Source organism: Ictidomys tridecemlineatus, chromosome 3, assembly GCF_052094955.1.
Source record: "Ictidomys tridecemlineatus isolate mIctTri1 chromosome 3, mIctTri1.hap1, whole genome shotgun sequence".
In the NCBI taxonomy this organism is placed as follows: domain Eukaryota; kingdom Metazoa; phylum Chordata; class Mammalia; order Rodentia; family Sciuridae; genus Ictidomys; species Ictidomys tridecemlineatus.
The window spans coordinates 206730786-206874964 of record NC_135479.1 but is presented as its reverse complement, the minus strand read 5'-3'; the positions used below and the strand labels follow the sequence as shown (position 1 = coordinate 206874964).

Sequence of the window (144179 nt, the reverse complement as noted above, 5' to 3'; positions counted from 1 at the left end):
ATGTTGTTTGGGATGCTGAAATGTTGGAAATTTACCAAAATGTCTCATGACATTGGATTACCTAAATAGGTGATGGTACAACCATCCCATAATGCGCAGTCATTGAAATTAATACTGAAGAATGTCTCATCACACAGATGATGTTAAAAGTCAAAGAGTTACAAATCATTAAGTCCAGCGTAAATTTTGGTAATTGCAGCAAATTGTCAATGCAATGTAGGGTTTAAATTTTATTTAAAAGTACAAAAAATGGCACACATAGTTATTTCTTAGAGGGCTCTTCAGCCAGTATGTGCCAGGATGGCCACAGAGGACATTTCAAACATTTTACACTTATGTTAACTTCCCTGGGCCACTTGCCATTCTTCCTACTGTACTGTCACCATTCCATCCCCAGGACTTCCCAGATCTTCCCACCACTCAGAAACCAAAGGGTCAACACCCAGGCCAGTAGAAGCCACCACCCAACAGATTGCTGTATGCTCTTATTGGTCGGCATCCGCACTAAACCCATTGTCCAACACTTTGGATGTCATTCCTGTGGCTGGTGTGTGCAGAGAGGTATGCCCCCAAGGACAAGCACAAAGAGCCTAGTCCCTCTCCATGCTGGAAGTATTTTACTATTTGGTGTTCAACTGTTCCCCACACAAAGTAGTTTTATTGATTGATCATTATTTCATTGCCCACAGGGTAATATCTTGATTGGTTAACTATATCCATGTTTTCCACTTTTTTGTTCACACAGAAAATACCTTACAGCCATGCCTCAGCACCCACAGGGGACTGGTTCCAGGACCCCCACAGCTAACAAAATCACTGGATGCTAAGTCCCTTGTGCAAAATGGTGCGACATTTGCACATAACCTATGCACGTCCTCCTGCGTACTTTTCAATCATCCAGATTACTTGTAATACCCACATCATATTAAGATGTATTGTGCATTGCAGTACAATTAAATTATGTATTATTACAATACAATGTGAATGCTCTGCTAATAGTTCTTAAACTATTGTTTAGGGGGTAATGACAAGGGGGGAAAGCCTGGACATGTTCAGTAAGACATACGCTTTTTTAAACATTTTCAATCCCTTGTTAGTTGAATCCACAGATGAGGAACTCATGAAGATGGAGGGATGCCTTTATTTATCAAAATGCAACTAAGGAATAGTCCAGTGTGTAGGTATTTTTTTAATCCAGTGTCCTTCATTGCCCACTTTCCCAGCCTCTGGACCACTCCTGGCTTCTATCTTGAATCCCAAGAGCTAATTCCACAGTATGGAAGGCCCATGTGCTAAAGGCTTGGTGCCCAGCCTCTGGTGCTATTGAGAGGGACCTTAGGAGGTGGCCTAGTGGGAGTTAGTTAGGTCCCTGGGGGTATGCCCTTGAAGAGGATGCTTCCTCATGTCCATTAGTTGAACAGTTCCTGTCACCATATACTGTGCCACCACGGGCCCAGAGCAACAGGATCAAAAGACCACAGACGGTTGGGAAGGACGGTAGGATGAGACAGACATTATCACCCTGTGTCCATGGATGATTACACTATTGGTGTGACTCTGCACCACGTACAGCCAGAGGGATGAGAAGTTGTGCTCCATTTGTGTACAATGTGTCAAATGCATTCTACTGTCATGCATAACTCATTAGAACATTAAAAAAAAAAATACCACAGACCGAAAGCTCTGAAGCCATGAACCAAAATAAAACTTTTCCCTCAAGAAATCGATCATCGAAGTATTTTGTTATAGGGACAGAAAGTTGACCAACACACTTCTTGAGCACAAGCCTTAAATCCAGAACGTCTGGTCTTGACGTCACCAGCAAACTTCACTTCTTGGTATCAGTGCAGCTTCAGAAGGAAGGCTGTCTCTGGGGAAGCCAAGCGGTGAGGGGACACACCTGCAGGCTACCAAAAGTCCCGCTCACTGGAGGCAGGTGGTTCCCCAACTGTTGGTGAAGGTAAAGAACAATGTTCTCCATCAAAACCTATTATGCAAAAGCCTTTGGTCCAACAACAGGTCTTCTCACACACTCACAAAAAGAAAAAAAGAAAATCTGCACAAGTGTGCTTCCTAAAGTATTGTAGGAAATAGTAAAAAAAAAAAAAAAAAAAAAAAAAAGAGAGAGAGAGAGAGAGAAATAAACCCAGAGTCTATTAATAGAGGAACATTGACATATGGGAAATCTATTATAGCTGCTAAAAACACGAGGTAAAACTCCATGATATGAAAAGATATTCAACATGAATTGATAAATGAAAAATAAAAATCTGCAGAACAGGCAGAGAGTCATCCCTTGGTATCTATCCACGGGGGACTGGTTTCAGGACCCTAGGTGGAGACGAAAATCTATGGGTGCTCAAGTTCATGCAGCATTTGCATCTAACCTACATTCGTCCTCCTCTACACTTAAATCATCTCTAGGTTAATCTAATACCCAACGCAATGCAAACACCCCCTGAAAAGTTGTTAACTGTATTGTTTGGAGAATAGTAACAAGAAAAAAAGTCTGTACATGTTCAGGACAGACACATCCATGGTTGGCTGAATCTTGAGGGTGTGGAGACGACAGATAAGGAGGGACAGCTGTACTATGATCCCATATGCTTTAAAAAGATTTTTCAAAAATCTATATCTATGCATAGAACATTTCTGGAAGCTGTAGCCCTGGGGATTCATGGGATCAGGAAGGGGAGAGAGATGACTGGTTAGGACTCTTTTTCTTTCCCCTTTTCAGTTTCGGTAGTGTTTTAGCTTTTTGCCATGAGCAACGATGGTTTTTAAAGACCTACTTCCTGACATTTAAGCCAGGCCTAGGCAAAACATCAGCTACAGCCCACTGAGCCAGGCAAAGGCTTGAGCTTTGGTGGGTAATTGACGTGTCAGGGGACCTGCCCATGAGTGATTTCCATCTCAGCCATCAAGGTCACCTCAGGGCAGGGCCTCTCAAACTTTTCCACAGAAGTACCCCCAATGACAAAACAGAACAAACATGTAACCCCAGGGGATGGAGGAAATTGGCTCAAATCTCTGCCTCAAGCAAGATTTTTTTTAGTATCCAGACTATCTTCAAAATTCAAGCAAGTTTTGATTTTAATCCATAAGAGTTATATATGATTTATTGTTTAAAAAACCCTTCAGATATTTATTAGCTAGGCACAGTGGTGCAGATCTGTAATCCTAGGTACGTGAGAAGCTGAGGCAGGAGGATCGCAAGTTCAATGCCAGCCTCAGCAACTCAGTGAGATCTTGCTTCAAAATAAAAAAGTAAAGAGGGCTGGAGATGTACCCAGTGGTAGAGCACCTTTGATTCCATCCTCAGTACCACCATAAAAAGAGAAAAGAAGGAGCAGGGGTTGTGGCTCAGTGGCAGAGTGCTTGCCTCACATGTGTGAGGCACTGGGTTCGATCCTCAGCACCACATAAAAATAAATAAATAGAAAATAAAGGTATAGTGCCCATCGGCAACTAAAAAATTTTTTTTAAAAAAGAAAAGATAAGCCTAATAATAATCTTATTTATAGATGCAGAATCAATATATTTGTAAGCCCCTCACTCCTATTTGAAAGAAACTAAAATCCAGGATAGAATTTAACAAGGAAAACATTTATTCATAGTCAGGCTCTAAGGCAAGAAAAGTAAAAGTGATGGCAACAGTTCAAGGTGAGGGACTGATGGAAATCTAGCCTTCAGTGGAGGCTGGGAACTGCGATTTAATGTCCATGAGGAAACAAGCAGGAGCCAGACTCCAGCCCGTGCAGAGCAAGAGCTGAGCCAAAACAGAGGGCTGGGGTCCCGGTGGCCGCCTACTTGCTATAAGGAGGAAAAATATCAGGAAGACTCCACCTACTTGTTTGCTTGCATTTAGACTTTGGGGAAGAAAAAGAGAAAAATACTGACAATCAGAACCCAGGCCAGCACTGTTGGGCAGTGTGGAGTCACAATACAGCACAGAAGGTAGTTCAGCACAGAAGGTAGTTCCAGAGTTCCGGAAGTCCACAAGGGCCATGGTAGAGGAAAATACAGATCCATTCAACAGGGTGATTCCCAAACCCAGGGACCTTACCATGAAAATAGCAGCCACAGTAAAGATAAGCAGAGATAACCAGCTGTGTTCTGTTAGTAACAGTTATGTTGTATCAAGCAAGGGTAATGGGACATTAGCTATAATCTTGTTTAAATGCTAAAAAAAAAAAAAACAACTTCTTAACAAGACTAAACATATAAAGGAAGAACCAAAGAAAAATTTTAATAGCGGTATTGTCAAAAAAAAAAAAAAAACATGGACAAGTTTGAAAAAGGAAACATTTACATTTTCCACAGGAAAACGCAGTTGATGCACAGAATGTCCTAGGTACAAGGTCAGGATTCGAGAACTGGAGGACTCAAGGAAATTACCCAACCTGCCACAAAATAATAGAGAGATAGAACATATGAGGGGAAGCTAAGAGACACAAATATTTGAAAGGAAGGAACCAAAATAGACCCAAGAGGAGTTTCAATACATATTTTAAAAGAGAAGAATGGAGCAACTGTCAAAGAAGTAATGGCTGAGACCGCTCCAGGACTGAAGCAAACACAAGCCCTCAGTGAGAGAAGTACACCAAAGCCTGAGGAGGACCATTAAAATAAATACCTAGATGCACCCTAGTGGAACCACAGCATAACAGAGACCAAGAAAATCACCCAGGCTTTACAGGCCAGAGGGGAGAACTTAACAGGCCTAAAGGAGAATTAAGTTGCATAATCAAGAAGAAAAAGAGAGAGTATCTTTTTTTTTCAAGTGACCACAGAACAAATCTCAAGTTTTCCAAAAATAAAAATAGAACAAAAGACAGGCTTTAACAACAACATAGAAAATAATGTGGAAAACCAGGAAATAAAAGCCCTTACTATCTGGAAAAATTTTAAACACTATATTAAATAGCTGTTGAGAGAAAAAAAATATACAAACATTAATACAAATAACAGAGGGTGACAAGAAAGAAGATCCGGCCTTTAGATATGAATTCAAAATAATAAATATATTCAGCCAAAATAAAGAAATAATAAAAGCTAAGACAATGCATCCCCAGGGAAGAAGCACTACATGAAATACTTTGGACATTTTTCCAAGCTAAAAAAAAAAAAAAAAAAAAAAAGGTTTTCCATGTAAAAACACAGAACTTTAGGAAGGGGCAAAGAGGACTGGAGAAAGTTAATATATGGAAAAAGAGAAATTTTTCTGTATGAAGCAGAAATGGTAATGTCTCATGAGCTTTATGACATATGTATAAAGATAAAATTACAAAAAAAAATATCCCAAAGTGTGAAAGAGAATAAATGTATTAACTAAGAAGTAAAAGTAACAATTTAAGGTAAAAGGTGATAGGGATACATGAAATCTTTAGGGCAATTGAACAAAAAAAGTATAATTAAAAATCTAATTAATAATATTAAAAATATTAATAATTCTAAGGAGAAATTTGTGGAATTATGTCCATTCACATTTAAACCAAACTCAGCAAAATTTGGCTATCTGTTCTTGATTTTTCACTCAATAAAACAGAATAGGTCCCTCTGAATGTGTGTGTGTGTGTGTGTGTGTGTACCTCAAAACCAAAAGCAGGTTTAATGGAGAAATGAGAAAATATTTTACTCTGAAGTCAAGAATGAGACAAATATTTGCTTACTATTATTCTAGAGGCATTAGCCAACACAATTGGAAAAAGAAGACAATTAAAAGTATAAAAACTGGATGGGAGATTAAACTATCACTATTTGCAGGTAATTTGGTTTTACGCTTTGGAAACCCAAGAGAAATAAATAAAAATTATGATAATCATTAAGAGAATTCAATGAGATAGTAGGATGTTTAATATATAAATCTTTGATAACATTTGGAACTTATTCTACTAAGCCCTGTTTTATACACACACATACATACATATAAATAAAAATGAGGAAATGAGATAGATCTTACTAACCATGACACAAATTCTAGAAGCTGCAAAATACATGGTAGATAATTTCAACTACATGAAAATTTTAAAACTCCTCATAGCCAAAAACAAACCAGATTAAAACCTTCTCTCTCTCCCTCCCTGCACCTCCCCCCCAACACACAACAAAGTTAGTCGGTAAATGACAAATATATGTAATTCACATCACAAACGTAGGGTGAATTTTGCTAGTCTCTGAAAAGCTTGTGCAAATTGATAAAGGCAAAAGGTTAAAAAAAAACAGTAAAATGGACACAAATATGGACAGCTTACAGGAAACTACATATAGTTCTTAAACATCTGAAAACATGCTCAATGTCAATCATAATAAGAAATACACCAACAAAAAACATATCGATTTTGTAAAATGCATCAGAAATGGCAAAAATCCAAAAGTTTAAAAAGCCTCTCAGCCGACCATCTCTGGAGCATGGGCAGTCTCTCTTATGACTTGCTATAGGTTCTGGGGGCACTGGTGGGCATGCCCCCTGCAGAGGGTACTCTGGCAACATCTTCCCATTAGAGATGCACTTGCCCTTAGACTCAGCGGTTCCACCTCTAGCACTCACCCTATGTGTGAACAGAATCATGTGCTCAAGGAAGAACTGCAAAGTTATCCGTGGCAACATTGTTTAAAAGCAAAATATTGCAAGCAACTTCAATATCCCTCCATAGAGAATTGTTTGGGCACATATTGGATAGTAAACATTATTTTAAAAAAAAAAAAAAAAGAATGAAGAAATGCTTCATGAATCATGTTGAAAGATGTCTACAATACCCTGTTAACTGTCAACAGCAAGACCGGGAACTCTGTATTGTGTATTATCAACCTAGTAGAAAGAGTTGGGTGGGGGAGAATGTATTTTCATTGACTGGCTGGTTTGGTGCTAAAAAAAAGTCTCTGAAACATTCCCAACAAATCGACAACAGTGGCTACCTCCCTGTTGAGGGGTGAGGATAAGAACCGAGCGGGTGAGATGGAACACTTTTTAACCACGTAACGTTTTATATTTGTTATTTTTTTGAACCCCTACAATGCATTATTTATTTGAAAAGCTAAATAAATAAAACCTTCCCCTCTTGTGAAGGGGATATAGGCAATGTCCCTCTCTCTCTCCCCCGCTCTTGTCCCCAGAGCAGCTTGGCTCCTGCTGCACTGAGGAATGAGCACGTGAGGTTGTCTTGGTTGCACAGAGCCTGCTGTCCACACGGCTGAGTCCCTGAGGGTCACAGGACTTGCTCAGACCTGTCCAGTGAGGTCAAGGGTAATCCTAGAGCCGGAAACCCAGCTCTGCAGCAGAAACCCCACTCCTGAGGTAAGGAGGCAGGTGCCCAGGGGTGGAGGCCTTTCTGTGGGCGTCCACCATGTCTGCATTCCCGAGGGGCTGAGAGAGAGTCCAGGGCCAGCTGGCCAGGATGACCAGGCTTTGAGGAACTTTGTGAACTCCCCTCTGCCTTCTCTACCCCTGATCACCCTCCAGACCTGGTGAGTTCAGGCAGGATTACCCAACCAAGGAGGGGCAGAGAGCTGGCAAGGAAAGTGGCCGGAAATGGCTGCCCCGAGGGCCTGGCTCATGACTGGCCTATGACAGAAGCAAGGCTGAAGCTGGACACAAGAGTCCATTTTTTAACCCCCTGGGGGACACTCCACACTGCTCATTTATTTCTTCATGGGGACTTCTATCCCCCTCCCCAGGGGCTGGAGGGCAGGGCATAGCACCCACGCTGTGTGTTGGCAGTAATGACCGGCATGTGCATGGCTGCCAGGGCCGATGGGCCACCCTGGGCCTGGGCAGGGAAGGACTTGTCAGAATGCTCTCTGCCTCCTCTGTGATCACTGAGCACCTACTGTGACCCAAGTCCCTCCTGGGGTGCCCCTGGGCATCCCAAAGCTCCACGGTTCCTCCTGTCAGGCCCCTCCACACATCGCTGCCCATGATCACAACCCTCGCCCACCCGCCTCTAAGTGCTTTTCGCAGCTAAATTGTATTCACAAGAACGCGGCCTCCTGGGAGCCACAGATCTCTGTCGTGCCTTCTCGTGTTCTCAGAGCCTCCAGCACAGCCTGGAACACACAGCAAGTCTTGCGATAAATGCTTGCTGGTGGCCTGCCAGTACCCAAGCTAAAAGTGGAGCTGCATTAACAGAGGTCAAGGCTTAGCTGCGGCTGTGCCCTCCAACTGTCACACTCAACCTAAAAGCTAGTGTGCAAGGTCGGCGTCAAGGCCCTAGGAGCTGGACTCCACCCTGACCCACCTCTACCCTCCTGGCTGCTGACCCCCTTACTCACTCCACTCCAGGGACAGTTCCCACCTTCCTACCCTCCAAGAGGAAGGGCCTCGGTCCCACCTCAGATCCGTAGTACTGATGGGCAAACCCCCCACACCCCTGAAACCTTCTTGCCCTAGCACTCCAGGGGCTCACCTTCTTGCCTCTTTGCTGGGCCTCTGCTCAAAGACCACCTTCTCCACAAATCCATCCTCCCTGCCCTATTACAAATCACTCCCCAACCTCCCATGCTCCCACACCTTTTCCCTGCTTTATTCTTCTCCATCCTTATCACTACTTTTAAAATTCTATAGTTTTCCTGTTTGTTTTATAATTGTATCCTCCAACAACAGGTTTTCCAACGACAGAGATTTTTGTGTTGTGCTCAATGCTGTACAGTAAGCATAGAACAGTGCCTGGCACATCATAGGTGGTTAATAATTATTTACTGAGTGCACCAATAAATGTACAGACTAATCAATTTAGCTGTAGCTCTTGCTCCAAGTTAATTCAACTAAAATGGCATAGATTAGACATCATTTATGCATGTGAATGAAAATCACTTCCATATATTTCTCTGTGGTCTCATAGAGAGAATTTCATTTTATTTTAATCTCATAGATCACCTTAGTGGGTAAATGGGGCAGGAACTGTAAATATCCTCATTTCACAGAGGTGAAAAGTAAAGACTCAAGAGAGGTGAGATTTTCCCAGAACCTTCAGCTAGTTCCTAGCAGAACTGGGGCACTGGGATTTTTTGTCACTGATTCTGACTTCATTTATGTAGGGATAGTAAGGTGTGATACCTTTCCTCACTCATAAGGGATGCACTGACATTCCTATCACAAAAGACAATTTAACAAACAAAAGCATAACCGATGTAGTTAACCAAAATTTTACCTAACATGAAAGACTCCAGAAATGAAGATCCAAACACTCAAGAAAAAAAGCCTTATGTTTACTCTTGTTGACCTAGCGTAAAATTAACCTAACTGAGAGAGCAAAGAAAATTAGGACTGCAATGAGGGAGAAACAGATTCAAGCAGTCTTGAAAAGGTGCTTCAGGGCTGGGGATGTGCCTCATGCATGTAGGCACTGGGTTCCATCCTCAGCACCACATAAAAATAAATAAACACAATAAAGATATTGCATAATTTAAAAATATATTTTAAAAAAAGAAAAGTTTCTTCAAAGTTATACAAAATGGCAGCCATGTTTATGGCTTTAAATAAAAGAGGATGGATAATTACATCATTTGTTAGTCAGGAGTTTTGACTGGTTGGGTTGGATTGGCTGGCAAGGGTTAAGCTCTCTGATAAGAAGGGATTGGGTGTTAGGTAGTTTGGAGAAAGGGGTTCATTATATAGAAGGTCCGCAGGGATTAACTGTTTCAAAGGTCAACTGGAATCTGGGGTGGGTGTGTCTGCAGCCCCACTCAAAGGTTCAACCTGGATCCCATCTAAGATTTGACTAACAGTGACCGCAGGACTCCATTTTATGTGCTGTAAACTAATGCTACTGCACTTTGATATTTTTGCTTGACAATTTCAATGAAAAGTGGACAGTGCAGTAGACACATTATTGGACAAAAGGTATGACCTCAGGGAATGGACTGGGCGGGTGAGCAGCAAGGCCTGTCTGCTCCAATTCTTCTTGGCCACTCTAGGTAGTGGTCCTTCCTAGTAGGAATGTGACTGAGCCATTCTGGAATGAAGTCCTGTGATCTATCAGAAAAGGTGGATGGAAGAACTTCTTCATGGCCAGCTCTGACACAGAAAGGCAGAGGGAAGACTATAGTAATATCTCTAGGTTTTGATGGCTGCTTTGGGGAAAAACAGGTTGGAGTTTCTACCACCTGCCTGTGGAGCAGAGGGGAGCAGAAGACAGACAGCCAGGAGAACAGACAGCCTGCCCCAAAACAGCCTCAGAGTTCAAGTACTCAGCATGCCATGTGCCCTACTTCCCTGGATGTCTTCCTGAACCCCAAACCTTAGTGTAGGGCTTTGGGTTGTTTGTGGGCTCTTCTTCCTCTTCGATTCTAGGGACTCTTCCTGAAACTTCCTACTTTGCTACAAGAAGAAACACCTGTAATTTTCCCTTTCCTGACTCCTAGATGGCCATCCATCTTCCCCAAGCCCTAAACTGGCCCGGCCACTGCAATTCCCTTTTGGCAGAAGTCTGTGCTCTAATGTTTGGACTGTGTCCCCAGGTTCCTCCACATGGCAAGGAGCAGAAACAGGTCTGGATGCCCGGAAGTCCTGGGGATTTGTCGCCACAATTGAGGTGTAACGGATTAAGGGAGTGAAGGGAAGGATTGGGGGCACCTCCGCTTCCCTGCCTAGTTCTCCACTCAGAATCCGCCTCCCCACCCTCTCAGGAGCAAAGGGTCCCTCCTCTGTAGCCTTGTAATTTTCTGTTCCTCTCTGAATCATAACACACCGATCTGTTCCATTGGGCTGGTGGCTGGGGGCCCTCCTTACCCTGTTTCCGCACCTTTGGTAACTCAACCCTTTTCTTTTTAGGTCCCACCAGCCTACTTCTAAAAGGGGATCGTAGTTCAAGGGCGGGTAGATTTAGGAAGGTGCCCCGCTTGTGCATTCTCCCCACACACGGAGTTGCAAAGCCCCGAAGAGGAACAATTCCAGGCGGGATTTGTAGCTTGGGTGGGCGCGGTGGGGGCTGGGGATGGTGGTCTGCAACGCGCACACACCACCAGGCGGGGATCGTCCACCCGCCACACGCGGTCCCCGCGGCGATTACAGGCGTCGCCTGCTTCCCTCTGATTGGCTGAAATAGCTAGCCCTCGCAAGAGATGGGGAGAAGAGGGGGCGACCGCGACTCGCGGCACGGCGTCCCGTGGACAGGCGCCGAGACCCGGGGTGGGGGGGTGCGGGGGTTGATTGCGCTGCGCCGCGAGCGGGCTCTGCGGGGCGGCGGGCTGCGCGGCGCTGAGCGCTCCCTTCCTCCAGGGGCCGCCGAGGGGCCGCGCCGAGCGCATGGAATTTTCCACCGCCCAGCCCGCCTGCAGAGTCGCGGCTCATTGGCGGAGCGGGGGCGCCTGTCCCCGCGTGGGTGCGGAGATGAGATTAGCCAGGGAGCCCTCCTCAGTGGGCTTTGCAAGGTTCTGATTAATCAGGTCAGCGGGGCCAGGGAGGGGAGGGGAGGGACGGTGGGAACCGAGCTTGTTTTCTAACCCAGCCCTGCAAAGCCTCTCAGGCCGCCTGGCTACAAAGAATACGCACCAGGAGGCAGGGAGAGGTAGGGGCAGACCTTAGAAATCACCTCTTCGCGGTAGAATTCCCCTAGAAACCGCTGAAAAATAAGCTTTCCATTGCTAAAGCCCTCCCCTCCCCCATCTCCGCTTAATCTCCCCCACTCCCCAAATAGGCTGGGGCTGGCCGCAGATCCACACTCTCCCCGGCCTTGACATCTTGATGTTTAACCCCTTAAGTACCCACACTGCCGGCAACACATTCCCTTTCTGCTGTGACAGTCACAGACTCTCAGCCAAACCAGACTTTCAGAATCAAATGGCACCCCGACCCCTGGTCCATCAAGAAATGCAGCCTGTGAAAGACAGTTGGAACGAGCGAGCCAGAGTGATCTTTTTGTCCGTGGCTGAATCTGTGTGAAATTTCCACAAGGACATTAAAAATGTGTGGCAAGTCAGGAACAGTGTTCACCAGCAGGCTCGAATGGTGTTGGCTTGATGGGGTGTATGCATGCTCCAGTCCTGTTGGCTTGATGGGGTGTATGCATGTGCCAGTCCTGTTGATTTGCGATCGAAAACAGCCCCTGGTTTTATTTCTCCTGGGGTTTCTGGCCTTAGGAAGCTCTTTTCTGAAGTTATTGTTAAATTCTCCCCAAGGGCTGGCTCTGGCCCTCAAGACTTGCTTGGAGAGAGAATGAGTGCTGTTCCCCAGGTCAGGGTTTCAGAATGGCTGCAGGATGCGGCTGGCTCCCAGGACTGCTGTCCCTTGCCAATTTGGGCACCTCATAATTCAAGTCTTTTGCTTTTAAAATGAGGCTAAAAGTTTCCTCATGAAGTTAAGTGGAGATTAATTCTATGGCCTAGAAATTCTACTCCGAGGTATGTACCCACAAGAACTGAAAACAGATACCTAGTATGGGTAGATCCTAGTATTACTAAGGTTCAAGACAACACTATCCACAGTAGCCCAAGGCAGGAAGTAACCTGATTGTCCATCCAGAGATGAGTGGATAACAAAATGGGGGATGTCTATACAATGGGATATGGCTCACCCCGCCCCCCCCCCAAAAAAAAGAAAAAAATGAAGGGAATTCTGAGCTGGGGAACTCAGTGGTAGAGAAACACTAGCCCAGCATATGCCAGGCCCTGGATTCAACCTCCAACACCACCCAAAAATAGGGAAATTCTGATATGGATGAACCTCAGAGACAGACTGAGTGGAAAAGCCAGACACAAAAGGCCCTACGTTGTATGGATCCCTTTGTGGGATACATCCAGATAGGCAAAGCCCCAGAGACAGAGCCATAGCTGGTGATTTCAAGGAACTGGGGGAGGGAGGAGGAGGAATTAGTGCTGGATATGCACAGGGCTTCCTTCTGGGGTGATTTGGCACTAGAGAGAGGCTATGGTTACACACCTTTATGAATGAACTGTCATTGGATCGTACACTTTAAAATGGTTAATCTTATGCAATGTGAAATTTGCCTCAATAAAACAAAATTAATGAAACTAATAATAAAAATCTCCAGAGATTCAATGTGATTATCCAAATAGAGATGTTTGATCAAGTGAAAAAGCCTATCTTTTGAGTCCCTTTATGTTATTTCCTAGAATGAATGATTACCTCTCTTCAAATTTTTCAGTTAAAACTCAGGCAACTGGAGGCCCATGCAGCTCTGGCTGTAGCATCAACCAGCGATGGAACATTATACAGTCCTGAGAGTCCTGTGATCTGTGAGGAGGGGAGACTCTGCACTGTTGATCTGACACCCTGCACCAGAGTGCCCCACGGTAATCTGTCCTTCAGGCAGAAGGGTGGTACCATGGAGACCACTGGAAACTCTGGATGGCAGGTTTAGTGTGGAATAACTTCAATACAGGCTCTCCAAAGGAAAGAACCACTCAGCGCATACCAGGGTGGACTGCCCCAGCCGGAGCCAGGCTGCAGAGGCCAGAGTTTATTTCGGCTTCTACATGGGGGATCTTGGGCCAAGGCTTTTGCCAAGAGTCAGGGGGTTGTTTATTTGTTTGTTTGGTTTTGCTTTTTGTGTTTTGTTTTTGTACTGGGGATTGAACCCAGGAGCACTTGACCACTGAGCCACATCTCCAGCCCTTTTTTATATTTTTAGATAGGCTCTTGCTGAGTTGCTTAGGACCTTGATAAGTTGCTGAGGCTGGCTTTGAATTCGCCATCCTCCTGCCTCAGCCTCCCAAGTCGCTAGATTACAGGCATGCACCCTTGTGTCCTGAAAGAGTCAGTTTCCTTCTCTAACAAATGTGATGTATTGAAGTACCTACTGCATAGGATTGCTATCAGGATTGAGCTAACTCGTGCATGTGCCAGAAACAGAGTATGTGCTCAACAAACACTAGTTGGTGTTACTAAGGAAGACGTAAACAATGGAAAGAAATGGAGTGGTTTGTGCTTTGTTGGGGAGGGGGATGTGAGAGGATGAAAGCAGCGTTCACTGAGGGCATTTAAAGCAAAGCAGGATGGCTCTGAAGTTGTTTAAAGTACTGTGGAGAACTACAGGGTGGGATGGGCTAGGGGACTCTGGGTGAGAGGAGAACGACAAGAAAAAAGGAAAGAAGATCAAAAAGAATATTCTGAAAAATGCAAAGAGGAGCTGCCAGATATTGGAAGTGGCTCAGAAGCGGGAATGACATGAAAATTCAGGATTCCCCATTAGACTGTGGGAAAGCCTTCTTTTGTTGTATCAGTGAAAAGGGGCTCTGAAATTTGGTGCCTTGCAACAGGGCACTTGGAAAATCCAGCTAAGTAGAATTGACAGCGCTGAACAGGCTTCCTCAGAGGGCCTACTAATGAACTAAGCTCAATAGAGACCTCTGGGCAGGTGTCCCCATGGGCTTGCTTAGTTCCCACCTGAGTTGAAAGTCCCATCAAGGGACTGAACCTTTCTGCAAAAATCAGCCTGATGCTGGCAGCCTGCAGCAGCAGAAGGGAGGGAGGGAAGAATCCTCAATGGGAACTAGGACCTTCTGTGGTCTCCAGGTGAAAACCATGCTCACCCTTTGTGATGTTGACCTGCATCATCCTTATCCCACCACTTCTCTGTAACAAGAGCCCCTCCCCTCCTCAGTACCCTCTGCTGGTTTGTGATGTGCTCATGTGAGAACCAAGGGGCATCCCAAATGGAGGGATGTGATGCAGTTCCCTGTGTGGGCAGCCTGTGTCCCCAGAGTCAGTTGTCTAGGAGAGGAAGGGACGTGTGGGCTTTCCTGGCCAACTCAGGCTGTCCTCAGTCTTGCACATGCACATGCAGCCATTCCTCAGTGTCCTTAGGGGATGGACTCGGGGACCCGCTCCTGCACCAAAATCCCCAGATGTTCAGGTTTCTTGTATTAAAATGGCATGATAATTACGCATAACCTATGAATATAGTTATGCATAACCTATGAACAGCCCCCGCACATGCTTTAAATCATCACTTGATTACTCATAATACCTATTACAGTAGAAATGCTGTGTAATAGTTGTTTACCATATTGTTTGGGGAATAATGACAAGAAAAAAATCTGTACATGTTCAGTAGAGACACATTTTTCTTTTCCTGATCTACAGTTGATTAAATCCAAAAGATGGGAAACTCAAATATGGAAGGCCAACTGCATATGGAGCTGGTATCTGATGAAAGATTGAATGTAAAAAAAAAAAAAGAAGTATCTTCTACTTGAAACCACAGTTCTACATGATTATTTTATGTGTGTGGTACATTCCTGTCCCTCCACACTCCCTCTCCACTCCTCCAAGGCCAACACAGGTAAATCCTTCACCTTGGGTGGCAGGAAACTCAGAGTAAACTGTGCTAAATCAATTGTATTGTATGCTTAGAGTTAGAACTGATTTCAGGTGAATCCTTGTACTTTAATACAAGTAATACATGTTTATGGTAGGTTTTCTGTTGGGTTTTGGGTTTTGGGGGAGGGAGGTTGTTTGGTTTTGGTACTGAGGGTTGAACCCAGGGTCTTAAGCATGCTAAGCACACACTTTACCACTGAGCTACATTCTCAGCCCTGAAATTGTTCAGAATATAATTAGGAAGAAATTAGAAAAAATTTAAGCCACCCAATCTAGGTATTCAGGAATTGATACTATTAAAATTTTAAATTTCAATTTACATGGCTTTCACACACACACACACACACACACACACACACACGAGAAATGGGGGAAGGCAGTTAAGACCAGTGGGCCCACCTGCAGGTTGAGAGAGCCTGGGAGGTGGATGCTGAATGTCTGGATGTAGAAAATGAGAAGAAATCATGACTCCTTTCCCAGCCAGTGCTCCCCAGCCTGGTCCAGAACAGCCGGCCCCACAGAAGATGGTGCATCCTCCTGGTTCTTGGTGGGAAGAGGCAGTCCCCTGCTGTAGGATTGTGGTGTGAGCAAAGCAGGCCTTTGCAGCATGGAAAGCACCTCGTGGGTCCAAGGTGGGCTCGGTGGACGGATGGCATCCATTCTTAGGGCACCAGCTGCAGCAGCAGTGGCTGGGACTGTCCTCAGGGACCACTGCAGGTGGTGGAAACCATAAACCAATGGGTCCATGTTCCCAACAGGAAACCTACAGCTGCTCAGAGACAGCTGGGAAGACTGGGGAGGAAGGTGCTGCTGTCACATAAATGGGGACAGGACTACCAGCCAGGACAATTTGGTAATTACTATGAATGTGACTCCATATTTTGCAAAGTCTGGGAAGTTAATATTTATACGTGTTTTAAAATATTAAAATGGATCATACCCCAGTTTGGTTAAGTAAGTTATTTGCTTTAACATGATCACATAAACTTTTTTTCTGTAGCTAGATGATCGTAATGGTTTTCAAACTATGTTCTATAGTGTCACCCAGTTCTTGAGGCCCGAAAGGTGGTTTCTGTGCTTTCCCAGGGGAAAGAGTTAATTTTGCAAGGTAGAAAGAGAAAGAATCTGTGTTCTCACCATCTAGTATACCCAGAATAGCTCTACTTTCAACAGTACCGTCTACTGGGATTCCATGAAAGACTGAATAGAAAAGGGATGTGTCCTCTATGAAAAGTAGTTGAAACCACAGTTCTACATGATTATTAAATGTTGTATAGTGTTTCATTATGTGGATAAAGGATAATTTATTAATCAAGCCCCTACTTTTGGACATTCGGTTTATATATAAGTTAGGAGTTATGTTCAGCTGCAAATATCAAACTCATGAAAGACAATATCTTAGATACAGGAGGGTTTTATTTTTCTCATGTAAAGAAATATCTGGAAGGAAGTAGTGCTGGCACTGGTTGTGGTCATCCTAACACCCCAGGGAGTTCCAGGCAGAGGCTTAAGTCAGAAGGGAGCTGAACAGATTCACCCCACAAAGCATTTTCCTGGAGTATCCCCTTGACTTCTGCTTACATCTCATCGGCCACCCACCCCTACCTGCAAAGAATCCATGTTAGCAGAACACGTTGCCTCTTTTCTACAAAAATGGGGTTCGATTAGTAGAAAAGAAGAGAATATTAGAAAAAAACAACTAAGCTATTGTCATGAGAATCCTTTCCGCCATATCCTTGAAGTTCCCTCACAACCGAAATTTTTCCATACGATGAAATCATTGAAAAGCAAATTGTTCCTTTACAGAGCCGTGAATTGTTCTAAGACTTCTCAAATAAGTTGCCCTTTAGAAATGTACTAATTTACATTCTCGCAAGCAGTGTCTAATGAAAAAGAACCTATTTAACAGAAATATTGATATAATGTCTCTTTATTTTTAAGCTTTGCTAATTTAACAAGCAAATTTTTCATTTTTTCTTAACTGTTTAAAAAAATATTTGTAAGATATGCAAGTTCATATCAGCATGGTGTGTATGCCCTAGAGCAGGGCTTTTAAAATTGCAATGTGTACACAAATAACCTGGGATCTCATTTAAATGCAGATTCTGATGAGACAGGTGAGGGATGCAGCTGAGAATCTGCATTTCATAAGCCCCTGGATGTCACCAAGTACTGCTGTGTCACATTATGAGTGGCATGGTCCTAGGGATCCCATCAGTGCAATTGTAGCTTTTGTAAATCCCTGGATAAGTTTATGCCGAAGCCTAGAAGATGAGAGGAGGAGGGGGCAAGCAGGAGGAAGAATCCAGAACAAGGCTATATACTGTGAGGACCTCATCGTGTCTGTGGAACACCCCAGTGAGTTGGGGCCCAAGCACTCTGCTGCAGTTTGAATGTGTTCTCCAAAGTTCACATGTTGGAAAGTTGCTCCCCAATGCATCTGTGTTGAGAGTTGAGACCTTCAAGAGATGATGAGGTCATTTAGGGCTCTGTCCTCATGAATAGATGGTCATTATCTAGGGAGTAGGTTGTTATAACAGCCCCTCTTGCTCTCTCTTGTGTGTGCTTTCTTGCTCTTCTGCCTTCTGCCATGGGATTGTTACCGGGTTAAGTCAGGGCTGCTTGCCTCTTGAGGGCTAATATCGGAGACTAGAATTGATGCAAAGGGATCAGATTTGTTCAGGGACTGGCCCTAAAGAAGATGGAGGGCCTCTCATCCCCAAAGGTCCATCTTGGGGAGGTGTCATAGGGAAGGAAAAGTACAGTGAGATATAGGTAGGAAGACTGTAGGTTGAGTGGGGTCTTCATCATCCAGGGCTTTCTGTCTGTCTGTCTCTCTCTCTCTCTCTGTCTTTCTCTGTCTCCCCCCCATCTCTCTCTCCTTTCTCCCTCTTTTTCTTCCCTCTAGCCAGATCCTTGTAATCCACTTCAACCTTCTGGGGCTAGTTCTTGTACTTTTTTAAAAACAGACATATTCTCCTGCAAGTTAAACCACACAGCAGTTTACGCGCTTGGTGTTGGTTGATACAGAACTAAAGACTAAAATGTATTACAAAGATTACCAGATGTTTTGGGTTCCATAGATCAGAAGAAAGATTATTTAGCAGTTAACATCTTTACCATTTAGGTGGGGCTTCTCTTTGGAATTTAGGGTGCTAGACAAAAGGGAGGGGATGGAAAGCTTGCAGAAGGGCCAAGGGAGTGGCGGTGGCAATAACTCTGCCAAGGACAACTCCCAGAGGAGCAGCTGCTGCTATAGGGCGACACAAGAAGACTTTACCAGATACAGGGCCTCAGTCTTGGAGTTCCCAGTCTCCAGAACAGTGAGAAATAAATCTCCAGCTGGAGCTGGAACTCAGTGGTAGAGCGCTTGCCCAGCATGTGTGAGGCACTGGGTTCGATTCTCAGCACCCCATATAAATAAAATAAAGGCTTATCAACAACTAAAAAATATTTTTAAAAAAGAAAAAGAAAGAAAAAAAAATCTCTATTCCTGATTAATTCCGCAGTCTTGAGTATTCTGTTGTAGTAACACAAAATGACCGAGACACCTTACCCAGGCTTCCCACTCCCTTCCTGAGATTCCTGGCCCTATGACTCAGGTAGAGCAGTGAAGGATAGGAGGGGCACTGGAGAGATTGCCTCTGTTTATGCTCCTGACCTTGAAATGTGAAGATATAAGGAAAAATCATGAAAAGGACATTGAAAGAGCTTTTCAAAAAGGAGTAGAGAGGCGATTAGGGAAACCCTTAGGACTTGGACAACTCAAGCCACTGCCCAGAAATGTGAGCTTCGGTTACCTTCAACCTTGACCTAGAACAGATTGTGGCCCCAGAGTCGACATGCACTCAAGAGGCTGCTGCACTTTGATTTTGTGCACATTTTTACCAAGTACATGCATTCTTTTCTTAATCTTCTATCAATCACACTGTACCTGTCACCACAGCCCTTGTTCTCAACTCCAAATGACATTTCACCACAAAAGAATTTTTACTGCTAAGTAATAAAACAACACTATTTGCTCCCATAAGTTCTCACCTCCCCCACCTTCGAAACACTGATTTGAAACTGTTTACGTCTGTGTTTTCTGAATTGCAATTTCTAAAACCCCAATAAAGTCCTTTTTATTGTTACAATAAAAGGTTGTTCGGATGGATCAACAGAAGTCTACTTGGTTGTATTGTAAAAGAGCCTCACCAGTTTCCTGTGCTTCTGGTTTGCAGAGGACATCTTTTTCATCCATTACTTTCAACTTTTTAAGGCATCTCTTGCAAGCTTCCTTGTCATAATTGGACTGACCAGGGGTGTATTAGTCAGGGTTCTCTAGAGCAGCAGAATCAATAGGAAGTATAATTATAAAAAGGGGATTTTTCAGGTTGGCTTATGTAACCAGAAGCTGGATAGTCCACAATGGCCGTCTGCAGGCTGAAGAACTGGAAGAACCATTAGCTGGGTCGCCCAGGAGGCTGAAGCCCAGAGCAAGAGAGATCAACAGTGCTACCCTACTCTGAGAATCACTGGCAGAGTCCACTTTGGAAGAGTGAAGAAGTGAGAGTCCAATATCCACAGACAATGGCAGCAGCAATCAAGAACCCATTCAAGAAGAATCGAACTAGCATCTGCTGCTGCTTCCTTCTTCTTCCAAAGTTTATTCCATCCAAGCCATCATCCTATTGGATGGTGCTGCCCACACTTCGGGAGGGTCTCCATTTCAGTTGGTTGTCCCACATGCCAATCATTCCTAGACACATCCTCATTGACATACCCATAATCTTCTTAATCCTTGATCTCTTAATTCAATCAAGTTGACAATTCAAATTAACCATTACAAGGGGCTCTAAATATTAGAATTTTTTATTTGATAGAAGAGAGATGTGGCATTAATAGAGCTTAGAAAGTCCTCAAGAGTCATAAAATGAAAAGTTTTTAATATCACCCACATAAATGAAGTAGCTTTTTAATCAATGAGAAATCAGATTACGAGTGATGAAAAATTAGGGAACAGATTAGAAGCTGAGGTCCTGAAGTCATCAGTTATAGCTACTGTAAACCCAGCATGCCCAGCCAGGTGACCACTGTGGGGGCTTTCTCGCCTGGAAGAGGGTTTGAGTGTGGGTGTGTGTCCACCTGCCAAGAGGGAGTCTTTGCAATACCTGTTCCCCTGACAACAGAGACAACAAGAATGAAGTCCCCTCCTAGGGTCATGATCTCTCTGCTGTGACCCTTCGCTTACACCTATAAATGTCAAGGAACCAGCTATGGTCATCAGGGGACAGAAACCCAGAAATCCCTGCAAACAGAGCTAAGAATTTTACTAGTTCTTTTCTCTAGTTCAGTAGTTTTCAACTCTGGCTGCACCTTAGACGTGACCTGGGAAGATTTTTAGAATGCCAACGTCCAAGCCCTCTCATCCTCAGGTGATTCTAATTTATTGATCTGAGGGTAGAATTGAGAATCTGTAATTTTTAAGGTGATTTCAATTTGAATCAATATTTTTAAAGGCTGCTTAAGTACCTCGAATGCACAATCTGACCTCTTTGCAGGGTGGAAAAATCCCAGAGGGGAACCCAGTAGAAAGATACCTGTGTTGTTCTGTCCGATGACCAATGACACTGGGGCTGGCTGGCTGCTAAGGACGACTCTGAGGGGCTGGAATGTGACCAGGCAATGTCAAGATCCATCAAAGGCACCTGGCCACTTGGGAATGGCATCGGAGACTGCTGATCCTGAGGCTTTGAGAGGGAGAGGATGGCGGTTACAAAGCTCGGAACACGAGCCCTGTTTGCCCCTCAGCCAATAATTAGGCCTGAATGGCCACATCACTTGATATCTACCTCTAAGTTCAGTGAGAGTGAATAGATCTCTTGGCTTGATTTCTTTCCCCCAAAGCAAATGCTTCACTAATCTCCATTTTCCTCCTCCGTTGAGAGCCTGTGGTCCAGCTTGTTTGAGCCACTTTATGAAAACAAGCCCCTCTGTGGGTATCATGGAATAAAGCCATTTCCCTGAGAAACGGCATTTCGTGTTCAACCCTGCCGGCAGAGCTTACTCAACTGGCAAAGACAAAAAGCCGTGCTTTTCAAAGTAGGGAAAACTACCCATTATCCATTAGAGAGGTGCTGGTGGAGGACACAGCGTCAGCCTTCAGGCAGAGCAAGTGCATTGGAGGCTCACTTTTTAAATGGAAAACATTCTTTTCTTCCTTGCTGCTCACAGCAATTAGTTCATGGTCTGATGCCACAGAACAAGACCTTTGAAAATGATACCGTCCTGGGAGTAGGAGATGGGGAAAGACGGATGATCCCACGCCAAGGACGAGGAGTATATTAAACACCTTGGTTTGATCGTTACCCAGCAGGTATGGAAACTTCACACTGTTCCCATAAATATGTAGAGTTATTATGTGTCAGTTAAAAACAAAACTTTTTTAAAAGAATGGGAACAGTTTCCATTCCCCTTGGCCCAACTGAATCTCATTCATGTGTCCAATCCCACAATTCTCTTCCTGAATTCTCTCTCCAGCTGAGAACTTTCGGGATTTCGTTCCTTAAAAGCAGGGCTCTCTGTCTGGAAGCCTCAGTCCCACTTGCTAGGGCATCTTGGCAGCCTCAGTGCCAGCCCTTCCTCTTCTGCTGCCAGTTTATTGGCTCCTGCAGAACCAGACAGAGGCAGGGGTGTGAGAGGGGCTGTGCTTCAAGAGGAAACACTGACCCTAAGGCAAACGAACCTTTTCTGCACCCATTTTCTGCAGACATCTCAATATTAAAAAATGCTTGGGGTGAGTTGATTGAGGAGGCCCATGTCTGTAATCCCAGGAACTCAGGAGATGGAGGCAAGAAGATCTCAAGTTCAAAGCCAACCTGGGCAACGTGGTGAGACCCTGTCTCAGAATAAAATAAAAAGAGTGGTCTAGTGCTTGCCTCTCATGGGTTCAGTCCCCACTACCGGGGGGAAATGCTTAGGGTGGGAGTTGGAGAATTGGAGGAGGATGAACAGGTTATGCAAGGATCTTGTGCTGCTGCTTATGAATAGCACAGAAGTCCACAGCTGTCTGCTTCTGAACTTCTGACTGTCGAAGACACATTAAAAATTGCTTCGCCAATCTTGCATTGGCTTTTAATGAACTAAACTATTTAAACACTCAGAATTTGTCTTCAATGTTTAACAGGTCAGCTATGGCCCCAGCCTGCCAGAACGGACATTGGGAAGACAAAAAGGAGTTGGGGAGAACAGGGTACCTCTTCTGAACCTTGAGGTGGCTCTGGCTTTGTGAAAGGGTCTTGGAAGTAAAGGACTCACCTAGGATAAGTGACAACAGTCTTAACACACTGCAGGGCCTTGGATTTTATAGCATCCAATAAAAATAATGAGATTTTACATATACACGTAAACAATGTCTTAGAAGGAATTGGCTCATGCAAATGGAGGCCAATAAGTCTCAAGATCTGCAGGTTGAAGCGGCCAGCCGAAGACCCAGGAGAGCCAACGTGCAGTTTTAGTGTGAGTCTGGAGGCCTGAGAACCAGGAAGCAGATGCTGTAGATTCTAGTCTTGAGGCTGTTGGGCTTGAGATTCCCCAAGAACTGATGCTTCAGATTAAGTCTAAAGGCAGGAAAAGAGTCAGTGCCCCTATTTCAATTAGTCAAGCAGGAGAATTTCTTCTTTCTTGGAGGAAGTCAGACCTTTGTTTCTCTTCAGGCCTTCAACAAATTGGATGAGACCTGCTCACATTATGGAGGGTAATCTGCTCTAAACTGTACTCATTCTACCAATTTAAGTGTTATTTTTTAAAAAAAAAAAACAAATCCTCACAGTAACACCAAGAATAATGTTTGACCAAGCACCTGGGCACCCCATGGCCCAGTCAAGTTGATTCATAGAACTAACCTCACAATAAGATAAGAGGCAGCCCTACTGCGGGAAAAAGCACATCATTTCTGGAGCCTGACAGCCCAAGGTCAAACTCCAGCTCTTCTACTTACTCATTGTGTGATCTGTAGGATACTCAGTCTCCTTGGGATTGCCTCCATTGCCTCTTCAGTAAAATGAAGGTAACAAAAGATTCAGCACAGGACACAGAGCAGGCACCAAAGTATTAGTTGTTTTAGGTGCAAAAAGTGCTTTTTTAAAGAATCAAACTTTCTTTTTTTTTTTTTTTTTTTTTTGATGGTACTAGAGATTGAATCCAGGGCCATTCTACTTCTGATCTATATTTCCAGCCTTTAAATTTTTTTTTTTTTTAAGACAGAGTATCACTAAGTTTCCAAGTACGAACTTGTGATCTTCCTGCCTCAGCCTCCTGAGTAGATGGGATTATAGCTGTGCACCAACACAACTGGCTATCCTTTACTTTTAGTGTACATTATTATTTTAGACAGGAAGGGATGGTTGAAAACATAGAAGAAAAAGGGAGGCATAAATCTCAAAAAGAAAAAAGAAAAATAATGGGCCAGAGAGTGATGCTCATTAACACACCCTTACTCTCAAGTTAGGTAGCCAGGGTCTGTGGGTCCTGGAGAGATCTCAGTTCCACCACACTGTGTGGCCAGCACCTCTAACTGAAACTCCTCCTTCATTTCCCAGAAGACTGTGGACCCACGTGGACCCTGGAGCTCAATGGTGGGATGGCTGTGCCTTTTCTAGTATATGGGCATATTTCACATTATATGCATGAATGTTGGATGGTAGTGATATTTTGGGGAATGATACCATCATCTAGCAAAAAAAGCTAAATATTTCCCACCTAGAAGTTAAATCTGAAAACCTCTCCCATAGTTGACTTGGGTTTTCAAGGCACAGTAATAGCTTTGGTCTAGATAAGACTGGAGCAACCTGACACCTCATTCAGCATGGCTCCCTCTTCCAGTTACAGCCTACGGGTGGTGTTTACAGTGTCCTTCTGGCAACTACAATGGACCCAAATAACAACATAATGGGTAGAGAAAGCCGAGATGGTACAATAATAAGAAATGCAGAGGCTGGTCTGGCCAGATGACACTGCTGGGGGGCCAGCATAATGGCTCTCACAGAGTGTGAGATATTTGGGGTTTGGCAAACCCTAAGCAGCTGGCTGCCAAGTCCTGCTGCCCCTTCTCCCCCTGGTGTATTTCAAAGGAAATTAAATCCACATGTTTCTGATTTGCTGACACTTCAAGCTCATCCAAAGGTGGTTTTGCAAGACTGGTTTAGACACAAGGAGCCTAGAGAAACTCTAATTATTATTGTTATTTTTCATTTTGAAACACAGACCTGCATGCTTACATAAGACATGCCATGCCTACGCAACCAGAGCCCAGTTTTGCCTTACCAACACTCTCTGTCCTGCGCCCATCAGGGACAGACATTGAAATTAACCAGAGAAACTGACTTTAACAACCAACCTTGAAATCCATCTTGAAAATGTCACTACTTATTGTTTCTTTTTTGTTGAGCTGTACCTAAGGAATGCCAAAGCGAGCATTCAAAAATACAAGCCCCGCATCGATTGGACCTATAGGTGTTCAATTAATTTCCCCAGAGTCTGGACCAAAGGGTGAATGCCAGAATTCAAGATGGTGTCCCATTAGGGTCTAGAAGTAGAGTCCAAAGCCCAAGAATGTGAACCCACGTTCAACAATGTCTGGTCTGGATCTTCAAAGGTAAGAGGCCAACACAACAAGTGTCCCATAGAATATCCTGGAATGTCTACCATGTCTGAAGGAAACTGAGAAAAGTGACAACCCAAATTCTGCTTCAGGGAAATAGGAATCCATTATACACTTGGACATAATGAGCACTTTTGGACGTGACTTGTGACCCCTTCAGGCCCAGCCACATGAAAACTGTTGGCCAGAAAGATTGGGGATCGAAGAGCCCCTCTCTTCTGAATCAAGATTCACATTTTTTATTTCTCCCATCCCTCTCCCCTGCTCAGGGCATTTCCATTGACTCCTCTCTGAGGTGCGGTCCTCCACTGCCCTGAGCTCTCCCCACAGAAGTGACCTGGTTCTGGGAGGCTGCTCCCTCATCCCCCAGCTCTGGGCCATCAGGGCTTACCTGAAGCTCACCCTTGCCTGGGGTCTGCTGCGTGGTAGGTAGGCTCTAGACTTCTGATGACTAAGGCCACTGTGGCCTCTAGCGTTGCTCTCTCTGTAGGGGCCTGGCTGCTTGGTGTGTGCCCAGGCTCCTTGCCCCCTTGACCTTGACCTCCTACTTCCTTCCCCTCTGCCTCCTTTTTATTGCAGTATTGGGGATGGAACCCAGGGACTCACGAATGCCAGGCAAGTGCTCTACCACTAAGCGCACCCGGTCCTCCTGCTGCCTCTTAAAATCCAGGTAGCCCTTGCTCATCAGGTCACAGCTGAGGTGTCCCTTCTTGGGAGGTTGCTTCTTCTCAGCCCAGCCTGAAATGGCCACTCCGTGGTGAGCTTCCCTCCCTCCCGGACAAGTTCATGATTACCTCCTTGAACAAAACGTCACCTGTACAGCCTGTCTTCCCACCAGACTGCCCACTCATTGGGGCCAAGCACCAGGGATGTCTCTATCCCTGTTCTCCCAGAACAGAGGCGAAGAAAAATCCTAGTATCCATGGGTTGATCAGCTTCTTGCCCTAGCCCTGAAGCCAGCCTTTGACACTAAGATGGTTCAGTTCGGTTGACTGTAAAAATTAAGATCAATTAATTGTATTAATTGCATTAATTAAATAGTATTAATCAGACACTTTGAAGCCAGGACCCACGTGGATAAGTTTGCCACGGCTGCTATAACAAAGAACCCCAGACAGGGGGTTTAAGCAACACACATTTATTGTCTCACAGTTCTGGAGATCAGAAGTCTGAGATCAAGTCTGGATCAAGGTTGGATCCTCCTGAGGCTGTGAGGGGGAATCTCTGAACCACGTTCCCCCCTGGCTTCTGGTGATCTTAGTGTTCCTTGGCTTGTAGACACATCACACACATCTCTGCCTTCACCTTTGCATATTTTCCTATGACCCTCTGTGCCGCGATTTCCCCTTTTCATAAGGACACTAGTCAAATTGGATTCGGGCTTACCCTAATGACCTCCTCTCAACTGAATCATCAGCAAAGATCTTATTTCCAGACAAGATCACATTCACAGGTACTGGGGGTTAGGACTTCAACATCTTTGGGGAGGACTCAAATCAATCTATAAATCAGTCTTCTGGTAAAGAAAAAAAAAAGAGCTTAAAATTGACATGAAATCCAGGCATGGTGGTGCGCATCTGTAACCCCAGCATCCTGGGAGACTGAGGCAAGAAGACTGAAAGTTTGAAGCCAGACTTAGGGAGACCCTGTCTCAAGAAATAGAAAGGGCTGGGGCTGTAGCTCGGGTGGTAGAGCGCCCCTGGCTTGGGTTCAATCCCTAGTATGGCAAAAAAAAAAAAAAAAAAAGAAAATTGACATGAAACACAATAACCATTTAATGTATTACCCAAACTGGGACTTTTTTTTGAGAGTGAAAGGGAACACTGTTAAAATTTTTGCACGCAAAATGTTTGACCACAGGCATAAGCCAGGGCTGTTCCAGCAAGCAATGAGGACATACAGCCACCCTCTCTCCATCAGGGCACTCCGTCCTCGGCCTTTCCCGTGAAGGATGCGGTTTTACCTTTGCTGCAGATCCGCCTTTGTTTGTGTTCCTCAGCCAGCCCGCCCAGTCTGTTTTATACACAGTCACAGCGCGACTGGGGGATTAGCTGTATTCCGGCTGTACTTAATTCACTGTTTCCGCTTACCAAGCACAAGTCCCATCTTAGCAATTAATTTGGCCAGATCAAATCAGGTCCTCTTTACACCTGTTCCTCGGCTTAATTAGGTTCTGATCTCCTGGGGATAGTTGGAAGCTCCCAGGGCCATGACCTAAGACTTGGATGAGGAGAGCTCTATCAGACACCCGGCCGTGGCCCCGGCACACAGGTGACATACCTGAAACAGCCCCAGCTCTTCTGTCTAGAAATTTGTCTGGACAACTGTGGTCCCCCAAACCTGGACTGGGATAATGGTGCCCTTTTCTGTTATACACGTCCTTTCATCTCCTCCCAAGGGGAGGAGATGTTCTCAGCGGGGTTTCTTTCTGAAGTAATTGTTGGTCGGGAGTCAGTGGCTAATCCTGCCCATCTAATTAGCAGAGTCTGTTATGATTTATCAGGATAATGAGGTGGGGAACAAAGACTTTGCTTCCTCGCCCCCCCCCTTTCCAGATACATTGGCTTCTTCTCTTCCTTTTGGAAGATGACCCAACGTTAATGAGAGAGAGTCACTTATTGTTGGGGTGCAAATAGAGAGATAAATGACATCAGTAATTAAGTTGCAGGCCCTCTTGGGTATAAATGAAGCCATTTGTCAGGCAATATTATTCAATTAATTAATTCCATTAGGGCTACCACACTCCTCCAAATCCAGCCTTTCGGCTGGCAGCTCTAATAATTTGTATGATATAAAAATAGAACGGTGAGTCAAGGCATTGTGAAGCCAAAAGGAACGCATTTCCACCACCCCAGGAAGCCTAACTGGGAGGCTGATTTGTGAATGTGTGAAGTGCCCAAGGCAGCCCTGAACCTCTTCCCATGGAGGTGTGAACAAATGTCCGGTCTATTCCCCAGTTCAAATCTTTAGGAAGAAAAAGGGGGTTGGTCCAGTCCATCTTGCCACACGATCTCAGTGGTCACTGGCAAGGCCTGTCAGCTGCCCATCTGTGGTCAAGGACTCCTAGGACTTGGAATGGAACGGAGGGGTACCGTGAGCGGAGTGGCGGCCACCTACCACGTGGCCAGTGCTCCTCTGCTTTCTTTTCTCCCTGTTGCCAATGTCAGAGGAGAATCCTGACCTGGTCCCTGCCTGGCTCCCTCTCCCTCAAGTTCCCTCGGTCTCCCTTGGTGCTGATGTGAATAGATACACCCACATTCTCTCTAATTCTCTTTCTCCATTTCTACTCCTGCCGACTTGTCTCAGAATTCTTTACGTCCTGCCCTCCAGTGGGAAATTTACCTTCCAGAAGAGGAGGAAACAGCCCAGGACCACATTTGAGAAAAGGCTGCCTGAAAGGATCCGGATCATGACCTTCTGAAAAGAAAGGCCACCGACTCCTTCAGACCCTCAGCAGCCCCCACGGGCCCCCTCGCTCACCCCAGTCAACCTCTGCGTTGACAGCTGCCATCAGCAAATACTATCTCTGTGCTGTATTGATTTTATTCTGCTTTGATCAGTCGCTAATACTCCAGGAGCACTGTGACCTGCTTTTTTCACTGAGACACAACAGTACTTCAGCTAAATTCAAGATTAAATATACCCCTGCACGCTCGCTCGTTCCTCAGAAAACAACTCACATCCCCAACAGCTGACTTCCCCAAGTCCAGAACATGATGTGTTTGTAAGCAGGGTAGCTGCCTGCCTCTTTTCTCGCCTCCCAGCTAATCAAGTCATCTTTGATTTCCCAGCCCATTCTGTGGAAGAGAATGTGAATCCACAGTGAAGGTTCCAAAGCCTGCAGGCCCAGTTGAGAAGGAAAGGGACCAGGTCAGTGGTTCTCACACTCCTACCAGCTTCAGAATGGCCTAGAACTGTCAAAACAGACTGACAAAGATCTGGGATAGGACCCCCCAAATTGGCATCTGTAGCCTCCCTCCAGGTAGAAGTGGCTTTAGAAAAAGATGGTCTTACTCAGGTAAGAACCACTGACCTATTATCCAGTACAAAGAATTCCCAGAGGTAACTAGGTACTCGGAATCCTGAGCATCCAGCCACATCCCAGCTGGTGATGCAGAGCCCCCCCTCCCTGAGATGGATCACAAGAGAAGCAGAACAGCACTCCCCACACACACTTCTCCTCTATATTTCCCTGCAGGCAGAGACCAGGGCCTAGGCTGGAATTCACAGTTTCTTACCAGTACCTCACTTCAGCTTATTGTTAGACCTAAAAAAAAAAAAAAAAAAAATGTGCAGGCAACCTACAAGATTGAATGATTGTGAAGATGTTTGTTTGGTTTGGTTTTCTGGTTTTTGCTGATGTTTCACACATCCAAAGGTATTCCCCATGCTTGACAAAGCTTGGGAATCACTTACTGTTTTTATGGGAGTCTCGGATACTCATAATGCTGGACACAAGCTGGATAAGAACCTGGCCATTCTAAATGCTGGGATGCCTACGGCCATCTGGTCCAGAGCTTTCCAAATTTCTCTTTGCATCCCAGTCACAGAAAATGACAACCCACATTCAAATTCAAACCTTGATTCTAGCCTATCAGGCTCACGTCTTAGCTGCACTCTCTCAGAAGGGAACAAACAAGGCTTTTGTAAGGGAAGGTGGATTGGGGAGAGCAATCCCAGAAGACTGGAGGAAATAAAGCCAGGGAAAAGAGAAGGCGGTGAAGGGCTCCATCTCCTCTGTGACCTTGAGCAAGTTGTGAGGAAGATGCTCAGAAGTCCCAGTGTGAGGAGAGAAAAGGGAAGCATCCACCCTACACTCTCATTTCTGGGACCAGGGTTGCCTCGTGGGTGTTGGACTCACATTTCCAGATAGCACATACTCCAATACCAGGAAACCATCTCAGAGAAGCCCAGAGGAGAATGGGAGCTTGTGGAGGTGACACACCTGCTCGGAGCTGGCTGCCCCGAGGTGGAAGGTGGGCCAGAGGTGAGAGATGCACACCAACACTGTCCCACATGGTATCTTATGAAAAAGAAGAAACTGGGAGTCAATAACATTTTTTATTTTATTGAGTAATTATAAATTTCATGTTAGCTATAATCTTTGAGTCAAAATATCTTAAAACCTAGCCTGATGTGAGCATTAACATCAAGTTTCAGAAGTGTGTCTAACATCAAAAACCTTACAATGTGCCTATGTGCCCCATTTCTGAAGCCTGTACCTTTGCCCACAAGATCTAGGAAACAGTGACTCAGCAATGAATTTCATGACAACCATTTCAAAGTCACCAGATACAGGGAGGAATTCAATAAAAGAGTTGTTTGGGCCAGGCATGGTGGTTGTGTGGCCGTCATCACAAAGACTGGGGAGGCTGAGGCAGGAGGAACCCAAGTTGGAGGCCAGACTCTCAAAAAAAAATAAAAAGAACTGGGCCCATAAAATCAAAAGTTACTTTCATTACATGACATCTGAAATCCTTACCTTCTGTGTTTAAAACACCAACTAGCTGCTATTGGTATTACTTATTTGTATTACTGCTATTTGTATTACAACCATTTGTTTTCTATAAGGGAAAATCAAAATAAGTCACTGTGCTTTCCTTCTCTGGGCTCCTAATGTCCAAAGGTAACATTGGAGGGACAGACTGCGAGGAGAGCAAAGGCCATCTTCAGATAAAGCAAAGATGGTCATGAGGCCATGTACTCAGTTCTCCACGTGAATCCCAACATCTGCATTGCTTATGTGCCTACATTTAATAAGTGCTCCAGTTGGGATATGGACCAAAGAACGGATGGTAAGAATAAAGGCCCTGTGAAAAGGTGCGAGAAGACCGGCTGGAACCTTTGGGGCTCTGCAGGTAAATTGACCAAGGCTAAGGCCGAGCATGCTCCGTGGAGCGGCCCTCCCCATCACGCGCGCGCACCTGGTATCCACTAGGGGAAACGTAGAGACAAAAGAAAAGGTACTTTCCTACCTTCCAAAAACTCGTTCTCACTGATTTTTAAAAAAATATGTAAAAGTGCAAAAACTGGTAGAATGAGCCATAGAATAAATTCATCACCCAGCTGAACCGACCAGAGTAACCTTAAATACTTTATTATTATTATTATTATTATTATTTTAATTAAAACAGGCATCATTTTTGCTCCTAAAGGCAGGAGACCCCCGGGAGGATTTTCATGACCCCCTGAGGGCTTGGGACCTGCCGGCTCTTGGGTTCACTGACCTGGTTCAATCCTCCCTTTGTACGAGGGAATGCTATCTGCTCGCATTCTCTCTGGCTGTTTCTCATGCTCGCAGCGAATTAAGTGGACTCTGTCTATGATTTCAGCCACGGTGACATATAATCCCAGTGTTAAAGGATGGAATTTTCCAAGGCAAGAAGCAGCAGAAAGCCCTGAGCAAAGGCTTCCCGACACAGGACCTCGGGCTGCGCCACCCAGCAGCCCCGCGTTTGCATGAGAAGAGAAAAAAAGGGTCGGACAATGGAGTGATTGTTCTCGCTCCACAAGCAAATCTATTTCTAACCCCGTGGTGGTGGCTGGGCTGGCAACCAGCAGACTCTCCCCGAGGTCTTCCTATAGCAGCCCAGAGGAAAGGGGGGAGCGCTGGGCGTTTTCCAAGAGACCCAGATTGGGGGGGCGGGGACCCCACCACTGTAGCCACCAGCAAGTTATCTCACAAAACAAAGAGCGAGGTGAGCAGGCCAGCCACTGGATTTGTCCCATTGGTTCATAAAGGACCCAGAGCCAGCGTCGTGGATCAGCTTTTTGCCTTTTATCCAAGGATTGCCTACTACTCTAGAAAAACAAGGGAGCCCTGCCAAGAATCTGCAGTCCCCTACATCTCAAAATAATGACTAGCCTATTCAGTGCTCCCCTCCAAGGAATTGTTGGTTCCTACACAAGAAAACCCTTTGGGGTAGGAGTAGGGAGTCCAAGAAAGGCATGTGATTATTTTTGCCACTTACTGGCCCTTGGCCCCACTTTGGAAAGAAAGGGAAATCTATTTTTGACATCAGCTGTTCAGCTTGCAAATAAAATCAGCCTGTACAGCCTTATCTAATTGAAATGTTGATTCCAAATTCTACTTTTCTAGCGCTCCCAGCACACACGCACACTCTCAAGCTCCCTGTTCTATTTCTTTGCCATCTATGAGCTAGAGTATTGGGAGAGGTTAAGGAATTAATGCCCTCCCTGATTTCCAGATGACAACTTCCAACTTTTTTGAAAAAATAATCAACAGGAGTGATCGGGTGAAAATTTTGATTGCTTGATTCAGATAAAAGCGCTTCTGATACTGGCTGTGGCATTCAAGAGAATCGGTCCTTAAAGAGGGAAGGGTGTGCTCATGAGATGCGAGAGAAAATGAAATGAAAAGTGTTGTTTAAGGACAAAAGAAAGGAGTCACACAGTAGCCTTAAAATATGATAGTAGGTATTTGAGTCGTGTATGCATCCACCCTGAGACTGAACAGCAGAGATCAAGCATGAGGTCCGCGGCGGCCTTGGGAAAACTAACACAAGTCCAAGTTCTGCTGGACTTGTGATGGGGTTACGTCCTCATAAATGAAATTTATCATAAGCAGAAAATGCATTTCATACACCTAACCTGGCTCAGAGGCAAGTCCACATGAATCTTGGGCCAACAGTGGAGCAAAATCATGGGACACAAAGCCCATTTATACTCAAGCCTTGAATATCTCACATCATTTATTTACTACTGCACTGAATGTGGGAAATGGAATGCTTGGATGGGTGTCACCATTGTTGTGCTCAGTGGAAGGCACCCTGGGACCGAGGAATGTTTGAAACCTTGAACTAAAAGTAATTGCTGGATGAAGAGGATGCTTCAGTGGCAGGTCATCCATTTGACTGGGAGCCGTGGGCACACTGCCATCGCCCAGTGTTGTGAGAGAGTATCTAGTGCGCATCACTAGCCTGGGAAAAAGATCGCAATTCAAAATTTGAAGCATGATTTATACTGAATGTATATCACTTTTATACCATCATGAAGTCCAGAAATCCTAAGGCAAGCCACGTCGTAAGTCAAGGACCCTTTGCCTTGTAATGTCACTGGCAACCTGATCACCACATTTGCATACAGACTAGAAAATAACTTCTCATGGTAGCAACTTGCATGAAGGGAAAACCAAGAACATGCAGTTCATTGTTTTAAAGAGGAAAAATATATGTTTCTAATAGCTGCAAGACTTCAGCTTGTCTTTTAGTTTAAAAAAAAAAAAACCAGAAAGGTACAGTTTTACCAAAATAAATCCTAACATGAAAGTTGCTCTTGCCTTTAATTTATTTCAAAGGCAAAGAAAATTACTCTTCTTTAGAGTCTCTGATTGGTATTGTCCATCCAAAGTAAAATAAAATTACAAAACAAACCAGCTTTCCAAGCCTCCTGAGCATGCTTTACCAACCACCCACTTTGCCCAGAGAAGGTTTTGGTGGATTCCATTTATGCCACCACCTTAACTTACCTAACTATCTACCTATGTCTATGTCTAGACCATCTGTATCTCTGTCTATGTCTGTATATAGATTTGTGTGGAGGATTGAATCCAGGGGCATGCTGTCACAGAGCTACATCTCCATCCCTTTTAAATGTTTGAGACCGTGTCTCCTTAAGTTGCTTCAGGCTGGCCTTGAACTCGCAATCCTCGGGCCTCCATTTCTTGAGCAGCTATAATTACAGGCATGTGCTGTACTCTTTTCAGGCTGTTGCGTACAGAACTTCTCACCCCTTGGAGCTACCTTGACCTATCATTGTAGCCCACAAAGGACTCTTAGTAGGAGTTTAATCAGTGTTGTCGAATGACTGAATACCTTAAGGATTCATTATAAGATTTTCATCATATCTATCGAATTACTTCAATTTATGAAAATAAGAGAGATGAAAGAAAATAAAAGTCACTGGTATCAAATTTCATCAGACATAGAAATAGTCATAAAATATTAATTTGTATTTGTGGGTTTTTTTTTTTTAATTTTTACTGTCATAAAATATCAAACTAAAAAGAAACCAAGTTGAGACTCCCACATGGTGGCCAACGGTGCCAGGAAGCCTGGGACTATCTGTTTTAGGACTGAAAGTGCACCATCCTGGGAAACCCCTTGGTCCTGGGCAAACCTTGGGACAGTTGATCCCTCCTCAAGCTCTCACTGACTCTGACACCAAAATCCAAATGTTGACTTAGTTGGAAATCAGCCAGATTTAAGAAGGCCTGTCACCAATGTGTGTGTACATCATGTACCTGCCCCACCATGAGGCTCCAGCTCAGCCTCCTGTTTAGTTCCTTCATTGTACTTAGAATAGCACGATCGTTCTTCTAATTATTCATTTACTGTGTCTCCTCCCGACCGTGTGAGCTCCCTGTGGGCAGAAGAGTCATCCAGCTTGTTTACCACCATAGCCTCCGAACATTCCCCAGCAAGCAGGATGTTCAAGAAACATGTTCAAAGTGCAAAACACCCTCCCTAATTATGGAATCCAACAGAACCACTGCATTTCCACTGGTCCTAAGATGCATAGTTTTTCACAGCCTAACATCTCTGAAGTTGAGATTCATCTTAATCAACAGTGCCTTTCAAAAGCCATCAGCCGCCAGGCATGGCGGTGCAAGTTTGTAATCCCAGCTACTGGGGAGGCTGAGGCAGGAGGGTGGCCAAGACGAGGCCACCTTGGCAATTGAGTGAGACCCTGTCTCAAAATTTAAAAAATATGAAAGGACTGGGGCTGGGCTCAGTGGTAGAGCACCCCTGGGTTAAATCCCCGGTATAGAAAAAAATTAAAAATCCATCACCAACGGGCAGTCCTGACATTATTGCCCTGGCATTCCTAAGTATAGCCCCTGGGTTATAACAATTTATAGCAATTGACGTCATTATTGCTTCAGTTGAGATATATACATTTGTGAGTTTAATGTGAGCATTGAACTGCTATTTAGAAATGTCCTCCAAAAGATTTTGCTATGATTCAGCATTGAAATGACAAGCTATTTTGTACTTGGACACAGACGCCAAGAAACAGGATGTAAATGTGGTATTAATGAAGAATGTTGTCACAGAAGGATGGTCATGAGTCCATGTTTTCTTGCAAAGAACGACCAAGTGCGTTGTTAGGAACCTGGAAAAGGAAGGTGCCCATGAGCTGAGCAAGCTGTGTCACTTTCTGTTATTGAGACATCTGTGCATTGCCAAACTCCCCAGAAGAGAGAAAGATTAATTTAAAAGGAATCTGATATGATTGATTCAGATGCCATTCAAGATTGTCATTAAAGTCATCCATCAGAGTCTATTGGGAGTGTTTTTTGTTTTTTTATTTTTTTATTTTTTGTCTTATCAATGTATAAAATAATGGTTGGTCTTACCATCAAGGACTTCTTAGACGGGGCTTGACCTAAGGCATTAGCCTCTCCCAATCTTTTATTTAGCTCTATGAAACAGACCCCCCAGAGACCATCAGAAAAGATCACTGGCACATGGCAGGGTCAGGAGAGTGTAGCAACTCATTCCGTCTGTACAACTCTTCCAGGACCTTCTGGTGATTAGTTTCTGTGGGGCCCATTTGAGGGAATCTTGTTATTATCTCAGCATTGCCCTGACTAACTCCTGTCCTACAGAGCCTGATAAATCTCAAACTCTAAACAATGACAGTTATCTACCACTTTTGGTGACAATAGGCATTTACTTATGGACTTGCATATTTCATTGTATTCCCTACTCAGGACAGAAACTGGAGAAGTACTCAGAAACAGTGCAGGTACAGCAACCCAAGGCAAAACTTGGTCAGTGTCCCAAGCAGAAAAATACAGTTAAGAGAGTTATCAGAGGAAGTCCAGCTAATAATTACCAACGGTGACTGCCTGTTAAACAAATGCACCTGTCTTTCTTTGAATCTCCCAAATGCACTGTTTAATGCTTAAACCATTTGATAGTTTGTCCATTCACCAAATAATTGAGCATGTATTATGTGCCAAGCCACTCTACCTAGAGGATGAACAAAATGGACACATTTTTCTACACAGCATATGTGCTACATCAGGGTTTTAACCCAGGATCCGTAGATTCTCCTCCCAAGTGGTCAATAATTAAAACTTGGGGGTCCTGAATTTGGGGAAAAGATTACAGCACTAGTCTTTGCTAGCTTCTCACTCTTGGAAATAACTGATCTGTTCTCTCACTGAGTTTCATCAAGAATTTCACGTAAGTTGAATCATACGGTACTGCCGAACTTTCGAGACCCGGCTTCTTTCACTCAGCATATCTTTAGGATTTATCAAAGTCAATAGTTCTGTCCTTTTCATTGCTGACGGTGGTGTATTGCATGGTAGGAATGTGTCACAGTTTGTCTACCCATTTGCCCACTGAAGGACATTTGGGTTGTTTCCTGTTACTAGTGATCACGAGCAGAGCCACTATAAACACTCACGCAGACTTCTGTGACCATGAATGATCCGTTCACTTGGGATTGCTGGGTCATGTGTTAAGTGTGTGCTTAGTTTTAGAAGAAACTGCCAAGTGGTTTTTTTTCAGAGTGACTGTGCACTTTTCCATTCCTGATGGTGATGTATCAGAGTTCACATAATTGCTTTGCATTATTGGGAGTTCTCAGGATTGTCAGCACTTTTTATTTTTACCATTCTAACAGGCGTGTGGCTATATTTCATCAGGATTTTAATTTGGATTTCCCTGATGGTCGATTATGTTAAATGTCTTTTTGTATGCTTCTGTATTGCTGGGTATTTGCTAATATTTTGCTAATGTTTTTGCAACATGTTCATGAGAGATATTATTCAGTACTTTTATCGCACCATCTTGGTCTGGCTCTGGTATCAGGGTAAGTTGACCATGTAAAATAATTTACGAAGTGTTCCCTCCTTTTTATTTTCTGGAAGAAAACACAATAAATTATGCAGAATTCATTGCATTTCTTCTTAAAATATTTGGTAGTATATGCTCATATGTTAGAATATTTGTGCCTGGAGATTGCTTTTAATTGAGGATTTAAACTACAAATTCAACTTTAAAATAGCAATAGTTATCGACATGCTTTTTGGGTGACTTTGGTAACTTGTTACAGAATTTTTCCATTTTATCTAAATTGTTAAATTTATAATCAGAGTCTGTAGTAATGGCCTCTTTTCCATTGCTCATGTTGGTAATTGTGGTTTTTTCCTCTCTGCCAGTCATTTTATAAGTTCATCAATTTTATTGAGCTCATTGACTTTCTATATTGTTTTAAAATTGTTTTCAGTTTCATTGATTTATGCTTTTATTTTTTGATTTCTTTTAGTTGTAGATAGGCACAATACCTTCATTTATTTATTTATTTATTTATTTAATGTAGTGCTGAGGATTGAACCCAGGGCCTCATACGTGGGAGGCAAGTACTCTGCCACTGAGCCCCAGCCCAAACCCTTGTGCTTTAATTTTTTATTATTCTCTTTCCTTCTTGTTTTGGTTTTATTTTGCTCTTCTTTTTCTAGTTTCTTAAGGCAGCCACTTAGATTGTTAGTTTGGAACTTTTCTCTTTTCCAATTTGAATGCTTTAATGGTATAAATTTTCCTCTAAGCACTGCTATAGCTGCATCCCACAAGTTTTGATTTATTGTGTTTCATATTCATTCAGTTCACATTTCTATGAGAATTCCTTTTTGACCTTTGAAGTATTTACAAGTTTAACTGTGCTGATTAATTTCCAAAAGTATAGAGATTTTCTTATTCTGTATTGATTTCTAGTCCAATTGCATTATGACCAGAGAAGATACTTGGTATGATTTTTAGTCTTTAAATTTGTTAAAAATTGTTTTATGACCTAGGATATGGTCTATCTGGGTGAAAATGGCACGTGAACTTGAGAGAAAGTGTATTCTGTTGCTGTTCAGTGGCTTGTTCTGTAAATGTTAGTCAGAACCAGCTGTTTACAGTGTTGCTTGGTTTTCTGCAGTGTGCCCTTGCTGATTGCCTGCTAAATTCTGTTGATCACTGACAGGAATGTTGGTGCCTCCATCTCTCTGAGGGTGGTTTGCCTGTTTCTCATTCCAGTTCTGTTAACTTTTGCATCCTATATTTTCCAGCTCAGTTGTTTGGTTGGTGCATCCACATTCAGGACTGTTTGTCTTCTTAGTGAAAAGTGTATGTACTATCTCTTTTCTCTCTGATACTTTTCTATGTTCTGGAGTCTACTTTGTTGTATTCATTTATATGTTCTTTTTAGCCTGCTTGCAATTATTATTATTCTTTTTTTTTATTGTTGGCCTTTCAAAACATTACATCTTTCTTAATATATCATGTTTCACAATTTGATTCAGAATGGTTATGAACTTCCATTATTACCCCGTATACAATTATTATTATTCTTGAAATGAGTTTCTTGTAGACATCATATAATTGAGTCATTTTAAAATTTTGCCCTAGCAATCTATCTTTTAATTAGTCCATTTACATTTAGTGTAATAATTGTTGGGTTTTTTATATCTAACATTTTATTACTTGTTTTATGTTTCTCTAACTTTATTTTTTAATATTTATTTTTTAGTTATAGATGGACACAATATCTTTATTTTATTTTTATATGGTGCTGAGGATCAAACCCAGTGCCTCTCACATGCTAGGCAAGTCCTCAACCTCATAAGCCACAACCCCGGTCCTCTCTATTTTTAGTTTCTGTGTTTTGCATTTTCCTAACTTCTTTTAGGTTATTTTGAATATTTTCTATTTTATCATTTGCTATTTTTTTTTTTTTTTGGTATTCGGGATTGAACACAGGGGTGCTCTCCACTGAATTACACTTCCAACCTTATTTACTTATTTATTTGATATTGGATCTCCCTAGCTGAGGCTGGCCTTGAAATTGCAATCCTCCTGCCTCAGCCTCCCAATTACCTGGGATTATAGGTGTGCACCACCATGCCCAGTTATCTCTTATGTTTTTGCTAAATATCTCTTTATGTACTTATTCTAGGGGTTAAAATACACATACTCAATTTTTCACAGTCTATATGGAATTAATTTTTTGCCACTTCAAGTGATATGTTATCAACCTGTGGGTTCCCGTTTATCCTCCCTCACGTTGTGGTTGTCTTATTCATTCCATTAAAATATATTAAGAACCCTTTGAACAGTGTGGTAAGAACCCTTGAAACAATGTTGTAATTTTTGTTTTCAGGCATCAAATACATCTTGAAGAACTCAGGAGAGGAAGAGTCTATTAATTGGCCCAGGCTCTTACACTTCTGTCGCTCTTTTTCTCAGCTTCTTCGTACTCCCACTTTGCCTCATCTGCCTGAAGAACCTCTGTAGCAGCAGGGCCAGTGACCTCGAGCCCTCTCAGCCTCCTCCACTCAAGAAAGCCTTCGTGGGGCTGGGGTTGTGGCTCAGCGGTAGAGTGCTTGCCTAGCACGTGTGAGGCCCTGGGTTCGATCCTCAGCACCACATAAAAATAAATAATCAAAGTAAAGTTATTGTGTACAACTAAAAAATAAATATTAAAAAAAAAAGAAAGCCTTCATTTGTCTTCTTCCTGGAGGACATTTTTATTGGAAATAGAATTGTGAGTTGACAGTTTTTTTCTTTCCGCACTTGAAAAATGTTCCATTTCCTTCTGGAGAAATCAGGAGGAAATGTGAAGCCTATTCCCCCTTAAGTAATGTGTTGTTTTTCTCTGGCAACTATAAACAATTTTTTTTTTCTTTAGTGTTCAGCAGTTTGAGAATGATGTATCTGGGCATGGTTTTGTTTGGGGTTTCAGAGACTTCTTGTTTTTTTTAGGTACTAGGGATTTAACCCAGGTTTTTTTGTTTTTGTTTTTGTTTGTTTGTTTGTTTTGTTTTTACCACTGAACCACATCCCCAGCCCTTTTTATGTCTTATTTTGAGACAGGGTCTCACTGAGCTGTGGAGGCCTTGCTAAGTGGCTGAGGCTGTCTTTGAACTGGATCCTCTAGCCTCAGCCTCCCAGGTCACTGGGATTCCTCCCAGGTCACTGGATTACAGGTGTGTGCCACTGTGTCTGGCTTTTCCTAGACTTCTTGATACCTGTAGGTTTATATATTTTCCCCAAATCTGGGAAACTTTCATCCATTGTTTCTTCAAACTTCTTATATACACCACATTCTTTCTTCTGTCTTTCCAGGAATCTGAAGACGAGACTGTTGGACTTTGTGTAATCCCTCACAGGTTCCCGAAGCTCTGGCCTGTGTCAGTCTCTTCTCCCTGAGTTATGAAGAGTCTATAATGTCTGTTGATCTATCCTGAAGTTCACAGACTCTTTCCTTTGTCATCGCCTTTCTGCTGTGGAGCCCATCGGGTGAGATTTGTGTTTCAGTTACATGAGTTTTTAATTCTGCAGTGACCTTCTGGGGCTTCTTTGTATCTTCAGTTTCTTTCCTAACATTTTTTTTTATCTTTTCATTTATTCCAAGAATGTTCGCTGGGTGCTATGGTGTCCTTCTGCAATCCCAGCAACTCAGGAGGCCAGGGCAGTTCAAAGTCAACCGTGGCAACTTGAGAGACCTGTTTTGAAAAAAAAAAAAAAAAGGCCTGGGAATATAGCTCAGCAGTAGAGTGCCTCTGGGTCCCATCCCCAGTACCAAAAGACATAAACTGTAGCACTTTTATAACAGCTGCTTTAAGTTCTGTGTCATGTCAACTTTGGCATCTGCTGATTCTCTCTTCCTATACGTGTGGAGATCTTCCACATTCTACATGTATATGCTGAGCATGTTTTTATTATAACCTGGACATTTTGATGATTATGTCAGAAGACTATGGATTTAAACTCTGTAAAAAATGTCTTGTTACCTGGTGGAATTGGGGTCACAAGTTCCAATCTTCCGTAGGTAGTGGTTACAGTCTCAGTTCTGTTTTCCAGGACTTCAGATCTGTCCTCATGGATACGTGTGGTGGCCAGTGGCCAGCCTGGGACCTGGGCAGTGTTTTGTTTTGTAATTCAGTTCTCAAAGTTGGTGGTATGTTATTTAGGGTCAGGTCTATTTTTGTACTTCTCAGCAGGGAGCCAGAAGTTCATGAGCCACTTCATAGGGCTCCTCTTCTGAGCTCTTCCCTCTCCTGGTACTTTCTAGTTCCCAGGAGCCTCTTCTACTTGCACTTCCCACAATCCTATCTGTGTTCTGGGACAGGCTGGGGGGGGGCAGCGAGGCGGGAAAACTGGCACTGGGGGTTTTCCCACCCTTTGGGACTGCATCTTCTCTGCCCACAGGGAAGAGTCCCCTTCCTCAGAGTTTAAGACTCCTGAAAGATCTCCTGCCCTGACCGGCTCAGGATTGCGTGGGAGCCGGACACAGGAGAAGAAGGGAGCCAAGAAAAACACAGTGGGATTTCTCCCTCTCTTCTGAGTATCAGGAGATCTCCTTCTGGGTTGCCCCAGGGTCTCTTTCTGTCTGGGATGGTGTCCATTTCTGGGTGCCAGGCTGTGCTGAATTGAGGGCAGATAATTCTAGAAAAGGAAAAATGATAACTCATCACCAGGTCAGCAGGACCTGAGATTCTGTCTTCCTGGCCAATACTCTAATATTTGTTTTGGGTTTTTTTTTTTTTTTGAGTCTTCGAGTAGCTATTCCATACATTCTAGATGGGATTCACAGCAGCAATGTGCTTCCTCCAACTTGCCCTGAACTAGAACCCCATGTGTTTTATGCATTCAAAAACAGGATTCTGACATGAGATCCAGAGGCCTCATCAACTGCCAAAGAGATCCATGGTACAGAAAATACCCTTAGCCGGAAGGAGGGACAGACATATTGGCAGGTGCAACCAGTATGTGATGTGCTGAGGAGGCCCAGCGAGACTCTCCAGAAGCCCCTGGAGAGTACCCAGGCTGGTTTGGGTTCGGAAGAGCATCCCAGTGAACAGGGGAGGAGGAGCATCCCTGGCAGATGGAAGGGAGTCCTCTTGCACCAGCAAAGATCCAGAGCATGGAAAGTGTGGGTCACAGCAAGTGGTTCTGAACAGGCAGGATGTGAGCTTCAGTGGGCACTTGCGACCATGCAGAGAAGAGAATCACGTTGTTTTGTTAGGTAGCACTGGGGGCCTGCTAAGTTCAATGCGAGTCTCAACCCACTGGAAGCTGTCATCTTGACAGTCTTCATCATGCAGCCCCATTCCAGAGCTCAGTCTCAGGTCTGTACGTGGACTCCGCTGCATAGACATTCAGCATTTCAGTAAGGAGCCCGATCATTCTGTATGCTTGGCAACACTCTCTGTTGTGGATACATATGCCATCGGACAGCTATTTAAAATTGCTATTTCAGAGATCAAAAAATTCAATGAGGAGACTGAAAGCAAAATTATGGAAACGCAGAATGCAAAACAATAAAACAGCCAAAGGAAAAAAAAATATTGAATTCCATCTTTTCATTATTATAAACTAAAAGAACAACTACAGATAATCATCATAATGGGAATAATGCATTTCTCTGTGCTTTTGGAAAAATTCAAATTTGTCAGAGCTTGAGGCAGGGTGCAGAAATAAATAGGATGAAATAAAGAAAATCTGTTTGGAAATAAAAAGGAACTGAATTCCCAAGGAAGGTAAATCTAGCTTGCAATATTATGATTCGAATCTCCACAGATGAACACAGGCCTGACCCTGGGGCTGTGGGCCAAAGCTGACCTCAGCCATGGAACCCCTCCTTACCACGGAAAGAAGAAGAACTGGGGGTGAGGGAAGATCATATATTCATCCCGCTATTGAGTTGTTTCCAAAAAGATATGACTGGGTAAGGAACAAAACAAATAACAAAGATCTCACTTAATTTATCTTTAGAAAAAATAATATGAACAATACTGACGTGAACATTTGTGCACAAGTTTTATTAGGCACATGCATTTTTCGATTGTCCTGGGAATACTTACTTAGGAGTGGAATTCCTGGATTATAGGCTAACTTTATATTTAGTGTTTTTAGGAATTGCCAGTCTGTTTTCCAAAGGAGCTGTATCATTTTGCATTCCCCCATGGTGGAGGAGAGTTCTGAATTCTCCTTGTTGGCAGGATACTTTTTAAAGCAGCTGAAGAACAAGCAACTAGAGGAAAACGGGATGCTCGGCACCCCCACCTCTCTCCTGGAGAGCATTACAAATTGGCAAAGATCTGCTTCTCTTTCATCTGTACAAATTGAAGCAGAAGCAAGAGGGTTTGATCAAAGCTCTTCCCCTAAATTGGGGGATTTCAAGCAAGGCTGAGCCCTCCCCTGTGATTCCATTTTCTCTCCTAGAAATGAAGAAAGATGCATAAGCCTCTTATTTAGATAGAGTTATGCATGACAGCATTTTGGTCAATGACGAACCACAGACATGACGGTGGTCCCATAATTTTAAGTCATCTAGTCATATTGTAGCCAACTTAGTTTGTGTAAAGTACACTCACATAATGTATTTGCATGATGCCAAACACACCCAATGATTCATTTCACAGAAGACATCCCTGTCGTTTATGATTGAACATTATAAAAACAGCAAGAAATATGAATTCAAACCTAGGACTTTAGAATATGTGACCAACATTGATGTGAAATTCAGCCAAGTCTTTCGCAAAGCCAACTTGAGCAATCAAGGATCCCAAGGGGAGAGGTTTTCCTTGTCCTCTTTCTAGGCCTAAGAGAGCAAAGACCAGGGCAATAGAGAAGGAACCTGAGTGGCCAGTGCTGTAACCAAAGATTCTGCCCAGATACCTGGAGTTAGTGGTGTTTTCAGCCAGTTTGAATGGAAAGGCAGAAGAGCAAAATGAACAACTTCTTTCCAGAAGCCTGAGGATTGTGCTCTGCAGCATCATACTTCATCCTTAGAAAGAACCACCAGTGAGGGAAGAAATGGACTCAGGGTATGATTCTGGGCTTCTCCATATTTTGAATAATCCTCCTCCTCCTCCTCCTCCTCCTCCTCCTCCTCCTCCTCCTCCTCCTCCTCCTCCTTTCTTTTTCTCCTGAGACACGGTCTCACTAGGTTGCCCAAGCTGGCCTTGAACTCCTGAGCTCAAGTGTCCTCCTGCCTCAGCCTCCCAAGCAGGTGGTACCACAGATACTTGTACTTTGAACCTCACGTCCACTTAAGCTGAGTGACATGGTTCACACAGACCTGTAATTCTATTGGTCAAGGGCAAAAAATACAATGGTGCAGAATGACTCATAGAAATGTTTTTGTCTTTTTTTTTTTTTTCCTACAATCAGCTCCAGGGAGGTGGGGTGGGGTGGAATATTCCTTTATGGGTTTCTTCCCCTATGCAATTCAAAATGCAAGGCAGCAGAATAATGAAACCAAATGTGCCATAATGGGAAAAATAATTCCACTATAAATAAGCCTCGTTACTCCGAGAAAGAAAAAAAAAAAGGGAGCTGAGAGTGTATGCCCCTTCCCTTTCAAAACTAAACCATAATCAAAGGCAAACAGGCTAAAAAACACAACCCAGATAAAACTGGAATTTGCAGCTGTGGCTGAGAGTCACGTGGAGGGAAGCGGCACCCACACAAGAGCACCTGGGAGCTGGGCACTTTTTCCGTTCAGTAGGTGTCTGGGAAAATCTTGCCCCGTGGGTGGAGGCCCCAGCACTCCACGGTGGGGAGCAGCAGTCAAGGCCTGTGGTGCAGCGTGGCCTTGAGCTAAGACAGGGACCAGGTGAGGAGCCCCAGGGTGGCAGGAGGGGTGGGGTTCAGCCACCTGCAGATGGCCTTCCCAGGCGAGAACACAGCCCTGCGGGGCCAAAGGTGCTCTGTGTTGCTTTCTGCGGCTTGAGAAGGTGGGCCTGCCCCTCTAGAACCTTTCCACCCGTGAGGCAGAGGTGCCTGTCTCCTGACCAGGTTCTAGAATGAAGTGTTCACCCAAGACAAATCAGAGTCTGAGGGTCACCTGCTCCTCTGTGCCTGAGGCAGGACGGGTCATGCCCTCACTCTGACCCTCTGCTGGGTCACCCAAACTATGGCTGCAGCGGTTGGGCCTCTCTCAAAGCTGACTTCTTCCATTTGTGTCAGTCATCCTGAGAAATCCCCGATTGTGGTCCAAAATGCTAGCCCCTCTGGCCACGGGACCCTGTGCCCCTACAGCTCTGGGGCCCTCCCTTCCCTCCTTCCTTGGCTCTGCATGAGTCATTGTCCTTTAGGCCAAGGCAGCCCTCAGCCCTCAAGGGCAGCCACTCCTGTGGCTGTCCCCAGGGAGCTCAGCCTCAGGGAGGTGGTTTCTGGCTCCCACCACTCTCTGCCTCACCTCCCCTGCTGGACCTTGTCTTCCCTGGATTCCCCCACCTCTGAGATCTCCTCCTCCAGCTGACATTTGCATCTGCCAGGGGCCTTGGTTCAGAAATCACAACAGCAGTCAGAAATCCCCTCCTTCCATCTGGTGGCGCTGGCTCCACCCACACCCTCTTCTTCCGACCTTGCTCTCAGCTAGCTGTTAAGGTTGGAAAAAACATCCAGTGGCCTCTCGCGCACCAAGGGGCTCCCTGCACAGATTCCATGCCACCTGATGCATCCTGCTGCTTCAGGGAGTGACAGTCGACCCAGCGCGTCACATATAAATGAGATCCGTGTCTTTAAAGCTATGGCCCTAATGTCTCCTTACCTTCCTGTCACTTAATAAGTTTTTAAACTTACCAAGTTTAAAAAGTTAAACACACGACTTTTACACAAACATAAAATTAATATTCAACTTGTTAAGCCAATAGGATAGTAAAGAAGCTTAAAGAGCATCTGTGGAATTTTACAGCCTTCAAGAACAAAATAAAGTGTTGGAATGACTGCCAGGTTAGTTAGCTAGGAAGCTGGTGAATGTGCCTACGTGGGAATGAGCCTGTAACCCCTGTGGTTGTCTTCGCTAAGGGACAGAAATTGACAAGGTAACATGTATATTTACTGTGTCTGGGCTTATCAACTAGTAAATAGTAAAGTCACACAGAGGTACATTCTCTTCAAGAATGGAACTATCTCTGGGTGAGCCTGCCAAACAATGCCCCCAGTATGACCTTGGGGGGTGGGGAATGTCCCTTGGCCTTCCTTAAGAAAACTCTATCAAAGTTTCCAACCTCATCCCTTCTGAACTAAAAAAAAAAAAAAAAAAAAAAAAAAAAAAGAACTACAAGTGCATCACTCACACCCCTACTGGGCTCTTGATGACCAAGAAATGATCGTCACCTGGCAGGATTTCACACAGCACGACTCGGCAGTAGGAGTGGTATCCTGGCGGCCCTCCGATCACACAGATGGCCACCAACTCTCTGGAGGCCAGTCCCAGCCAAGAATACAGACACTTTGAGTTCCAGGACATGTAGTTCAGGAACGGGCTGGGGGATTTATACCTTCATCCAGACATCAAAGATCCAGAACTTCAAGGAACCTCCTGGCCCGGCTGCTCAGATCTTCCTGGATCTTCTGGGACAGATGCTGCTTCCTTTATGTGGTTCTCCTGAGGCTCAGGGAGCCCACTGGCTGCTCGTGCCAGGGTCTCAGCAGCCGTCCCGGCAAGGATCTCTCCTTTGAGCTGTTGATCAACTTAGGGACTTTTCTTCTTGCCCTGTGCTCTGTGAAAAAGACGGGTGTCTTGGCTGAAAACTCTAAAAGTTAACTTTTAAGCTGTAATTTCTGTGAAGTCGAATAATCCAACTGTTATCATCTTAATTTTATTAGTAGTTGTGCTGTGCTCAGAACCTCTGGGGTCTCTCCTACCACCAGAAAGAGCATAATAAGGCCCCAGGGACAATGACCTCACCCACAGGCGTGCTATCTTCCAAATCACATTAGCTTTCCCTAAATACAAGCCTGGCCATGCTCACAGGTCTGCAGTGCAGGAAGGTCTGCTGTGCGACCCGTTAGATTGCTTCTCGGAGTATTTTTCTTACTCCGTCTTTCTTCGTTGTTATTGATTTTATTTTTTCCTAATGTGTTTCCAGCACATGTCACTGTTTTTAAAAATTAGAAATTGTACTTAGCGAAAGAAAACAAAAAGTACCCAGCATCACATTCCTCAGAGATCAATGCCACTCAGACGTTGCTAACACTCAGCATTTTGGTCTTTGTTTCTGATTTTTTTGGTAAAGAGAGGAGACTGTGTTGTAGTGCCCCGTAAGCCCCCTTTTTCCACACAATAACGTGGGTCACGGATGGACACCCAGAGACACTCCCCTTGTCCAGGGCGGCCTCACTCTTTGCAGCATTTGGTGGTATACATGTCGCTAAAACCCAGTTCAACACAAAAGCAGTCCTGTGTCAGACCAGTCTTTGCAGCAGTTCAGATACACTTGGGAGGCAAAATAAAAGGGATCTACCAACTCTGATGTAGTCATCCAGAAGAGAAACGGGCCCCGTCAGAGGGGGAACAACACAACCGCAAGCCCTCCAGTGTGGTGCTGTGTCATGGTGTCACCAGACACCGAAACAAGGGGCTCTCGTGGTCTAAGAGAGGAGATGTGGCGGGCCCCTGGTGGTGGCAGTGGAGGTGACCAGAAGTGACCAGAAGTGGTGAGATTCTGGATGTGTTTTGAAGGTGAGGCAACAGGATCCTCTGGGGGATGTGGAGGAAAGCAAGAAGTCCAGACAATTCCAAGACTTTGTTGGAGCGCACGGAAGGCAGGAAAACCCTTGGAAGAGCAGGCCTGGGAGGGAGGCAGGAGCTCAAGTTGTGGAGAGTGAAGGCCAGACGCCAGTCAGGGTTTTCACAGAAGATGTGTGCAGGCTGTTGGAGATCCTGGGGGGACCCCAGAGAGAAATCCAGGCTGAAGACAGAAATTAGGGAGCCCCAGTATAAACCTAAATGGCAATCAGAACCCCAGGCAGGGTGGAGTCACCAGGCAGCTAAGAGTATTCAGGCTGCGGCCGGAACACCCCGACACTACAAGGAAGAAGGGAGGGAACCACCAGAGGAGCCCCGAGTCAGAGCAAGCAGGGTCTGGACGCCCTAGGCACCAAGCAAGGAGGCACTTCCAGGGAGAACACCAGCCGCTGTGTTAGTGCTGCTGGTGGGGAGTTAAAGGAGGCCCAGGACGAGGCCTGAGTCTGAGGGAGCAGGGCACCAGCCACCATGGTGGGGGCAGAGCCTGCTGAGGGGGCTCCAGGGAGCGTGGGTGCCCTCCAGTGTGGAAGACTGGGTTTCTCTTCTTCCCCTGTTGTTTTCATTAAAGAGACTAAAAGAGAAGGGAACATAGAGAAGTCTTTTGAGGTGTCCCCACCAGCGCTACTCCCACTCCAGGAGGAATCAACAGCTTGTTTCTGCTGATGAAAATGGAGTTCAGTGTGGCAGCACAGCAGGGGGACATCTCCTGGAGCAACGTCCACAGCAGGAACAAGGGGACTGCACTTGGGACACCGGGAGATGTGAGCCCTCTGGAGCATCGTGTGCTCATCCAGAGGGAAAATGGAGGGTGCAGTGACGGACAGAGATGCACTCTGAGAGCGTGTGTGGAGCTTTCTTCCTGAGTGTGTGTGTGTGTGTGTGTGTGTGTGTTTCACAAGGTGAGATAATGGTAACATAGAAGAAGGTAAAAATTCCTAAATAGAAGCTGAGGGTGAGGTGGGGGCCAGAGGTGCAGGAAGACTGGGGAGAGGGGAAGGCAGAGGTTTACCTGGGAAGGTCAAGAATCGGTGGGCGAGGGAAGCATCTCCGCACCAGGGAGCACAAATGGCCGACGTCAGGACAGAAGTGTTTTTCTCCAGCCATGTTCTGCCGCACAAATGCAGCAGGGAGAGGGACGAAAATCAGCAGGAGAGGACCAAGGGGGCTGAGGGGTTGTGGTCGCTGACTTGGAGTTTGAGCTGCGTAGGGAGGATGGGTGGCATGAGGAGAGATGCAGGGAAAAGGTGGTAGGATGGGGAGGTCTCTGTGCGGTTGGGGACTGGGTTGTTGGTGCAGGAGACAAAACGGAGTGAGCTGGAGAGACAAGAGGGGGTGTCTGAAACAGAGTTTGGATAATGTATCTACTGGTACAAGCAGGGAGCAGGTGACTGAGGTAGGATGGATGGCAGTATGGAGGAGGGGACACCAGGTAACTAAGAGGCCGGGGCCTTGGAAGGATCTCCAAGTGGTAACTGACGTCACCCAGAGTCACAAGCTTGGAATGGAAAGAGTAACAGTGGATCAGGATCTGAAAATCTCCCAGGTACAAGAGGACATAACCCAAGTCCCCAGGTGACCAGTCACACTCCTGGGGTCAGCCTGCTGGCATGAGGTCAAAACCTAGGGCTAGAGTGGGGAGAGGGCTTGTGGTCTGCATGGGGCACAGGATCAGGAGGCAGGTGCCCTACCTCCAGGCCTAGTAGGAAAGGGGTCATGGGAGAGAAAAGGGTCACCACAGAGAGAGCCACAGGAAAAGCAAGGGCTTTGAGGTTCCAGTTTCAGCCAGAACAACAAGAGGAAGACAAATTTTGAAGAGTTTGAGGAGGACAGAAATTTGGATGATGACTTAAACTCTGGGGACCCAGAGAATAGGTTTCAGGGTGGGAGAGGGAGGAGGGTCAAGGCTGGAACATACTGAACTGATAGGATCTGGGTTGCTGAGGGTGAGGGATAACCTTAACACCCGGGATTCTCTTGATGATCCCCATCAATAAGAATAGGAGGCCAGCCAGGCGCTGTGGCACATGCTACGGCTACTCGGGAGGCTGAGGCAGGAGGACCCATCACAAGTTCAAAGCCAGCCTGAGTAACTTAGTAAGAACTCGTCTCAAAAAGAAATGGGAGAAAGGAGTAATTTGGGGTGAAACAGTGGTCTAGTGCCCTGGGTTCAATCCCCAGAAACACACACAAACACACACACACACACACACACACACACACACACACACACGGAATAAAGGGCTCTGGGCACTGTTACATTACTCCCCAAGTCTTCAAGGCAAATAGGCCAGCTGGGGGCTGGGGATGTGGCTCAAGTGGTAGCGCGCTGGCCTGACATGAACGAGGCACTGGGTTCGATCCTCAGCACCACATAAAAATAAATAAAGATATTGTGTCCACAAAAAAAAAAAAAAGAAAAGAAAAAGAAAATAGGGCAGGTGAAATGTCAGGGTGTCCAAGAATGAACGGGGTGTTTCTAGAAGCATGTAGAATTCAGGGCCCTCTTTGTCCATGTCAGGGGCAGGGCGAGGCGGGTGGTGGTCTTGAATGCTCTTCTGAACAGCACCCATGCAGCCAACGCTGCCTTTCTGTTCTCTAAAGTCAGAAAAATGACAGACAATCCAGGAAAGAAATCTGCAAAGTATATAAACCAGCAGTTAACAGGGGAAAAACCCAGAAGGACTGTTAGCATGAAAGTAAATTTATTTTTGATAATAGAGAAAAGTTTGAAAAAGAGATGCTTGTTGGCACTCATTATCCTGGCAAAGTGTTTTAAAAACGTAATACCATGACCTGGGAGGGGGTTGAAAAACAGGAACTCTCCAATGTTGCCAACGTTGGAGAGAAGTTTGTCAGTAACTGCTAAAGATGAAAATACCCCGCGGGGCACAGTAGCGAACCCCCATAACCCCAGCTACTTCAGAAGCAGGAGGATCGCAAGTTCTAGATCACCCTGGGCAACTTAGAGAGACCCCGCCTCAAAAAATAAAAAGGGGCGAGGACGTAGCTTAATGAAAGAGCACTCCTGGATTCAATTCCCAGTTCTGCAAAAAACAAGTAAGCTAACAAAGATGAAATTACCCAATGGGTCAGCAACTCACTTTCTGCTGGGGGGAACTTGCACACAAGTCCCTGAAGACTGCTCCAGACAGTGCCACGTTGGGCACGCCCGCGAATAGGCAGGTGAACGAACTGTGATACGGAATCAGCGACTGGGCCTGCAAGTGTCTACGTGCTAGATATCAAAATGATAGTGCCAGGTGAAAATAAAGCCCGTTGCAGAAGGTGACCTCTCCTGAATCCATTTAGTTAATTAAGATCCACAGAGTAGGGGTTGGGGTTGTGGCTCAGTGGCAGAGCACTTGCTCGCATATGTGAGGCACTGGGTTCGAGTCTCAGCACCACATATAAATAAATAAATAAAGGTAAATCAACAACTAAAAAATATTAAAAAGAAAAGATCCACAGAGCAATGTTGTGAATTGTGTACATTACACACACACACACACACTTAATATATAAAACTGGGTTTATGGCTCAGTGGCAGAGCGCTTGCCTCATGCATATGAGGCACTAGGTTCAATCCTCAGCACCACATAAAAATAAACAAAATGAAGATATTGTGTCCAAGTATAACTAAAACAATATTTTAAAAAAATGTTATTGACCTTAGCATGATGGTTACCTCAAGAAGGAACAGGATGGGGCGGGGGGGTACAAAGGATTCCAGCTCACGCTAACATTTTCTTTCTTTACTCTACCTGAAGCATAAACAGCAAAGATATATTATCCATTCAGCTGGATCAGCAGTTGCCTCAAATGTGTTATATTATCTTCTGTACTTTGAGGCATGTTTGGATGTTTTAAAAATTAGAAGGCTTCTGGTTTCCTACTCTAGGTGCAGATTTTTGCAAAGAGAGCAGAGTATGTGTGACCTGTTCTGTAAGTGGGGACATCACTGCTGTAGCATCATATCCCACCAAGCTACAGACTGAACCCCAGATCTGGTGAGACATATATAGAAGAAATAAAGCTTTTAAAACAGGTTGTAGCTTCTAACTTTATAAAATCAGCACCTTTGAGTTCCTTGTGAGGGGGCTATGTGAACAACCTGCGACAGTCTTTGCAAAGATAATTAAAATGGCCGTTTTGGGAGAGTACTTGAGAACTGCGGAGCTATCCCGCACTTGGAGGGGATTGCTGTACTAGTCATCTGCTCATCCCTTTCTGTGGCCTTCTTCACCAAACCCTCCTGAGGAGGCTGGGAGGCAGATGGGGCACCGGCTCCTGGCCACCTCTCCAATGCCTTCTGCAGAGGGGGTGTCGGAGAGTTCTTTCCCAGGGAAGGTGTCCAACTCATGTTGGTGTCATAGCTCCCTAGCGAATGGGAGAGCTGGTGGCTGGGAACAAAAGCGTGTGGCTGCAAAGAGGAGGCAGGATGGTGGAAGAAGAGATAAGCAGAATAAAAACACTAGTGGGGATAAAAAAATCTCCTTTATTACAGATAAAATTGGGAAGTTAAAGAAAAATGTCGAAAAGGCTCTCATCAGCAAAACATGGCACAAATCTCAGCGTCAAATACAGTCAATCTTATTATTTGAAGCAAATACCTTCTGTAAAGTCATTGTGAACACTGAATTGAAGACTACTGAATCACTACGCCCAGGGGAAATACGGGGTAGGTTGGCCTCCAGTCCCAGCACTTGTCGACCTTTTAATATATAACCCTGTTTTGTGTTTTTCTTTTTATATGTTGCTGAGTCGATGTTATGGTTTAGATGTCAAGTGTCCCCCAAAAGCTCATGTGTGAGAAGATGCAAGGGTTTAGAGGTGAAATGACTGGGTTATGGGAGCCTCGACTAATCTGTGCATTATTCCCCTGATGGGGTAACTGGGTGGTAACTGTAGGCAGGGGGTGTGTGGCTGGAGGAGCGGGGTCGCTGGGGACGTGCCTATGGGGTGTATATTTTGTTCATGGTGAGCAGAGCTTTGTCTCTGCTTCTCGGTAGCCATGTCCTGAGCTCTTTTCCTTTGCCACATTCTTCTTCCGTGATACTCTGCCTCGCCTTGGGCCCCAGAGAATGCCATTGGCTGTCTATGAACCAAGACCTCTGGAGCCACAAGCTCCAATAAACTTTTCCTCCTCTAATTGTTCTTTTCAGATCTTTTGGTTACAGCATGAAAACTGACTAAAACACTAGGTAACACAGAACTGGAGGCCAACAACATTATAACTCGTGCCTGAACAAAGCCTATCCATCACGTATTTTCACCACAAGGCAGGTCTCCATCTTCTGGAGCTTAGAAAACTGGCAGCATTGGGGCACTCCACTTGGGGGTGGATTTTTTCTTTTTCTTTTGGTACCGACGATTGAACCCAAGGATGCTTAGCCACTAAGCCACATCCCCAGATTTTGATTATTTTATTTTGAGACTGGGTCTTACTAGGTTGCTTACAGCCTTACTAAGTTGCTGAGGCTGGCTTCAAACCTGTGATCCTCCTGCCTCAGCCTCCAGAGCCGCTGGGATTTTGGGTGTGTGCCACCTCACCTGGCTTGGGGGCGTGCATTTTGAACAGGGAAATGGAAGTGCAAAGCACACATACAAAAAATGTGGCACTAAGCAAACAGGAAAAGACACTTTTTTACAGCACGAGAGCTCCAACAAGAAAGCAGAGCACTGCTTTGTCTGGCTTTCGTTGTCAGGCAACTCCAACACTGTGTGTTCTGTGCGTATCTAGGAGCACAAAAGTGCCACAGGTACCTACTTAGGGTTACACGTTAATTTTAGTCAGTAGCCAAATTCTCAAAATCAGAATCTGCAAATAATGAGGACTGACTGCACCGAGTAACAGAGCTTGACCCCTCTGTTAAGAAGAAATACCTAGTCTTCCACAAAGAGGTGCTTCCACTTTGGGATTCATCTGGACAAAAGGGGCTACTGCCATGTCCCAACATTTAGCTCCATAGGAGATTTATGGGAATAATGGAGTCTCCTACTTTGGTGGAACAAAGGAATCAAGAGTCCATTATGCATAATCTTTACTTCCCGAATTATCTGTTGAGCATTCATCCTTGACTCTTCTCCCAGTGGTGGGGTCTCAGGCAGATCCAGTCCTCTCAGAAATGTGATGATGCCCATGTTCCTGGGACAGGGTTTGGATACAAGGGTTCTGTCCTCTTTTCAGCTTAAGACCTGGAGCCCTTGGGAGGTGAGGTTTGCTTCAGGGACCCTGCCTCTGCTGGTCTCAGTAGAGTCAGGGGAGCCAGGAGCTGCAGTTGGATGACATTGCTGCTGTTACTGTAGACTCAAGAGGTTGATTTTGGGGTCGGGGTGTGGCTCTCCAAAACTGAACTTCACCACCACCTGTGGGTTTCTGGGTTGTGACACTCTCTCCTCCTGTTGATTGTCAGGGTGCTTCTTGCCTGAATCTGGCTCCAAGTCCACGTCCCTCAGAGCTTCATTTTCAGAGAGCGAGAAGCAAGCCGGCAACGTGAACACAGCAGACGACTCTGCTGGCCTCCAGGGCTCTCTTTGCCATGTTCTTGCAATTGAGTACGATGCCTGTTCCAGGAAGATGCCTTCCCTCCCCCACTCACTATCAAGTTCCTGAGCCACAAACAACTCCTCAGGAAACCAGGCAGAAATGGGCTTGGGAGGACTCTTGAAGACCATTTGGTTCTCTGGCCACATTTTCCTTCCAAGGACACTGTCGATGAAGAAACTGTCCATGGTCAAGTGGCTGGTGGGTCGAAAAGCCATGACCTTGGAGTGGAACCCTGATCCAAAGTTCTATGCTCATTCCACTACTGAATTTATTTCAAGGTGACCAAGAAATTGCCCTGGAAACTCTCCACCAAAGTCACCATTCTTGCCTGTTCCCAGGTGCAGGCAGACAGAGCAGGGATCGGCAGGTGACACCGAAAGGCCATTTCAGGTGCAGTGGTCTCTGCCCAACCTCCTGATGCAAATGCCAACAGCCCAGACCACACAAAGAATGATTTGTCCTTCTCAAATGCTCCCACACACGTTTCCCAGTACACCCTGTGCAGCTGAGGCTGATTGAGCAAGCACGTACATTCTCCTCTGCACTGTCTGCGGACATCTAAAAACCTCACCTCGACCCTCTCTGTACTTCTTGGTGAGTCTGCAGAATTGTTTCCTTCCTCACAAATACACAGGCAAGCATGGGGTTGCTCAGTTAGGATGCACATCCTCTGCCAAGTCACGGGCAACAGATTCACCCTCGGCTCCTCACAGTGATCCTTCAAGACATCCTCAGCAGCCACAAGGCACCCCTGGCAGGTGGGGTCCTGGACCCTGACTTCCAATCTCCTCCCCACAGAAAGTCCATTGCTGACACTCCAAGCTCCTTCCCACCATCACATTACACTCACCTGTTCCAGGGAGCTCCCAGAATGCACTGTGGCGCTGCCACCTCCTGGTTCCCCCTCCCCACTACTTGTTCCCATGCCAGCTCAAACATCAGCTCTGCTGGAAAACTTCCCAGCCCCACTCCTATTCCAAGTACTAATGAACCAGTTCTCCCCGCCCCCAACCCGTTTCCATGGTGCTTGCTTTGAATCTCCATTGTTTTTATCATGGCCCGAGTTTTAGATAGCTGGAATATTCCCATCTCCCCCATCTGTGAGGGCCTTAGGTCAGGGGCACTGCCCATGGTGTCTTTGTGTCCTGCCCAGAGCTGCACCTGCCACGTGTGCTCTATAAATACACAATGTGCAGAGAAAAAAAGCTCTGTGAGAAATATGGATCAGGCAGAAACATGCAAAATGGAGTCCTGGTCTCCAGGAAACACAAACATTCTCTCCTGTTCATCTGGGGGTGGGGGGGGGGGGCTTCCTTTTGAAGACCTGAAATGAGAAACACTCCCAAGAAGTCCTCGTTCCATTGGCTATCCTCCCCAGAGTGATGATGGAGCCAAAGCCCAGAGTCTGGGTGGTGGGAGATAGAAGGGTCCAGCACCATAGTCCGGGCTGATAAAAACCAGTGTCCACCTCCAGCAGGCCAAAAGTAGCCTTTGGAAACAGACAGGCTCCCAGTCCTTCTCCCTTTGTGGCATTAGATGAATTACTTACAATTTTCTAAGCCTTGGTTGCCTTATCTGTAAAACAAGCAGGTCTGCCTCACACAGGTGAGGAGGGTAAAGGGACCAAGGCCACTCTGAGTCTGGCTTGGTACCCTCAGTGAGCCAGGGTTGGCACCTGCTCTTCAAATCTCAGCAGGACCCTGAAGCACTCTGTGCAGCTCTGACTTTAAACTCCTCCCATCTTTTAACCAAATACCCTACTCATCTCTACCAGCATAAATCTGGTCTTTAGGTAAACACCTGGAAGCCTTGCTAAGGCTTCATCGTCCCTCTTTGTGAATGTTCCCATGTCCCGGGCTCACTGAACGATGTCTGACATAGGTGTCATGGGGCAGCTTCCCTCTGAAGTGCACCTCAAGACCATGGGCCCTCAGTCTGCATCTCATCATCCACCTGTCTGGGCCACTTCATGCCTTGGCTGCTGTGGACTGCTGACTCTTGGAGACATTACTGTCATAAGGACCGCTGGCCTCCTCTCAGGAACTCTGTCCTGGAAGACCTGAGTCAACACACTTTCCTCCAGGCAGGAGACAGGGATGGCTGGCAAAAATGAACTCTTTCACCCAATACTGGAAAGGGAAGTGACTTTGGCACTCGAGTGGGAAAGCTGACAGGACTGCGGGTAAACATCATTTGTGCTGTCAATCCTGACCACATCTCAAATTCCTCCTCCAAGTCAAAGTCAGAGTGTATGCGCTGAAGTGCAGCTGGGTCAAGCCAAGAACGTGGGTCAGATCAAACAAAGCACTTCTGCAAAACTGATCCTGTCCAGAGTAGTGTACCAATGGCTAAGGCTGCAAAGCTAAGGAAGATGGCCTCATGGAGGAGGTGAGCCTGAGGGAGCAGCCACCTTAAGTCCACCTTCTGTAGCTCATTTCGCCTCGGCAACCTCCTATCCCTCCATGTTTAGTCCTCAGGGTTCTCCATCCTCCCAGATCTGGGCCCTCACTGACATGCCATGCCCCCTTCTTCCCTCCCATTTGCTTTCTCAGGGCCTCGGGTGTCCCTGCACATCTCACCCCACAGGCCCTACTTTCCCATGGTCTTTGCACCTGCCCTTGGTGGCACTTTCCATTTGCCACCACACAGGTTTGCACCTTCCCAGCTCCCAGTGAGGACAGCAATGGTCCTTGCTCACTGCTGTATGTTTGGCACCCTGCTCATTTCCATTCACTGAAGGAAGGAGTGGACCAACACAACAGCCCTTGAGCCACCAGCCCAGGCAGGAAGACCTGATTCTTGGCTCTGATAGCAAATACACAGCCTGGAAGTCACCTGCACAGGTGCCCTGATCAAACACCGGGCACACAACACCAGAGCCTCAGTAAGCCACAGAGGGTCCAGCTGCAAACCAGTGCTCAGAGCAGAGTGATGTGGCTTCACTTTGGCATTTCAAAGGGCAGGGGGGGGGGCGGTGGCACCCTACACAGTTGTCCTACTTAGCCAGCCTCCTTCCTCAGGCTGTGTCACAGGATTCTGAGTGCCTGTGGGGCCAAGAATGCTCAATGGTGTCACCTGCTTCTCAGGCTCTAGCAAGTACAGAGAAAAAGTGCCAGAGCCAAAAAAACAGATGCTAGGACCTGAGCGCCAACAATCACCCCAGACACCTAGTGCCTTGTTTGACCTGAGAGGTAAAGACACCTCAGTGATACAGAATGGGCAAGCCCAGATGGCATCTGGGTCCCCAATTCAAGGTGCCCAGAAGTCACTTGGTAGCTATGGGATCAAAGTTAAATCTTGAGTCAAAAAGTAAGGTTAACATTCCCAAGGAGCTAAAGGGACACTCGAGGCTGGCCAACTATGTGCAGCACCACACATCATGAGTGACATGCACTTCAACCTCACGGGAAGTAGGAAGCTCACCTTTAGCAGTATCTGGGCAAAAGGATACTGAGGTGTGGGTTCTTGTGAGCTTTGGCCAAGCGCCTGAGGTTTTAGGAAATCCCCAATGAAACAGGAAGTGGCTTCTTCCCCAGGTAATTTCCACTTTATCCCTTTTTTCCCCCCATTCTATAGTTCCAAGTCACCCTCCTTACTCAATTGTTGCTCTTCAAAGACAGTTTTTATAAGCTTTTGTGCCTGGAAGTTGAAGCTGGTCACTGTCTTGGTTCTTAATAAGAGAAGTGACAAAACAGATGGCCCAGTGCAGAGTCAGCTTTACAGAGGAACAGAGCCCTGGACTAGGTTCCTCCTGGCTCTACAGGCATCTCTTGCCCCTTTCTGTCAAGACAGTCTGATCCCATAAATCAACACAGTCCAGGATTTTAGTGGCTGGCATTTCTACCTCCCATCCATTTTATCCACTGAAGTTCTCCCATCTGCAATGGTGACAGACCACTGTGCAGGACACTCTGAAAAGGTGGAAGGGCTGCTCACGTCTTTCCTATTCATAGCCCTAGGGAGACTGAGGATGAGATTTGCATGACCACTCCAGGAAAAAGCCCCATTTTCACCCATCACAGAAGTCATTCCACTGACAGGAAGTTCCTTCCTCCAGGAGGCCTGCCTAGAGCTGAGGGACATGGAAGAGGCACGTGCCAATAGCCAAGAAAGGACAGGAAACAGTGCCAGAAATCTATGGCCCCAGAGTACACAGCACCCACTAAAAATAACCAGTGACGTGGGAGAAAAGGTTACTGACTTTGTGAAACACACCTGTCCCCACCCCAGGATCTTCAGTGCCCCATATGCTGGAGAACCCGCAGCCAGGCTGGAGCCATGAGGCCTTGCGAGGTGCACGTGCTGAGGCAGGTAAAGAGGCAACACACCTGGCAGAGTTTGTAAAATGTTTATTCCTCTGATAAAAGTTGTTCATATAATATACGGGTCTTCAATTTTTATTTTTGCATGGCTCTTCACTCTGAATTACTGGCTCACAATCCAAGACAGTTCTGTGTTTTGCTCTTCAAAATTGTATTATTGTTTTAAGGAGAAAGTTCTCACTGACTAGGAAATTACATAATGCAAATGAAATAAAAAATGGCCTACTGTGGGTACCCCAGGTTACAGAGCAGCTCTCAGCAGGCAAGCAGTTCTCTCGCCTCTTGCAGCAAAGGGAATCACAAGGCCATCGGCACCTGCACCCCCCACCCCCCACCACCAGATAAAGGCCAAGCTTCTCACTATTCACCCATGCTGCTCAGGCCCCAGACAATTCAATAGAAGGCTAAAATCCAGTCAATCGCCTCACTTCCTCTTCTTTGTAGAATATAATTTTTCCTCAAGCGGGACTGGAACAATGCCTTCACACTCTTTTACTTCCTGGGTCAGAGGGTGTTTAACAACATTTGGTCTGATCACATCGACATCTCGAGACAAATGCTCCATTACACTGTCAACAACTGTTGTTGGTGCATAAAAATCCACCAAGAAATACCTGCAATAAAATAGAAATTGGTGAATTCCTGCATCCTGAAGTGTTCTACAATTTTGATCAATATTCTCATTTTACTCTTCCCAGATATACACCAACTACTCATAAACACAAGACCCCTTCATTAAAACAGAAATTCAGCTTACGAGCATGTAGTATACACCCAACCTGCCTGGCTCTCCCCATTATACTCCTGTGGAAATGTGAATGTAAACTAACTTTATGGCAGCAAAAAGGCATTATGACATACTGTGGGAAATACAAGAAAATATGGTAAAATTATGGGGCAAGAACAGAATTTTCTAGCCCATTAATAAGACTGGATTTTTTTAGACCATCAGTTGCTATTCTTTGTAAAAATATCCACAAGATAGTCTTCTAATTTTCCCAAGGATTTGGGGTGATTTAATGCTCCTAAGAGATACAGTAAGGACCACCAGTTAAGTACACAAACAAGGAAAAAGAAGACTACATTGTATGTACAAGAAATGACAAGAAACAAAAAGAAAATGCCTTGAACTTTGGGGGTAAGAAAAAAAAAGCACACGCATCTCAGGGTGGGCCGATGCTCATGGGCCCTGCAGAAAGCTGTAGTTTAAGGACCCACGGCCCCCTTGCTCCCTCGGGCCTGCTGGAGGAAGTCACAAAGGACAAAGCACCCTCTCCTCTGCGCAACCCTCTTCATGATTCTAAACACTGGGGCCTCCCTTGTACTCTTTGAGGTGGACCACAGTGCACTTAAAGAGCCATGTCGGCACAGAAGTTGGGAATTTGGTGACGTTCTAGCTGGCAGTTTTTCAACATCACCTACTTTGTTCTAGCCACACCTTTTCTCCAGGCCTTGGCCCTCACTGCTCCCGCAGATAGAAATGTTCTTTGTCCAAGTTCCAGGCGCCTCATCCCTCACTTCCACGTGGCTCTGTCCAAATGTCGCCTGCTCAGAGGCCATCTCTGACTTCCCTAAAGTGGCATACCCGCCCCAGCCACCAAGCCTCATGATGCTGTCTCCCTTGCTCAGTGCTTTCCCAGAGACTCAGTCACCCTGGCACAGTATGTATTTGTTTACTGGGTGCCCCACTCCACTAAAACTAACTGATATATAGAGAAGGTCTTTGTTGTCCCCAGCACCCTGAATAGCCTGACATCAGCAGGTCCAGGGAAACTCTTCCACAGTGGCGGTGCTGGCATGAACTGTGCAATTCTCACAGAAAGCACTAAAAACCACATTGAAAATAAACACGTTCTGCAAGGAAGAAAGTCACAAGAAAAAGGATGGCATTCTATGTAATTTAATACAAAGAAAGTTCAAAATTTGCAAGCAAATTTCTGAGGACTGAACTCAGGGGTACTCTATCATTGAGACACATACCCAGCCCTTTTTATTTTGAGATAGGGCCCCACTAAATTGCTGAGGCTGGCCTCAAACTTAATCCTCCTCCCTCAGCCTCCTAAATTGCTGAGATTACAAGCACATACCCACTGCACTCAGCTTAAATTTTGAGTGACTATTTCTTCTTAGCTAGCACTACTGGGAAAATCATTCAGGTAAACAAACAAGAGATGGGAAAACATGTGCCAAGCAAAAAAACTAATCAAAATAGTTATACTGGTTAAAGTGGTTATAGCAGTATCAGATGCAGTGGCCTCTGAAGCCAAGAAAATATCAGGGATAAAAGGAGAGAATTCATTCATGGTGGATTCATCAAGAAGATAGCAACCCCAAATGCACCAAATACCAGAGCTTCAGCATGCAGAAGGCAAGAATTCACAGTACTGAGTGGAGAAACAAATTCACAATCAACTGGAGACTCTTCACATTCTTCTCCCAGAAATTGAGAGAACCAGTGTGCAGGATATCAGCAAAGATAACAAAAAGTGAGCACCAACCAACTGGAAGTTAATGACATTTACAGAACCTGTCACTCGGCCAAAATAGGACACAGATCGTGTACCAAGGTCAAAGATATTCTCAGATATAAAATAAGTGTCAGTGAAGCTGGGGAGCCAAGGAGCAATCATGACAGTTAGCACCATGGAACCATGGTCAGCCACTAGAGCAAGGGGACCATGGAGGTCATACTGTGACAGGGAGATATATCCATAAAACCAATTCTCCAGGTCAATAACATCCATCCCATTACAACAGGGAATAGTTCACCCTGTTATCAATTGCTTATGAGCGATGAACTTAACACATCTATTGTCTTTTATGTTGGCAACCCAATTGAACTCTCTCGTTGTTGTCAACTTACTGTTAACACTCTGAACTCTGAAAGATGGAGAGAGAGTAGTTAGTTTGATGGACTTAGAAGTTTTGAAATCAGCTGAAACAGGTGGATTGAAGGTTGGCCATACAGTGCCCTGTAATGAAGGACGTGGGCAGCAGCAAGTAGTTCTTTCCCCACCTCAAACCAGCAAGCCCGAGGAATAGAATGGGAGCTCAGGGGTGGGTTCCACATCATCTATGGGTTATGGTGCCTCAAAGACATCTGGAAAACCTGGAGGAACCAGCCTATCACATCCTTTGGGGGGGGGGCATAGTCCAAAGTGATACCCATTGCCAGCCCACCTCTTACCAGTCCAAGTGGACTATTTATGCTCATGTTAGCAACAAAAGTCAAATCTGTACCTGGAGCAATTCGAGGAGAAGTAAACTTTTCTCTATAGAACTAGTTGTTAAAAGTGGTAAAATCAAAGCTGCTACTTTCAGTTGGCAAGTAGACAAGTTCTTTCTCCTTACTGAAGTTAAGAAGATGTATTATTTCTCAAAATGCACCCCGAAGATCGCTAACAAATAATTTTCTGCTGTTAAAAATGACTATGAGATGACTTTCAATGAGACTTGTGTCATGCCCTGTGAAGATGATCATCATCTACCTACAGTTCAGTTTGAGTTCACTGACATCGGTGACTTAGAGAACAAGTCTAAAGACACACTTGTAGACATAATCGGGATCTGCAAGAGCTATACAGATGCTTCTAAAATCACAATAAAATTTAACAACAGAGAAGTTTCTAAAAGAAATATCTATTTAATGGACATGTCAGGGAAAGTGGTGACTGCTACTCTATGGAGAGAAGATGCTGACAAGTTTGATGGTTCTAGACATCCTGTGATGGCCATTAAAGGAGCCAGAGTTTTCCATTTTGGAGGACAGAACATTTCCGTACTATCTGAATTCAAGCACTGTCATTTTGAACCCTGACATTTCAGAGGCCTATAAGCTTTGTGGATGGTTGGACTCAGAAGAACAAGCCTTAGATGTTTCCTCTCTAATCTAAAGAGTGGAGAAAAAAGAGAAGGCAACACCAACCGGAAAACCTTATATGAGGTTAAATCGGAGAACTTGGGCCATGGTGACAACGCCGACTATTTAGCTCTGTGGCAATGGTGGTGTCTTTGCAAAGAGAACTGTATGTACCAGGCTTGCCCAACTCAGGGCTGCAATAAGCGATTGACCAACAGAATGGATTATACCACTGTGAAAAGTGCGACAGTGAATTTGCCAATTTTAAATACAGCATGATCTTGTCGGCAAATATTGTGGATTTCCAAGAAAATCAGTGGGTGACTTGTTTCTAGGAGTCTGCCAAAGCTATCCTCGGGCGAAATACTGTTTATCTTGGGGAATTAAAAGAGAAGAATGAGCAGGCATTTGAAGAAGTTTCCCGGAATGCCAACTTTCGATCCTTTACATTCAGAATCGGGGTCAAACTGGTGACCTACAATGATGAGTCTCAAATTAAGGCCACCATGATGGATGTAAAACCTGTGGACCACAGAGACTACAGCAAAAGACTGATGATGAACCCCAGGAGAAATGCAGTGGTGTAGGAGAGCAGTGTGAGTGGGTACAAGTTTGAAAGCAGCAAAAATGGAGTCAGTCTCTTCCCACCTCCACATGACAGTCAGAGTGTAGAGCACCTCTGTGGTGGAGTGGAAGTTTCCCCTGTATGCACCTATTGGGACTCAGGCAGAGCACAAAGTGCTCAGAGGGCTATGGTGCAAACTGTCAGACCCAGGCATCAGTGGCAGGTATCACAGCCAGTCCCTCTGACTTTTATTAAAATTTCATTATCTTCAAGCAGTAATTATGTCACAATTGACTCTAACTCTACAAACAGTGAGATAAATTATGTCACTCAAAAATAAAAAATAAGTGTCAATAAATCTAAAGAAACTCAAATAGTAAGAAAGATCTTCTAAATATTGAATGCTAAATGCACATTTAAATGAAGAATGGATTAAAAGAAATCAAAAGGAAAATTACAAAGAACTTTAAAATAAATGAAACTATAACATATTGAAAATTTGGGGATGCCAGAAAAATAGTACATAGTGAAAAACTGAGCCCTACAAACACTGATATAAGTAAAAAGCAAGTCCTCAAATCAATGATGTCAGTTTCTACCTCCAGAAACTTGAAAAAAGAGCAAATTAAATTCAATAATAGGGAAGAAGATAAGATGGATGGATTGGAGCAGAAATCTCTAAAAAGGAAAAACAATAATAATGAAACTAGTTCAGTGAGATCAATAAAATCGATATGTCTCTAGTCAGATCAATAAAAAAGAGGTAAGATAAATTATCACTATTAAGAAAGAGAAAAGTGAAATGAAACAGCCTTTTAAAGTACTAAAAGGATAGTTGGGGATATTATGAACTGTTTTGAGGCCTGCATTATCTTATACCAAAACCAAAGACAACACAGAAAAAGAAGAGATTCATTTCTCATATGCACAGATAAAAAAAATTCTAGATAAAATTTCAGCAAAATGATTACTATAATATATAAAAAGGACAACCTATCATGACCAATCAGGGCACATATCAAAAATATAATATTGGCTTAACATGTGAAAAAAATACATCAACCAATGTAATTAATAATATTAAACTAACAAAACATTTTAAAACCCCACAATCATTTCAATACAGGTGAATAAAAGCATTAACCAAAATCTCCTACTCATTCCTGATAAAATTCTCAGGAAACCAGAGAGAATTAGAAAACTTCCTCAATCCTACAAAGGACATCTTTAAAAATCCTACAAATAATATTTACCAACTGATAAAATTCAGCTTTCCCCCAACATTGGAAACAAACAAGAATGTCCTCTATAGTATCACTTTTATTCAACAATGCACTGAAAATGCTTGCTAGTGTAAAAAGGCCAGAAAATCAAATAAAAAGGGGATAGACTGTAGCTCAGTGGTACAGCACTTGCCTAGCATGCACAAAGCCCTGCATTCAATCCCAAATACTGTGGGGGCGGGGAGGGGAGAAGAAATAAAAAGCTTCCAGATTGTTAAAGAAGGAAATATAACTGTCTTTATTTGCATATGACATGACTATTGAGAAGACCTAAAGACATTATTAAAAAGATTGGAACCACTGAGTTTAGCAAAGCTGCACAATACAAAATTAATAGACCAAAAAATGACCTTAGTTTACTATATTAACAACAAATAATCAGACATTGGAAATAAATGTGAATACCAGTAGAGAAATATATAATTTTCAAGCAGACTTTTCAAAATCCTTATACAAAAACTGAACTTTGTTCCATACTTGTATCATATAAGAAAATGAGCCTCAAAATGGGACACAGATTTAAATGAGCTTCAAAATGGAACACAGATTTAAATTGGGACCCCGGGTGAAGCCAAGTGTCCTCAGATACAACAACAATGCAAATTAAGACTTTGTTTAATATTAAAATGACTATGATCAAAAAATTTAAAAATTGTGGATAAAATACTGTTACCCAGAATACAATCTTGAAAACACATTTCATGAGATACATAACGACAAAAAACAGCACATGAAAAGATACTTAAAACCATCAATCATTGATAAAATACAAATTAAAGCCACAAAGTGATTTCTGCCAAAATAGCTAAATTTAAAAAGACTGACCATAACAAGTGTTGGTAAGGACTGAGAGAAACTGGAACTCTCATGTACTAGTAGTGGGACTGTCAATGCTCTAACCAATTTGAGAAAACATTTGACATTTTCTTGAATAGTTAAAAAATATATACCTGCTATTATGATCAAGCCTTTTATTTCTAGATTTACCCAAGAGAATTTAAGAGCACAGGTCCATACAATATCTGTGCCTTGCTGTCTGGAGCAACCCAGACTGGAAGCAACATGCATATCAGTCAAATGATAAGCATATGGTGGTAAGCAACTCAGCAACAACAAGGAGTTAGACTCTTGATACACACTATTGACACGTCTTAAAACAATTATTTCAAATGAAGAAACTGGAGTAAAAAAGAGTACATACTGCCTGATTGCATCTAAGATTCCAGAAAATAAAAACAAATCTGAAATAAAAGAGAGCAATTGGGTTGCTTGGGGTGGAGGACAAGAGGGAAGGGATCACAAGGGCAAGAGAAGACAGGATGACGAAAGTTTATTATCTTGATTGCGGTGATTTCATGGGAGTGTGTGTATATCAAAACTTATTAAATTGTATATTTTAAATATGTGCAGTTTTATTGTATATCTATTAAATTACCTCTATAACGTCATTGATTTAAAAATAGTACTTAGGAATCTGAATGTGCAGGACTTGGTAAATGACCTGATAATGGGGTAGGAAAGACAAGGGAGCAGTTACAACCAATGAAGCCTCCTAGATTCCTTGAAAATTGAAGCAGAAATGGTGAATTCTTCCATCATTTTGTGAGCTTCTTGAGATAAGTGACTTTCACACATATTTGCTTACTCTGGAAACTACGCACCAACCTGGTCAAGGCTTAATTCTACTTGCTTATTTCTATCCCCATACGGCAGACAATAGGGTTGCAATCACCCAACTAATGAACTACTCATTTGTTCCACATTTAATTATTGATTGCTTGCCTTGAACAAGGCTCTGGAGTAGAGCCTGAAAAATAAGTGTGAACAATCTCAAATTACCTGCTCTATGCCAGCACCAGTCTTTTCCTCACTTTCCTTGCCCACCACTAATTCTATTTTGGCCACCTGGTGGCAAGAGGAGAGCTTCCTCAGCACTTCTTTCTTCCCATTTATTCATTTGTTCTTTTCTCACTATTCATCAAAATGTCCTTCCAAGCTACCATGCAGGAGTTGTGACCTTACTCTGTCTGCTAGCATTCCCACGACAGCAGGTAGTTTTCCTTTGAACATATATGTACTCTCTGCGCACCTCCCTGCTTCTTTCTTTGCCTTTAGTTTCTTACTTCATTCCACTTGGACACCTGTGCAGGCAGCTTAAGGGCAGTGTGTCGGATAACATGGGAGGAAGGTGTTCAGCAAGGGCCTGGGCTGCTCTGAGCCACCAACTGACAGTCATCACCACTGCCAGCCCTGCTTAGCAAGTCCACAGCCATCTCCTGCTCCCCCAAGTAAAGGCTGCCCTTCAACTTCCTCAAATACTGTCTGGGGTTATCTCAGTTTTACTTATAATATCATTAATAGCAAGAACGGTTTTCTTCCATTTTCTATTCAATTGCATTGCAGGTCTAAGGCACTTTTGTGGGCTATCTTAGAAGTTAGCCCACATGTTCTAAGAGAAAGTATGTTTACAGCTGCCACTAAGAGAAAGTGTATTTACATCCTCTGTCGATCAATCCTCAGTCTTCCTAAACGATGTTCTTCAGAGACCAGCACTCACCAGATCCTAAGAAACACAACCAGAGCTTCTGGATATCATTTTGTGATATGGGCAAAAAGAATAGAAGCCAGATAGATCACAAACCTCATATTTCAGAACTTAAAAAGAAAGAAGCACCTTACATAATAACAGCACTCTCTAATTTTCAAAGTGCTTTCATATCTTTTAAACAGCTTCTGAGAGGATGAAGGGCAGCAGAAACCCCACTCCATGGGAGAAATTGGGAAAGTGGAAGAAGAGGAAGTGGAGCTGAGTGCGGTGTGGTTCCAGCAGTGCTCTCCCAGCCACGAAGACTCCTGGAACTTTCTAGTGTGTGGTTTCCCTACACTCTGCCCGCACCGAGTATTAGAATCTAACATCACTAAAAGAGACTCCAGAAAGGTTCCCTCATTAGCCTGAGCTCACTCAGCTACTAAGTGGTCATAGCCAGGACTCAAACAGAGCAGGTTGTTCAACTCTAGGACACAAGAAACCACTGACTGCTTGGTAATGAAATGAGTTACAAAGTCATAGACTAACTGCTAGAAAGGACAATAAGGACAATGCAGCCCAACCCTTCACAGGAGAATACCAAAGCCAGAAAGGGAAGTGATCTGCCCCAGGTCACAAAGATTTAAGAGGCAAGATCCAGACTCCAGACCCCAGACCACACAGCTCCTCCCTCTATCTGTAAAACCAAGTCCTAGAAAAAGGTCTGGAAATTCTAGGACTGGGCTGTGGAATGGCTTCTGGAAGCTCCCTATTGCCACCCAAAGTCCACTCTTCTTTATTCTCTCAATTCCTTCATGACACTCCTTCAACAACCAAACCCTAAGTGCTGGCCAAAATGCAAATGGTTTGCACCTACAACCACAGCTTGTGACTGTTATTTCACGCTTATCTCCCTGCGGATCTGTGCCTGCGGCTGTTGAGGGCAAAGACTGCTTCCACTCAGTGGCTCCTTCCTTATTACACCATGAAAAGGAAACGTGGCCAAACAGAAAAAGGGGAAAGTGGCTCAGAGATGGGCAGACCTTACTGTGTTCACTCCTTGCTGAAAGGTGAGCTCCTTACCTCCCCACCATAAGGTTACCAAGCAGAAGTTCAGGACACACACAACCTGGCTCCCTGAGTGGCCCAAGAACACAGGTAAATGGTTCATCATGTCCCTCCCATATATGAAGGATCAATTATTTGTTACTTCCAGTAAAGATTCCTCCTCCAACCTGATTACTGTCAGAGCAAACCTGATTATTGAATACCCTACAGGCAAACCTCAGGAGACTGAAACGATGAGGGGGGATGTTCTCCTGGAACACACAGTCTAGCTGCAAAGAGAAGATGCAAGGGCTGCTGTGCCAGCAGAAATCCAGGATTCCATGACTTCAACAAGATTCCCATTCCTGCTGGAGACTGTAGCAATGCCATGACAATCACCGATACCCAACTGTGGGCTGTGGGCTTAGCTAACAACAGATGACTCAAAGAATGAGGATGAGGCTTTTTGCAGACATGAGAATAAACACCCAGGAGAGCCTTGTAACCCACTTGGAGTTGTGGATCCAGACAGTTCCTGAGGCCTGAAGGGGGCTACCATTTACATGACAGCTCAAGTCCCAAAGGTTAGGTGGAAAAAAATGACCTTGGAACTACCTTGATGTCCACTCCCTACATCCTGATGGGGTATCGCACGCATCTGAAATTCAGGAGCTGAGTTCAAGGGCAGGATGCAGAAAAGCACTCAGAGTCTCCCAAGGAATCTGGGAGCCCTTGGCTCCACCTTCACCCTGCCTGAGAGAGGAAAGGAACCAGAAGATTACAGAATCACTATGAAATTACCAATGCTTGCTTCCTGCCCTCACCAATGTAGGCAGAATCAGAACACAAGACTTGAAATCCTACACGTGGACTCTCTTATTTCCATCTATATCCTCACTATAAACTTCTCACTACAGTAGAATAATTCAGAGTTATGATACTGCAACTACCAAAAGCAGACATTGCACTGAGGAAAAAATAATAAAATACTGCAAAGAGCTAGCTTTCCGTTTTCTATTTTCCATTTTATTCTAGTCAGTGATTGAACCAATAAGTAGACAATCATTTTGGAAAAACAATCTAAAATCTAATTCCCAGCACCTTCAGCCATGTGCTGTATGGTGTAAGGGAAATGGTTCTGCATGCATACAAGGTAGCCTAAGCACTACCCCTGTCTAAAACATAACGCCTCACAATATTTGCTTTAAAGTATGTCTCCCCATGTGTGGTTCTATTATAGAATCTGTTCATCTACAAGGCTGGTATCAGCTTTCCTAAGCACATCTCTTCCCTACAGAAAAGCCTGAACTTGTAAGCACACCAACTTTGCAGAAGTGGAAGAGAAGAGGGGCCAAAACAGGTTCAGTACACTAAGGCATTTTATTTTTTTTTTTTTTAAACTGGGAAAAATATTTTCTTTTTTCAAGTTTTTTTTTTTCTTAGTACTAGAATTACATATAATACTGGGATTTGTTGTTACATATTTGTACATGAACACAACAAAATTTGGTCAATTTCATTCCCCGCAAGTCATTTTTTATCAGATACCAACATTCAAAAGAACAGTCAAGTATTCTCCAGGCTGAACTTACCACATGGTCTTCAAAGTGACACTTTAACCTTCCTTTCGATTTCTTAAGACATTTTCACACTAGAAAGAAAACTCTTTCAGAGATCTGAAAAGACCCAGAGAAACAGCTTCCAGGACAGACTGTGCTCAATGCTTGAAAAAAATGAATACCATCCACAGCAGTGTCCTCATGAGGGAAACAGCTGCTTTCCATGTCCCCAGGGTCATCCTAGACCCTGGGTACCACTTGGTCATCTTCTGACACCAGACTGTGCAGACTGCCTATGGCTGCCAGCTCCCAGTCCCACTCCTCCAGGTTTTAAGGGAGAAAATTTGTTTTCTTGTAGTATACTTAAATGCAAGAAAGGTGTTTTTTTTTTAAACTGCATTTTTGTCTTAACCCTGTATTTACAAGTTTTCTACAAAAAGAGCTTGCTTGAACTAGAGTTATATTCTTTGTATGTCTCTCTCAGACAACCTCCCCTTCCCCCTGTCAGACAAGTGGAAATTTCCACTGAAGCACTCAGTGGCGCCCAGTGGGTGGAGGAGGTAGAGGAGGGGGAGGGAGGGCTTTGCAGCCTTGAAGCATCTTGGAGCCTTTTTGTAGATAGGAAACAGATCTGTTTGGATGCCAGTTCCTAAACTATATTGGTTAAACCTTTCTGGATTCAGGCTTCACAGAGACAGTAAATTATTCACCTTAAAACCAAGGCACTGTCTGCATGCAAAAGCCTCATTTCTTTTTATATCAATTGGGTCTCATTTTAAGAACCTTACAAAGCAGAATCCTTACAAATCTAGGGGTACTGCCACTTAGAAACCTCCCAGGACTCAACAGCCTTGCTTTGAAACAGGCTGCAGCATACCTATACTCAAGAATGGGGTCAGGATGCTGGCCTTGACTTGATGCTGGCAGGAAAGCACAAGAACATGGAAATGTTAGCTAACGGGAAAACTACAGAGGAGAATCAATCTCCTCTAGAGATGGTGCCAACACTCTTAGAGTAAACTGCCGATACACTTGGGGAGCAAGTCAGTAAAATTCCACTGATTCACCACAGTGTCAGTTATTTTTATCATTCTGCTTACCCGTAAATAGAAGGGTATCTTGTATGTAGGCCAGCAGAACTTTGCTGTAAGCACCTATCCAAATTTTAAAGTGGTTGAGAATGGAAAAAGAAGGGGAAAAAGAGGCAGAAACCCCTTTACTACTGAAGAACTCTTTATTTATAGTCCAGCAGGCAGCACAGTCTCACAGCAATAAATAAAGTCAGACCAAGTAAATGGAGTCTAACGCCACTGAGGCAGCCTTTTACAGCACACAGAAGCCCAACACTGAAATATGGAACAGCTTCCTCCGTCTACAGTTCTCTCTGCTGCACTGGAAATCTCTCCCTGTCCATCCCCATCTAGTGGAAAGAGGATCTCAAATGGTGTGCATGTCAACTTGTACCCAGTAAGCTACCTGCCCCTTTACAAGGGTCTAAAAGAGCATCAACTCCCACTGCTCCCCACTGTGTGGGGGACATCCTTCCCTTTCAGACAGCGAGGAATATAGCAAACATATTCACAGCACCTTGCCTTCCCCATGGAGTAGACAAGCACATCAGGGTGGGCACATGAAAGCACAGGGGGGAGTTAATGAAGAGGCCTGTAAGAGACTACAGCAAATCCAGAACTAGGAGCGGTTCCTTGCTGTCCTAAGACCCCCCCGCCCCTCTAGGTTGGGCACCAGTGGTTTCCAGACACTGCCTGGTGACAACAGGTTGTAAATGAGGCCAGAAATCTCCATCTGGAAAGCTGGTTCAGGAGAATTAAAAGTCCCCAACCACCCCAAACAGCAGGTGCAGCTGGTCAACTTCGCTGTTTTTTAAGTTTACATCACCTGGTAGGGGTGAGGGGAACTTGGCTTGAGACAGTATCGCCCTTGGGGAAATAGAAAACTAGTGTGAACCCCTTTTATTAAGGTGTCTGAGATATTGACCCCATCCCTGATAAGGGTGAACAGAGACCCAGGCTCCATTCTGCTGCCAGATAGAACAAAGACTAGTATCTTTAAAAACAAATTTAAAATGGTCCTCAGCTGAACACGAATGGCCCATCAACTTCTGACCCTCAGAGAAAATGAATTGAGTATATTTCTGTGGACCAGACTTGTAACTTAACCAAGTTGTTTTAGTGGGAAAACAGTTCTTAGTTACAAACAACGAACTTACAAATTTCTGGAACATACTTATCTCTAAAGTAGGGACTGACCAAATTAATATTTGGGATGGAAATGATTATATTTTTATTTTTGGCATAACCTGGAAATAGGCTGATAAAATAATAAGTAATGGCACCATTCCCAAAGTGTCCCCCGCTGGAAGACATCCCTGATAACTGTAAGGCAGTGGCTCTCTCCTTGCCAGGCACTGTCTATCCTTCAGCCCATCTGGCCTATATGCAGCAGGAGGCCAATCTGGGGGAGGAGGTAGGGATAGAGAATGGCAGTGGTAATCACCCAACATGCTGGGAAACTAACTGTGACAGGGACAGCTGGTTGTCAGCCTGGGCCTGGCCCTACTGCTATGAGGCACCTTTACTCACAGTCCCTTTGTTGGTACCCAGATTACTAAGCAGTCAAGTCCCTAATTAGATGGAAAATTCCTTGACACCAGGAACCATCCTGAGACCTATGGATACCACTAGGACAGACCACTTCTTCTTGTGAATGTAAAAATAAAAGCACACGATACCAGCAATTATAGCACAATGGAATGTGATTCTCAAAAGGGCATCTAGGCTTACTTCACAAGCCAGCTAGAAGAATGGCTCTCACAACTAGCATCAAGATTAAAACTGGTGCCTTGCCTAAACTGCAAATATATGTCGTGGCCTCCTCAGCTGCTGAAAATTAGCCAAAACTTTGACTACTAAATGCATAAGTGACAAGTCCACTCTGTTTCTTCTTAACTATTTTTTAAAAGTGAGACTTCTCCAGCTTCTAGCAACCAAGAGCACATAATCCACTTAATAAATATCTGCAATATCATTTTGACCATGTGCAATAATATGAATAGTTTGCCAACTGAAGGAAAAGTTGACTAAGGTTAGTGACTCCAGGGGACTGGCCAAAACCAAGAGAATATCCAACTAATCTCAAGCTCCCATCTGGACACATCACTGGCTTCTCTTTATCCAGTTAATTCCAATACACTTGCTCTCAAATGCTCAGTGACCAAAAGTCACTGTGGAGAATATTCACAGTTTTTACAAAATTAAAAGGCAATATGGTCAATGGGATTTAACCGAAGGGCTTACCACCATTTATATGCCAATGCACGTAAGTTTTTAGAAGGGAGTAGATCGTGCAAGGCTTTCCATATCTAATTGATCACATACACCCCATTTTTCTTTTGAAGCTTCTCTCTAAACATTGGGAAAAAGAGTACCTTTAAAACAAATAAATACTAGGCACTGACTTGTCTCAGAAAAATAAGCTAAATCTCTCTGACCACAGCTGGGAATCTCTTTTCTATGAATGTATACCACACATACATGTATAAACTCTAAGTGTGCTGTCTCTCCTTTGCTAAGGACAGTGAAGTTAAAACAAACAAACAAACAACAACAAACAGAAATAACATCTTTAAAGGCGAATGAATTAAGTGAATGTAACCAAGTCCTTGGTGAAGCACATGCAGATATGGTCAGGAATTCAAAGTGCAGGGCTAGGGCTGTCAGCAGTTTCAGGGAATTTATTCTACCCATAAAGAAAAGAGTGACCCCTGCCCCCGCCCACACACACACACACTCAGCACTGCACTGCACGCAGAGGCCTGATACTAAAGGAGTTCATATGATGGCACTCAAAGCGTGATCCTAAACAAGCAACGTCAGCATTCCCCCATGCACTTGTTAGAAGTGCATATTCTAGAGTGCTGGTCACACCAGCCCTCAAAAAAGTTAAAAGTCCTGTGCTTGGAAAAACTGTAGAAGGAGGTCCTCCTACTGGATACCCCTGCAGTACCACATGAATGAGGAAACTGACTTTTCTCCCTGTACAGTGCCTTCCATCTGAGAACCTGGTTAATAATTCTGGCCAGATCTTATATGCTCTGTTCTCTTTTGTTTGTTTGGAAATGGGAGTCTAAGTTGCCCAGGCAGGCCTTCAATTCCTGGCTCAATTCATCTTTCTCCTTCAGCTGGGACTACAGGTGCCTATCACTACATGACTTATATGCTCCTTTATAAACAAAATCCACCATCTTGTTGTTAAAGCCATACCCATTTGTGTTTAAGTCTAGAAAGAAGGAAGGAAAAAAGGAAAGGAGGGAGGGAGGAAGGGAACTTAGTTACACATACCCCTCACAATCTCCATTCCTCACTCCCTGATTGTGGAAGAAGCCTAGCCATTGTGTATTTCCTGTTGCTTAGCAATGCTCAGGTACTCTCTTCCCAGGTACTCTCAAGAAGGTGAACACTAGTATAAAATAATGTGAGGCAAGCAAAAGAGGAGGTCTGTAGCACATGCCACATCCCAGTAGAAGTTGAAATGCCGTAAGAAAGCCTCTGTGGAGGTGTGACTCCACTGAGGCCCCAACATGCATTCCACCTGCACATAACCACAAAACAAGACTGAAGCAGCATTTTGTCCACAAAGCACATCTGCAGAGATTATACTGCTTGGTCCCCGGGACAATATGAATGGGAGAATGACCACCTGAATTCCATGCCCAAGGAAGCTGGAAAAGAAAAGCTACATGAATTGCTCACCACAGAGAGCTGCTGAGTACTGGAGGGAGAGTGGCATCTTTTGCCCCTGGGCTTGCCCCACTGTGCTAAAGACTAATTCCATCTTCTCTAATACTGACCTACAAAACCCAACAAAATATGAGAAGATTCTTCCCCCAAACCAGAAACCTTGCGTGTAAAAAAGACACCACTAAAGCTTAAATAGCTTCAAACCCCCTCTATACATTATTTACAAAGATAGTTATTAGCACAGTATCAAACCCTTGTTTGAGGAAGATGCTGTATCCTGTGAGAGAAAATAATGCCACGACAGAAACTCATCATTAATCGGAGTGGGTAAAACCATACTTCTCATGTGGATTAGCTCTGCTGGTGTATACTGGTCAGAAGAAGCACATCTGCTTCTCTGCAACCTACTTACTCAAAAAGAATGTGCTGAGTATGTGGACACACACTGTTCACTGAGGTGTTTTAAAGACTAAAGTTAAAAGAAAATGTTAGGGACAAAGATGTTCAGTTTGACAAGAAAAGCCTCCCATAATTGAGAGCTTATAAGCCTCTGTGTGTAGGATGGCCTATTTTGCTCTGATTATAGTCTGCCAAGGGCCAGCATAACTGCATCCTATTTACAACATGACACTGCTGTGATACAACCTGAATGACACCCAATAAAAGAGGGATTTGACTGCGAAATTATGATAATTTCTAAGATAGATAAGTATTCTCTAATGAGTCCATCAAAGACATTTTCCACGCATTTCGCGAAGAAACTTACCCGCCTTTCCTGTGCTGCTGACTGTGGGCGAAGATCTTATAAGGAAGTACTCGCTCACCCAGGTTTTCCAAGTTCCTCACTATGGCTCCTTTGTCCATCAGGGCTTCTATTGTCCGTTTCAAAGCAGCAGCAGTCTCTGGCTGGTTTTTGATTGTTTGTTTTCATTTTTAAAAAGAAATAAAAAAAAATCATCACAATCAATATGAGAACTAGAATGATTAAGTGCAGTCAGTTCCAATCATAACACCTCTACTGGCAGGGATCTCTGGGTTAAAGCAAGAGAAATTTGGTTTTGGTTAACTTAAGAGTGTGAGAGGAGATGTTTATTATAAAGATATGACAGCTCACAGACACAGAGGAAAAATATGGAGAATCAGGCTTCAGAGAGTTCCAAGGTCAGATCAGCTCCAAGAATCTGGGAGGCAGGAACTTATGAGTGGCTTCTTCAGAACACCTGAGCCAGGTACAATCAGTACAAATCACTGGTCAGTCCTTGTATCTTATGACTCGAACTCCAGGAGAAGAGCATCCTGTTGTCTGAACAGTTGACCATTCCATCAAAACCATAGCCTGTAGTTCCCGAAATATTAGAAGATGGGCTGGAGCTGGAGCTCAGTGGTAGAACACCTGCCTCAATGTGTGAAGCACTGGGTTGAATTCTCAGCACGGCATAAAAATAAAGAAACTGTGTCCATCTACAACTAAAAAAATATTTTTTTAAAAAAAGAAATGTTAGAAGGCTATAACCAAAAGGGGGAAGGATAAGTCCCAATCTCCGCCCTCATGGAGCTTACAATCTAATAAAACACATGGAAGAAGATCAGAAAGAAGAACAAAAGAGTAGCAGAGAGAGCAGGGGGCTCATGGAAGGAAGAAACACCTTTAGTTGGGAGAAGGGCCTCATTAAGGAAAGCTTACATGGCAGGAGCCCTGAAAACGAAGACTGGAGATGGAACACACAAACCAACCAGGCACCAAGTACAGGTTTAAGGGCAAGAAAGCATGAGGCCACTGAGATAAAGCCACAAGTTCCAGAGGATGAGATCAGGTCAAGGAGGGCTGAGAAGATGACAATAGGCTGGATTTGATGACATAAGTAATAAAAGCCTTTATAAAAAATAAAATTCAGCCAATATAAAATCCAATCACGCAGAGATATAAGACTTGAACCATCTGAAGTATTTCCAGGCATCTCTATATGTATATACGTTAACAACAAAATGTGGGAAGATAATTCACAATACACCTGAAAAATCCAACTTGTACAATGTGGAGAAGGAGGGTAAGCTGTGGCAAAAGAGGGCACCAAAACCTGGTGGTTAGTGTCATTAGCAGCTGACAGAAATCTGGAGAAACCAGCTGGGGACAGTAAACAATGAACTGGGTTTAGGACACACAAAGTGTGAGATGTCTGTGGCTCCCAGGGTTGACCCAAAGATAGAAATTCTAAATTCCAATACAGGTGGGTTAGAAATGCATGTTTTATAGTCATCTGTGCATCCAGCTACTGGAAGCCCTGAGGAGGTGGCTCCTGCAGTGAGGGAAGAAGAGGGTATGAACAACAGAACCTTGAAGAGCATAAACATCTAGAAGCTGACAAGAGGACTCAAAGTCAAAACTATGAGGAATATCAGGAGCCTGCCTTGTCACAAAAAATTAAGAAAAGAGACAGCCTCCACAATGTGGGGTTGAGAATGGAGTAAAGTAAGAGCCATAACCTGGTGAGTACAGGGGCACTTAGCAACATGTGGTCAGAAGGCAGACTGCAGTTCCCAAGGCAAAGGTGGGACAGCAATGACAGGGAGAAAGTGCCAGAGCTCAAGGGGCAAGCAAGTCTGAGCAAAGTGTTTCAGGAGAAAAAACACATTAAGAGTAAAACAGGAGTTAATGGCAAATGCACCAGTCAAGAGATTAAATGTAGCATTTTTAAATAACAACAACAATGACAGCCATGATTTACTACCTGACTGCAACAGGCCTGACATTGGTCTAGTAGTGTTTTATTATTACATATTTAACCTTCACCAAGAAATAAAATAAAGTAAAAAAGGAGCTGAGAAGCTTTACAGACTTGGAACTGAGCCTCTAAGAGATGCTATGACAAGGCAGTTAGTAACTGAAGAGCCTGTGGTAAGGAAAAGGAAAACAGCTAGGGGAGGTGGAAGGAGTAGCAAACAGGGGCACTTCTAGAACTCAGAGAACAACACAAGCAAGGAGATCTTGAAGTACAGGAGGGAACTGAAGAAAAGGCTTTCTCCCCATGGCTGCAATGATCAGAAAACTGCAAATAGTAGATTTTCCATAGTCATTCTGGTGACCATGGAAAATCTACTATTTTGGAAACATTTTCTTTCTGACAAATACTGCTAAGACATTATCATAAAGTTTAGAAAATTTTCACTTTTGTTTCATGTTGTAGTCCACTATTGATTTAAATAATCCCAACTGAAATATTATGTTTATATATTTAACCAACCTTATGATAAAACAGAATTTTCCTGAAAATAATAACATTAGGGATCAAAATCTCTTCCCATTAACTATGTAAAAACTCTATGGCAATTGCTCCTTATGATAGTATCAAATATATGCAGTTCTAATCACATGAAAACTGAATTTTCACATTTCAGTAGTTCACAAAGACATTTTCATATTTCTGCAGAAGCCTCATTATTAACAGGATAATATTTCATTTCATTAAAAATGCTATTTCTTGACCTGGCATTACATCAATTAACTTATAATACAGTGGATGTACAGTCTATCTAAAGATTAAAAAATTATAGATTAAATAATTAAATTATAGATTCCTACAGTCTTTTGATTAGTAACCTAAATCATAAATTTTAATTTAAGTTTTGCTTGATTAAAGAAGACTATCTCAATATCTCATGTCTTGTTTAAAATCTAACCAAATTGTTTACAACACGAAATAGGGAGTACCCTCTTCTGAAGTAAAAGCTTGTAAAATAAATTTTTTTTAACATCTGTGCCAAAATGGGGAAATGCTGCTAACAAGAATGTAATTTAGGAAAATATCAAAACACACCTGTTTGACTTTGGTATGTAAAGGTCATGTTGGAAGAATACTTGAATGGTTATATTAATTTGACTGCAACTTCAAATTACCCCAAATGTTAAAAAGACTGAAGGAAGAGCAAAAACATTTCTTGTTTATTAGGGTAGTCCAACATGTCCCTCCTATAATAAAGCAGGCTCAGCAAACCAGGGCCCATGGGCCAGATGCAGATCACTACCTATTTTTGCAAATAGTTTTACTGGAACATGGCCAACTCATGAATCTGCATAATGTCTAAGGGCTGCTTTTGTGCTTAAAAGGAGATCTGTGGTTAAAACAGAGACCATATGGCCCAATTCCTAATATAATAATCCCTGCTTTACATTGTGATGGATTGAAGAAATTGGTAGGGCCTCAATCCACTCACCCTAAAATGCACCAGATAACCACAAGTGACTGAGAGGTACAAAAAGTGAATTCCCCATAGGATGGGCCATCAGAGAAACATACAGGGTTACCACCTAATGAATGACCACCATCAGCCTCAACTTACCACAGGGCTCAGAACAGATTCTGTACTCACTACCCCATCCATATGCTCTTAATCTAATCAACCCAGGTTGCCAAATTCAGCCTCCCTAATTTGATGAAGCCTAGAGATCCAATAAAATGAAATACTTAGGCTGGGTGTGTGTGTGTGGGGGGGTCTGTTTAGCACAATTTGTAAAAGTATATGGTTCATTGAAAGCAAATGATTTTGTGGCCATGATTCTCAGTTACAAGGTCTCTGAGCCATTCAATTCCATCTATTCTAAGTCATGCATGCTTTTTAATGAGCTTTCCCCACCCATCTGAAAGCAGTACCCTCTGAGACTTTCCCAACCTACCAATATGCCAATTAAACAATTTTGGGGGGCTGAGTGGAAAATAAATAATAAATATGAACTAGAACTAGGAAAACCAGAATCTAGTCCCTGATCACTGATTAATGAGCTATAACACTTTGGATAAAGTCATGCCTCAGTTTTCTCCTCTGCCAAATAAGTGGTTCTCAATTTTCCTGTTTCTACAAGCCTTACCTAAACAATATTTATAATGTTGTAATTCTCAATACCTCCTGAGGACATACACAATTTGATAAGTCTCTTTTTTATGTCCCTCCTTTCTGAATCTTCATCACCCAAAGAACCCCTTCTGGGCATTCCTGATGTCATTCTCATTTACTTCTAACATCACTTATGGTAATCAATATTCTTTTGCTAACTTTGCTCATCAGGTACACAACTTTATTCCAAAGTCTTAAGAGTCCACAATAAGGAATAAGTATAGACAGATGGTTAAATTATTTAAGGTATCAATTGTACCTTCCTAAGAGCATCTCTTGCTTCCTTATTCCTATCTTCTCTCAAGGATCCCGAGTTTCCTCCTATCTATAACACAGTGCTCACTGCCAGGGTAGTGACCATAAGAACGAAGCCAAATTACAATACTAGTGCTTTCCTCTTTGTCTTATGTAGTACCAAAATGCTGTTAATACTGATATTATATTTCAAAAAGATCCAGAATTCATCTAGAAGTGAAACTAAATGCAGTCATGCATTCGGTCACTATGCAAACATATGCTATCATTGAGTCATACAATCTTATGAGATCACTAGCTTATATGCAATCCATCGCTGAATGAAAAGCCATCATGCAGTTCATAGCTATATAAAACATTTCACATGTTTCGACATCAAGTTCAAATACACATTCAAATATAAATGATAAAAGTTACATTGTTCTAAGCATGATTTCAGTTATGTGCAGAATCTAAAAGAGCAGAATGCAGACATGAAGAGTAGGATGGTTGTTCCATTTATTGAGGGAAGTAGGGAATGGGGGGAGAAGAACCTTGTTAGTCAAAGTGTAAGACGTTTAAGTTAGGTGAGAGAAGTTATACTGATCTACTGCATGGCCACAGTGACCAGAGTTAATATTTCATTTCAAAATTGATAAGACTATATATATTTTCTAAAGACTATATTTTAACATGACCAGTGCAACTCCACATTATGTACACAACCACAAGAATGGGATCCTAATTGGAATGAGCTGTATTTCATGTACGTATGTCAAAATACATTCTACTGTCATGTATATCGAAAAAGAAAAAAAAAATTACACTGTTCTAATTATTTGCTGGTAAGATAAAGTATCACCTGACAATTTAAAGTAACAGTATTTTTTAAAATAATTACTCCTAGAAAAAATTAAAATCAATTTTTACATTATCAATTACTAAAATGACCATAACCATTAGTATACAAAAGACAAAGAAAACCCAACAGTTAACTTCAAATATTTGCAGGTCTATTATGTAAAAGAGATTTGCTTTTTGATTTGACCTCAAGGGTAGACTAGAATCAAAGGGTAAAGTTTACAGAAAAACAGCCTTTGTGTTTTGCAGAACACATTTCTGAAAAATACAGCTGTACGAAAATGAAATTGGTTGCCATGTAAAGTATTGGCTCTCCATCACCTGAGATACAAATAAGATATTGGATGCCCACCTTCATCAATATTTGCAGTGGGTGGGAGGTTGAACCCAATCACTTCTAAATCCCCTACCAAGGCTAAATTCCTCTCTATTCTGGTACCATTCATCATTCTAAAGGGCATTCCTTCGTGAAACTGCCTTTTTTGAAAACTGCAATTGTGTGGTGGTGAAGAATACATGGACTACTAGTGGAAACTGGTACCACTGTCCAAATTTATGTCAATGTGCTTGCTCTTTTACCCACTTGGTTGTGCTGACACCCCATCTCCAGAAGTTGAAAACCCAAGCCTAACTTTTGAATACCCCCAAACTTAATACTAATAGCCTGCCGTTAACCAGAAGCCTTAATACTAATAGCCTGCTGGTAACACAGGAGTCAATTAACATACTTTTATGTTGTATGAATTACACACAGCAAAAAACATGACAAATGGCAGGATACTTTTTACAGTACAGAGGAACTGCTCATGTGGTAACTACATCCACACAGTGTTTTAAACAGATACCTGCAATACCTGAGCTCACTATAACATCAACAAGAGATAGCTAGGAAATTATTAAAGAATTACAATGTGTTCTACACTTACTTTTATGCAATTATGATTCAATACTATACCTTTATTTGTCCACATACAATCTAAATATGTACATGTATAAATTTTAATAAATTTTAACTCTTTATAATTAATTTGTGTATACTTTATGGTACTCAATGATAAAGTAGACTATCATCTTCTAAGTATTTATGATGTGTCTTTTCCTTTTTCCTATATTTCCAGGACATGTGGTTCGTTTGAGTTTTTTCAAATGAACCCAAATTTAAAAAGAAAGGAAGTACAACAGACTTGAGTATGTCAATATGTAAATCAATAGAAGTGTAACTGATGTGATTCTGCAATCTGTATATGGAATAAAAATGGGAGTTCATAACACGCACACACACAAAAAGAAAGCCTATACATGAACCTATGAAGTTCAAACTCATGTTGTTCAGAGGTCAACTCTATTGCTTTCACAATGATCCCCTCCAAGAGTACTGGGGAAGCCCAAAGGTCCTCAGATAGTGTTGAAAATCACAGTTCTAGAAATTCTTGACAGGCAGTTTCTATAATAAAGATGAGAGCAAAGAGGTGAGAAGGATAACAGACCGGCATCTTACTTGCCCTAAAACAAAATCCTCTCAATAAAGTTATTTTAACCAATAATTCATGAAAAGATCAAAGACTGATGCTTAATCTAATTATATATACTTATGTCCCAGAAAAGAAACTTGCCAACAACAAATTTATCTATTCATTTTGAGCCAGCGCACCCAACTAGCACAATACCACTCTCCCCATTCACTGGGAAATTAAAAACACCTGGAACTCACAAAACTTAAGGGCACATACCTACAACTTGCCCTCTTCCAGAGTGCCTCCTACAGAGTTATAGGGCCAGAGCAGGTACAGCCAGGACAGAAAATATAAAAACCTATGAAAATGTAAAGGCAAAAGCTTTTCCATTCTCTGTTGAACCTTAAAGACCTATCTCCTTTAAAACATTTCCTTTAAATTTAATTTTTTTTTTCAATAGAGAGACTGTCCCTGGAAATTCTGCTAAGAATTCTCATAACAATTTGAAAAAGAAAATCCATAGCACTAACCTTTCTATATAGTTCAACAGGTCTCCAGGGGAATGGCAGTAATTCTGCAACTAGCAGACCCTGGAAGAACAACCTTAAGTGTGTGAAATTTCAGCCCTGCCTAGGTAGTGTGCAAAGCTTCACTGACACTGTTACCCCCAAAACTTTTGATCACATATTTTGGTTCCAGAACCCCTTGTCCCCCAATTTGGTAAACCAACAGTTGCTGTGTTCTAGGTAATAAAGGATTAAAAAATTATCAAACACAGAAGCTATTTAAAATCAGAATGTCATTCTGTAAGGACAAGCCACGAATGCTAAGAAACATAAAGACACCTAAATACATGTTTAAACACGACCACTTACCTAAATGGGTTATTATGCACCAAATAACTGGAAGTGAACTTCTATAGGCATTTCAAAGGTCAAAGATAGAAAACACTTTTGAAAACATAATTATTCTACTACCTTTCCATGAATCATGGTTAACAGGCCATATACAATAAATACAGAGTAACTACTGAACAAAGACTTATCAGGCTCTAAAAAGTAGGGCAGTGGGAAGAAGAGGAAACAAGAATCAATACACACAAAGTGTACTAGGAAAATACTGTAATGTAGTGAAAACATGTCTCATTTTATAAGCCACTGTTATGTGGCTCTGCAAAAAAAAAAAAAAAATACACCAAATTCTGTAGATTTATAGTCCAGACTTAACAAGGGGTCACTTACTTGTTAAGGCTATAGAACCCTAAAAATTGCTAAATATATGATATTACATATTAAGTAATCAATATGGGGGAAATACACTTAAGAGATTTTATTGAAGAGCTACTTTAAGATAACTTGTATAGCACAAGTGAGTCTTACAGGACATACACACTCCTCTCCTCTAGCACAAAAGGGAGCAAACTGAATCATCTCTCATGGGCACACCAAATTCTGTGGGTATCAGAAAGGTAAATTGAACCTTATGAAACTACCATTATGGGCCAAGCAGGAACAGTCAAATATTGAACCTTTGTGGCTGAACTATTTATCTGGAAACATTCTTCTCAAAGCGTCTTTCCACAAGTTGCTTACTATAAAATCCTTCTCCAAAATATGTGAAGCAGCATATGATACAGACATGAAGACAGTCTATGAAGAATACTAATATTAGTATTAATACTAATAAAAGGCGAATGGAAACATAGGCAAGACTGAAGTGAAAAGGCAACCTTGCTTCAAGAACTCAGATGAAGAACTACTTCTGACTGTTGATTAGAGAAGGCCCTAAAAAATGAATGCCCTTTTGAGAGGTGCAAAGAGGGCCAGTTAGGGTATTCTCCAAGCAGGTCTGGCTAACACTGGGATAGGAGTACAGAAAGACGACTGACAGAATTTATACTTGGGGTAGAACTGATGTGAGTACCAGATTTGGTATGTGTAGAAGTTAAACTATTGCGTAAAAAGGCAATAGTTTAAAGTCTTCAGTTTCTTCACTCACTCACCTATAATGCTGATAAAAATAAACTTTCTGGACAGGCATGTTTATACTTTCAACCCTACCACATCTAAGAATTTAAGCAAACTATTATATCCATATACAAGGTTTCTGCTATAAAAATGTTCACCAAAAGTTATGAGGACAGTGAATACATAGAAATCTAGTTGTTCATTAATAAGAGGGATTCAATGAATTATTTTCATTCATTGAACAAGCAAAATGTTTTTATGTAGCCATTAAAAATCAATACATTGAAACTTGTATGTTCCATAAAAACATTTTAATAAGAAAAACAAGCATGTAGAATATACAGCCACATTTTCTTCCTAAAAAGAAAGCACTATATACACACATAGATGGAAAAGTGGCATGGAACCACCCAAATGTCATTACTCTTCCTTGGGTAGTAAACAAGAAGTCTTTTCTTTTGTAACACTTTGGGCTATTACCCGATTTATAATGAGCATCAAAAGGGTGTTTTAGAAACAAAACTTGTCAAAAACCTTCAATACATAATAATTATATACACTTATAGACTGTATGTACTCATGGGATTCCACTAATATACAATTTTGTGTCAGTTTTTTGAGTTTTAGTATATTTCAATACATATATACACTGTGTAATGATCAGATCAGGATAATTAACATATCCATCATCTCAAAGATTTATCATTTCTTCATGTTGGGAACATTCAATATCCATTCTTCTAGCTATTTTGAAATATACAATAAATTATTATTAACTTGAACCACACTGTGCTATAAAACTCTAGAACTTGAGCCTCCTATATATAATTTTATTTTTATACCTGATTACCAGTTTCTCTTTATCACCCCTGCCCCCACAATCTCCCTGAAATTCCCAGCCTCTACTATTCACCTTTACTGCAATAAACGTATAACAGCAGGTGTCTCTTTAATATCCTGTTGTTTTTTTCATTGGGATATATACTCAGAAATGAGTATATATACCCATAAAAACTCATAGTTTTTCTTAGTGAAGTATATTTTGATATCATATGGTAGTTAGCTGTCATTTTTTTAAGGAAACGCCATACCATTTTCCACATGGCTACACTAGAACCTTATTCCTCTGGGGGCAAATTTACTTTCCTTTAATTTTTTAAAGGTAAAATATTTTGTGAATTCTTGTAAGTCCCAGATCTACACCTAAACATTTAGAATTCATTGACTCCACATCCATAGAGCCTTGCACACTGGTACCTCTAGCATCATCAGTTGTGTTACAACTTCTTACTCTGTTTCTTGGGAAATCAGGAAAACTGGAATCTCAAAGTCAGGAGCTCAGAAATCACTGACTCTAGAATCCAAGCAAAACAAAGCATGTAACAGGACCAGGCATAGTCTGGCTCTGGCACTACAGTGGCCAATGAAGCCAAGGTGATAAGGAAAAAAGGAGGGGCTTGCCCATTCTAGGGCCATGCAGCTAGGAATAAGATTCTGGAGACCTGGGAAATACAACATGAAAATTCATTCTTTGGGGTATATGATAAAAATAAAAGAACTGAATTTTTTTAAAAAAAGGAAAAAAGAGCAACAATCTGATTACTAGTCCAGCAGCTGATCTGAGTTAGGCACAGATTAATGTTCTATTAAACTAAGGGTCAAAAATAAAATAGTCATAGTTTTTCATAGTGAGGTAATGGTTGGCTGAACTTGCAAATATAGAAGGTAGATAAAGTAACTTTATCTACAAGGCCAGTAAAATATCATAAACCAGACTTTCCCATCCAGGGGGCCCATGCAGCAAGCCCATGCTGAGCCAATCAGCATTGGTACTAAAATGCTAAAAATGAATAATTTAAAGAGCTACCACTCAGAACAAGAAGTCATGATTACATGAAATCAAACCTTGTATGAATTTACTAGTTGCCTGTTATTTGCCTAGAGTTAGCATTAATTTATGTAGTGCAACCACAATACAGTTTCTGGAGTCTCGAGCCAAAGCACATCATTTGGATATCATTTAAGGACAAGTTTTGGGCTCACTTGCATAAAACCAATCATTTCTTTCACAATTAAGTCAAAGGCAAAAGCCAAAGTCACAACGGAATTCCTCAGCACATGCTGCAATCAGCTGGGAACCTTACAAACATGAATGCTTTTAAATATTCTGCACCATCTGAAGTTACATTTTACACTTATATAGAACTATCCTGAGAATTCAAAAATTCTTGGCATTAAGACTTGTTAAACCAGGTGCAGTGGTGCATGCCTGTAATCCCAGTAGCTTGGGAGCCTGAGGCAGGAGGATTTTGAGTTTAAAGGCAGTCTCAGCAAAAGCGAGACACTAAGCAACTCTTAGTTGAGGCCCTGTCTCTAAATAAAATACAAAAAGACAGGTTTGGGGATGTGGCTCAGTGGTTGAGTGCCCCAGAGTTCAGTCCCAGTACCCTCCCCCCCCCCAAAAAAAAGACAAGTTAAAGCTCCTCAGGTGCACATATAAAATTATACTTAAAAAAAAATTTTTTTAGTTGTAGATGGACATAATACCTTTCATTTTATTTATTTATTTTTATGTGGTGCTGAGGATTGAGCCCAGGGTCTCACATATGCTAGGCGAGCGCTCTACCACTGAGCTACAACCCCAGCCCACAGAATTATATTCTTAATAGGACCTGGCTGGTCTCATCATTCCAAAGATGTACGAATCTGGCTTAACTAAACTTTAAAAAGGATTTTAAGCAATGATAGCTTCCAAATCTAACTTAAGGAATACTGCAGTAATCCCTGAAGGTGAAGTGGACAAATGGCAAACTCAATGGGTGACTACTGGTTCAAAATACCATTTCATTGGCTAGAAACAATGCCAAAATTAAGGCACTCATGCTTGCTGCTCTGAGGACATTCTCAAGTCCACAACCCTCTTACAGGGTCCATTTCTGTCCTTCCCACCTGCTTTCCAAAAGCACTTACAGATTAATAAAAGAATATGAGAAAAAGGAAGATTGGCAGGAGGCCTGGTTACTATGGCAGAAAGTAAATGAAATGCCAAAGCTTGTGAGCTGGTCAGCAGAGTAGGAATCAGGTAGACATTACTGAGCTACCTTTCTTATTGATTGCTCTCCTTCATCCACAATCCAGTCTCTTTCCTTCACTTCGGATTTTAGCCTCTTCACAAGCAGAAGGGAGGGGACAGTACTGATTCCTTTCTTTCAAAAGGAATGCCAGGGGAGATAAAGACTCAATCAGAGATTTGGACACATTTATAAGGAAATTCTATTGAGGTCCTGTGAATCTTCTAAATGCCAGGATAAGGCTTAAAAAAAACATCAGTTTGATAACTGGGTCAAGAGTTTTTAAAATATGTACTGACAGAGGGTCTGGGGATGTGGCTCAAGTGGTAGCGTGCTCGCCTGGCATGCGTGCGGCCTGGGTTTGATCCTAGGCACCACATACAAACAAAGATGTTGTCCGCCAAAAACTAAAAAATAAATATTAAAAAAAAATTCTCTCTCTCTTTAAAAAAAAAAAAAATGTACTGACAGAATCAGAAAGGTTCTGGCAAGAGTTAGATTGGCATGCCATGCTGAACAATGGACCCACAGTGGGTCCACCAACTAAGCCACTGTGGCAGTGCTTAAATTCAAGTGATAGGAAGAAAGCCGTTAATAGGGAAGTGGAAGGGTGCACAAGCACTAAAGAATTATAGGAATAAAAACATTCATCGAGATTCACCTACTTCATAGAAGTACTTGTAATCACCTAGCTATCTCTCATTCTATACATATCTTGCAAATATAATTATGGAGTCTATTTGTTTCCCTAAACAAAACTTCTTAAGGTTGCATTTTACTCCTCTTTACAAGATGACAGAAATGCAAAGACCCTGGCACACAGTATGTGTTCAATAAATTCTGATGAAAATTTCAAGTGAAAGAGTTGAGAAATGAACTGGGCTTGGTGCATGCCTATAATCACAGAGACTCGAGAGGCTGATGCAGGAGGATGGCAAATTTGAGGTTAGCCTCAGCAACTTAGCAAGACCCTGTCTCAAAAGATAAAAGACTGGCAATTAAAAAAAGAAAAAAGACTGGGGATGTGGCTCAGTAATATAGCACCCTGGGGATTGACCCCTACCAAAAAAAAAAAAAAAACAAAAAACTAAAATATATTGGTAACTTTTAATCCAAATGAAAGGGAAGGAAATACAAAATAAAGTCATAAAATATAAAATCTTCATTGCAAAGAGAAAAACTTTTCTTTTAAAAGACAGATGTATAATAAAGCTAATGCACAGCCTATTAGTTGAAACAGATGTGGAGTAAAGGACCGAAGAATAAAAAAAGTGAAAGATGAAAACAAAACTACAGTCAGTCACACTTAATGGTGCTTATAAATTTCTAAAATTCTCAGGACAAAATTAAAAACTCAATAACACGCAACTCCTAGAGTGTATAGGGAATGTTAGAGCAATAAAACCCAGATTCTGGAAAGTTATGAAAACTTCTGGAAACTGAGGCAGCAATCCTGAGGCCATTATAGGACCCAATAGGGGGTCTGACATAGAGTATGAGATTTCAAATGGGAACTGGAAAGGGAGCAAACCTAAGGGAATGGCAGTCTTCATTTTGTTGTTCTGATTTCTCATTTCCACAACCTAACGTTAGCAGTGTCTACTTAGAGTATTGAATTTAACTTGGAGACTTCAAGTGAAAAAGGACCAACTGCCTCAAAGTTGTCTAGGGATGGTAAGGATCTGAAATCTATATCCTGTGCTACACACTATGATTTGAATGTGTCCCACAAATTCCATGTGTTGGAAACTTAATCATTAAACTCATGCTAATATTTGGAGAGCCTTTGGGAGGTAAATGGATTACCATCGGAGTGGCTTTGGTATGTACGAGTGCTCTCTGGCTACCTTGCTCTATCTTGCCATGTGATGCCTTCTACCATGTCCTGATGCAGCAAGAAGGCCCTCACCAGATTGGAGGCATAGGGCAGATGCTGGCACCATGCTCTTGGACATCCCAGCCTCCAAAATCATTAGCTAAATCAATCTCTACTTTGTATAAATTACTGTCTAAATTATTTTGTTACAGCACCAGGAAATGAATAAGATAACATCCCAAAGAAGGAAGAAGAGTAAGCCTGATTTTAAATACTATGAATACATTTATTTCAAATAAAGGAAGGAAAAGATGACACTTCTGCAGTAAAATTTGGGATCAAAAGCCAGAGATAAAGCATCAAGAAGAAAACTCCTTAAAATTGGAACTCTCTGGGAAAAAAATGAGTGTTCTTGGGCAGCAGCACTAATAATTAATTCTATTTTATGTGGATAACGATTACATGCACTTGCTTCACAATTACAATTGATTCTTATTATTGTGTAATCCATGTTTGCCAATTTACCTATTAGAACTTATTTGTAACCTCCAAATCCATATTCCTAGCACTTTTGCAGCCAACTGTATGCATGCACACATGCAGAGTAGCATCTGTTGCACATAACCCCAGGTAGGGACAAGTAAGGCAGCATTCTAGTTTCAGTTCTCTCATACCATAAACAAATATCCTTTGCACAATCTTTGCAGTGCTACGGGATTTTTGCATTTGTGTGCTTTCGTTGGTGATTTCACTATTCACAACACCCAATTGTAGTGCTAAAGTGCCGTCTAGTGTTCTTAAGCACAAGGCTGTGATGTGGCTTCAGGAGATAAGTAAGCTTTATTCAAACATGCATTGCAGGGCTATTGGCCTTGAGCTCAATGCAAAGGAATCAACAATGTATGCTACAAATGCTGACTTTTAACAGAAATACACATAAAAAATGATTAAGGATGGATCAGGTAACAAAAATGAGCATGCAGGAATCTGGCCCTACATTTACCCAACAGGCAAGCATTCAGGGTCACAGTAAATTTGGAGAAATTAAGAACTACAAAAAATAATCAATGCACTACATCTGTGTCAGTTATGAATTGAGTATTTAAAGGTGATATTCATGCATTGCACAAAATAATCAATTATACAACTTCTAAGGCCTTTTTGATATGCAAACAGTCTTTACAGTTTTGCACTTAAAGAGAAAAGCAGAACTCTAGCACTCTAACTTAACTGGTAGTCAAAATGTTGTTTCAAGGAGGGCAGAAATGGGCAGTAAGTTCTGAAATTTCAACTTTCAAAGGCTAATTCAAGAGTGGACACCAGGACTTCCAGACAAGCTGTAGTACTGAACTCAAGCATCTAATGATGCCCCTCTAGAGAACCTACCAAAACTACCATAAAGAGATCATTTATCAGCTTTATTGAGGTAAAAGTGAAAAAAAATATTCCAGGCGTACAACATAATATCCCATTTTATATTATATATATATATCATGATTTTAAAGAAACAGCCCTACAAGAATGTGGGAAAGAGAGCTGGTGAGGTGGTACATGCCTGTAATCCCAGTGGCTCGGGAGGCCGAGACAGGAGAATCAAAAATTCAAAGCCATTCTCAGCAAAAACGAAGTGCTAAGCAATTCCGTAAAACCCTGGTTTAAATATAATACAAAACAGGGCTAGGAATATGTCTCAGTGACCAAGTGCCCTTAAGTTCAATACCGGGTACCTACCTCCCCACCACCCAAAAACAAGCAATAGTGGAGAAAACTAAGAATTAACCACATATACAACGTAGAATTCCTCGAATATCTGGGAGTTGATCTGAGCACCTTTGAAAGCAGAAGTATGGGACTAAACTACTCAGAATTGGCTGAAAGTTGAGAGGGCAATAGGATCCCTAGATGCATAGAAGTTTATTCTCTGGACTGGAGACCACTAGTACAGCCATAAAGTGGGAGTGCTATACCAAAAAGGGATTAAGGAAAAACACGGCATAGTGACTGCCAAGACCCCTCTGTTCTTTCCCCACTGACTCACAGAAAAAAAAAATGAATTTTTACCCTTCAGTTTAAAACGAATCAACAACTTCCTTTGGAGAATTTGACCCATTCTAAAGATAATGAAAGACCCTACAAACCACAAGACCATGAAAGCCAACTATTGAAGCTGATAAGCTCCATCGACACATTCAGAGCATTTTAAATTTGCCTTATTAAATATAAGCAGACGACCAAGGATCAGCACACATCTGAGGAAAGCCCAGTACAAAAGACCAACACAAACAAAAAATGGTCTTGGAATAAATAATGTAGGAGGGAAAAAAACTCCAGTGTCTTCAGATATGATAAGATACAACATCTATTAAACAAGAACAAGAAGCAATAAAGATTAAGGAAATAAAGGAGCTTAAAATTAAAAACCTGATAGAAATTGTTTAAAGAAAGTTTATAAACTCTCCTAGAAAGAGCACAAAGAAATGAAAATTACAAGATTTAACAAAACAGGGCTGGAGTTGTGGCTCAGCAGTAGAGCACTTGCCTAGCTTGTGTGCGACTCTGGGTTCAATCCTCAGCAACTCATAAAAATAAATAAATAACTACAACTAAAAAACAAATATAAAAAAATTTAACAAAACAAAGTACCAGTCTAGAAGGTCCAAGAAGTAAATAAAAATGGTTCCAAAAAGGAGAAAACAGAACGATTAGCCCAGAACTGAACTGCCATATTTTAAGAGACCACTAAGGCCAATTAAAAAAAAACCTTTCATTTAGGCATATTACAAAATTAGAAACGTAAAGACTAGAAGCTAGAAAAATACGGTCTTATGTTTACAATTTCAATATTTTTCTAGCTTCTAGTCTATGTATTTTGAAAATGCTTTCCAGTATAGAATTCTGTATTTGGCCAAACATTATTAGACATTCTAAAACAAAAAACATTAATGGCAACGAGTTACAGGATTGAGGGTGGGAGGGAATGTTAATATCATAGTTGGAGAAAATATGAACACAGAATGAGGAAAAGCTAAAAAGAAACCTCTGGTGCTAGCTAGAGCTTCAGTCATCAGTAGCTCCATACACGGAGAGAGCAGCCATGACATCCCTGTGGCAGTGAGCATATCCAGACCATTCCCTACTAAAGGCCTCTCTGACTAGGGCAAGGAAAGGACAAGATGAGCCTTCACTGCTTATTGTGTTGGAAAATAAGAAGTACACTGATGGAAAAATGTCACAAAGAACACAAAACTTTTGCCCTGAAAAGTCTCATTTGCTAACTGTGCAAACATTTGAACAAAATGATTATAATCCATTATAACCCATTGAATAAAATAATTGAGGAATTTATACTGACAAGTACTCAGGCAAAAGAGAAGCTCTTGAGTTCAGTATGACCAAAGAAAAAAGAAAAATAGCCATTTTATACCATCAGTATAACTTAGGCAAGAATTATACAGCCATACTAACTAGATAGTTCAAGTTTGATGAGGAATAGATTGCTTTTTAATGCCCCCACATAATTTTCCCACAAATTACTTATTACCAAGGGGGAAAATGGCAGTTTCACAGTGGAGAAACCTGATAGACAACACCTTAATCAAGTATCAAAGTTAATGTGAACAATGGGACATGACATCACATGTCCCCAGTGTGAAGTTTTGAGGACACATCAATTACATCATACTCCTACCACAAATGTAGTCTCAATCTAATTGTGAGGAAGCAAATAAATCCAACTCAAGGAGAGACATTCACAAATGACTAGCCTATACACTTTAAAAACATCAATACCATGAAAGACAAAGGCCAAGGAACTCTTCTAGATGAAAGGAAACAAGCAACATAGAGCCAACTGCTATGGACTACAAGTTCCCAGGTTGGGGATGTAAGCTCAGTGATAAGAGTTCTTAACTAGCATGTGCAAGGCCTTCAGTTGGATCTCCAGCACCAAAGGGGAGGGAGGAGGAGATGTTCCTAAATCAACCATACTGGAACTAGAAATATCTGAATAGTCTAGTCTTTGATTAAAAATCACTTTTGCCTTCCAGATTTTGATAACAAGTAACTGCCCTTGTCTCAAAAAATATACCCCAAAGAACTTATGAAGGGGAGAATTATGTCTGCAAATGGTTCTTTCAAAAGTTCTGGAAAATGTATAAGAATAGCAAAGCAAATGTGGCAATATTTACTAGTGAATTTGGATAAGAGAATTCCTAAATTCTTCCTTCATTCTTACAACTTTCCTATAACTTGAAATTATTTCAAAACTTGAAGTGGAAGAATAGTTTTACTTAATCCATGTTTTATATGTAATTCTATTCTCAGCCAATACTTGTACATCAGTGTTTATAAAGGATAAAAGTGACAATAACCTACAGGGGCAAATTCACTGTAAACCACTTATAAGCCAAGAGAATAAGAAATTGAGCCACAACCTCTTCAACTTTTGAGACATAACACACTGTCAATGGGGGAGGGGGGTTTGATGTATTCATACTGAAAATACTCACTCAAAAACAATGTAAATTTTTCGTTTTATTCAAAGTTGGTACAGAAGTGCTAACAATTCCATAAAATAATTACTACACTTCAGTTACAGGACAAAATACCACAGAAAGGAATGTACTTTTGCAAGAAATGTAGTTCATCTTCCAAATACTTCTGAAGGCTAATGCAGCAGCTGGCAAAATAACACACAGTACACAAAGAACAGTGTATTTTACAGAGTCAGTAATGAAAACTGACAGCTCTTTTAGCAGATATGCTTCATTTTTTTTTTCATTTTTAAACAACAATAACACTTTTTAAAACACTTTAAACCAAGATCATATGTCTACAATTTTAAAAAATCAGATTGTATACAGTGGAATAGTCAGGTTAGAATTGTCAGGAATGGTTAACAATTTTAAATCTACAGTTTCAATTGTTTTCCTTTCAATATGGAAGTAACCTGATTTATACTAAATTCTATTTTCTTAAAACATTGCACAATGGAACAGACCCAGTTAGCCAAACTTTAAGACAAAAAAGCTGTGAACAATGAAGGGCAAATTGGAAATTAAGTTTACAATCAAAGACTCACTCAAAATGAATGTTCATCAACTTCACTTATAATTACATTTGACCTACAATACCTGACTAAAATGATACATGTACACAATACACACTCCCCAGGTCTCTTACAGAAAATGTGAACAAAGCATAATAGGCAGGACACTGGGAGAAGCATTTTTCAATGCAGATATCTTTTAAAAATGCATTAATACTTACATATCAAAATTACTAGATAAAAGCAGCAGTATTCTGCTGACATTTGGCTTAAAAACAAAGGAATGAATGAAGCAATTTCACAGGATATTATTAGAAAAGGAATTGGTTTTCTTCTTGAAGAAGACTACTAACTTTTGCACAGCAACTATTTTTGATATCCATCTTATCAAAAAAGAAAAAAAAAGCACTGAGAAGCCTAACATAGTTCATATCATAATTGCCGACACAGTCTGGACAGAACATGGGATGTCCAATCAGAATGGGCAAACCCCTGCTCTATTTATGAGCTCTGCTGGCAATCTATAAACTGAAGCAATAATGGCAGGGGAAAGCAGGGGAACAGATTCCATACCATTATCTGACACTAAAGTAATATGTCATTATTAAAAAAAATAAAGCTTTTGCATTTTAACAACCCCACAGAAAACTCCATGAGCAAGATTTGTTGATCCGTTTGCCACTTAAAAGTCAGATCTCACAGTGAAATTAGGCAATTCTAATTATACATATTTACACCACTAGGACTACTTTTCACCTAGGCTAATTAAAGCAGTCTTCCATGGAATTATAAATGAAAGATATTTCTGCCAAAAGTTTTTTCAAAAGCATCCTTTCATAAAGTTTTTATAAACTAGTTTAAATTTAAAGGTATAGGATACACAATCTATAGAACTAACAGGTTACAACTGTTTTGCATTATTACATACTGCTAAGCCAAGCACGGTCCTCGAGCCTTTCCAGTTTCCTGTTCTTCTGGCACTCCTCTTCCTGCAGAGCTCAAGCCTAAGGTTTTACATTCTAAAGAAATGTAGGTATACACCTGCCTGGCTTTTAGCTGGAGGTAGGAATCTCTCCCTCCAGTGTTCAGGTTAACTCTTCCAAAACATGTCACAATAGTCTATATCAGCTACATTCTAAACAAGCTTTTCTCTAAGAAGATAAATACACAAAACAGAGGAGAGAGACGGAACAAGGTAATCAGTCACTCCTATTCTGAGAGTTGTATCTTGACATGGGCAAAATTCAAGATAAAGCTATTTATTCGTTCTTGGCAAACAGGGATTGGGAAATGCATTAAGTTGGAGCAAGATAAAGCCAACTGTGAAGTGGAACATCATTTCATCTTTCATGCGTACATTCACAGATTTCCTCTAATCTGGTCTTGAGGAAAACAATGGGACAGGTGAAAGACTCATTCAGACTATGGGTACCATTATGAAAAGCAAAGTAGTTCATTTGGCAAATCTGTCTTAGACTTAGTTTGATGCTTGGAACTCTTGGATCAAATTCTCCTCAGTTAAAATGAAGCAAAGTCAAGCATGTGAAGAAAGTAAAAGGTCACTTCATCTCTCACAAATCTACATAAAAACTAAAGTAGTATTTGCCCTATTAAAATGTTAACTTCTCCAGGGTTTAGAGCATTTTTGTTCATGAGAGGTAATATTTCCTCAAGATTTTAAAAATTCCAATGGCTCTACAGCTTAAACCAGAAGGCTGTCACCTGTTCTACACACCAAAACTCTAAAAATCTGTCCCTATTTCTTTAGTTTCAGAACTTGGGATTGAACCCAAAGATCCCAATTTTGCTAGAAACACCCAAATATAATCCCAGTACTCCTGATATTCTCTCCCTCTTCCAAAGCAGTACAAACTTATCCAGATTATTATTTTGAATTTCTTCTCAGGACCCACCTATAACAGATGCCTCATTGTCCCGGGCTATCAATATGTGGTCCTCATCACAACAAATACTTGATGGGTTCCAGGACTGGCACTTGTGGGTTAAAGAGAACACTATCAGTCTTGTGCTTTCTACGTGTGGAGACACGCGTTATACTTTAACATGATTTTGTGCTTTCTATGGACTTTTAGTTTTTTCTCTATCATAGAATATGAACTGTTGTCACATGTTCTCAGATTTACTTATGGAACCTATAATGGATTAATGATAAAACCGAAAGAATTATATAACTTTAAATTTTCAATTATGGATATAAAAGCAAATAAAGACAAATAACATTAAGCAGCAACACAAATGTCCAGCTAACTTGTTTCCCTGAACCTAAAACTTGCATGAAATGTAAATGAGAGGTTTTTTTGTTTTGTTTTTTAATGCTCTTTACTAGTTACACTAAAACTGAAGGAGTAGTACCAAAGAAGAATTTTCTATAAGAAAAGGAAAGGTGAAAACTAACAGAGTCAATACTGGTAACCAGAAGGCACTAATCCAAACACATCAATTTCAAGAGTTATACTATGAAATACCATGTAATGGCCTTTGACAAGTGGGGATTTCATTAATAGCAATAAGCCTAATTTCAATTTCTAATTATCATACCAAAAAAGTAAATCACTAATGAACTTATAGAAGTACAGGCCACACTGATAACTAAATACTTCTTTATCCAGAAGCACTAAGGAATAGTGTAAATTCACCAAAATATAATTAGGTTGTGGATATCTACTATCAACTTGTGCTGTTGCAAAAAAAAAAAAAAATCACTATGATGTATGTGACTTCCCTTATCAGCAGAGTTCACTAAACATAAACTGTCTTGAAGTGCTTGGGAGGGCTTCATTTATTACAGGCTGTAGTTATGGCATAGTGCTTTTCTCCTTTTTGGAGGAGAGCAAAACCACTTTCCTGTACTAGAAATCTGGGACCAATACATATTATCCTGATTTGTTCTTCAAGCTAGTCACTTTTTCCAGCACACCTGTCTTCAAACATGCTGCCAGCCCAAGTAAGTAAATTCAATTAAGGTTACTGGTTTTAATTCAACAACTGCCACAGATCATGTATGATACTCCACTTACAGAGTATAGCACATGAGATTAATAATGATACAAACACACCAAACCCTTTCTGTTCATTTTTAAGTAAAAGGTTGTCAAAGTTATGGTTGTTGGTTACCAGATACATGAGGTAGGTACCTACCCCAAAACCACCAACCAAAGGAGTTGAGAAAGAAACACAAATGATATCAATTTCACATTTTTTAAAGGTGAATCAGCAGTGTAAAATCTTATTCCCAGAATTAAAAAGTAAAATAAATTTACACAGCTAAGTGAATGATGTGGAACTCAGTGCTGACAAAGTTTATTACTTAGAAGCTTAGCCTAATTCTCTTCTAAAAGTCCAAGTAGTATTCCATAAGAATCTGATAATTAAAAAAAAAATTTAAAAGAAGTGATCTTAATGAGGAAAAGGGTCTGCAACACTGAATTAAGTCAACCAATTCTAATATTCAAAAGATTACTTCTTATACGATCCAGTCTCATACCTGTCAGTGCAAAAGGTTTCTTGATATGCTGACTAGTTCCAAAATTTTACCTTTATTTACTGCAAGAATAATTTGGGTTTTTTTTGGCATTAAAGTAAACTCCATTGTTTCTGCATTCTGACCCCACTGTCATTTCAAAGGTACTCATGAATTTTCACTATTGTTCTCTAATTTTTGAGATGGAGTTTTGAGAATAAAATAGTCATGAACCATTAGTGCTTTTATCATTTAGTCAACACAAATCTGAGACAATTTGTCAAGAATTAACATTTTAAGTTAATTAAGATTTATAATATACAAAGTATTATTTGGATCTAAGTCCTCAATACTGGGGGAAAAGGACAGTAATTAAACACCAAGACAGTATGCCTGAAAGTGAAATAAGCTGACCAAAGAGCAAAATATTAATTTGTTGAAAGAAAGCTGAAATATTAAAGAAGCAATGTGAATAAAGAGAAAAAGACCAATCTCTCAGAATGGTAAGGAGATAAAAACAAACACATTGATATATGCCACTGTAAAATCCCGTTGGGCTAATATCAACCTATGAAGTGACTTAAGCACCTAAGCACCTGGCTAATGAAAAAATCTTGAATGCTAAAGCCTACAAGTTAACACTATCAAATCCCATTCTAACCTCTAATGTTAATAAATTTGTATTATATTCAACATTAGGCTGGATCTTTATACACGGATACCCCAATTTATAAGGGGAGTGGCTTAATTAGCTGATAGCCAAGATGCTTCAAGATCTAGAATGCAATGAATATGACTCTAAGGCTATAAATTAAGCTAATATTTGTAGTTTACCAACTATCCACATCTGTATCACCCAAGTACTTATTGATATCCTACTTAATAGTTTTCCTGATTTCTTAGGAAAATTCTGTCTTGGCAAGGCTCCACAGTTACATAATCTAAGAGGAATGGCCTTAGACATATCTGTCAACCCAAAACCTAGGGAATGGTGAGGTGTCATTACCAGACATCCATATGGTCCCTTTCCAGTCATCAAACTTCTGATGAAAATGAGTTAGGGAAAACATAAGGTAATGAGTAAGCCTAATACTGCCAGGTGGGAATGTTGAAGGACCTAACCCTTTAATGGCTAAAAATACAGCTGGTTTATTTGGTAGAAAAGGGTGAGAATACCTTCTATATTAAATGACATTGAAAGAGAGGAGAAGATCCATGCACCTAATATAGAGAAAAAAGCTGTGGACTGCCAATGGAGAAACATAAAGACTCTAATTCTCCAGACAAGACTTTTAACCCTCTGCTTAGCTTCAGGTTATACTGAGTAACCGTCCCACCCAACTCTTAAAATAAAAAGTTTCTCAGAGTGATGGGTCCTTTCTAATTGCTTGAGGTGCCATTCCTAAGAGCTACTGGCTACATGATCCTGGCCAGCCTCTCTGGGTAAAAAGACAATGGATCCTTTGAGCCAAGAGGAAAGGAAGCCCCAGAGAGCAGATCTCTTAAATTTGGGTCAAAGGACACAGAACCACTGCTACTGCTTTCTAAAGGCAAAAGTGATCACCTCTCTCTTGGGGTGGCAAGACAGAATCTAAAAGACAGAGAAACTAGAGGCTCCACAAAAAAAGCAAACTATCCTTTTGCATATCTCTGTAGTAAGTCCTTTGTATCCAATCTGGATACAAAGACTGCCTGAGAAGACAAAAATTTAAGAGCGGGGAAACACATTTTGCAGCTGATTTGGTGGCATTTTTCTCTACCTTTGAAGACCAGTATTCTCACCTCATTCTGATGGTTAGCTACTATTTTAGTCAGTATAATATCACTTGGTCAATTCTAAAACTTAACTTGAACAAATATAAAAATATACACATTAAGGTCTAGAGACCAATGTCATCTTTTATGACTCATTTACTCAGTACAAAGCAGGAACATTTTGCTAGCTTAAGACAGTCCATATGTCATTTCCTAGGAATAATCATTCTAATGAAGACTGAAGATTAGACCCCTGAAATAAAGCTGCCATCAGCAATTCACCTATCTATTCAAACACATTATTTATTACTGGGAAACAATGAAGAGGACAAAGCTTCAGGGAATTCCGTCTAAATAAAGTGATGTTTATACTGGCAAGAATAAAGAATTCTAATGGATACACTAATAGTCATTCTTTATTTACAAACATTAGTAATCTAAACTTGACCTACTGCTATACATACACCAACAGACACAAGATGATGTATTCTATGTATCATACTAAGACAACAGCAGAGATTGGGGGTGGGACGGCCTCGAATACTCCAAAGCACTAGGACCTAACATGAAATCAAGGGTGGGGATCTACATAAATATCTCCTATTCACTTATTGATAAATAAATAGAAGAGAAGCAATAGGAAGGCTACCCAGCCAATGTGTCAATTCTCACTGCTGAGTTACACAGCAGTATGTTCAAAGAAAATGTTAATTCGTACAGCTTAATGCCAATTTGGAAAACCCAAGATCCTATTACTTTTCCAAATACCAAAAGGTTGTCCCAAAGGAAGAACACTTACTTTAGGAAAAGCACAAACCATGGACAAATCATTTGTCTTGACAAATGTAGAGTCCAGATTTGGAGACCGGATTTCTGTTCTTCTGAAATAGGTTTTCTAACCTTGAACATGTCACAGCCTCAACCTCCATACAAGGAAAGGATGGTCCCTATCTATTTGATCCCCAGATAAACCTTAAGAATGAAATTGAGAAAAAAAAAAAAATTCTACAAGGCACTCTTAAGCGCTTTAGAAATACATGCTATTCATACATGAATTACTTTTTCACCTACAGACTCAGTCCATCAAAAAGCTTCCTGATGATGGGAAGACATTATACCTGATAATTTCTGAAATCAACTTTGGACTAATCAAGTCCATCAAAAACAAATTAGTTTATACGCTAAAAAATTTCAAAGTCATCAGGACTGAGTTTTGATTCAAAAATCTATGAAAGTGTCTATAAAAGTAATTTTCCTAAAGAATACAAGCTTAATAAAAATCATGCAATTTAAAAAGTATTAGTTTAAAGATAGTCAAAGAAAGTAGATACAATTAGTTTTCTTATTTTTCAGGGAGGAAAAAGGACAGTGCTGAGGACATAGAGCTATATCCCCTGCAAAGCTCTTCTCTAACATCAGTCCTCTTCCTCACTAAGGAAAAATAGATTCCCACCTGTGGATGATGCAACTGGGTAAACCATGTCAAGATAAGGATCCTATAATTACACAAGTCCTATAATTTCCTCCACAAGTACAGTACTAAACCAAGAAGTTCTTGTTTATGGCATCACTTAAACATGCTATCCATCCTACAAATAATCTACCAATGGCAAGTGTGCACTCTGAGTTTTCCGGTACTAATGGCCAGTTTGCACTGAAACATCCTTACATGCTCACAACAAGATGTACAGGCTGTGTACAGATGGTAAATCTTTTGAGGAAAAAATACAAAATAAAAAAAAATTATCAAGAATGCAGTATGATCTCAGAATTAAATTTTCCCTTGCTATATCATGATAACCCAGCAACACAAAAAGCAGTAAAAACGTTTGTTCAAGATACTGTACAAACCTTCCAACTCAATCTACTGGGTTTTTAACTAATAAAGAATGTTATCAAATGACAAGGAAAAAAAAAGTCAAATTCATTGAAGTATGATTAATCATCTGCTTGACAAAGCTAATCAAACACTGCTTGGAAGCTGGTAATTCTCAAACTACATAAAAACACCTTAATTTGGTCAAAAAAGGTGGGGATCATCAGTAACATTTATTTTACTTCCCCCCATAATCATTAATACAATTTGAATATGTAACTTTATAAACAGACGGTGTTCATTATGTGGTTCATTAAACTTCAGTGAAAAGTAGGAAAAAACAGGTGGGGGAAGAACCGGATCAACCCACACCCCCAACATTCCACATACAGGTGGTACAAAAATACCTACAGAATAACATTCTTCCTCTCTTTTGGCAATCAATCCACAGTCACACACAAAAATTAACCTGGCAAACTAACCTGTCTTGAAATACATACCACACATTAGAGTTTCAGAACATAATTGATTATACAACATGTAAAATTCAGTTATTGTATTTTTAAATGGTAGTGCGAATTACGGAGACAGAAAAAACTTAGAAATGAGCAAATCTTCTACTTCAGCATTAAGGTCTACCAAGACCTGGCAGTGCAGACAATATCTTATTCATGATACCTTAACATTTATTATGCGCTAAGATATCTGAGAATAATTGGTCTCTCTTTACTTTGGTATGGAAATTTTTAAACCACATTTTTTTTTTTTAACTTTTCAGTCTGTTTTGCTTCATTTAAAAGTTGAAGATTTACTTTAATCCATGTCTGGGAAAATAAAGTCTTGCAAATAGATGATTTTCTGCTAAGTAAAATTTGGCTAAAACCTACAGCGTAAACAATGCCTGAGAGATGCAACAGTTACATAATTTTTTTCCAAAGACCAGTATTAAGTTAAATGTCTCATCATATCCTTAAGTTCATATGGAGAAATAAACAAACATGAAAATTCCAAGAGAACACACAGCAAAAAGTCCAATATTTAGTATGACTTTAACTTGTGGAGTCTCTTCTAACATTTGTAAACAGACAGCCTCCTCCTCCATCAAGTCTCTGAGACTCCTCTTGCTGATGCTCTTACTTTTAAAGCCACAAAACCAGTCTATGAACTTCCAGTACCGGCTTCTATCCTCTGTTTCTTTCTTTCTCTCTTTCTCACCCATGAGAGCCGCTTGCCCATTGGAATAAGTATCTACCGGTGTTTCTGCCTCTGAATGACCCAAGGAAGCCACAGGGTTACCCTCCTCTCTGCAGGTCACCAAAAGATTGACATCTTCAGGCTGAAGGCCCTTAATACTATCTTCAGATTTCCCATTGGGAATGACATGGATGATGGCCTCACTGTTCTCACTGCATCGCAGAATGCTCTTCTCCTGCATTTTGTATGGTTCATCTTTCTGAGAGCAGCTTTCCTTTGTCACCAGGTTCTTCTTAGACCAAAAGGTGGTGGTGCGAATCTGTTCCTTTGTGGGAGGTGGCGTGAGAAGGCTGACAATTACAGTAATGAGTCCTGTGACCCAAAACAATGCCGTGGCCACGTACATATAATGGATGTCTTTGATGAAGCCTGGTCTATTATCAGGTTGGTCACACTCCGGGGCACGGTAGGCAAAGGCCAGTATCAAACGGACTGCTCCAAGAACAAAGCCAGCCATTCCACCATAGAAAGCCCCTTGTTCATTGCAGCGCTTCCAGAAAATCGCCAAAAGGAATAGGGCCGCCACTGGGGGGGTCAGGTAATCTGCTACCTCCTGAATGTAAAGGTACATCTGGCCACCTTGCATCTCCACAATGATTGGTACCCATGCTATGCTGATCACCACCATAAAAGCCACAAATATCCTCCCCACAATCATTAGTTCCCGGGAGCTTGCACTCTTGCGGATGAGTTTGTACACATCAAGAGTGAATATAGTACTGGCACTGTTAAATATAGAGTCCAAGTCACTCATTAGAGCTGCAATCATCACAGCCATCATCAACCCCCGAAGGCCCACAGGAACAAGCTTCATCACCAGGCGTGGGTAAGCAATATTGGAGCACCCAGCTCGGCTTCCACACACTTGCATGCAGTGCTCTGGGTTGATGCAAGCTATATCATCAGTAAACAGTATCCTGGAAATCATTCCTGGGACAACTATGATAAACATTGGCAGAAGCTTCAAGAAGCCAGCCATAAGAGTAGAGCCTTTGGCGTGAGCAATGTTTTTGGCTGCCAGGACCCTTTGTACGATGACTTGGTCAGCACACCAGTACCACACTGAGGCTGGGGTCTGCCCAAGGATGAATCCGGGCCATGGAACATCTTCATCTGTTGGATCCCGCAACATTTTTAGGGCTTCTTTCTTAGGGTTGACGTTACAAGAATTTGTGTTTGATAGGTTGTATGTCAACAAGATGGAAGGGATATTAGGTGAGGCCAACATGTACCTTCTCTTAACTTCCTCAAACCCACCAATCTCCATCATGCTAATAATCATAAGTGTGAGTGCCCCAACAATCATGAGCAGAGCCTGCAGAGTGTCTGTGTAGATAACTGCAACAAGGCCTCCGGTGACAGTCAGCAAAGCAGTCATACCAATGAGCAGGATGACAGACACATAGAGGTTCCAACCCAAAGACTCCTGGATAAAGAGGGCACCCGAATACAGATCCACTGAGAGCTTGGTGAAGATATAGAGAATCAGAGACAGGGCTGCAAAATAGACCTGAATCCTATGGCCACCAAATCGCTTGGACAAGTATTCAGGCATGGTGTATACCCCCGACCGGATGTAAATTGGGATGAAAACCCATCCCAAAAGTTGCAAAAGCAGTAAGGCATTGAATTCCCATGCGCCCACTGCAAATCCACTTGCAGCTCCAGATCCTGCCAGCCCAATGAAGTGCTCACTCCCAATATTGCTCACAAACAGAGAGGCACCAATTGCTACCCAGGTCATAGAGCGCCCCGCCAGGAAGTATCCACTCACGGTGCTTCTATTAGATTTCCACATGGCAAAAAAACCAATGCACATCACCAGGATAAAATACAGGGCCACTATGGCAATGTCTGCTGTCTCCAGAACAGCCCTCATTCTGGTAACTCGTGAATAAAAGCGTCCAAATGACAGAAGTGTCCAACTTTTTATTTACTTATTAGTAACCTCAGCCAAGTCTGTAAACCATACGTGAACTGGACTATACAGAGCAACACAGCAGGTCAAAGTCTTTGTCCTTTGGTTTGCTGTCTTGATGGTGGTGGTTGTGATAAACTTTGAAGGAGACAGTTTAAATTTTCCTCCGCTTCTTAATTGGGATTTGAGAACTTAGCTCGTACTCTTAATCCACACTCCACAAGACCATCAGCATTTACTCAGGTGCTGGAGGAGAAATTCTGAGTTGCAGCTAAGTCTAGTGAAGCCTACTGTACCAACCCTGCAAGGCAGCAAAGACAAAAGACAAAGATTGAATTAGAGGAGGGTCTCACCAAGGGATGAGGAAACTTTCAGTCGAGCAAACACGGCGCAACAAGACATTTTTTTATAAAAAGAAACAAAAGCTTTAAAAACACACTTTAATTCCACAGCAAGGATCGATCTATACTATCACAACTAATACTTAAAAGTGTGAATATTCATCATTTTGAACTAAAAACAAAAATTCATCCATCTCGTAACTAAGTGGCCTAAATTCTCCAGCAAGTAACTTTGTATCACATTGTCCTTTCTTGTCTTACTGTAGCAGTCTCAGCTTGGAACAGGAATGAAATCATAAAGCACCCTAAAGAGAAGGGAGTACTAATTACTATAATAAGGGTACCAAAGAGAATCTTCAAATACTGTGAATCTCAAGAATATTTGGGACTAACTTTTTGGCCAGTTAGGGTCCTGGATAGAACAGCAAATGTGTTTGCTTGTGAGTATCTCCTCCAGAGAATTTAAACACATAAAATCAAGTATTACTCAGTTTGTGCAAACTGTAAATGTATATAGTTATCACATAATAACCTGGAACTTGAAACACCTAAAGGGAAACAAGATACTCCACACAGAAAAAAACTGGAAACTACAACTGACAAAACAATCCTAACATTTTATTCTTTCCTCTAGTGAGAAGTTGTTGGAAAACAAAAAGAACTTTAAAAGAGGTAATTTCCTTCCTTTTCTTCAGGCAGTATTTCCAAAAGACCTTCTGAGTCATACAAAGGCACAGACTCAAGTTTTAGTTTTGTAGAGCATTGTCAAGCATTTCTTCCTTTTAATGCCTTTTTGTTGAAGGGTATAGAAATCAGGGGGAGGGGGGGAGGAGAAAAAGTTTTCTGGAAGACTGAATAACTGGATTATTTATCTTCCAAACCTGAACAAAACACATTTGTTAATCATTAAATAAATCATCTTCAATAAGTCCTTCTGATATCTGTCAGTCCTGGATTTAGATATTCATTCTGTAACCATTCTGCAAAACAGACATTTAAATTCACCTAAATCAAGTTTGAGTTTAGTGGTTTCCCCCTGGTAAATAGACAAATTCTAATTCTTCAAAGATATTTTAACTTAAAAAAAAAAATTACCATTCAACCTAACACCTCCATATGTTAACTTCTAAGTGATTTCTCCTCGTTCCTGAAGCAACATCAGGATAAATGTTGTTGCTTTATGATGAATTTAGGCATTTTCTTTTTAAATCCAATGGAAAACTTAAATCCCATAAATGAGGCCATCTCTTTTCCAAACTGTTCAAAACAGACCACAGCCAGGCACGGGGAACCATGCCTGTAAATCCCAGATACTCAGGAGGCTGAGGCAGAAGGATTACAAGTTTGAGGCCAGCAATTTGTTTCAAAATAAAAAAAAAATAAAAAGGGCTGGGGATGCTGCTCAGTAGTAGAGCACTTATGGGTTCAGCTCCTGCCACCAAAACAAAACCAAACAAAAAAAAAAACCCCAAATACCCACAATATTAAAAAACACAGTTCCTACCAGCAAGAAACTAGGCACAAGGTCTAAAAAGACTAATACCCCACCAAATTAGGTTATTATGTCTAATTCATAAAGCTGCCAAGATTTTTTAAAAAAAGAAAAGTTAATCCCATCTTTATCCCCCCTTTTTTTTAAACACAAAGCAGTATAATAATTATGTTAAGAAAATCAATTAAAAATCCTGCCTCTGTCAGTGTCACTGGATGGCATAAATAAAATTGCCAAAGGTAAATAATAAAGTTGGGATTTGCATCACTTCATACCTGCAGTTCCTGAAATTGTGTCATATTTTACCACCATCTTCCCCAGCCCCAAAAGCTTTCAAGTTTGTAAACAAATACTTTGAAATCATTTAGGAATTATCACTTAAATAAATCTATGACAAATGTAGTTTATTTAAAAGGGTACATTTAAAATGCTTCAGTGGAAAGGACAGCTACTTTTCATTTACAATGAAAATCATTATTGGCAGTTATGAAATCCTTTGATGAAGATCTCTCTACTACCCAAAATCCAAACCATCTCCCTGTCACTTGTTCAACATTTACAGGTAAACTTAGTTAAAAGGAGGTCAGAAGACCTTCTTTTGGGTACTATTCTTCTCAGTAGCAGCAGCTGACAGTTCCACAAGTTCCCCAATAAGGGAAAGAAACCATCCAGTGACTTTCAGTGTTTGGATGTGGAACAGAATTGAGTCTGTCAATAGCTGCTGCAACAGCTTATTTGTTCAGAGGCAAAATGCTCAGGAACAAAGCAAGCACTTCCTTCCTCCATCTTTAGGAAGCAATGCTACTATATCAATAACACTGTTCCTTGCTGTCAAATATGATTTATGCACTAAGCCATATTCTACTCAAAGACTAGTTGAAATTCCCATGCAAGGACTGTACCCTAACTTCCCTAGATATGTTCCGCCCACAGGGAGGGAAATAAGGAGGGGCCAAAAGTGAGTTCAAGGCTGAGTTCAACTCTTTCTGCTTATGCCTCTTCAACCCTTCAAAAGCTACTGCTGACAGATTTCCTCAATGGACACCACACCAGCTTGTGGCTTTTAGATTTTTCCAGTTCAAACAAAAATACATCCACAGACCAGCACCTGGTGAAGAGTGGGAATGGAAAAAACAGAACCCAAAACAAGTCAACTTAGTTTGTTGGAAAAATAAAATACTTTGTATTATCAATGCAGCTCAATTTTTTTCATACTCTAGTCATTATCAAAGCCTTAAATTTCAATCTTTCAGAAGATAATTTTCACATTCCTTAAACATGACTCCCATGTAAAACTTAGATTTTACTAAGTTTTTTCTTTTAAAGAAATAAAATTCCCTTCAACAAAAGTTTAATGAACACTTTTCAAAATTCCTTTATTTTTTGGAAAAATACACATGGAAAAAACGAAAAGCTTCATGTTCTATTTATTTTTTCCACAGTTCACGGTTCAGGTAAATCTAAGAAAGAATGTTGGACAACTAATAAAATAAGTATATTTATACAAGGTAAGTGGATTGGTTCCTTGGTACAGCATTTTTTAAAAAGAATTATTTCTAGAGTAAGAGTAATATTTGTAGAATGTATAGAGATATGGTCCCCTAGTGATGATGAGCAGATTTAGCCAAACCTCAAACACAAAGATGTTCTGAAAGATTTGTCACCTAAAGAGAAGGCTTCCTTCTCAGAAAAGTAATATTTATTAACAGTTTTGCACAGAATTAGAATGCAATTGATACTATGTCATGTATTTGTAGGAATTGAAGAATTAATTTCAAAGAGAAAAAGTACATATAAATATCTGTTGTGTTTGCTCAACTAGAAAGAGTTTTTTAAGACCTAATTTAAATCAGCTATAAATTCCTTTAGTGAAATGAAAACATGATTACCAAAAATTTAATTGGCTATGATGATCAATTCTCTCTCCTGCCATCTAGGTGACTACGTTATTTATCTACCAAATCAGCATATCAGTTTAGAACAATCTATAAAATTCAGGATGTATGGTCACTATCAAAAAAGAAAAGTCATCTGTCATAAAAACCAAACAGGGAACAGGAAAATGATCCTTGAACTCAGTCAGGTTCCACATCATAATAAATTCATTGACATATGTGGGTTAACAAAGAGTTGAATATGGTCAGCCCAGAAGTGACCAAACAACCATCTTTAGCTTTGGGGTCAGTTTATAAGCACTCACTCTGAAACTGAAGAAGTCCAGTCTAGCACTACCAACGGTAGACTTAATGAGCCCTGCTCCTACACTGATCAAATGAAAAATATTCACAATACCAACTAGTAATGTAAGTGTTATAGATTATACAGAGACCTTCAAAAACCTGACTACCTAAATAATAATCACCTTTGTGCAACCTATCAAAAACAATGAAAATAATAGGAATACTGGAGGTTTGCTTTTTCACCCCCCAGTCATAGAAACAGCTCTGACTACCTACCACCAGGTTTTGTGATTCTGTAAAGGAGATAAGTGCAGGCTACCAGAGATGTACAGGTAGAATAGACTAGAAAGCAGTCAACTTCAAAGAGCCTAGTTTCAAAGGTCACTACCTACCTACAGGATCTTGAGTAACAATTTATCTCCATAAAGCTCAAGAATCATCTGCCTAGCTCCTAATGGCTTAATACAGAATAACAAAGAAAGCCTGTAATACTGCCCAGGGTTAAAAGGCCAATGGCTCAGTAAATGTCAGTTTACTTGCCACAACTGGAATGAACCAGAAGGCATGAAGCTTTCAAATTAAACTGACAACTACATGTCAGGCATATTAGGCTCTCCACAAGTTACTTACATATTAAAAAGCTATATTCTCTCCACAGTATTTTAAATTATCTTCACAATATTTTAAATTTATCTTCACAATATCTTCACAATAGCTTCTTCTTACATCACTGTTTTAATAAAATACCAAAAAAAGTTTATTTTTATGGACTTTTCACATGTTTTTTGTCATCCTGAGTCAAAGTTCAGCAAAGGAAATTTGCAAATGAATACTTAATGATGCTTAGTACCAAGCACACACACACACACACACACACACACACACACACACACACACACACACACACGACAATCCTCAATCCTTTCTTACTTTAAAAATGTGGAGCACCAGGTATGACAAGATTTACCAATGACACTTAAAAGCAAAAACAAGTCTTCGTAATACAACTGATATGAACTCCAGCCAATTTAAAATTACAAGTAAAGCTGAAGACAGCACAATAAGTAACTATGTAACAGTGCTTAATCAATGAAGGAGTTTGCCCTTAAATCTGAGAAAATATTTCTATTATACCTACAACTCTTGCTATTCAGGTTTTTAAAATACATAAGTATAGGAAACCCTAATGGGACCCAAATGTTTTTTAACTGCACTGAGGATTTCCAGTTCCTCATGTACCATGATAGCAATACAAGGGGAGCAAGAGAAGTTTAAACCTACACCAACCAGGATACCTCTACTTTGATCAGGGTTTCATGTGGTACGGAGGGTGTGAAATGGATAATTTCTAACTAAACCATTTCATCAAATAAAATCATGTTCACCCAGAAACTTAAAAAAAAAGATTATATATTCATATGAATCAATATGAAAGTTGGCTCATTGGATTTTTTATAAGTGTTTCAGAGAAACAAGATGTTCTGGATATGGGGGGAACAAATTCAAATGTTAAACTGTTACTAGTTTTAACTTTTACGTGGATTTTATTAGCTCATACATAAAAAAGCAAACTTCAACAACCCTTTTGTTAGAGAAAAATGAAAATATGAAATAAGAGAGACAGTGTCTGTGACAACACAGTGTTATCACATAAATCTCAATGACTAAACATCTGTGTAACTTTAGTGGGAAGAATCCAAAACTCTCGGCATTATCTGCTTACAAAAAAACTATTTGTCAAAGACGATGACTTATAAATGGAGATTAAAAATCAGCAAACCTGGCCTTACTGAACTAAGTCCTGATTAACACCATGTAGGACCTAAATTAAGTTTTGTGTGAGTTACTTTAATCCTCATCACAATCATGATAAGGACAATTATTATTACCATTTCACAGATGAGAACTGAAACAAGGAAGATTGTGCAGCTTGTTTCTGCCCTTAATCACAATGTAATACTATCTTCAAAGAAATGGACCAAGAGGAAGAATATTACAATATTAGTTGATAAAAGATCACTCAACACCATGAATGTTTTAAAAAGGTTGAGGAGGCTATATTGCAAATGTTAACAAAGTTAAGACTACAAACATCACTTATGATAAAATCCAGTCACTCCTTTAATCACAATGTACCAAACAAGCCTCTGTGGCTGACTGTTTCCCATTCAAGCAACCCTCTGCACCCCATTCCCAGAAGGCTTGCTCTCTGGTCCCTTAAGGTCTTGTTCAAGTGACATCCCTGGCCATCTCAATTTTTCCTCTCCTGCTCTATTTTCTGTAACACCTTCTAATATACTACAACCCAACTTATTTGTGTTTGTTCTGCCTCCTCCATGTCAGAATCTAAATGATTCTGATCTCTACTGTTCACGGATATATTCTCAGTGTCCAGATACCATCTTGTACATTTCAGGTGCTCTCAAGTAGCTTAATGGAATTGAGGGTGTATGAAATGACAAAAGTCAGATTAGGCAAGAAGCCGCCTCTTTGTTCAGATAAAAATCTCAGAAGGCCATGAAAAATTTTTAACAGTAAAAACCTGTAGATAGAACCACCATCTCCACTCTACCTACCCATCACAATGGGACCCACTTCCCCTCATTTTATTAATTTTGGAATGTGTTCCAGCTTTTACTACTATTTTCCCTGTATGTTTCTTGTCTGATGGTCAATGGTTGTTTCTACAGTCAAAAGGACACCAGCACTTCCCCTTACCTCACTCCACACAGACCCAAGCTTCCTGCTGATGGCAACTCATGAAGAACTTCTCCAGCTTCAGCTCTCCATTATACTTCAGTTCAGTGTTTCCACAGAACTGAGTTACTTTATTTTTATTATTATTGCAGTACTAGTAATAGTAGTATTTTGGTACTAGTGATTGAACCCAGGACCTCACATGCTAGGCAAACACTCTACCACTAAGCTACACACTCAGCCTCAAAGAGTTACTTTAAACTAGCATTAACCAATACCTATATTTACATATACGAGCTCCTGTAATCTTCACAGAAACCAAAATGGCAGGCATAATTATGCCCAATTTACAGATGAGAAAAATGAAGACACTTTAGAGAAAGAATTACTGAAGTACAAGAAAGTCCTCTCTGGAGTAAAGATAAAGAATGTATCTTTGTTTTTAAGGGAAAAAAAGTCAGAAAAAAATTCAATTAATTGATATATAAAAAAAATGATACAATGAGAATCAACACTTGCAACCTCTATTGCAATAATTAACCTCAGGTAATAATTATAATGGAGGCTAAAACACTTAAGGTTGATGGCAAACTTTAAAATGGATGGGTAACTACACTCACCAAAAGTTAATCTTTTCCTACAAGATATGACTATGTGCCTCAATTTGATGCTATTTCCAAAGACAACTGAAGTACTTGTGCAAAACAAAACACAAAACCGAATCTAACCAAATTTCTACCTATCAGTTTATGGAAAATTCCTAGAACAGAGCAACACAAAAAACACCAGAAAATGATCAACCAAATCCACAGAGATGAAAGAAAAGTAGGGGAAGTATTACAAAGAGACCATCAAGAAAAAAATGTGACCTGGTTCAGATTCAGACTGAACTATCTGTGGGAGAGATAATTCAGTGAATTTAAATATAGTTACCAGATGTTAAGAAATTATGGTTAGGTGTGATAAAGTGCTGTGGTTTGTTTTTAAAAGTCCTTATCTTTTAGATATACACTAAATATTCATATGAAATTATCTACCTGTGTTTGCTTAAAAATACCCCTGCAATAACCCATTCAGAATCACCAGGAGATGGATGTTCAAGCCAGTGAATGATTGTTAGAAGGGGGGGGAAAAATCGGTTTCAAATTTGTCACTTCACAAATAGCTAATTATAAGAAATGTTCACGATGATGGCTATCATCTCAACCTAAGAACTGTTTAACACACAAACTGACATTCCCATGAACGTTCCTGTCATAGATATTTAACTGGTATTTAATAATGAGAAAGTAAGTGCAGAAAAATTCTAAGCAAGGGATTCTGCAGAAATACTGGACCTGGACACTTCAAAGTCCACTTTTTGTATTTTTTGGGTTTTTTTTTTACTTGTACAGAATAGAGATTTATTTGGCTCATAGTTCTGGAGAATGGAAATTTCAAGATTGGATGGCCATATCTAAACACAGGCCTCTTGCTGTGTCTTTTTTTTTTTTTTTTTGTATTATACAGCATTTATTTTGTCCTAACTTTTCAGGAAACACTTATGAAGAAAATAAAACAGTTTAGATACATTTTATTTATAGGGTGAGTTATTTGCTTACAGAAAAATATTTTAAAATATAAAACATTAGAAATGTTCAAAATATTTACCTCTTTTTTCAGAAGTATCAAAGTCTACTGTTACTAAAAGGCTTTAGAACCGCTAAAGGAGAATAAACCACAACTAAATGTATGACCCTTGATTGAATATTAATTTTAAAAAAATAAAAATATTACTAGAATAACGAAATTTCAACATAAACCTAATATTTTGTACTACTATTCTATCAGTGTTATTTGAGTGTAATTGTTGTGTTGTGATTGGGAGAGAAAGGCCCTTATTCCTAAGAAAGGCACATCAAGATGACTAACTCAAATAGTGCAGATAAAAAAAAAAAAAGTTTAAATAGGTAAATTCTAACAATCAGTGATCTAGGCAAAAAGCATAAAACATAAAAGTATTAATGGAACTGTTCTTTTAACAGTGTGGAGATGCAGTAATATTGGTAAAATGTTGACTAACTATTGGAGCTGAGTGATGGGCACCATATGGAGAGTCATTAAATTATTTGCTTTTATGTATGCCTATTTTTCCTTCTATAAAATGGGAAAAAACATGTACCTCAAAACAACATCAGCAAGATAGATTACTAAAGTTCTATAGAAAAAAATTAAGCACTAAATAATTGCTATCTGTGCACTATGGATTCTTTCAGGTAAAGCTACTGGAAGATTTTTTATAAACAGATAAATGTCAGACGCCCTAACTAACTAAATTGAAATTTTCCATATTCTGTCCTTTTATCCTACACTTTGGTTTCCTTCATGGCATTTGCTGGAATGTCTCTCTTACTAGAGAACACATACCAAAATGCTGGAACTTTTGTCTTATTTACCACTATATTCCCCAAACACATAGCAGTACTAGCACCTAGTCAACACTGAAAACATTTTCTTTAGTTTAAAAAGACTTCAACTATACTTCCTTTCTGCTTTTTTTCATTTGGAAAAAAAAATCTTGGAATAGAAATCTTTATCTAACCATTAAGATACTCAGGATTCAAAGAGAGGGCAAAATATCTATCTTAAATACATATTCACACACATATATAACCCCTGCTTCAATCAATCACTAAGCCTAGGTATTAGGCATTGAAGAAGGGTATAAGAGTGGCACTAACAACTATAAGGTTTACAGAGGTAAAACAGCTGGTCTGAAGAACTTTGTGGTCCACCTTTATGTTTTTTGTTCTCATCCTACTGGTTCCAATTTTATGTTTCTAGAAAAACTGTTCCTAGAACCTACACTGAATAGTTTCCCCTTATTTCCCATGTGACAGGCAGAAAATGTAAACACAAGCATCTTCCTGGTAGACCAGATTCTAACTCTTCCAGAATACCAAGTCATAAACAGATCTTGAAATCAGAAATATCTTTTGGTTGGAAAAAATCAAAAACCTTCTAATTTTCTCCAAAATTTAGAGAATACAGGATTTTTCATGAATTTTTTTAAAAAGGGGATTACAAATAAGATAATTTTAACAGTACTTGGAAGAAAAGGTAGAAAATATGCCTTGAATTGAACCTAAAAAGTTAACATTAAAAATAGGGGCATGGTGTTATAGATTATGAATACAGCTGGAGTTTCCTCTTGTATTTGAGACAAGTAGATGATATAAAAAATGTTTTCCTTGGATATCAGAAGATAAAAGATCTTGAAAATCACAAGTATCTTCCAGGGATTATATCCTAATTAGATGAAATATTTTAAAAGAAAAAATTACATTAGGAGAAATTTATTTTCTCCATTTTCTCCTACACACAGCCTGCATTTACAAAAACATACTTAGTCCACACATAAGAATGCTCTCATGTGAGGCCAATGTTGCTCCAGAGTTTGCTGGCTTCAACTGTCTCAGATGAAAATTTGGCTATCAAAGTTTAAAGGTAAGATACTTCACGCAAACACTTTCTCATGACTACCAATAAAACAGAAGGCAAGCAGTACACCAATGAAAGAATGACAATCAAAACAACCTATGACTAGGCCATCTAGTTAAGCAATTTAAAAACAAAACAAAATTGGGACCAGGGTTGTGGCTCAGCGGTAGAACGCTCGCCTAGCACATGTGAAACCCTGGGTTCGATCCTCAGCACCACATAAAAATAAATAAATAAAAACAAAGGTATAAAAAAAAATTCTGAATAATTGAAAAAAAAAAAGAAAAGAAAACAACTTAAGTACACCTATCCTACAAAATGTCTGCCAAAGACCCTACCCTCATATTTAGCTTTTCTCTATTAGAAACTCACTTTAAGTGAATCAAAACCATGTACTGAACAGACACTTTACATTCCTAACTAACACATAAGACTTCTGAATACAAACTGAAAACAGAACACTGGGGACAGCAATGCTGTAATACTGCAACAGAAACAAGGACTGTACATAGTTCCCATTGGAGCCTTGTTCCAGCCACTGAAACCCAAGTAAGCACAGCACTGCATTTCTGATCATTATGAGAGTATTCTCAAACTGGACTACATCCACAGCAATCTGACTGTGAGAGGTGCACTTAGTTTCTTCACGCAACAAAATTAAAGCATTTAATAGCCAGGCTAGGTGTCAAGGAAAACATCTTAAAAACTAAGACAAAATCAGGAAGTCTCTATTCTGAGACAAAAGCCCTGAATTGAACCTAGAAAGTTATAGGGCCATGGTGTTACAGATTATGAATACAGCTGGAGTTAGTGCCTTATTTATGGTCACTGAAGATTCCAGTCCGGAAAGTTTTGTTAAGTTATGCTTTCACTTCCAATTTCATTTTTAAGATCTTATCTACGCCTGCCTCTACTGAGGTGTTGCCAAAGGGAGTAAAGGACTCCCTTAACTGGGGCACTGCAATGCTGCATAAAAGTGGCTGAGGCAAAACAATTTAATTGAACCATGTGCCAAAAAGATATGTTAAGAACAACATGGATCTGAGAGTTTTAATTTGCAATTGATGTTAAGTGTCTGAAGTGGGAGCCAGGAAGGGAGAAGAACAAAGATTTAGTAGAGATAATAACTTGGTTTTTCTATGGAAACATGATAAAACAAAAAACTTATTATCCCCTTAATTTTATATTCTTGATTAGGAAAGCAGTACCACAGTAATACTATATTCCAAGATCACAGGTATTAGAAACTATTGTAAATGTCACAGATAAACCCTGAGGATAAAAATGTCATTTTTTAGACAAACCTATCTTTGCCTAGAAGCAGTATTTCAAACCTCTACAAGGTTAATACAAGAAGTACAAATCAAATTGTACTAATGCATGCTTAAAATAAGCAACCACTGAGACATTCAAAGGATTGTGAATAACAATTTCATGTCCCACTTCAATAATATGCAATACTGAAGCATCTACTTATACTTTAGCCATTTATGCAGATATATGTCCAACAACTGGAAACTAGAGATTGCTATTACTTTTGTTTTGTTGTTTTGTTTTGGTACTGGAGATTGAACCCAGCCCTTTTTTATTTATTTTGAGAGAGGGTTTCACTAAATTGCTTAGGGCTTTGCTAAGTTACTGAAGCTGCCCTCAAACTCATAATCCTCCTGCCTCAGCCTTAGGAGTTGCTGGGATGACAGGCATACAAAACTGCTGTTAAAGAACTGAACAAACTTACCCATTTACTGAGCCCTATTTGGGGGAGTGGGGGATACCCAGGATTGAACTCAGGGGCACTCAACCACTAAGCCACATCCCCAGCCCTATTTTGTATTTTATTTAGAGACATAGTCTCACTGAGTTGCTTAGTGCCTTGCTTTTGCTGAGGCTGGCTTTGAACTCAAGAAACTCCTGCCTCAGTCTCAGGAGCTGCTGAGATTACAGGCATCGCCACTGCACCCAGCTACTGAGCCCCACTGTAAACCAATGACCAATTAAAAAGGTGAACTTTGTCAATATAAATGCTTAAGAAGTTTAAATGTCATCCTAAAGCCAAGTCAGTCAGAAATTATAAAATGAGAGCTATATGAGACTCAGATACATTTGGCCAATGGTTTTTATATATTTTTGAAATAAATTGCCAACATCTTAAAAAATCACATTCCCTATAAAATCTAGAATTCTAGGAGGAGAAAGATTTAACTCTTTTCTGAGTTAATGAGACCAGTCCCATACATGCAATAACTGACTAGAGTGGAACAGAAAGCACCATCCAATTCAAATATAAACTGAGCAAATGTTTCAGGTTTGATTCAATCTAGGATTATGATAAAATATACTTGCATATAGTAAATTCATATTTTAAGTCTCATCAATAAAGGAATACTGAAAAACTAGGCAATGAAATTCAGTAACTTACCCAAGATCACAAAGCTACTCTATTGTCATACTGAACACCCACTACCTCCAAGGTCACATTACTTTATCTTCACAGGCTCTCCAATGTAAGGATTACCCTCACTTAACAGATGAGAAACTAAGGGTCCAAAATGGTTCAGATCCCTAGCAAGCAGGTGTTAGAATCCAAAAACAAGTCTACCTGCTTCTAACACTCCTGATACTATCCCATCATTTCCATTTATTCTACCACAATACATTCAGTATCTTCATTTGGGATCTCATGTTCTTTTATTCATTTAGAAAACACTATCAGAGCACATAATGAAGCAGAAGTCTTCATACCCAAACAATCATATCCAATTATATACACACACACACACACACTCACTCATACCTTAAATATTTTATTTAACAGAACCAACCTTAACATGGGGGCCAAGGTCATTGGGAAATGGTATGGAATGTTTGAAGTTCCTTCTGTTTGATCTAAGCCTCATCTACAGAAAGGTATAATCTATAGCTTCAGTCTCATTACAGTAAAAGGTTTTAAGAGATCCTTACAAGCAATCTACACAGAATCCTAGACTATTACTACTCTTCCTCCTAAACATTTCAGTCACATCTAATTCTACAACCATTTTTTCAGTGACTCACCTTTTATCAAGTCTTTCCAAAGAATCCAACTTGGATTCTTTGCACTCACTTCATCAGTTCACACAATACTCAAATAATTACAAAAATCAAGATTACCTGCCACAAAAGCCTTGGAAATCAACCCAACTTCTGGGAAGCATTCAACTTACCCTGTCCATGGAAAACACATTGACTTGAAAGCAACCTACTGGCACAGCTCAGTATACTGTATCATATCAAAAAATTGTTTAAGAAATCAGTCATAATCTCCTTGAAGCAACTCAGTGAGCATCTAACATGCACAAAACATAGCAGAAGACAGAAATAAAAACAGAAGTGACCCTCAAGACTGTTATCTAGCAAAGGAGGTAAAATACGTTCACCAGTTAACTATTAAAGTAGAAAATGACCATGTAATGAGACTGTGATCAAAGGAAAGATCATGTTCTATACTACTTTTTAAAAAACATTTATTTTTTAATTGTAATTGAACACAGCATCTTTTTTTTTTTAAAATTTATTTATGTGGTGCTGGGGAATCGAACCCAGAGCCTTGCACGTTTGAGGCAAGCGCTCTCCCACTGAGCCACAACCCAGCCCCCATGTTCTATATTATTAATGGTGCAAATCCTTGACTGAGCCACAACCCAGCCCCCATGTTCTATACTATTAATGCAAATCCTTGATGTTTAAGGTATCAAGTTAAAATGAGCTTGAGGAGGTTTTTCATAGCAACGATGGAGTGATGTGGAAAAGGAAGGCATTCCGGAAAAGAAGTGTGGCACAGACACCAAAGAAAATCAAAGAGAATGTTGTATACACAGGAATCCATAGCAACTCTGTTTATTTGAATATGGAATAAAGAATGTAAGAAACTCAATTATGAGATTACAAAAATACGTCAGTCATTTCAAAGGTGGCCATGGACGTCAGACTTCATTTGAAATGTCTGAGAAAAGATGTGTGATGTAATTCAGCAATAGTGTTCACATAATCAACTAATATGGAGATTAGAAATCCATTACTATACTTTATATTATTTCCTTGTTAAAAACACAGTTTAATTCTTTTAAAATATCTCAAGAACAGTGTGTTTGCACTCTAATATGTGTACTTGCAAGTATTAACTATTCTCCCCTTAGGGGTAGGATTGAAGTGACCAGCTAAGAAACTGCAAAAGAAAGATGAACAGCTCAACTTAGGCAGAGGAGACCACATGAGATTGTGACTACAGAAATAAAAAGTAGATTTGTTCAGTCCCAAATGACAGAAGGCACAGTAGCAATAAATAGAAATATGTTAAACATCAACAGGCAAGCTTTGGGGAAGGCAACTCACTAAGTTTTGAACCACAATGAGTATAGTATCCTGGAGGCTATGACCAACACAGAGGGACAATGCCAGAGTTGTCAGCTTGTTATGAATATAACAAATCATCCACATGATGCCAAAGGTATAGTACATAAAAAGAAAGGAAGGGATCAAAAAAGAAATGTCAGAAAACAATATCATGAAAAAGTCAAAGAGAAATGGTGAATCTGGAAATTTGTCTGTACATACTGAATCAGTAGCCAGCACATTTCTCCTGTAAAGGGACAGACAACAAACAAAAGGTACAGAATTATGTTCCAATACAACTTCATTTCCACATGACTATAAAATAATATTCTGTTTTTTGGGTTTTTTTCCCCCAAACTATTCTATTGTAAAGTCCTTTTTTTGCTTATAGGCTATAAAAATACAGATGTCAGAGCAGATCTGGCCTGTGGGTTAATCTGCCAGCCCCTACTCTTTAAGTTAGAAGCAGCAACAAGGATAAGACTATGCTTTTCCAAACTTCTAACAGATTTTCCTACAGATAAATTGATAACTTACCACTTCCATTTGACTAAAGTTCTCAAGTTTGATCCCCTAAGCATGAGACAACTATGTGTTAATAGACATGTTAGTTTAAGAATACTGCCTTCTCAGGGGCTAGGGTTGTAGCTCAGTAGAACGCCTGCCTATCATGTGTGAGGCACTGGGTTCGATTCTAAGCACTGCATACAAATAAGCAAAATAAAGGTCCACTGACAACTTAAAATATTTTTTTTTAAATGAATACTGCCACTGTCTTCTTAAAATAAGTACTGAAAGGAGGTACTCCTTATCTCGAAAAGATAAAAACCTGTGAGAATATTAGAAACAAATTCTAACACAAAGCCAATAATGTAAACTAGCAAAAGATAATAAATGGCAAACAGATTTTTATACATATGAATAATCATACAATATACCATTCTCTCTCTACCCTTCCCTTCCATTATGATGGTAAGTCAAATTTCTGTATTTGGTATTTCTTTCAGATGAGCTATTCCTATACTATGAACATAGCAATGGTACCAGATGAAAAACATTACTTTAGAATTTAGCCCTCATTGCTTTTAAACATTTAAAGTAATTTATATAATCTTTAAAAATAAATAAATAAAACGATTCAATGGCAGCCTGCATAAAAATACTAGACATAAGTAGACTTTAAAAACCTATAAATATCAGTATTGAATATGCAAGTTTTTTTTTTTTTTAAATTAGGGCAGAATTGTCAACTTCTGCATTCTTCACACATACAAACCATATCTGGTGAGGAAGGACTCCTTACCCCCAAGCCACTCCTTGTAACTTAGCTGTAGCTCAGGGGCACAACAGGACTCCTTCTTCAATCACTTGCTGCAGCAATAGGCTGTAACCCAAGAAAACTTTAATACCAGATGAAAGCATAACATTGCCCACCAAGTTCACACCTTTCACTACTGAAAAACTATTTTAACTTGTCTCATTTCAGACAAAGCAATTATTAAAAATACAGGCTAAGCTGCTGTTGAGAGGGCCCAAGAGGGAAAAAATGATTATATGACGTTTCCATATGAATTTAAGTCAAGTCTCCCAAGAACAGCAGAAATTACAATATTTCCTAGTTAGAGAATGTGGTCAAGCAAGCCAAGCTAGAATGATACAGGGTTGGCCAGTCCCACACGAGTTCATTAGCACCTGTATCTTCAAAAAAATCTAGAATGCAAATGGTTTATAGGTATTCCAGAATATCCTAAGTAGGACAACAACTCTAGAACAAATACAAAATTTTGCTGAGGTTTTCTAATAAAAAATAAACAATAATAAAAAAGACCCAAGTGAAGAAAAAACAAGAAAATCTCTTCACAGGACAACTAAAACACCTACTGCTTTCTTCATTTTAGAAACTAGGAATTTAAATTCAGATTCTATCATAAAACTCTACAAACTACTTTTGGTGAGTTATCTTAAAACAATCTTTTCAATCAACTTAAAACTAAATGGGAAGTATTGAACCTAAAAATATTATTTAATGAAAAACTTTAACATCTCCAAAATAGCTACCAACTTCTTTATTCCTATTTGAAACATACAAAAAGATTATATATACAGTATTTTATGGTACTTGCATGCACTAATTTAGCAATTGAGCTAGTTATTAAACTATTCTCATATAAAAATTCCTGAATGATGAGATTTCAGTGAAAATATTTTCATAGGGCTTTCACAAGTCTAACTACGCCAACTGTGATCATCTTCTGAGCCAACAGAATAAGACATGATAATTAAAGTGCTCCTAAACTAAGTAATGAAAGAATATTTATGTACTGCAAAGATTTTTCTCCTTAAGATTCCTCTCATTACACCCATCCCAGATGTAAAAAAGTTCTAAAGTTTTCTATAGCTTTTTTGGGCTTCCCCACAGTAAGTGATTTTATCACTCATGTGTGGGCAATTTACTCTTACCTAACTGAAATTAAACATCAATTTTTAAAATCTAATTAAGTGAAAAAGTACAATAATCTTTTCCCCCAGGCTCAACAGAAGTGACTGAGAAATCAGAACTCACCCACCAAACCACATGGCCCCTTCTCTCCTATTCACCTGGAAGTTCACATTTCAAGGAGACAAGGTAGAGGCAGAGAAAGCACTCACCATCTTACAATCCTTTTCTTTTTCAGTTGTTAGAAAAGGTCTTCCTCATATTGAGATGAGACTGCCTGAAATCTGCAGCCTTGGTCTTTCCTTTGCAGCTATGTCCTTCCATATTATAGCCTATGAATAACATCTTTTCCAGAAGTGAATAAAACTCTTCTGCTGCTATTTGATGTAGGGATAACAAGACTTCCAAAAATCATTACTCTAAAGACTCGTCTATAAATATGTTTCTAAACAACTTCTTTTTCAAAGTTGGTCATTACTTTCAAAGCCTGGTTTTACAATATTACTTCACTATGTCATATTTCAGAATTTAACTACCCTTTCATCTACTTTTTCTGCTAAAGTAAAAGCAGGGAGAATATAGAAATTACAACTTTTAATACACACATACAAGCTCAACAGTACCTGCAAATATATTTCTTGGGAAAACTTTTATATAAATGCACAAACTTGGAAATATAACAAAAGCAAAGGCTCATGATTATATCCACTCCCAACTGCAAACTGAGAAAAAAGATGGTATTGCAAATTCTAAGTGACTGATTAACACACAATCATGTAATAAAAAAGTACTTTTTCTATAGACTACACCCTGGTATCTTTCTACAGGAACTCCCACAAGTGCTTTTCCTACAGTAGAGATATTTTAAGAATCTCAACATAGTATTTTTACTTAAAAACTGTAAGCTCAATTTTAAGGAGTGAAGCTAGAAGTCAAATAGAACAAAATAATAGGGGTGGAGAGGGAGACTTAACATCCCCAAAGAGAGCAAGAATGCTCTTCAGGCATAGAAAAGAAACAGGAAAACAGCTCTAGGAATCTAAAAGACTGGAAAAAAATAGTCTTCTCTATCTGCTACAAAAGTTGTTTAATATATTTCCTCAATTCTGAAACATATAAATGGATTATATGGAGGATGGAAAGGAAAATACCATCATATTAAAGGACCACACTGTTAAGTGTACTTCCCAGAATCTGAAAACATGAAAAGATATGACAACTGAGAATTAAGGATCTGCAATAGCCTTTCTGCAACAGAAGCACAAACTGCCTCAGGTTGGAGGTGAGTTTTCCCTAGAGCCTGCTAAAGGTGTGCAAGCTCACAGTGGATTTTACATTAAAGAAGCCTACTGTTATTTTCCCTCAAGAAGTCACCCTATGGTTAGAATCCAATTTTGCTAAAATTGAAAACAAGCAAAACCTTTTAAGTCTTTATTTTACCCATTTACAACTAACTCTAAGATAATTTTTTGTATAAAAAAGTGACAAACTTTTGTTACTGTTTAATCTTAGTTTATTTAGGTCAAAGATTCCCTGGACACAACTTCAACATAGTTACAACATTTTATCTACTGTCATTAATGCCTCCTCCTATAGGGCATTCTGAATTATCTACTTTCTAAGTGTTTTTGTCCCCTGCCTTCAAATATTTCAAGGAAGGCATTTAATCATTGTTTTAACCAAATTACACCAGGTTTGGCTTATCTAACTGGAATAAAAACTATGCTCCACACCTGGAAATTGTGAATACTGGGTGTTAAAAGAGAAAAGCAAAAAAGAAAACAAGCAGCATGGTAAAGGAAATACATTTAACCAACATACTTAAAGTCATGTTAACCAAAGAACAACACAGAATCTTCATTTTAATAAGATTTATGAAATGAGCAAATACACCCTAACCTGCTACCTCCCTAAAACAAGAAAAGTAATGAAGGAATTTCAGCAACCACATTTCCTAAATACTGCCTAAAAAGCACAGTTAAAGGGAGGGCTCAAGCAATTTCCACTTAAGTAAAAATGTTCTTTTTAATAATTTGGTCTTTTTCTTTTTTTCATTGTTCCTCTTAAAGCTCTATATTCTGGTAATGAGCCAAGGCAGAGGAATATAAACACGCTAAACAATACAATCTTAACTTCTCCGAAGTGCAGGGAGACCAAGCCTGGGGACACAATGGCACGCCTGAAAAGACTCTCATGACCTGATCAGGCGGCCCTGGTGTCCTTTCCCTGACGACCAAGCATACCTCGTTAACAACCTCTCCATGCTCCGTGATCATTAATTTTTCAATACAGCCTAGACGATGATCCCAGGTTCAGTTAAACTCGGTAAGTTACCCTTCGAAAATGACCCAAAGCTCGATCCAAACATAAAATGCGTCCACATCCCTGCCGCTGTAGAAAGATGTTTCCAAAATTCAGACGAAGTACCAACGCTTCTTGTTTTTTATTATACCTGGTGGGGAGAGGGGAGTGCATACACCACACACTACGTTACCAAATTCTCGGAAGAATGGGGGTTTCAGCGACGACTGGAGTGCCCGACCCAGAACAGAGGACGAAGAGCTGCCTCGGCCGCCGGCCCCTGTCCTCGGCCACGCCATCACCTCAAGTGAACGGGCTGCTGGTTCGCTTATCCCTCCAAACCTGAAAGCCCCCCCTCAAGATCAATCAAAAACGGGGGAGTGGGGGGAGAAAAGTGTCTTCGGAAGGCGCAAGCAAGGCCACAACTTGGATGAATGAAACTGGGCTAAGGGCACCCGCAGCAGGACTGTCGCTGAAGTCAGAAAAAGAGAAGTCAAAAGATTTTTTTAGCGTGAGAGCGGTTACAAGCGAGTGGTGTAGATAACTGCACAAACACGCTTTGGAACAACGTTTTATTGAGCGCGGACGTTGCAGGCGGCGGCGGCGGCCGGCAGGCGGGACGGGGTGGGCGCGGGACCGACGACAAGCAGCTTCGTGACGGGCGCTCGCGCGTGTCCTCCCGCGGACCTTCCACTGGACTCCGCGCGCCGTGCGAGGGGGCGCCCGCCCCGCGCCGGCCGGCCGAGTGCGAAGCAGACCCTTCCGCGGCCGCGCACACGCGCAGGCACACCCCCGCCTCCCGCGTGCACGCGGCCGGGCCGAGCGGGCCTGCGCGCGCCCCCTCCGCCTCCCTCCCCGGCCTCCCCGGGGCCGCGCTGGGAGGCCCGCAGTCCCGCTACCCCGGCACGCGGGGGGCGGCGGCCTAGCGGCGGCGGGGTACCCACGCGGGAACACGGGCTCTGAGGGAAGGTCACTCACCCGCTGCATGGCTTTCAGGATCAAAGCCAGCTCGTAGCGGGGCATGCCCGAACACTAGGTGCGCGGCTCCGAACCGAGCCGGGTCCAGGGACGCGGAGGGGCGGGGATCTGAAGGGGAACCGGGCAGGGAAGTGCTGGTGGTTGGGCCGAACGGCTCCCGGGCGGCGAAAGCACGCTCCGGCCGCGCGAGCCCGGGCTTAAAGGCGCTGGCAGCTGCGCAGACGGCGCGCCACGCCCCCTCGGCGCGCCACGCCCCCGCGCGGCCGGCCCCCCGCCCCTCCCGCCGGCCCGCCGGCCGCTGGCCGGCCGCCCCCACAGCCCGGCTCCGCGCGGCGCCCACGGGCCGGGACCCCCGGGCCTCGCGGCTGCTGTGCGGACACGGCCCCTTGAGCGCGGTCCAGAGCGGTTCGCGGAAGCAGCAAACCTCCTCGCCGCCTCCCCCTGCGTGGCCCCGCCTCCGCAGGCCGCTCCTTCTACCTACGGCTCTCGAATGGGCTGGAACTTTCCATGCCTGCCGTCTCATCCTGGGCGGCGGGCGAGCGTGTGCTCGCTGTGCGCGTGCGCTGCGGTGCGGCCTCGTCCTTGCGCGCGCCCCTCGCCCCGACTCCCCGGCGCGAGGGACCTTCCCCGCGGAAGGCAGTGTCCAAGCCGGACCCGGGCTGCCCCAGCGCACGGCGGTGCGCCAGGCTGCCGGAAGCGTTCTTGCTCGGGTGCGCGGGCCTGCCACTTGTTCTCCGCCCGCACCCCGCTGCCCTGGCGCGCCTACCCAAGGCCCCCTCCCCGATGAGGGGGCGCAGGCCACGGGCTGCGGTGCGCGGCTTCGGGTCCAGCTCCATCTCTTGGCGGCTTCGTGACCTTGTGCAGGCTCCTTTTTGCGGAAAGTGGGATGTGATGCCTCTGAGTGAATTGATGCACTTAACGGCAAAAGGGTACCTGATGCAGACAGAGCGAGGGGCGACCCGGGTATTTGTTGTGTGTGCCTGCCTGATGCAGGAGTTGTTGCCAGGGCAAGGCTAATACTTTGACTTTATATATTCCTCGAATATTTGCTTAAGTTTTATTTAAAGGATAGGCCGAGGTTAGCCACCGTCAGGGATGGTGAGCTTGTCCTGAAAGAGAAGATTGGGGGATCAAGGGGTCACAGCCTGTGCTCTCCTGACCTCCAGGAACACACGCACACAGGGCTCACTTCCCCCTCCAACCACTGGTGGGAAATGCCATTTTCTCAGGCTCCACTACTTAGAGATGGAGTCCCTTGTAAAGGCTTCGTCTGCCCCCTTGCTGGTCCCATTTAAAGGGTTTGTAAGGGAAATATTTGTCAACTCTAAAGTGCTTAAACGATAATTGGCAAACATTTATTGAGAATCCACTCTTATCAGGCACCATGCTAAGGCTGTTGCATGTGTCTCGTAAAATTCTCACAACAGCCATATGAAGCAAGAACTATTAACCTCATTTTAGGTGTTTGGAAATACAGGCATGCAGAGATAATGTAACCAGTCCAAGGTCATGCACATAACAGTAGAAACAAAATTTGGATCTAGACTATCTAAAGGCTGCGCCCATACTCTTGGGCACCACACTACATTTCCCTACACAAATGGATGAGCTGGGGTTATTCAGCGAATTAATTCCCTGAGCACTTTTGTCACCTTACCCAGAGTCCTTACCATTTTACATCTACCTCCATTCTGGACTAAAGATGAGGAGGATGCTTGAACACAAGCTTTTCTGTGACATCTGGGTTTTAATATTTTCTGTCCTTGTTCTCAACCCGTGTTCTTCTGAATGAAACCACACGGGTAATTGATTCAAATTACCTAGTTAATGTCAACTTCCTTCACTTTTAGTTTAAAGGAGTAGCATACTTAACAGAAGGAAACAAGGAATTTCTGGACCCTCAGGATTGAGTTACAGATTATTCTAGGATAATCCCTGCTTCACCTCTTCTTCCTTTTGTTAATTACATGACCCACTTATTTGGGAATGAGAAAATATGAACCAAGCATTTATGTACCAAGCAAAGGCCAAGGCAATACCATGAACTGACTCAACTTGGAGCATTTCCTCTTGGAAGCTCCACAGGGTTTTTTTGTTGTGTTTTTCCTAATGCCCAGGGGTGAGTGAGTATCTGGCTGCTGCTCTACCCGTCCCACCAACTTGACAAGTGGTATAAGGAAATAAGCCTGATTGCATAACACCTCACCACAGAGCCAGCACCCCCCAAAACTCTCCCAAGCTGTTGACCACCCACAGACTCATTATTTCTTAAGGGGAGAAACAGGGCAACTACACTGATTTTTTTTCCTTCTCAACTTTGTTTTTTTTTTAAATAAATGGTTACTGGTGGCTTTTTTTAGTTAATAAATGCTAGTGACTTCATTTTAAAAAATTTTTTTTCTTAAAATCTTGGGAAACGCTGCTGCAAATTTAGTATTTTACAACTAAAACTAACTTAAATTTACCAAAACAATTTTTAACTGTACTCAATATGTAGAATATAAAGCATTACTGCAGTATCTAATGTAATAATAAAATAATGCCTCTACCTCTTAAGAGTTTCCAAAACATTTAATATGATGGGTGTTTAAGATTAACCAGAAGTTTTGATTGATTAATTTTCAAGTAAGTTCTTTTGAGAACAAATAGGAAAGAAGATTAAGAATAGAAGTTGGGAGTCCAGTCCTATTTAAAAAAAAAAAAAAAAAGATAACCTTAGACTATGCCTTGGGTGAATTTAATCACCTCTACCTTCTTATATTCTATTGCTGTATAATGAGACTTGAACTTGAGTTTTCCACCTTTAATTCTCAAAGACAGCTATTTATTTTTTAACCATTTTGAGCATTCACCAGCATTCACCTGGAAGCATTCAAATGCTTTGCATGTATTAACATTCAGTTCTTACCACAAAGACAGGTATTATCAGGGCTGGGGCTATATCTCAGTGGCAGAGCACTTGCCTAGCATGTGTGAGGCACTGGGTTGGATCCTTAGCACCACATAAAAATAAACAAATAAAATAAAGGCATGCTCTTCATATACAACTACCAAAAAAATTTTTTTTAAAGATAGGTATTATCAATTCTCTCACTTTACACAAAAGGAAAGTGAGACTTAATAGACCTCAGCAACTTGCCCCAAATCATACAGAACTCTGGACCTGCACAGTTAGCCCCAATACCACATAGCATCTCAATATTTACTAGCCAGCAACAACTACGCAACTATCAGTCAATCAACAGTCTTTTATTGAGGCCCTACTATATCTTCCCCTTCCTATGTAATTGCAGGATCCCACCCCCAGCACCCATATTCTCCTTGGGCACAGGCTTCTTGCTCCTGCCCTCAAGCTATATAGGTCTCCTGTCACTAGGAGGAAAAAAAGCCTTATCTTAATCCTGTCACCCTCTCAATTTATCATTCTTCTTTCTTCTAGTCACATTTCTCCAAGAGTGTCAGACCCCACTGCATCTCCTCCCCACCTTTGCAAACCGTTCACCTGCGCCATCACCAGTGGTCTTCTCTTCCCTCACTGAGTAGCTGTTTCTCAGGCCTCATTGTCAGGGCCCCTCTGTAATCTCAGTGGTCTCTTCTTTACTGCCTAAGACTCTGCGCTGTGCTTTTGGGGTTTTCCTTTACATCTTTGGTCCCTTTTCTTGATTCCTTCCTGCCCCTCCATGTGACTGTTCTCCAAAGCAAGGAAGAATTCCAATAGCAAGGATCTAAGACAGGACCTGCACCTAACCTGCTGCCCTGTTATTCAAGGGCATTGGAGTTTGGCTCTGAACAACACTCAGTTGATCTTTTCTGCCAGGATCCCAGTGTACCAAAACAGTGTAGGTGGGCAGTAGAAGGTGAGTAAAATGAAGGATCTCCTTGCTGTAGATAAGGAATCTGATAAGGAAACAAGGTAAATTATTTAGTGTAAGACATAGAACCCTGGGCTTGTTTAACTCAAAGGGGAAAAAAGAAATAACATTTAAAAAAAAAAAACTTTGTTTACCAAATTATTCTTCCTATCCTACGCTCTGTGCTCTGGCGTTAGTTTTTCTATTGCTGTTGGATTAATTCTCAGAGAAATACCATCCTTCTGAATTCCGAAAATTGAGTTCAAATTATCACTGGGAAGAGGTAAGACAAAAAACATTCTGCTCATGTAGCCTGTCTCTAAATACACCCCTCAGAGACTGAAGGAATATGAGTATTTTCAGCTATTGGAGAAGTGATCCCACAGTAGAATCAAGTCAGATTCTAAACTGTCACAATCACTACCTATAGTCTTCCTATAATCTACCCATAATCTTCCCCTTGATAAAAAGGGAGCCTCCATTTGTGGCATAGTTCAGGGCCTGTCCTGTATCTCCCTTCACAGAGACCTGAGATTGTTCCATAGCTAACTGCTCTCGGGACCTGGTCCTCATAAAACCCTGATTCTTCTCGTTCGATCGCCCAAACTAAGTCACAGCATTTCAAACTTGTTTACAACTGTTCTATCGGTGAACCCACTGGTCACTCCTAAACCGCTACACACCCCTCAACCACCTCCAGACCCTTTCAGCCATGTCCATTTACTTACCTTTGACTCATCTTTTCTTCTCAGTAAGCCTCTAGGTACTACCTAGACTAATTTTTACCTAACTTAAATTGCCTGTACTATTGGTCCTGTTCCTTGCAGAATGAAATACTGTGTGGAACATGGTTCTTGGCCAGGCATTTTGGGAGCTCTTCAAGCTTTAATCCACCAATTTCCAAATTATGTATTAAACTTTGATCAACTTAGTTTGCTTTTTTGTGGGGTGGGGGGAAAGGGATTCAAATTCAGGCTCCACTTTTAAGAAAAAAGGAAAACCAAAAATCTCTGCAATATAATTTTCCCTTCTGTCTTACTTCTCCTTGCATTGTGTGTGTGTGTGGGGGGAGGGGGGGTTATGTTTGTGGGAGACACACATTTACCATCTTTTTTAAGGAAAGAGATACTGTGTGTTTGTGTGTGTGTGTGTATTAACTCTATGACTTTAAAAGACAAAATACATCCTGCATCTCCACTTGCTGAAGAGTTAGTTTTTCTTCCAATAGTGTTGTGAAATGTCCCCCAACAGCTTGTCACGGGCCCACAAGGGTTCTTGATGTTAAACGTCAATAACATTAGAGGTATGAGACAGCTTTATGTTCTTTCTTCACCAGTGCTAAATACAGAAGAACGCATGTGGAAGCCTTTTGGATTTTTTAAAAAGGAACAAAGGCCTGAGAAGGTTGCCAGCAAATAAAACAACATCTGCAGGGTCTCCAGGAGGCGGAGCTTCCTGGGCCAGGAGCTGAACAAAGGAGCTGGAGAGGACCTGGCAAAAAAGCTGTAGAGCATGTCACTGGGGTGAAGCCAGAGAGGTGCACCTGGGCCTGGCCTGCTGGGCACAAAGGGGTTTTAAGGCTGGAGGTAAAAGGACAGAGGGGATCAGGCCAGGAAGAGATTCTAAGGGGGCCTTCTATATGCAGAATGAGAAAGAAGCTCAGCTGGTGCTGAGGCAGGCCAGAGGGATGGGCCCTGTCGGGGTTGAAGGAGGGAGTTTGGGGAGACAGAATCTGAAGGACTTGGTGACGGATTGCATGTTTCAGGAAGGACTCACAGAACAAGTGTCAAACATGGTGCTGAGGTTTTTTTTCTCAAGGAACGTTCTGAACCAACTTTTGGTTCAGGCCACACACACACTTCCTCAGCTCCTAATTCTTGACTAAAGGTACATTATTTTTTTTTATATTACAATTCAATTCATTTACTCTCCGGGTGTTTTATCTTAATAAATCTTCATAGTAAGATTGTAATTTGATGCACTGGGGTGATATCTTTTATTGCTTTAAATAGTCTCTCTTCAGGGCTTTAACCAAGACAAGAAGGGGGATAGTCCTGTCGCCTGTAATAGGTCTGCCATCTAAATGGTCCCCAAGGAATGTTGATAGATGGGTGTCATGACCACCAGTCAACACTTCCTGGTAAGAAGGTCAATGTACAAGAATTGTCACAAAGTGCATTGCTGTGTGAACATCATCCCACCCCCTGGTGCTGGGACTTGCTGGGACTGATAGGACATCCCCTGTTGGACAACAGGGGAGAAGGCCTTCATGATCAGAGAGCGTTAACAGAGACTTAGTAAGAGGAGCAAGTCCTGTAGGCACCAAATTATACCCAATAGTTCTGCAGTATACATACATTGGCTCAGAGTCAAGTTTGCCTGGATAAAACAATCCTGCTCCTGCTCTGAACTGCTTTGGACTTTCCTTTCACTAAGGAATAAGACAACAGAAAGGTAAGAATGTGTAGGATTCAAAGGGAATTCCAACAGAGAAACTCAGGAAGTTAATAACCATTTGCAGTGGAGAAGATGTCTCACAGTAGGCAAAACCCCTCAAAAGCAGGTCTGAGGGAATATTTTGTAGTTAAGAATATATCAGGCCAGTATATAATATTTCAATAGCATATAGCATATGTATTTCAAGTTGCTCATATTTTTTAAAATAAATCTAACAGCAAAACAGCAGCAGCTATCTATGCTGCAAGGAAAACAAATCCCTTGGGTACAATTAAAATTACGAGATAATTGGCAGCTAGCTATCAGATGATACCTCCCACAATAAATCACCTTGAACTTTTGGCCTAGGTTTACTGAGACCTTAGAATATTCAGGAAATATCTTGGGAACTTAGCTCCCAACTTTTCACTAAGAACACTTTCAATAACCATGTTGACCAGCAGTTCCTCTATAATATTGTTGCAAATGGAACAAATTATTTTAGAGATATATAGTGTTATTATCAAATGATTCCCACAGAGGGTTAACTTTCTGCAGTAATCAGTTAGTAATACTATTAAAGTTGGCTCCAGCTGCGGGCCCACAGGTCTGTCTGGATTCAGGCAGCACCCTGGGTAAGTGCCACATGCAGCAGCAACATTCTAAGACCGAGATCCCTTCTGTTTCCCGCTTCACTCCCACTCACCTGGTTACCATGAGGCACAGCCTCCATGCTTCGAGCAAAAAATCTTTCTGAAAATGCAAATGTGAATCAGTTTTTTCCCTGCTTAAATACTTCAGGGATTCCCCATTGCCCTCAGGGTGAAGTCCAAACTTCATGGGGTTTATAAGGCCCTTCGTTCTGTAGGAGCCCCCTGCCTGCTGCCATCTATCTGGCCACTCCTCACCATGCCATTCCATCCCACACGTCCCCAAGTTCTTTATGAATTTTCCCTTCTGACCTTTGTCCTCTTCCTAGAGCACACACCTTCCTCTTCACCTAGCCTACTCCTATTTTTTCCCTTTTATTATTATGATCCATGTCATACAAATATGGACTTAAACATAGAGAGTTTAAAGAATAACTATTTTGTAAAAATGCCTGAATTCTCTTCCATGCTTCTGTAGAATCACAACCTTTCCCCTACTTTTTTTCTTTGCTTTTATCATTTATATATGCATTCCTAAGCAACAGCTTGTTGTTTGAACATTGTGTGCTTTGCTTTTTCTCTCCAGTATTGTATTTGTGAGATTCAACCTATATATTTTCATTGTTGATACTATTCTTTTGTAAAACTAAACCACTATTTATCCATTCTACTGTGTTGTTTGTTCTGGGGTTATCCATTACAAATAACAATGCTGAGAATATCCTTGTACATGTAGACTCAAGTCTATATGTACAGATGCAAAACTTCCTCTAAAGGCCTGGGCCCGGAAATGGAATGGAAATGGAATGCTACATCCCATGGTATGTAAAAAATTCATTCAGCTTTTCTAGATAATCCCAAATGGTTTTCCAAAGTGGTGGTACTAGTTTGTATATGATGTTGCTAACTCCAAGACTCAATTTTTACAATTGTTCAAATCAAATTTGAAGTACCAATTGTATTTCAAAAACTTTAAAAATATAAATTGGTTATCAGGAAGCCTATCCAAATGCTGAAAAGACTGTTTCAGGTATCCTCCATCTGTAAACTGTTAGCATCTGTGCTTACTCCATGTCACGCTAATCACACCTTGTTGCATACACATAACAGATGTGAAGGGAAGCTGCTCAGATCCCCAACTGATTTCCCTCTGGACTCACTGCTCCATTATAACTAAGACCATTTGTCCCTCAGATTTCTCCCAGTCAATGACTGAGCATGATGGAGGTATGAAACCAGGTTCATTTCTATGACACACAGGACTGATCTGAGGATTATTATACCCAGAATACATAGGGAAACTCAAAACTCAACAATAGGAAAATAATCCAGTTTGCAAAGCGGGCAAAACCCCAAATTTTCAATAGACACATCATTAAAGAAGATGGCAAGTAAGCCATCTATAGATGGTATATAAACACATGAAAAGATGTTCAGTATCATTAGTTTTAAGAACATGCAAATTATAACTATAATGAGATATTACTAAATGCTTATTAGGATGGTTGCAATTGAAATTAATCAAAAGACCAAGTGCAAGAAAGATAGTAACTGAAACAATCACATACTGCTGTTGGAAACATAAAATGATATGATCATTTTAGCAATTTCTTAAAATGTTATACTGGAATATGCCATATGAGCTAATCATTCTACTCTGAGATATGTACAAAAGGTAAATAAATGCATGCACCCATACAAAGAACTGTACACACATGTTCATAACAGCTTTAGTTGTAATAGTCAAAAACCAGAAATGACTCAAAGGACTATCAGTGGGTGACTATGACATGCCCAAACAACAGACTAGTGCTCAGCAATTAAAGGGGTCCAACCATTGATATATTCAACAACATGGATGCCTCTCAATAGAGCTAAGGGTGGGGGGGACAGATAAAAAGAAACACATATTGAATTATTCTATTATTTATAATTCTAGAAAATGTAAACTTGTAGCAACATGAAACAAATCAATGGTTGGTTGGTATGGGAATGAAGCAGAGATATTATATAGCACACAAGGAAACTTTTGGGATGTGATGGATATATTTATTATTTTGATTGGGACAATGGTTTCATGGATATACATGTATGTCTAAACTTACCAAAATTATATATTTAAAGTAAATTTTTTACTTTAAATATGTACAGTTTATTATGTTCCAATTATATTTCAAAAATTCTAAAAAAATAAATCATTCACATTGTTATTGTTCTATGAGGAAAGTCATTGTCTGATAATTCATGGATAAGGGATGACAATTATACCCACCTCTGGAATTTAAATCAATTAAACCGAAAAAAGAACAATAACAACAAAGAGTCCTAATTTTACTTCTTGTACTTTAGGGGTCTTGTTAAGGAAGTCAGATTGTAGGCCAACATGGTAAAGATTTGGGCCTACTTTTTCTTCTATTGGACACAGAGTTTCTAGTCTAGTGCCTATGTGTTTGATTCACTTTGAGTTGATTTTTGTGCAAGATGAGAGATAGAGGTTTAATTTCATTTTGCTACATATGGATTTCCAGTTTTGCCAGCACCATTTGTTGAATAGGCTATCTTTTCTCCAGTGAATGTTTTTGGCACCTTCCTCTAGCATGAGATAACTGTATTGGTGTGAGTTTGTCTGGGTGTCTTCTATTCTGTACCATTGGTCTACATGTCTATTTTGGTGCCAATACCTTGCCATTTTTGTTACTATGGCTCTGTAGTACAGTTTAAAGTCTGGTATAACGATGCCTCCTATTTCCCTTTTCTTGCTAAGGACTGCTTTGGCTATTCTGGGTCTCTTATTTTTCCAAATAAATTTAATATGATTGCTTTTTCTATTTCTATGGAGAATGTCATTGGGATTTCAATATGAATTGCATTAAATCTGTATATTTTTGTTAATATGGCCATTAATTCTGCCTATCCAGAAGCATGGGAGATCTTTCCATTTTCTGAGGTTTTCTTCAATTTCTTTCTTTAGTGTTCTGTAGTTTTCATTATAGAGTTCTTTCACCTCTTTTGTTAGATTGATTCCCAGGGTTTTTGTTTTGTTTTGTTTTGTTTTAAGGCTATTGTGAATGGGGTAGTTTTCCTAATTCTCTTTCAGTGGATTCATCACTGATGTGTAGGAATGTGTTTGATTTATGGGTATTGATTTAATATCCTGCTACTTTGCTGAATTCATTTATTAGTTCCAGAAGTTTTCTGGTGGAATTTTTTGGATCTTCTAGATATAAAATCATCATATAAAATCATCAGCAAATAGTGATAGTTTGAGTTCTTCTTTACCTATTTGTGTCCCTTTAATTTATTTTGTCTGTCTAATTGCTCTGGCTAGAGTTGAATAGAAGTGGTAAAAGAGGACATCTTTGTCTTGTTCCCATTTTTAGAGGGAATGCTTTCAATTTTTCTCTCTTAGAATGATGCTGGCCTTATGTGGGGAGGGGGAAATAAGCTTATGTAGCTTTTACAATGCTGAGGTATGTTCCTACTATCGTTAGTTTTTTCTAGTGTTTTGAACATGAAGTTGTGCCATATTTTGTCAAATCCTTTTTTTTAAAATTTATTTTTTATTCTAATTTGTTATATATGAGAGAAGAATGCATTACAATTCATATTTCACATATGCATTACAATTCATATTACACATATTTTGCATCTATTGAGATGATCATATGATTCTTGTTTTTAAGTCTATTAATATGATGAATCATGTTTATTGATTTCCATATGTTGAACCAATCCTGCATCCCTAGGATGAACCCCACTTGATCATGATGCAGTATCTTTTTTAAATGTTTTTGTATGCAATTTGCCAGAATTTTATTGAGAATTTTTGCACCTATGTTCATCAGGGATATTGGTCTGAAGTTTTCTTTTCTTGATGTGTCTTTGTCTGGTTTTGATATCAGCGTGATATTAGCTTCATAGAATGAGTTTGAAAGGGATCCTTCCTTTTCTATTTCATGGAATACCAAGGAGTATTGGTGTCAATTCTTCTTTGAAAGTCTTGTGAACTTGACTGAGAATTCATCTGGTCCTGGGTTTTTCTTGGTTGGTAGGCTTTTGATGGTATTTTCTATTTCATTACTCGAAATTGATCTATTTAAATCATGTTTGATCTCCTCATTCAATTTGAGTAGGTCATATGTCTCTAAAAATTTGTCAATGTCTTCAATATTTTCTATTTTATCAGAGTATAAATTTTCAAAATAGTTTCTAATTATCTTCTATATTTCAGACATGTCCATTGTGATATTTCCTTCTTTATCTCATATTTTAGTAATTTGAGTTTTCTTTCTCTCTCTTTTTTTTTTTCATTAGCATGGCTTGGGGTTTATCTATTTAATTTATTTTTTCAAAGAACCAATTTTTTGTTTTGTCAAATTTTTTCAATTGTTTCATTTGTTTATATTTTATTGATTTCAGCTCTGATTTTAATTATTTCCTACCTTCTATTGCTTTTGGTATTGATTTTGTTCTTCTTTTTCTAGGGCTTTGAGATGTAGCTTTGAGATGTAGGCCATTTATCTGTTGATATTTTATTCTTTTAATGAATGCTCTCAATGCAATAAACTTTCCACAACTGGGATTGTGGCTCAGTGGTAGAGTGCTTGCCTATCATGCATGAGCCTCAGCCCGACATAAAAATAAAAAGCAAATAAAATAAAGGTATTGTGTTCATATACATCTAAATATACTATATGTGTGTGTGTGTTATAAAACTTTCCTCTTAATACTGCCTTTATAGTGTCCCAGAGATTTTGATATGTTGTATCAGTGTTCTCATTTACCTCTAAGAATTTTTTTTATTTCATCCTTGATTTCTTCTACAATCCATTCATCATTCAATAATGTATTATTTAGTCTCCATTTGTTAGCGTAGTTTCTATTTTTTATTTTATCACTGATTTCTAATTTCATCCCATTATGACCTGTTAGAATGAAGGGTATTATCTCTGGGCCTTTTTTTTTTTTTTTTTGTGTGTGTGTGTGTGTGTGTGTGTGTTTACTAAGAGTTGTTTTGTGGCATAAGATATAGTTTATTTTAGAGAAGGAGTCATGTGCTACTGAGAAGAAAGTATATTCGCTCATTGATGGATGATATATTCTATGTATGTCTGTTAAGTCTAAGTTATTGATTGTTATTTAATTTTATTGTTTCTTTATTTAGTTTTTGTTTAGAAGATCTATCCAGTAGTGAGAGAGGTGTATTAAAGTCACCCAGTATCATTGTGTTGTGGTCTAGTTGATTCTTGAAGTTGAGAAGGGTTTGTTTAATGTACATAGATGCTCCATTGTTTGGGGCATAAATATTTACAATTGTTATGTCTTGCTGATGTATACTTACCTAAAGAAGTATGAAATGTCCTTCTTTGTCTCTTTTGATTAACTTTAGCTTGAAGTCTACTTTTCTGAAATGAGGATAGAAACCCCTGCTTGTTTATACAATCCATATATGAGTGATATGTTTTTTCCAAATCTTTCATCTTCAGCCTGGAGGATGTCTTTGCTCATGAGGTGAGTCTCTTGAAGACAGCATATAGTTGGGTCTTGCTTTTTAATCCATTTTGCTATTCTATGTCTTTTGATTTATGAGTTTAGGCTGTTACCATTATTTGCAGAGAACACCTTATAGTTACCTGTCTTGATTAATATTCAAGTTTTAAAGTCATAATATTCAAATCCTAAGTTCTTCTGAGTCTTTTTGTTTAATGTAGAAGTCTTATAATTTTGATATCTAGTAATTTTTATATGGAAAGAAGTTTAGTCATTTTCATTTTTCTTTAATCAATGTTAAAATGACTCTTAAGTTTGATAGGATAAATCCTTCTAAATAGCCTTATTTATTTATTTATTTGGGGTTGAAGATGAACAGCATGCCTTTATTTTGTTTGTTTATATTTTTATGGTGCTAAGGATTGAACCCAGTGCCCCCACATGAGCTAGGCAAGCGCTCTGCCACTGAGGTACAGCCTCAGCCCAAAATAGTATTATGTATAAACTTATTACTCAATTTCTTTAAACATTTTGAGTATATTTAAAATTAAAATATATCTGATTCTCTAAAACACTTCAAGCACCTGACATTGCAAACTTAGTCTGACAAGTGAGATCTTTCTAGGTCTTTAAGCAATTACTGAAATTTAATAAATCTAGTGAGTTTTCTTAAGATTCATGGCAGATAATTGCCAACCGTTTCTCATGTGAATTCTCCCTCTTTTTTTTTTTCTTTTACATAAAACCCCTGGGTTTTCATTTGGTTTGTCCATCCAACGACAGATTACATTTACCAGTTTCTTTTGCAGTGGGGTATAATCATGTGACCAAGTCTTGGTTAATGGAATTTGGGCAGATATGAAGAAAGCTACAACCAGGTCATTTCCTTCAAGGTAATTGTCACAGACACTGTTCTTTCTCACTTCCCTTGGATGTGGTGGTGAGCCACCATGAACCACACTGATGGCCCCCAAGCCCACAGAGCCCTCAGAGAGCCAAAGGAGAAAAGGAGCCAAATCTTTAGAAGACCTTAAGGAGAAATGTTGCTTGGCCTCCAGTTCTGACCACTCATTACTAGACTGTAACATAAGAAAAACAGAAGAAAACTTTTATCATCTTTGAGCCATAGGGTTAGACTGTACCCCAGTAACACAGCCTCAGACTACCCATAAACTTAATCATATCCTCTTAAATGTTTTAAATTAAATTCAAGTCTAATGTACCAGGTATTCTAATATGTTAGATTGCCATCAATGTTTCAACCTCTTTAAATAACACACAGATTATAATGATGATTAAACACTTACACCCAATCTTACCACAGAAATGTATCTTAGTCTGTTTTGTGCAGCTATCGCAAAATGCTATAGACTGGGTAATTTACAATGAACAGAAACTTATTTCTTAAAGATCAACAGGCTAGAAAGTTAAAGATCAAGGGGCCAACATCTGGTAAGGGATTTCATGCTGCATCGTTCAATGGCAGAAGGGATTAGGGTTAGATCATCTGTTTTAACACTGACCTACAAACCTGGTAAATGATTCCATCTCAGTTATGATTTGCCCAAGATGCTCATTCTCTGTCCGGACTGAAGTCCTACACTTAATATTGGGGAAAATCATTCCTCCACAACAAGCATGTATGTGGGGTTTACTAAGTCACTCAACTGGTGTGGTCATTCCATGTGTCCCAGACTGGTGAAACCAGAGTTTGAGACTAAATTCAATTCTCCACTTCTGTTGTTGGGTGGGGCCTGTGCAAATTGCAAGCCTCCGCAGCTGAATTTCAGTGTTATTAGCTAATCACAGCAGGTGATGCCCACCAGTGTCAACTCTGAGGGTCCCAGCCAGCCAGCAAAGGCAGATTCTTCTCCACTACTATCAAATGGTTTATTTTGAGGCTCAGTGTTGCAGTTCTAAATGGTGGAGTATGCCTTCCAGTGTTGCAACAGACCCTAGCAACTCACCACCAACTTCTTTCTGGGCCCAAGAATGAAATATGGAAGGCAAGAGTGAAAGAATAGGATTTATTCAAATGTGAAGAACAGAACTCTTGCAAGGGCAAGAGGGGACCCCAAGGTTGTACTAGTCTAGGAGTTTGTGTGGCACCTGGGTCAATGCTATTGGTCCGAGTTTATGCTAATCAGGGTTTAGGAAAGTACTTGCTATTATTTAATCCTTGAGTCAGAACTCCCATTCAGGCCTGCCCCACTTCATTTTCTTCATGATGATTGGTAAGCAGGAGGCTGAGGACATCAGATGGTGGAAGTGTGGGTTCTAGGCTGCTGCACTATATAGATAGGGTGTCCACATCAGGCCAGGTCTGGCCCACCACAGGGTAGCAGAGTAGCACACCCTGGCTTGCCTTCACCCTGGTTGACTGTGCCTCGGCCTACACCCAGCATAAGAAGCTCCATGAGCCACCTGCTGCCTATGTTCCAGCCTGCTGGGGGCCAGCACTCTGCATCTCTGGGACAAGGGCTGGCTTCACTGGGACATGGTGGTGACCAAACCCACATATGTGTCTGTCTCTGGAAGAAAAAAATGAAGTGGCTAAATTAGCTAGGCTTGGTAATTGAATAAGGAAGGAAAGATGTGTTAGTCAGCTTTGTGTTACCATAACAAAATACCTGAGTATATCAACTTAAAAAGAGGAAAGGTCTATTTTGACTCACAGTTTTAGAGATTTTGATCCATGGTCAATTTGCCCTGTTGCTTTTGGCCTGTGGAGAGACAACTCATCATGGTGGAGTGTGTATCAAAGCAAAACTGCTTACTTCATGGGCTGGGAAGTAAAGCAGAGAAAGAGGAAGAGATGAGAGCCCCCACAGTTCCCTCAAGGGCATGTCTCCAGTGATCCGAAGACCTGCCAATAGGCCCCATCTCTTTTTTTGGTGGGGAGAGGATGCTGGAGATTGAACCTGAAGGCCCTGCCTCTTAAAGAGAGGCACCACCACCCTCCAATAAGTACCAGCCTGGAATCCAATTCTCTAATCCTTGAGCCTTTGGGGCACTATGAAAATCTCAACTGCAGCAGAGAGAAAGGTAATAACCGTGACTCCAGGGCTCCTCCCACATGTCATTGGACACATAGGAGATGATGTAAGAGGGACATCAGGTTTTTGTAAGCAGCAGTGTAGGCATCTCAGGTGGGGTGTGGCATTTAGAATCAAGCTGCTCGGATCCAACACCAGCTCCGTGCTCTCCAGCTGTGAGACATCAGCCACATCACTTAGCCTCTTAGCAACTTTCCTTCCTGAAAACAAGGAGAGCAATAGCCCTAGCCAACAGGGTATTGTTAAGATGAAATAAGCTTATAAATGTAAAGCATCTGAAACAGGACCTGGCTCCCCAAAATTATCCTTCAGTACACAATGGGTCAGAGCTGCCCTTGAGGTACCAGCAGAATGTCATCTCTGGGGATCTAGACCTTGGTTCCCTTCACAGTTGGGTCCTGGCCTCTGGAACAATCCTGATGCAGATAGGGTGCTCAATAAGTCTGTGGTGCCAAATTCAGATGGGGGTTTCCTCTAGATGGTGGGCTGTGTCCCCTTGAGCTGGGGTTATTGACCTGTGAGTTTCATTTGGGAATGATACCTTAAGCCTTCAGCGAGGCTGAGTCCCCAGGGAAAGAACAAGGAGTCTGCTTGTCACAGGACAGAAGCCGATTAGTCAAGAAGCAAGGAAATGGTAGAGAACAAAATGTACTACCATGAGCCAGCTGATCAGAAAAAGGCCAGACATCATCCTAAGAACCATCTTGACTAACAACCACAACTGAAGAGCTTATATGGGAAATTAAGGGAAAGTATTTTTAGCCACAGATGAGTGGGTGGTAGAGTGATCATTAATCCTACAGTGATCCATTCATTTGATGCACATTCTGATGTTATCTGAAGATCACCAGATGTTCCAGGTTCTGTAGATCTAAGAGTCCTTTTTCTTGAAATAGTTGACTCTAGCAGTTAGTATTTTAATCAATTTAGGTGCAGCTTTTCTTTAAAATGCAGAATCCTGGGCAAAGGCAAAGAAAACAGAAAGCAAGTTTGCAAAGGACTAGTTAGCCCAGTAGACAGCTTCAGGGCCATTGGTACCATCTGGGACATAGGTCTCTGCCACTTCTACCCCACCTCCCCTCCCCTGGGGGTCCCTTCATCATCATCCCTCTTAGGGGTCCTGAAAAACAAACATTCTAGGAGGAACAGAAGATAGCTTGAGCTTCTCCATCCTAGAGCTGGGTGGGGAAAGGTGGCCTTCCCCTTTCCTGGGTCCACAGCTGTGCAAAAAATTGTGTTGCTGCAGAATTGGTGCTTTTCTCCTCACTAGGTGGAAAATATTTGTGTTAGTTAGCTTTCCATTGCTGTGACAAAATACCTGAGAAAAACAACTTCAAGGGAAGATTTAATTTGGTTTATGGTTTCAGAGGTTTCAGTCCATGGTCACTGGCTCTGTTGTCTCTGGGCCTGTGGCCAGGCAGAATATAATTGCTCAGCTCATGGCAGCCAGGAAGCAGATAGAGAGAGAGAGATTGAGGGGTGGGGAGGAAGGGACCTCAGACAAGATATAACTTTCCAGCGCCCATCTCCCATGACCTACTTCCTCCAACCTCTCCCTACTTCCTTCAGTTTCCACCACCTCCCAATAGTCTATTCAGCTATAGATTCCTCGAATCCACCGATGAGGTCAGAGTCTTCGTGATCCACTCACCTCCCAAAAGACCAACCTCAGAACATTGCTGCTTTGGAGACCATGCCTTCAACACTTGAGCCTCTCGGGTGGAAGTCAGATCCCAGCCGTAACAGTACCATCCTCGTCGTTGTCTGTTGCACGTGCTGGCTGTCTATTCCTGTGTCTGGGTGCCTATTTTACTACACATCCAGCCTCGTCCTTCTCCTCCCTCCTCTTGTTAGAACTCCAGGTACTGGCATTGGTGCCTGAACTATTTCAGGGAAAGGTGACCTGCCGTGACTGGTCTGTCCTGTGAATTAACCGTTCTCTGCTAACTTTCCACTTCAGGGGAACACCCCATTCCCCTGGCCTTGATAGCATTTCCTTGTGACCCACATGTCTCAGAGTGACCATAAGAGGCTCAGCACGACATCCTCATGGGCTCCACCCTGAGTGGTAGGCTGTGGGAAATGGACCTCATGAGCTTTCTGGTAGCTTCCCTGCCCTTTAAAGCAGTAAAGCCCTGATTTAATGGTCTCCTTACATTTTAAAAGCCAACACCCCAAGATAGAGGTGGGCCGCCCCACCCCAGGAAGGGGGTCTGGTTCCCAGAAGAGGCCCTGCCCCAAGGCTTTAGCCTTTGTGAACCTCCACAGATCAACAGATAAGCCCCAGGTGAGTCAGAGGGAGTAGGAGGCCCCAGCAGGGGCCCTACAGGGACTGCCCAGGGCCTGAAAATCCAAGAAGAGAAGGGAGCCATTGTGCTAGGCTTCTGCACTTTGAAGGGTGATATTTTTGTCCCAGGCATCTTTCTATTGTAAGATCTCTGTAAACTCATTACAGAAAATTTACACCACAATCTGAGCACAGCAACTATGGGCCCTCAGAGATTCTAGACTTACTATGGATCTATTTGTATATTTCAGTGACATCCCTGGAATCACGCTGTCCATACCATTCTGTATTCCACTCTTTCCTGTATGTCAATCATGAGGATGCCCATGTTCTCCATGAACCTTCATAGCAATTATTTAAAACTGCAGCACAAGGACTGCTGCTTAGCACCCCTACACCGTCCTGGCTCTTGGACATTTCAGTTCACACTTTTTCACTCTTCTGTTCTGTAACTAATTCTTAGATGAACATCTTCAAGCTTTGGCTTTTTCTGCATTTCGGAGCGCTTCCTTTGGTTGGCCTCCCAAAGCGGATTTCTTGAATCATTTATGGCCCCTTTGGCATATTTTCACGCTCTTTTTTTCCAATAAATAAATAAAATAGAAATGGGCAGAGCAGGTCTCAGAACCTGGAAGACTGAGACTGAACAGCAAGGACCTATTTTTTTTCAATACCTAGAAAACAGCCATAAAATTTATCTGGGGGTAGGGTAAGAGGTCAAAAGATCTAGAAAGAGGAAATAGAGATGACTAGAAATGCCTGAATAGTACAGGGCTCTGTGCTAAGAGTCTTGAGTCTGGACGGGCACCTGCCCACATGCTTTCCGGGCCTCAGTGGCACCACCCTGGGCACAGCTGACTGCTCCAGTAGGGACCAGGCAGGTGACCACCAGGACTCCACAGGCATATTTAGAAGAGAAGCTAGGAGAGACAATGGAAAGTGACTCAAAGGCAGAAACTGGCACATCCCCGTGGTTCCCAGAAGCAGGCCCAGCCCACCCCTCACCGAGGACACTATAGAAAAAGGGAATTCCAGCACCTGCTTCCTGCGGGTTCCCATCTGGCCCTTTCCACCCATTCCTTCCACCTCGTTCTATCCTGAGTTTTAATATTTTGACATTCAGTCTTATAGTCACTTTTTGACCACTCAAGGTGAAAGTGGCACGGTCCTTTTGCATCTGACAATGGTTCCCTCAAGCCGTAACTCTGGCTCCATTACCACTGGCTGCAGCTTTGGGTCACCCTGCTCAGATTCCTCCACAAGCCCCAGGACCCTGCAGCCCTGGCCTGGAGGGCTCCCTCCCTGGGTTCTTCTTGTGCTGCCTGGTTTCTAGCACTACCTAGATGCTGTCAATGTCCATTTGTTCTCCCAGCCCAGACCTCCCTCTTGGACTCCAGGCCCCACATTTTGGCTGACCATTAGATGTTTCTAAATGCACCCTAGACTCAGGAGTTGCATTAATCCTTTATCTCCCCTTCTCTGGTACATGAGTGGCACCACCCAACACTCAGGCCTTGTGGCAGAAATTTGAAAACCTCCTAGACTTGACCTCGTTTCTCACCTCCCACCCAAGAAGCCATCAAGTACCTCTCAAACCCATCCCTTCCTCCTAACTGCCTCCCTCCATGGAACTAGAGATGCACTCCTACAATGATACCTTGCCAGCCTCACAAACCTGGGGCTTCTCTCTCCTGCCCTATGTCTCCCTCTAGACATGATCATGACGCTTCCCTATTTAAAACCCTAACTGCCCCCTGGAGCCAGGGGTGCTGGAGGACAACATTCCAAATCCATTTGTTTCTTTACTCACTCAGCTAGGGTGTACCAGGACTTGCATCGGAGGGACACTGTGCTAGCCCAGGGGATAAATAGAGTAAATTTCCCAGCTGGGAAATAGAGCAAATGTGGAGAAGCAACATGCAAGATCATCTAGAAATGGCTCATCCATCCACACCCAGTTTAACCCCTGGCTGCATCCCCACCCAGTATTGTACAGTTACATTCACAACCTTGCATTTCCCAAAGCCGGGTGTGTCTCTGCCTTTGACAAGTTGCTCCTTTGGCCTTGTTTCTACTTCCCTGTTGTTTCGGTGCATTGTCATTTGTTCTTCCCGACTCCGCTGCATTCTTAGCTCCTCTTGAAGCTTCCCTGAGTCTCTCCTTGAGTCCCTTGGGACTGAACTGTCCTCCCTCTATGTCACCAGCACCTGTGTTTACCTCTGTAATTATATTTACTATGCAGTTTGGTGACATCCTTTATTCTCTTTCCCACCAGCCACCTATACACACACACACACACACACACACACATACACACACACACACACACTCCTTAAGATAAGGTGCCCTGGATTTTTTTTTTAATCATCAGTGCTCAATAATGCACTGATGCATTTGATAAACAACTATATAAAGATGACATACATTATTCTTACTATAAATGAGTTAAAAAATATCTTGTTGAATGCATTCATTCACCTAGCTCACTGTAAATTCAAGTTAAAATCTTGGGTACAACATTTAATAACTCTGGTGAGAACAGCATCCAGGTCGTCCATCCAGTGCCTACTGAACACATTTTTATTGCATGTCTTCTGAGTATGTGCCAGGCATCGT

General features: G+C 41.4%; 2 protein-coding genes, 2 long non-coding RNA genes and 1 pseudogene across 10 annotated transcripts; 2 read left to right on the top strand and 3 right to left on the bottom strand.

Moving 5' to 3' along the window:
• The first annotated feature begins 7154 nt into the window (after window positions 1-7154).
• Window positions 7155-16224, top strand: LOC110597963 (uncharacterized). Of its 5 annotated transcripts, XR_013437006.1 has the most exons (5): window positions 11156-11385; window positions 13104-13251; window positions 15044-15242; window positions 15761-15912; window positions 16039-16224. It is a non-coding gene; the product is annotated as an uncharacterized LOC110597963 (long non-coding RNA). The 5 variants fall into 5 exon arrangements; XR_005734570.2 differs by lacking the exon at window positions 11156-11385 and adding an exon at window positions 7155-7297 and having other exon boundaries at window positions 15761-16224; XR_002483757.3 differs by having other exon boundaries at window positions 11157-11385; window positions 15761-16224.
• Window positions 16225-28357: 12133 nt separating this feature from the next.
• LOC144376479 (uncharacterized) lies at window positions 28358-46882 on the bottom strand. Its single transcript, XR_013437005.1, has 3 exons — window positions 46237-46882; window positions 31151-40446; window positions 28358-29946 (listed from the first exon to the last, which is right to left on the bottom strand). It is a non-coding gene; the product is annotated as an uncharacterized LOC144376479 (long non-coding RNA).
• Window positions 46883-58367: 11485 nt separating this feature from the next.
• Mrps6 (mitochondrial ribosomal protein S6) lies at window positions 58368-124331 on the bottom strand. 2 transcript variants are annotated; one of them, XM_078044589.1, is made up of 3 exons: window positions 124275-124331; window positions 74719-74858; window positions 58368-58969 (listed from the first exon to the last, which is right to left on the bottom strand). In XM_078044589.1, the coding sequence occupies exons 1-3, from the start codon at window positions 124314-124316 to the stop codon at window positions 58780-58782; spliced, it is 372 nt and encodes a 123-aa protein (XP_077900715.1). In that variant the 5' UTR covers window positions 124317-124331; the 3' UTR covers window positions 58368-58779. The 2 variants fall into 2 exon arrangements, with proteins under 2 accessions (XP_077900715.1, XP_077900714.1); XM_078044588.1 differs by lacking the exon at window positions 124275-124331 and adding an exon at window positions 123794-123933.
• LOC101974654 (replication protein A 70 kDa DNA-binding subunit pseudogene) lies at window positions 60089-63095 on the top strand (annotated as a pseudogene).
• Slc5a3 (solute carrier family 5 member 3) lies at window positions 92759-123933 on the bottom strand. Of its 2 annotated transcripts, none has more exons than XM_078044586.1 (2): window positions 123794-123933; window positions 92759-103817 (listed from the first exon to the last, which is right to left on the bottom strand). In XM_078044586.1, exon 2 carries the CDS (start codon window positions 103475-103477, stop codon window positions 101321-101323), a length of 2157 nt encoding a protein of 718 aa, XP_077900712.1. In that variant the 5' UTR covers window positions 103478-103817; window positions 123794-123933; the 3' UTR covers window positions 92759-101320. The 2 variants fall into 2 exon arrangements, with proteins under 2 accessions (XP_077900712.1, XP_077900713.1); XM_078044587.1 differs by lacking the exon at window positions 123794-123933 and adding an exon at window positions 108160-110713.
• Window positions 124332-144179: the final 19848 nt, after the last annotated feature.

What these genes read in the sequence shown, in the direction of transcription:
- Mrps6 (XM_078044588.1), bottom strand. Translation starts at nt 123,838, where the DNA reads ATGCCCCGCTACGAGCTGGCTTTGATCCTGAAAGCCATGCAGCGG. An exon ending in TCCTGAAAGCCATGCAGCGG is followed by an intron (nt 74,859 to 123,793) that starts GTGAGTGACCTT and finishes ATCAAAAACCAG; the next exon opens with CCAGAGACTGCTGCTGCTTT. An exon ending in CAGCAGCACAGGAAAGGCGG is followed by an intron (nt 58,970 to 74,718) that starts GTAAGTTTCTTC and finishes ATTTTATTGCAG; the next exon opens with GTATTTCTTGGTGGATTTTT.
- Slc5a3 (XM_078044586.1), bottom strand. Translation starts at nt 103,477, where the DNA reads ATGAGGGCTGTTCTGGAGACAGCAGACATTGCCATAGTGGCCCTGTAT.